The sequence below is a fragment of the Muscardinus avellanarius genome, assembly GCF_963383645.1.
Source record: "Muscardinus avellanarius genome assembly, chromosome: 13".
Classification (NCBI taxonomy): domain Eukaryota; kingdom Metazoa; phylum Chordata; class Mammalia; order Rodentia; family Gliridae; genus Muscardinus; species Muscardinus avellanarius.
Genome location: NC_137799.1, coordinates 22,745,443 through 22,889,621, shown reverse-complemented (window position 1 = coordinate 22,889,621; position 144,179 = coordinate 22,745,443). Strand labels below are relative to the sequence as shown.

The window sequence follows — 144,179 nt, the reverse complement described above, 5'->3', positions numbered from 1 at the left end:
GCACCATCTCAGCACCCAAGATCTCTGACCTGAGTAAAGAGACTCGAGCACCAGGAAGCTACTTTCCATTTGACATGGGATGTGGGGGAACAAGGCTCTTAAAGAGTCGTGCTGTAAGTATTCTGTGCGACCATCCTATCCCACCCTATCCAGGGTTATACTTCATTCTTCTGGCAGCGTGGGGTAGGAATGGAGCCAAATATATGTTTGGTCTACAAGTAGAAACCTAGGCCCGTTATTTCCACAATTCAGGTGTTTCCTACGATACTATGAACAAAATCTTACACTTTGTCATTATTAGTAAATACGTTGATGCATCTCAGATCACCATATTTATGTGTTCGCTGTGAGTGAATATCTGAAATTCAGCGTGATGTATTCTCTGCACTTGGACAGCTGATTTTTCCTCTGGCTCTCCTGGCCATGCTCTGCCCCACACAGAGCAGCAAGGGACTAAGAAGAGTGACAGTTCCTATCATCCAGGAAAGGGGGCCAAAAGCTGTCTGGCTCTGGGCAGGGAGATACAGGAGGAAATGCAGGGAATGGTAGTGTTCTCACCGCCACTCGCCCCCGGGTGAACCTTGGCAGGGAGTCTGCAGTCCCAGAGGTGTCCAGGAAGGGGCTCTGCCTCATGGTTTCCAGGGTGTTGCCTGGTGTACAATCTGTTTTACATCCAGTGCGTTGTGTCAGCTGCTATATTGTATTATTCTTAGTCCTGTGTTTATAGTGGGCTGAGATGAGCTGGAACGGGATCCATAAGTCAAAGTGGGTGCCAGGCAAACTATGTTTAATGATCCACTTTAAAGACTTGGCCCCCAACTTTGCTATTTTTGAAGAACAGAGTCTAATGTTCCATTGCACGTGAAAAAATTCACACACTCAGGTTCCAAGTTGGCATCTGTCTTCTGTCATGTTGTACGGGTGCAAACTCGGGTGGCCCCGGGAACTGCAAGGGAGTTGGGATTTGCTGTATGTCCAGGAGGAAAATGAAATGGGCTTAGTGGACATATAGCATAGGTCTGCTGCAGACAGCCCTTGGGGTCACCTAGGGGCACGTTTCTTCCTCTTGCCCTCTTTAAATAGAGCACACTGTGAGGATCTCCAAAGGGAGAGAAGGGAGGAGCAAGCCAAAGTCATGTCCCATAACGCATCCATGTCAGTGTTCAGGAAGGTGAGCTGCCATGCCTCCTCTTCCCATGGCTGATGGGGCTGTGTTTGCTGTGGAGACAGGATGAACATGACAAAGACCCACTCAGAGTGGGCACGAACGGGAAACACTGGGAAGTTATTAGATTATACAGGTGAGCCTTGTAAAGGGCATTTTCCTTGATGGAAAGGAGAAAGAGAACTAGGCTGTCACAAAAGAAAAGGTAAACTGATTGTTAGGAACTCTAGCTACCCATGCACTTTCAAAGTTACTTCATCAATTGAGATTAAAGCCTGGAATTAAAATGGTGACCTTGGTTGCAGAGGAATATGAATCATGGTGTTTCTTGGAATTTATATTGGAAACAGGGTCTCACTAAGTTGCTGAGCACCTCACTAAGTAGCTGAGGCTGGCTTCGAACCTGTGCAATCCTCCTGTCTCCGCCTCCCCAGCGTGGGGATTACAAGCATGCGCCACCACGCCCGGCATCCAAATCTTTTTTGTGTGACTTTTATTTTCCTGAAAGATTGCAGAATTTTACTCTTCCTCCTATATTCTGAAAGTTTATGGTAACATGCTTTATTATGGATTCTTCTTTATTTCCTTTTTGTACTATTTTTTTCAGTATGAAACATATATCTCAGTTTTGAAAAATTATTTAGAATTCTTTGATCATTTTCATATTTTCTCTCCTCTTTTAGGAACCCTTCTCCCTCCCTCCCTTTCTCTTCGTCCTACTCTTCATCTCTTTGCTTCTTGCTACACTTTCTGGGAAATTTCTACAGCTTGTTTTCCTCAAAAAATCCTATTGATTTTAAAAATTCTACTGTCATGGTTCAATTTCAAACTCATCCTGTGTGTTTGTCCTTTTACTAATAGAATCCTGTCTTATTTTGTGGATGCACTGTTTCCTCTCTGAAAACATTACCATTAGGTTTTTTTTTTTTTTCCTGTTTGCTTATTTTGTTTTGTTTTTGTGGTACTGGGGATTGAACCCAGGGGCATCACTCCTTTCTTGATCTTCCAGCTCCATCAAACATTTCAGTCTGGTAAAATTTTGGCTCATTCAACCTCCGAGCTACACCTCCAACCCTGTTTTATTTTTTATTTTGAAACAAGGACTCACTACATTCGTGACAAAGGTCGCAAACCTGTGATCCTGTCTCAGCCTCCCATGTACTGGGATTGCAAATGTGTGCCACCACACCCAGCTGGTTTTCCTTTTGGACTGTTCACATTCCTAAGATGACACTCTTCCAAACTCTTATCTAGAAGGTAAAGAATGCTAAGTATCTAACAACCATGAACGTGTGTGTGTGTGTGTGTGTGTGTGTGTGTGTGTGTGTGTGTGGTGCTGGGGATGGAACTCAGGGGCATTATACCTCTAAGCTACACCCTCAGCCTAATTTTTTATTCTTTATTTGGAAACAGGGTCTCATTAAGTTGTGGAGGGCCTCACTAAGTAGCTGAGGCTGGCCACAAACCTGGATACTCCTGTCTCAGCCTCCCAAATGCTGGGATTATAAGCATGCACCATCATGCTCAGTTCAACTATGAGCTTTTGAAGAGGCTAAGACAGCAGATCATAGGTTCGAGGCCAGCCTCAGCAACTTCTCAAGACCCTGCTTCTGAATAAGAAAAAGGACTTGGGGGTGTAGCTCAGTGGTAGAGTGCCCTTAGGTTCAAGCCCCAGTACCAAAAAACAAACACAGCAACAACAAACTAGAAAGCAAAGCTAAATCTCCCAGAAGTATCATCAGTAACAGACTGGGCCTAAATTCAAATAGAGAGTTTGGTAGTTGTTTGCTGACTGGGTCAAGCACATACTCTGGGCTCCTGAAAGGAACACAAATTTTAACTCTGAGGCTCCTGCCTAATGTCCTACTTCCAGTGCCAAGATAAACAACCTCTGGAAAGTCCCATTTTGCCACCCAGACCTACCAATGGGGCCATGACCTACAATCAACCAATCAGGACCGAGTGCTCCTCCTCAGCCAGAATCCCTCATTTCCATAGTGGACCAGAGTGGGAGCCTGGGTGGAGCCTCGTATAAGCCAGCCCTGCTCTTCATTCCTTTAAAGTACAAGGTCCTTTTGCCCTCAAGTCTGTGCCCTCTCATTTGTAAACTGCTTTTGGAAAGAAAGCCTTTTTTTGTCTTAAATTGTTTCCTAGTGAGTGTGTGTGTGTGTGTGTGTGTGTGTGTGTGTGTGTGTGTGTATGTGTGTGTGTGTGTGTGGTACTAGGGATTGAATTAATGGGCATTCTACCTCTGAGCTACACCCCCACCCTCATTTTTTTTGAAATAAGGTCTTGATAGATTAATGAGAGTCTTACTACTTGCTGAGGCTGTCTTCAAACCTGTGATTCTCCTGTCTCAGCTTTCCAAGTACTGGGATTTTTTTTTGGGGGGGGGCGGGTCTGAGGATGGAACCCAGGGGCATTTGACCTCCGAGCTACACCCCCTGCCCTATTTTTTATTCTTTATTTTGAAACAGGGTCTCACTAAGTTGCAGGGAGCCTCACTGAGTAGCTGAGGCTGTCCGCGAACCACGAACCTCCAGTTTCAGCCTCCCAAATGCTGGGATTATAAGCGTGCGCCACCACGCCTGGCTCAAGTACTGGGATTGTAAGTGTGCGCTACCGCATTCAGCTCCCTAGTGAATATTTGTTGGCAGATCTTGTACTGTACAGGGGTCTGAGAAGGTATCCAGAGGCAAAGGAGACCTCTACTCAAATTTTCCAGGTTCTGGACTCCACAGCAGGAAAAGAATGTAAGGATGAGTCAAGTCTTAGCAGTAGAGAAGGAAGCTGGCTGGGGTGGTAGCACATGCCTGTAATCCCAGTAGTGGGAAGCTGAGATAAGAGGATCACAGGATTGAGACCAACATCAGCAACTTTGTGAGGCCCTGTTTCAAAATGTCAAAGTTAAAAGGACTCAGAGGTAGAATATCCTTGAGTGCAGTCTCCAGCACCACAAGAAGAAGAAAAAGAAAGAGAAGGAGAGAAAGGAAGGAGAAAAAAGAAAATATACACCCAGAGCAGAATGCCCACAGACTCAAGATGAGGGCACACACTACAGGCAATGAAGGTCAGGCTTTTGATAGGGCTCATAATCAGGTGGAATATGTATGATTCAAAGGGGCTGGGCCTCTTTTGCACCTGGGAAATATTGAGCAACCTTGTGTTTCCGGGTCAGGGGTTCTGGTCTGGAATGTTTCCACTTGCATGGACTTCTCTGGTGGTTGAATTGCTGATCAGGTGATCATCAGGGTCAAGATCCAATCAAATGTTAGCCCCTAACCTCAGGAGGTGAATGGTCTCCTTCTGTTAAGGTCATATTTCTGCTTTGCTACATTCCAGAAAACTTGTGGGAACTAGAAAGTTACAAAGCAGTAAATGGCCTCTGTGGTATGAGCTGATATTGTGGCCCATTCTTTAACCCTTTTGTGGTTCAATCCCCAGCACTACAAAATAATTTAAAAAACGAAAAAAATAAAATAGGGCTGGGGGTCTAGCTCTAAGGTAAAATGCCCCTGGGTTCAATCCTCAGTACCAAAAAACAAACAAAAAAAATCTCTGTGCTATACTTTTAGTAGGGTTCTAGAGGGTTCAAAACTTGTTGCATGTGTTTAGTTTGTTACCTTTGTAAATTTTTTCCAAGAGCTTTTACATGATTATGGAATATTGGCATTCTCAAAACAACAGTAAGGAAAAGAAAGTCACAAACACCCTCTGACCTGCTTCCCATCTCTTTCACAAGCAAACCAGTTTATGTAAATAGTTGGTTGTTAAGGAAAAATGAACTCGGCATATCAGGAAGCTTCAGCAAAAGATTAACACAGTTCCTGGCGAAGGAAGTGAGGAGAGGAGAGGACATTCGGATTCAAACTACCTGTGTTTGAAAGGTAAGTATTCCTTTGATTGAATATAATCCCAAGACCCTCGGAGCTGTCCGTGGTGCTGATTCCACTGGGGCGCCACACTTCTTACCTTGTGAAAGCCAACTCTGCTCTCTACCCATGCTGTTATATGAGATCTGTGTTGTTGCCTCAGTGTGCCTACCTCCTGAGCCCTGTCAGCAGCCCAGCATCGTCTCCCTGCACATCCTTGTCTGCCAGCTGAGCCCTGTGGGCCTTCTGCAGGAAGGGCTGATTCAGAACCATCACGATAGATGGATCACTCAGCTCCCATATCCTTGGCTCTGCAAAGGCAGGATGGGGTAGCTTCCATTTTTTCATGTTTCCAAGCTACCTATGAGGAGTTAGGTTTTTTTGTTTATTTTCTTTGGGGGGTTGTTGTTGTTTTTTATTTTACAGTACTGGGGATGCAACCCAGGGGCACTCTATCTCCAAGCTACACCCCCAGCCCTAATTTTTTTTATTCTTTATTTTGAAACAGGGTCTCGCTGAGTTGCGGAGGGTCTCACTAAGTAGCTGAGGCTGTCTGTAAACTGCGATCCTCCCATCTCAGCCTCCCAAATGCTGAGATTACAAATGTGCACCACCACGCCCAGCTCTATAGTTTCTAATTCTAGCTGGGCATGGTGGCACATGCTTGTAATCCCAGTACTAGGGAGGCTGAGACAGGAGGAATGCAGGTTTTCAGTCAGCCTCAGCAATCTCAAGAGGACCTCTGCAACTTAGTGAAATTCTGAGGGTGTAGCTCAGAGGTAGAAATGACTCTGAGTTCAATTGCCTGTCCAACACACACACACACACACACACACACACACACACACACACACAGAGAGAGAGAGAGAGAGAGAGAGAGAGAGAGAGAGAGAGAACCTAGATCAAGTAGTTCTCATCCAGTTAACACCTGGACACATCTGGAGATGTTTGTAATTGCTGTGTTTTCAGAACTCAGGATTAAAGGCCATTTGCTACTGGACTTTAGAGGTTAAGAGCCAGGAGGTGCTGCTAAACATTGCACAGGACAGCCCCCCCACACACACACACAGGAAACAGACTACTCTCTGGCACCAAATGTCAGTAGTGTCAGGGTTGAGGAAGTTTGCCCTGGAATTTAGGCTGTCTGAGTGGTCGTCAGAACTTTGCTGGGCATACGAACATCTGGCTCAGTGTTTTGAATTGATGAGCCATGACCTTGGATAAAGCACTGAACTCTTTTGACATTCTTTTTGTTTGCTTGCTTTGTTTTATCGTTGTTTTGAGATGTAGTTATTATGTTTTCCAGGCAGGTCTTAAATTCTTTACTCAGCCTCTGAATTAGCTGGAACCACTGGTACACCCTCACAAGTTTGGCTCTGAGCTTCTTTTTTGATGTGCAGATATTTGAGTTCCTGAACTAAATGACCTCAAAGCTCCTGCAGGTTCTAAGTCACATGTCTTCAGTCCATAAACACCTGCCAGATCAGTCACTAGAAACTTACATTCTGTGATACTCTGAATACAAAATATAAAGCTGAGAGTGGTGGCACATGCCTGTCATCTTGGTCCCTGGGAGGCTGAGACAGAAGAATCACAGATTTGAGGCCAGCCTCAGCAATTCAGTGAGGTCCCACTTAGTGATAACCTGTTTAAAAATGAAAAATAAAAACTAGAACTGAGGGTGTATCTCATGGTTCCATCCCCAGTAAGGCGCGTGCGCGCGCGCGCGCGCGCGCACACACACACACACACACACACACACACACACACACACACACACATTGGGATTGTGAAGAAACAAACCATCTTAGATATCCTTGTGAGCAGTTCACAGTCTGGCACGATGCATCAGTGAGAACAAATGCCGTTCTGCTGCTCAGTCAAATCATTGTCATAGTCAGATATGGCGACACATGCCTGTAATCCCAGTACTGGGGAGGCTGAGATAGGAGGATTGCAGGTTTGAGACCAGCCTTGCCAACACAGTGAGATTTTTCAGCAACTTAGCAAGACCCTGTTTCCAAATTTAAAAAATAAAATAGTTTCTGGAGTAGCTCAGAAATAAAATGTCCCTGGGTTCAATCCTCAGTACCACAAAATTAATAATAATAATAATAATAATAATAATAATAATAAATTATTTCTCTTAAACCAACACTTAGCAAAGCCCTGCGTTTCATCATCATTGCTTGAAAAAGAGAAAACAAAAACAACAACAGAAATACAACACTCATTTCTTTTTTTTTTTCCATATATGGTCAAGTTATTTTTGACAAGGTTTCCAAGAACATTTGGTGAAGGAAATAATAATCTTTTCACTAAATATTGTTGAAAAATAATAATTACATGAAAAAGAATAAAATTGGATCCTTACCTAACACCATATACAAATATTAACTCAAATTAGATAAAAGACCTAAATGTAAATCTTAAGACTATAAACTTTTAGAAGAAAACATGGGTCATAAAACTTCACAACATTAAAATTGGCAGTGATTTCTTGGATATGATTCCAAAGGCACAGGCAACAAAAGAATAAACAAACTTCATAAAAAATAAAAAATATTGTACATCCAAAGACAATGTAAACAGAAGTAAAAGTTACTGATAGAATGGGATAAAATATTTCCAAATGCTATATCTGAAGGTATATTAATGTTCCAAATAGAAATCCTAAAAATTAGAAACAATAAAAGCAAACAATACAATTTAGAAATAAGTAAAAGACTAAAATAGATAATGAATCTCCAAAGATTTTTATATGACCAATAAACACATGAATATCACTTATCATTATCATAATATAACTAATCATTAAGAAATACAAATGAAAACTATAGTGAAATACTACTTCACATTTGTTAGGATGGCTGCTTAACATGAATTACCTTGCTCCAGCCCTTTACCTTGAGTTTGTTCCTATCTATACTTGTAAACTATGCTTCTTGTAAGCAGCAGATGGATGGATTCTGGTTTTTAATCCATTTTGCCAGTTTATGTCTTCTTATTGGGGAACTGAGGCCATTTACATTCAGTGTGATTATTGAGAGATAACTTTTAATTGCTAACATGTTAAGATTTTGTTTCTGAGCCAGGCGTGGTGGCGCACGCTTGTAATCCCAGCATTCGGGAGGCTGAGACCTGGAGGATCGCGGTTCGCGGACAGCCTCAGCTACTTAGTGAGGCCCTCTGCAACTCAGTGAGACTCGGTTTCAAAATAAAGAATAAAAAATAAGGCAGGGGGTGTAGCTCAGAGGTCAAATGCCCCTGAGTTCCATCCCCAGATCTGCAAAAAAAAAAAAAAAGATTTTGTTTCTGTTTGAAATAGTGTTTATTCTTCTTTGCTTAGTTGTCTGCTGGATGGAAAATCTTGTTTCTCTGGTTCTGGTGTGTGTTACCTATTTCTTCTTTGTAGTTAATCTCTGAGTATTTTCTCTAGTGCTGGTTTTGAAGACATAAATTCCTTCAGTTTCTGTTTGACATGGAAGCTTCTTATTTCCCCATCTAATTTGATAGATAGTTTTGGTGGGTAGGAAATTTTTGGCTGGAAGTTGTTTTCTTTCAGAGTTTGGAATATGTTACTCCAAGCCCATCTGGCTTTCAGGACTTGGTTTGGGAAGTCTGGAGTGATTCTAATTGGTTTGCCTCTGAATGTCACTTGGCCTTTTGTTTTTGTTGCCTTTAAGATTCTCTGCTTGGCTTCCACATTGGTCATTTTGACAATTATGTGGCATGGGGAACCTTTTCTCTGATCCTGTCTAAAGGGAGTTCTATAAGTTTCCTGGACCTGTGTATCGACCTCTTGCTTTATGTTTGGAAAATTTTCTATTATTTCTTTGAAGAGATTATTTATCCCTTTGGTTTTACCTTCTTTTCCCTCCTCTATTCCTATTATTCTTAGGTTAGCTCTCTTAAAATGGGCCCATATTTCTTCAATGTCAGATTCCTGCTGTCGGATTTTTTTTCTAAGTTATAAATTATGCGTTCATTTTTGGAGTGATCATCTTCTAGGAGCGAGATTCTATTCTCCATGTGGTCTAATTGATAATTTATAATTTGAATTGATGACTTTACTTCAATGATTGCATTTTTTAAAATTTCTTTTAGACTCTCTCTAAATTATTTTAGAAGGTCCTGTAATATTTCTAAAGTTATATTCCTGATTTGATCTTCTGGAGATCTCTGAATTTCTGTGTTATCAGGTTCTGATATTATGGGGTTGTGGGCATTCATTGCTCTATTGTTGTTCCTCTTTCCCATGATTTCAGAAGTTTGTGCCTTCCCTTCTCTGGGTTCTTCCCTGGGTCACCATGATTTCACTTAGGGTGCTCTGGATCTCAAGTTTGTGGTAATCTCAGCCGCCACTACTCCTTTACTGTGTTGTGTTGCAAAGTCTCAGACCCAGGGAGTTAATCGAGGCTGCGCAAGACCATGGTGGGGCCTGGCTGGGCGTTTTCCCACTGGGAGCTGCAACTAGGGTGTGGTACCTCTGCCACCACTACTCCTTAACTGGGTTGGACTGCAAAATATCAGACCCAGGGAGATTATCAAAGCTGCGTAAGTCTCTGTTGGTGCACTTCTTTAGGGGCTGCAATTTCACTTATGGTTATTGTGCGTGCTGATCTGGAGCTGTCACGGGCGTGGTGAACTTGCCACTGCTGCTGGCAATATGGCACCACTGCCATGCCCTTGGCTGTGAGGCTGGCGTGTTTCTTTTCTGGTTTTGAGCTCCATTCTGAGTCCCTGGAAGGCGTGATGAGCTTGGCCACTGGGAGCTTTAGACATTCTTTGCGCTGAAAGAGCTGCTGAATTACACCCAAATGATCCGCAGCTGCTCACTTCAGCTCCTTGTTTACCTTTCCTCTCTGGAGCCTGGTGCTGTGAGGCAAGATGGCGTCAGCGTGGCTTCCACCACCGCAATGTGGGCTGGTTTCTTTTCTGGTCTCCGGTTGTTCTTCTAGTCTTCTTTTTCTCTGACCCTGTAATTACATTTTTTATTTCTCTGCTGATAGTGTTTTCTGGCTATGAAAAGTGCTGATAATGTGGCAATAGAGATCGAGTGTTAGCAGGACTCGTAAACGCTGCTTTTCTTGGTCACCATCTTCCCGGAAGTCCCTACAACACGCATTTCTGAATGGCCCTCCTTTACATAACTCCTGAGCATGAGGAAACAGATCTCTCCAGCCAGACCCCCACCTCAACCAGGAAAAGGCGCTCCAGAGGAAGAAAGCCAGGAGGCATCCCTAAAGTCCACCTGCTCGGGTCTGGCAAGACAAATACGGCATCTTCAGAGGACACTTGAATAGAGAATTTAAAGCCAATCATGTGCAAAGAAGTGGGAACCAGACACTCCAGAGGGGTGAATGGGGACACAGAGCAGCACAGAAGGACTGCAGTTGCCCCCACCCCCCCACCCCGCTCTGGGCATGGAGGGTTCATATGGTGGTGGGTTAACACTGCATATTGCAAAGCTGAGAAACAAGCTGCCAGGAGTTTTCTTTCCTGGAAAGCCTGTCCAGTGTGTAGGGAGAGCTCTAGAGACACTGCTGCCTGCAGAAACCATTCCCTTTTCCCTTCCTCTTCTCCCAAGTTGGAACTTACAACTATTTCTCAGTGGTATATTGGTGACTTTTAATGTAATGGATTTCATGTGACGACCTGTCTGTCCAGAGTGGAGAGTAGGAAACATGTTTGCACTTGCACCATCTGGTGTAGAAGGCATGCAATACACCCCAAGGTGCCCCTGCTCTGAAACAACTCCTCAACCTTGAGCGGTTAGGTTTATTTTAATTCGGGGAAAGATAGAGGACAAGTCAGCCCCCCCAAGGGGGCATCTCCAAAAAAGAATCACCTTGAAGCTCTTGGGGCATGGGCTTTTAAAGCTTTGTGAGGTTTACTATCTGTTCTTTTATGATTGGTCAGAACTGAGTCATGGGGAATCAATGACTTTTGCACAATTTTGATCCTTCATTTGAATAATCATCTGTGGGCTGGTCCGGGCCCTGTTTCCTGGTGCCCACCATCTCTCACCTTCTGGCTTACCTCCCTCAACCCCACAGAAAGGGGGATTCAGATGGACACTTTCATTTTTCCTGTTCCCAGGTCCTCTGCCCTCCCTCACTACTTCTCAGCCTCCAAATTCCTGGGATCACAGCTGTGTGCCATCATACCTGGCTTAAGGCAGGGAACATTTAATCACTTGATCTCTGTGCTGAGCTTTGGAGCGATGAGGATTGGTAGATCACATTTCTAGTTTGTTGGGATCGTATAGCCTAGAGAGAAGTACAGAAATTTAAATGCACTGCTTTAATGAAGTGCGGGACTAGGTGGAGAAGTCACGCACATGTTGATCAGAGTGACCACACGGGTGCTGTTGTGTAGTACTTGGTGCCGGGGGCATCACGTGACCTGGGCAGGGCCACAGAAGCCACACGGCCAGCAAGGCCATGTGGCTTCCCAGTGAGCTGCAGAAACCGGCCAGAGCCTTGGGAGCTTTACTTCCTTGATGAGATAAAATGCCTAAGTAGAGACACAATTGTACTAATGGAATCAGGCAGGTTGCTTTTGTCCCCAGCTTGGCCCCAGCACTCAGCTCAGTGCCAGCAGGAGGAAATGGCATTCCTAGACAAACCGCCCTCATCTCCCAACCACATCCCCTGGACTCAGTTTCCTAACCACGTTCCCTGAAAATCTTTTTCTCTGAAGCCAGGTATGGTGGCGTATGCTTGTGATCCCAGGACTTGGGAGGCTGAAACAGGGGGATTGCAAGCCGGGTGTGGTGGTGCACGCTTGTAATCCCAGCATTCGGGAGGCTTAGACCAGAGGATCACGGTTCGCGGATAGCCTCAGATCTGCAATTTCGTGAGACCCTGTTTCAAAATAAAAAATAGGGCAGAGGGTGTAGCTTGGAGGTCAAATGCCCTTGGGTTCCATCCCCAGACCCACAAAAAACAAAAACAAAAACAAAAAACAGGAGGATTTCAGGTTCACAGCCAGCATCAGCTACTTAGTGAGGCTCTTCACAATGTGGTGAAACCCTGTTGCAAAATAAATTTAAAAAAAATAGGGCTGGGGGTGTAGCTCCGAGGTAGAATGCCCCTGAGTACAATCCCCAGTTCTAAAAAAAAAGAAAAAGAAAAAGGAAAAAAAATCATTTTCTCTGACGTGAGAAACATGTAATGAAAATGGATACTCTGGAGGCCTCGCCCCACTGCGCCCTCAGGCCGTGCAGTGTTGTAAAGGAGCATCATAGGCATGGTCCATCCACAAAGCATCCCCGTCTCCACCAGCATCTTTGTGACCTCGGGCCAGACATTTGTCCTCCAAGCTTCATCCCCAAAGCTGTGTGAACCCACAAAGACAAGGACAGTAAATGCCTTGCTCCAGACTGAGTTCTAATTGTTTATCACTGTCTTGACACTAAGAAAATCCCACAGTGTGTGAGAATATCTTGTCTAAAATACTGTTTTAAGGCCGGGCCTGGTGGCACATGCTGGTAATCCCAGCATTCGGGAGGTGGAGACCGGAGGATCGCGGTTCATGGACAGCCTCAAGTACTTAGCAAGGCCCTTGGCAACTCAGTGAGACCCCGTTTCAAAAAATAAAAAAGACTAAAAAATAGGGCTGGGGGTGTAGCTCGGAGGTAGAATGTCCCTGGGTTCCATCCCCAGTACAGCAAATAATAATAATAATAATAATAATAATAATAATAATAATAAATACTGTTTTAAGCAGGGTGTAGTGGCACATGCTTTTAATCCCAGCATTCGGGAGGCTGAGACTGGAGGCGGACAGCCTCAGCTACTTAGTGAGGCCCTCTGCAACTTAGTGAGACCCTGTTTCAAAATAAATAATAAAAAATTGGGCAGGGGGTGTAGCTCGGGTTCCATCCTCAGGCATGCAATAAATAAATAAATAAATAGAAATTGGGCTGGGTATATAGATCAGAGGTAGAATGCCCCTGGGTTCCCTTCCCAGCACCACACACACACACACACACACACACACACACACACACAAATATATATATATATACACACATACATCCAAGTGGGTTAAACTTGTATCATGACCTTATTTTGCCTCCTCCTCTCCATTGGGGATATCCTATTACCTCAGAGGTCGTTCACCCATTCCTCAAATTAACTGAAAGCAAAGGGGTGATGCAGAAGATGAAAATGGGATTGGACTTGCTCATGCGGTTTGGGGTAGAGGCTCCAGAGGCCAGTTTGGTGGAGGCGAAGTCCCAAGGCCTAGGAGTTGGGAAACCTGCTTTGTTACCAGGCAGCACTAGTAGCTGCGTGAGATGAGGCAGGCCGGGCCAACACTATGCATCCCTTCCCTCTTTCCCACACTGAAGACCTGCTCAGAGAACCCCCAGCCTGTCGTGGGCAGCTTGCTATGAGTAGTTCTCACCTGCGCGTCTCTGTACCAGTCCTGCATGCAGCTCCTGTCCACATGCGTCTGAGATTGCTCAGTAGAAAACTGCCACCCCAGGCCCTAGATTCCAGACCAGTGCACCCCCCTCTGCTGTGCACTGCCCTGGGCCACCAACACCTGGAAGGCCACGCTTGAAGAAACAGGATACCTCCTAGGAGAGAACCCAGCTTGAACAGGGCTCCCAGCCAACCCAAGAAGTTCAGAGAAGGGTCACAGGGCAGGTGGCCAGTGCAGGGACTCACCTGATGCTTTCATTCATGGATGGTAACAGGTACTCTCTATAATCTCCAAATAGTAGAAGAATGAGAAGTGACCCCCATTAGCCTGCAGGAAATATGGGTGCTGGAGAGCGGGTTCTCATGCTCGGTAAGAGCCTGGAAGGAGAGTATTGGCAGTAGCCCAGACAGGTCCCAGGTGGTATATTCCACTTTTCCTAATTAAACTTTGGTAGCATCTGCTGGGATATCCAAACTCCTTAGTTAAATTCTGCACAGGTGTTTCCCCCAGGGAACCATGAATGTGTAACCTGGGAGCCTGACGGAATGGAGCTCAGGGGCAGCTGGGTTCAGCTGGCCACCTGCTGTCTACTCAGCTGAGCCGCCCCAGTGCCCTGGCTGCAGTTCTTTGTCATGGGTTTTCTCCGGGAAGAGCAGGGTGAGGTGAGGACAGGGCTAATGAATCGCCAGTGCTTTGGACTTTCTCCTTTCGCTTTGGCCTCTGAGATTTCTCTCAAGTGCAGATCAAAATGAGGATCAGTTCCACCCCGTGGCCAATCCCTATTAACACAGCAGGGCTTTTCTCCTGAGCTGCAATCACCTGTCTAGTAAGGTAGCAGTTAGCCACATAGGACCATTCAGTACTTGAGTTGTGGCTAGCCATTTTTGAACTATGCTGGAGGTGAATAGACTGGATCTCAAAAGTCTAGAATGAGGCACACACCTGTAATCCAGTATTTAGGAGGTTGAGACAGGAGGATTGCAAGCTCAAGGCTATCCATGTGGTAATTTAGCAAGACCCTGTTTCAAAATTAAAATTCAAAAAAGGGCTGGGGGTATTGCTCAGAGATGGCATGTCCCAGGGTTCAATCCCTAGTGCCAAATAAATATCAAAACTTTAGTATAAGAAAATAATTTAAGGAGCCAGGTGTGGTGGCACATGCTTGTAATCCTAGCATTTGGGAGACTGAGACAGGAGGATATTGGTTGGAGGACAGCCTCAGATACTACTTAGTGAGGCCCTTTGCAACTCAGTGAGACCCTGTTCCAAAGTAAAGAATAAAAAATAGGGCTGGGGGTGCAGGTCAGAGGTAGAATTCCTCTAGGTTCCATCCCCAGTACCAAAAAAAAAAAAAAAAAAAAAAAAAGAATTTAAACTAGAACTAGGTGTGATGCCACACACACACTTGTAATCCCAGTACTTGGGAGGCCGAGACAGAAGAATCCAGGTTTGTGGCCAGCCTCAGCTACTTAGTGAGACCCTCTGCAACTTAGTGAGACCCTGTTTCAAAATAAAGAATAAAAATTTAGGCCAGGGGTATAGCTCAGAGGTAGAATGCCCCCTGGGTTCAATTTACAGCTCCACAAAAAAAGAAAAATAATTTAAACTATTTTATTAATAATATTATGTTAATTATACATCAAAATGATATCTTAGATATATTATATCAAATACATTGTTAAAACAATTTTGTGCCAGTGTTGGGAAATGTCTTTGGTACTAATTTCAAAATGTATTGATTTCAAGTGCTTTGGCATTAATTTTAAAATATAGAAAGTAGTCAGAGCTTGGGTGTTGAGCAGGCACTCAGGCAGGGAAGGAACCCTGCAGAGTTCCCAGCATAAAAGTGACCAGCAAGGACACAAAAGAGTTCCCAGGGCCTTCTTATTTTAAAGACACGTTTAAATAATAAATAAATTCTAGCAGACAGGCTAAAATTCCTCAAGGATGCAGGAGAATAGTACCGTCTTCCTCAAAGAAGTTAGATACCGTGAGATCTTTGAATTCGATAATCAGGTCACACATTTGGGGGTCTTAAAGATCTGGTCTTGCACTGGAGACTAGGGCAGGCCCACATTTGCAGGAAGAAAGCTTCTGGTTAAGCAGGATGTAAGATAGTGAATCCTCATAATCACATTGTACTGGTATTGGGAAGAGGGTTTGAAATGTATTAATGTGTCAATACTGGGAAAGATGTCCAATCTTGAAATATGTCTTCTTTACTAAGAAAGCCAGGGTTAGCTAACATGTCCTTGCATTCCTAAGAACAATTTAACACATTTTTGGGGAGAAGACGAAAGGTAAAAGCTTGTGTCTGGAGACAGAGATGCCTCCCTCTCAGGCCATAAATCTGGGCCTGTGTTTGGAGACAGAGATGTCTCCCCCTTTAGGCCATAAATTCGGCTAGAGAGATAACAGAAGCAGAGCCGGGGTTAGAGATAAGGGGTAACATGATCTCCAAAAATCAGAGGGACCTGCTGGACTTAGACAGGATAAAAACTCAGTAAACTGGAGTTCGTTGGCATTTTCATTCGAATTGCCCCCCTGTGCCCCGCTCCGGCACAGGGCTGTAACTATCTCTATATTTCTATCTTTCTAATAAACTTCTTTAAATCTTCAGCAGCTGTCCAAGCAATGAATACTTATTCTTAGCTTAGGACAGGAATCCACGGTTTTTCTGTTTGTCTGTCTGTGTGATAGTCAGGGGGGGATTACTTCTCCACACACACACACCATGCACCTTTCCCCCCCAACCTATCCCCTGCAACAACATCAAAAGACTTGTCGGGATGGATTAACACCTATGTCGGATCAGGAAGAAGATTGGTTAAGCAAAGATGTGAGATAATAATCTTTATAAAAATTGTTTGGTATTCAAAACCCCAGTTTCTTATTTTCAAGTCATTCCACTATGTCACTGTCTCTGACATAGCGCTTTAATGGTCTGTCCCTTCTTTCTGCCTTTATAATAATAAAATTGCTTAAGTTTATAGCAGACGAGTTCTGGCTATTCTTTTCTAAAATAGCTAAGAATAAGAACCCACAGCTACATCTCACACCGTTACAAATTTCACCTGTTTCCTCTCACTTTTTTAATGCAGCTACTAGAAAACTTATATTCCTATTGGGAATATAAGTTAATAATAAAATTAATATGATTTAAACTAGGTTTTTTTTGTGGTACTCTAGATGAAACCCAGGGGGCATTCTACCTCTGAGCTATACTCTCAGCCCTATTTTTTATTCTTTATTTTGAAACAGGGTCTCACTAAGTTGCAGAAGGCCTCACTAAGTAGCTGAGGCTGGCTATGAACCTGCGATCTTCCTGTCTCTGCCTCCTAAGCACTGGGATTAAAAGTATGTGCCACCACACCTGGCTTGATTTCAACTATTTCTTAATATACAGATTTAGCATCTTTTCCCCATTGGGAGTTGAATGCCTTTTGTTTATGCTCATCCCCCATCAAGCCCAGGAATCCCTAGCATGCCCCGCTGGAGTCCCAAGTGCTGCAGCTTTGCATAGCTCCTTATTTGTAGGTAGAGCCAGGGGAATTGTGCAATGTATAAGCTCGTCTAATTTCTTTGTGTGTATATGTGTGAAGCATTCTACCTTATCAAGATGACCTTCCAGGCTTTCTTATGCCAAAACATCCTCTGACCAAGCAAAGGAGGCCACCTGAAAGAGAGTGCCTGACTTTCTGCTTATCACACATATCCACCATTTGTCCAGGATTCAGGAGCTTTGGGAAGACAAGAGACACACACTGAAGATCTCTGCACAGGTGCCATCACAGTGGCCTGTAGGGATGACCAGCCAGGTGGCAATGGTTCTATCCATGTTACAGACAAGGGAATCTTTCAAAGAGGCCTGTGTGGCCGGGCGTGTTGACGCACGCTTGTAATCCCCGCGCTTAGGAGGCTTAGGAGGTTGAGACAGGAGGATCGCGCAAGTTCGAAGCCAGCTGTGCTGGCTTAAGAGACCCTGTTTCCAAATTAAAAAATATAAAATAGGTCTGGGAGTGTAGCCCAAAGGGATAAGGGCTTCCAGGAACCCCAGTACCACCAAAAAAAAAAAAGAGGCCTGTGTGATTCCCCCAGAGTCTGGCAAAGACTCATGGGATGTTAGTGCTGGGGGGAAAAAAGTCAGTGATTAAAGGAAGATAATTCCTGCTGTCATTTTACTAATAAAGAAAGTAAGGCTCAGCTAGGGACAACTCAGTTTCCAAGGCTCATAGGCTTGACTTTTTCTCATAAACCAGTGCCTCAGTTTCCCCATCTATAAACAGGATAATAGTGCCCAACTCACCGTTGCGAGCACTTAGCCCTTAGAGGTAAACTTAATGTGTGTATGTGTTTGGTTCTGGGGATAGAACTCAAGAGCATTCTATCTCTGAGCCAGACCCCCTGCTTTATTTTATTTTACTTTTTATTTTGAAACAGAGTCTCACTGAGTTACCAAGAGCCTTGATAAAGGCTGGCCTTGAACCTGCGATTCTCCTGTCTAAGCCTCCCAAGTACTGGAACGGCAGGTACACGCCACCACACCTGGCAGTAAGTGGGCAGCTGATAATAGCTGTTGTGTATGTCACGGGTCAGCATGATAATTTCTGTGGCTTCCGTGCTAAAAGAATTTCAACACACACCAGTCAGAGACAAAGGCAGAACTTTAATTCAAGAAAAATAAAGATACGTATTCAGGGGAGACACAGGCCATCTTGAGAGCATGAGAGTGGCTGCAGAGGCCAAAAGTGGCCACGTGAGGCAAAGAGCCCCTCGGAACTAATCTATCCTCTTTTATAGGGCCCACCAGAGAGGGTGGCCAGGGGTGTGGGAAGTGGGGCAACATGTGATGGCGGCCTCTTCTCTCTGAAGCTTTTTGGTAACAATGGGTGGAGATTCCCTTGAGAGAGGACTCCCCAGGAGAGCAGATGGGAAGCCCGGGAGCAGGGTCACCAGGGAGCAGGGCTCCTTAACAACAACAAAATTTGATATTTTCTGGGCTCTCTTCCTCAAGGTAAACACACTCAGACAAAAGGTAAAGCTCTCCCAAGATCTAATCGCCTCAGGAATTTCCGAGGTGGAGCCATATGATTAGATCTTAAAACTCTATTTTCCTTTCCTTCTCAAATCTGTCTCTTTTCTACCAAAATTTTAATTTTTTCTCTTCTACCTCAGTATCATACTGCCCAGTTCAGATGTGTCTATGACTTTTTTTTTTTTGCTAGAACTGCCTGAAATAGACTTTTCATAAAATATTCAACATTTCATCATCTGTGGTGATTGACTGAGAATGGATTGGGCAAATAATGACCATGACGGTCTAAAGAGTTGAGGAGACCTTGTTTGGAAGGCGGGAAGGTAACCGTACGACTGGGAATAATTCTCCTAGATGTAGAGAACTGGAGAGGCTGACAGTCCCCACTGCAGAGATTAATGCCATGGACAGGGACATCCGGGCCCAGCTGGCAGCTCACAAAGAATTATTGTCACTGTGTCTAGCCTTGCCCAAAGTCCCAGGAAAGAAGGGAGGCCGAGTCCTTGTAGCAATGATTGCCAGTCGTCAGAGCACAAACAGGCTCTGTGTGTGTGTCCCTGCCTCTCCCCACGTGGTGCTCCCTCAGGTCCCACAACACTTTATAGTTTGTCAAGCGGGAGATGTAAGCAGACTTTTTCTTAGCTCATCCTCACAACCCGCCTAAGCATGGGTCAGAGAGCGTCCATAGTCTGTCATCATTTTACAGGATTCACATCTCCATTTCTATAAGCTAGGAAGAGATGCAGACCTGTTGTTTGAAAAGCTGATGCGGAGGATCACAGGTTCCAAGACAGTGTCAGCAACTTAGGGAGGCCCTGTGCAACTTACTGAGACCCTGTGTTATAGTTAGATATAAAATGTGCCCTGAAGAGCTCATTTATTAATGGTTGAGTCATGTGTGGCTCCTTTGGGGTTGACCTTAGGAATTATATATGGCTCCTCCTCCCCACACTTCCCCTCTCTTGCTTTGGGCCTCCATGATGTGAAGAGCTCAGCCCACGTGTTCTCTCTCCCTCTCTCCACCTCCTGCAGCCATGCTCTGAGATCCTGGGTCCCCAGCCTCACATGGACGGATACCCAAACAATAAGAAAATTAGTCTTTCTTTAGGTTACATGACCGGGTCTTTATGGCTGTGAGAATGCTGATCAGAACACCCTGTTTCAAAATAAAATATAAAAAAGGATGTAGCTAAGAGGTAGAATTCCCCTGGGTTTAATTCTCAGTACCACAAAGCAAGGACAAAAAACAAAACAAAACAAAACAGATGCAGCTTTCTATAAGGTCGCGCAGCTAGAACATGGCTTAGCCAAGACCCAAAGTATGGTCTTTGAGTCACTACTTAGTCCTGTTCACATCTTCCATCCAAAGGACTTCACTACACAAGTGATTGTAGAGTCATCCATTGCTCTTCTCAAACCAGAATTGCTCTGGCAATATAGTTTTGTGAGAAGGTTCTATTCTTTCTTTATTGTCTCTTTTTCTGTGCTTACTCTGAGCTATCAGGGGATTACATTGGAGCCCTGAATATACTAACCAATGTGCTGTGATGGCGGCTCTCAGCGTAATTAAGGGGCCATAGGCATTTGTGCTACAGGGAGTCCCCAGGCCTGGCAATAATGACTTGCTGTGTTAAGAAATTGCATTTTTTAATAAAATAATATTTTTAACAATTAAAACAGACCTCTAGATACATATATTAAATATATATTATATATATATATTTTTGCAGTACTAAGGATGGAACCGAGTTACATTCTATCTCTGAGCTACACCCCCAGCCCTACTTTTTTATTCTTTATTTTGAAACAGAGGCTCACTGAGTTGCAAAGGGCCTCACTAAGTTGCTGAGGTTGCCCATGAACTGTGATCCTCCTGTCTCAGCCTCCCAAATGCTGGGATTACAAGTGTGTGCCATCACGCCCACTTAGGACCTCTGAATATTAAAGAAAATACAGGCGTGTAGTTCAGAGGTAAAATGCCCCTGGATTCAATCCCTAGAAGGAAAAGGAAGAGGAGGGGGAGGAGGAGGAGAAAGTATATGTCCACAAAATCACTGTACATTAGAGTTCGTGGTTACTGGAAATAACCCAAATATACATTGATGAGAAAGATCCATACAGTGGAACTTTACTCACCAATAACAATAATAATAAAAACTACACACAATATGATCAAATCTCAGGGAGACTGATTTAACAAAAGGAACCAGACACACAGAGTAGATGCTGTATGATTTTTAGAACAGAGAAAACTAAACTGCAGTGATAAAAACCAGAACAATGACTAGAGAGGGGAGAGGGAGAAGGGAGAATCCACTGGAAATAAGCACAAGGCAACTCTCTAGGATGAAGGGAGAGTTCACAGTTTGTCTGGGTTGAGAGTTTTATAGGTGTGTATACATTTATCAAAACTCACCAAAGTACACACTGTAACCCATTGAGTACATTATTATTATTACCATTATCATCATCATTATTTTTGCGGTACTGAGGATTGAACCCAGAGACATTCTATCTCTGAGCTATACCCCAGCCCTATTTTTTTTTTTTTCGGTACTAGGGATGGAACCTAGGGGCATTCCACCTCCAAGCTACACCCCCAGTCCTATTTTTTATTATTTATTTTGAAACAGGGTCTCACTGCATTGCAAAGGGCCTCACTAAGTAACTAAGGCCGTCTTTGAACTTTGATCTTCCTGTCTCAGCCTCCCAAATGCTGGGATTACATGCGTGTGCCCCCATACCCGGCTCCCAGTCCTATTTTTTATTCTTTACTTTGAAACAGGGTCTCACTGAGTTGCAGAGGGTCTCATTAAGTAGCTAAGGCTGGCTGTGAACCTGTGATCCTCCTGTCTCAGCCTCCCAAGTACTGGGATTAGTGTGTGCCACCAGGTCTGGCTGAGTAAATTAATAATATATAATTAGATTATATCTTGTTTTTTAAAGTCTAAATTCAAGGAAGGATAAGAGTTACTTTAAGAAACTAGGAAAGCATGTTTTCACCATCACCCCACCCACACACTTTGTTTTGCTACATAAGGTTCCATAGGTCCATGAAGATAGTCATTTTGAGGAAGATTTTCAGACATGATCCTTGGCTTTGTATTATCCTGTCGTCTCTATGTTGATTAATCAGCTACTATGTGCCTTAGAGTATCTAGAGGTAGTGGATCAGGAATACAGAAATAAAACTTGGGCCCAACCTGCAACCACCTACCACGGCATATAGGAAGTATTAAAGCAATAGCGAGAGTCGGGCGCGGCGGGCACGCTTGTAATCCCCGCAATCCTCCGGAGGCAGAGACGGGAGGATCGCGCAGGTTCGAAGCCAGCCGCGCACGCTGGCTTAGAAGACCCTGTTTCCAAATTAAAAAAATTTAAAAATAGGTCTGGGAGTGTAGCCCGGAGGTAGAAGGGCTTTCAGGAACCCAAGTACAAAAAAAAAAAAAAAAAAAAAAAAAAAAAAAAAAAAAAAAAAAAACAATAGCGAGGAAAACACCAAATACTGTGTTTTCAAAATGTTTTTTTTTTTTTTTTAAATGAGCGTGGTGGCACACACCTGTAATCTTAGTACTTGGGAGGCTGAGACAGGAGGATTGCAGGTTCAAATCCAATCTCAGTAACTTAAGGTGAGTCTCTCAGCAATTTAGGGAAACCTTGTCTTCAATAAAATAAATAGGGCAGGGCGTGTAGCTGGAGGTAGAATGTCCCTGGGATCAATCTCCAGTCACACACACACACACACACACACACACACACACACACACACATGCGCACACACACGCGCGCACACACACGCACATACACACACATGTATGCACGCACACATGCACACACACATGCAGAGTAGTTTCTTTTGCTCAACCATAGTATAATCAGAGTGCTTGGGGCCCACCCTTCACCAGCTCTGTGCCCAACAGCAAACTATTTGGCCTCTCTCCAAAATGGGAATCATCCTAGCCTATGTCATCAGTTATTATGCTAATTAGAAAAAATAATCCACAACAAAGTGGGTAGCATGTGAGCAATAACAAATATCATTATTGTTATTATTCTCCTTAAAAACAGCTTTCCATTTCTCAGTGACTGGACAGACAGGATCAGTGGCCTCTTTACCTAATCCCTGGGCTCGACCCACTTACACAAAAGCAACTCTGGGCCACATCCTGGACGTCATCAACGCATCTTCCTCTCTGTAAAGCAGGCAGGAAGGCAGGGGCCTGTGGATGGAGACAGTCTGTAAAGAAGGGTGTCTCAGGACACGGGGAAATGGGAACAGACTATTCAAGAGGTGACCTGAGCCTAGGAACCCAGACAGGCTGGCCCTGTTCTGGAGAGACGCATTGTAATCAGGGCTGGCCCTGGCTAGAAGCAGGCCGGCCCAGGGCCTGCCAAGTACGGGGCGAGGGCTGTGGCTTGCCCATTAACCCTGCGGCACTCCAGCCCCAGATTTGCCTCCCAGGGGCTTTCTCACGGCCAGTAGTGGGTGGGTCTCTGGCTCACACAAACTCAGACTCAGCACTCCCACCAAGCACACATGCGCACGCTCTCATGCACGGCCACACACACTCATTCACACATTCTTAACATGCCCACATATTCACCTCACACACCTGCACATTCTCATACACACCCAGGGAAACTCTCGCCCAAAGTGCTTTGCTCATTTCTTTCTGCCCATCCGCAAAGGGACTAACTGGGGCAGGTTTGGTAGGAAAGCCTGGATCACTGGGTACTTAGCAAGGTGCTTCTGTCCTGCAATCGCTGGGGCCCAAAGAGATCAAGGTGTTTGCTGAGTAAACAAATAATCAACTGCAGCCAGGTGTGGTGGCACACACCTATAATCCCACTACTTGGGAGGCTGAGACAGGACGATTGCAAGTTCGGGACCAGCCTTAGCAATTTAGCAAGACTTTCAACATCCTAGCAAGACTCTGTTTCTAAACAAAAAGTAAAATCAGGCTGGTGTTTAGCTCAGAGATAGAATATCCCTGGGCTCAATCCCCAGTGCCAGAAAAAAAAAAAATCAACTGCTTATCAAGCAATTCTTAGATTTGCCCCTGAATCACCATTGCTGTGTTTTTTAGCTATGGGACCACTTTAACAATTCACTGCCAAATTCACACATCCTTTGTTTGGCTAAATTAATTATTAATTTTTTTTCTGGTGGTACTGGAATTCCTGGAAACCCTTCTACCTCTGGGCTACACTCCCAGACCTATTTTTATACTTTTTTATTTGGAAACAGGGTCTCTTAAGCCAGCACGGCTGGCTTCGAACCTGCGCCATCCTCCTGTCTCTGCCTCCCAAGCGCGGGGATTACAAGCGTGCGCCACCACGCCCGGCTAATTCTTTTTTTAAAAAAAAGAAAATCATCTTTGGGAAGTCTCAACCAAAAAAGGAAGAGGCAGAAATAGCAGCAGTTGTTCAGCCTCCACCTGCTACTCAAGCTTCGGACAGCTGCTGCAGAGCTGAGGTCCGGGCACGCTGCCTCTTAGGATGGGGGTTGCTCAAAACAGGCATAATATAAATGGGCTACTCTTGGGCTATTCATTAGCTTCCGTTGTCCCATCTTGCCTATCCAGAGAGAATAGAAGGGTTGGAGCTTTATGTCAAAGGCATATAGTCCTAATCACAACAGCCTCAGACAGTGGCCAGAGCTAAGATTTAACTCAATTAAGTGCCTGCCCCAACTCCCCCCTTGGAAATAGCTTTTGCTCTAGAGCAGAACCAGCATCCCCCACCACCTCCCCCAAGGTGATTGTACTTTGTCTCTCATTGGCTTCCTTCTTCCTCAGGCAGAGGAAAGGGGATCTACTGACAGTTGTCTCAGCTAGTGGTTGAACTCTATGACATTGCTGTTTTTGCAGATTAAAAATGGTTAACACAGAATGTAGTGGCGTATGCCTGTAATCTCAGTAGTTGGGAGGCTGAGACACGAGGAGCTCAGGGTTCAAGGCTAGCCTCATCCACTTAGTGAGACCCTGTTTCAAAATAAAAAAATAAAATAAAATAGGGCTGGGGGTATAGCTCAGAGGTAGCATGCCCCTGGGTTCCATCCCCAATGCCTCCCTCCTGCCTGAGAGGCTGAGACAGGAGGATCACAGATTTGAAGGCAGCGCATGGTAATTTATTAAGACCCTGTTTCAAAATTTAAAAAATAAATAAAATGGGCTGGAGGTGTATCTCAGAGATAGAATGTCCCTGGGGTCAATCTTATTAACTTGCCCTCTGCAAGTTAGTAAGACCCTTGTTTCGAAACAAGAATTAAAAAATAGGGCTGGAGTGTAGTTCAGAGGTAGAATGCCCCTGGGTTCAATCTTCAATCCCCAGTCACACACACACACACACACACACGTTGAACGCCAGTCATCTGACCTTCTGGTTTCAATAAAAACGCTTATCATCCTTTCAGAATAAGGTAAATAAGAATGTTTTTCCAGTTGTATCCTTCCTCCAGATATAATTTGATTTAGTATATGCTAGGGTCCAAAATACACACAGTAGACCAGCAGGTGGGCATTAGCCAGGCACTCCTGTTGGACCTGTTTTAGGGTCCCCTGGGGTGAAAAGATCAGCTTTCTTCTTCTAATCAAGGGGAGAAAACCCTGCCACAGAGGAAAGCTTCCAGGTACAAGCTGAAGCCTGCTTTACCTGATCTTTCTCTAAGGTTAGAAACTACTATTTTGTCAGAATCAGGTTGAGATTGTGTGTGTGTGTGTGTGTGTGTGTGTGTGTGTGTGTGTGTGTGTGTGTTACCAGGGATTGAATCCAGGGGCATTCTACCTCTGAACTATACCCCAGCCCTATTTTTTTTTTTTTTTTTTTGGTGGTACTGGGGTTCCTGGAAGCCCTTCTACCTCTGGGCTACACTCCCAGACCTATTTTTACATTTTTATTTGGAAACAGGGTCTCCTAAGCCAGCGCAGCTGGCTTCGAACCTGCGCGATCCTCCTGTCTCCGCCTCCCAAGCGCGGGGATTACAAGCGTGCGCCACCACGCCCGGCTCTGCAGCCCTATTTTTTAATTCTTGTTTTGAAAAAGGGTCTTACTCACTTACAGAGGGCCTAAGTAACTGAGACTGGCTGCGAACCTGCAATCCTCCTGTCTCAGCCTCTCAGTACTGGGACTACAACTGTGTGCCACCAGGCCCGAATAGGTTGAGATTTCGAGGGACATACGGAGGACTCTGCATGCAGCAGGCACTGAACATATGCACAGAGTGGTGCCCACAGGGGATTGTTCCTGCCTTTTTTTTTTTTTTTTCCTGTAAGAACTGGCAGTACAGAGTCATAATTCATGAGACGCAGTCACTTTTGTTTTATTTATTTATTTATTTATTTATTTATTTATTTATTTATTTATTTATTTTTGTGGTACTGGGGGTTGAACCCAGGGGCATTCAACCTCCAAGCTATACCCCCAGCCCGATTTTTTATTCTTTATTTTTGAAACGGGGTCTCGCTGAGTTGCAAAGGGCCTCACTAAGTAGCCGAGGCTGCCCGCGGACCGCCGTCCTCCTGTCTCAGCCTCCCGCATGCTGGGATTAGCATGGGATTAAGTACTCACTCTTACAAAGCATGTGTGTTTGCACAGCCAAATGCAGCGCCGTTCCCGATACCCAAGAACCCAAGTGACCGCCGGGTGTGGTGGCGCACGCTTGTAATCCCGGCGCTTGGGAGGCAGAGACAGGAGGATCGTGCAGGTTCGAAGCCAGGCGCATGCGCTGGTTTAGGAGACCCTGTTTCCAAATAGAAAAATGTAAAAATAGGTCTGGGAGTGTAGCCCGGAGGTAGAAGGGCTTCAAGGAGAATGGAGACCGCGGGAGCCGGGCGTCGAGGCACACGCTTGCAATCCCAGTACTTGGGAGGCTGAGACAGGAGGATCACAGGTTCAAAGCCAGCCTCAGCAGTTACTGAGACCCTGCTTCCAAATAAAATATAAAATAATAGATCTGGGGGTATAGTCCGGAGGTAGAAGTTCCCTGGGTTCCATCCCCAGTACCACACACACACACACACACACACACACACACACACACACACACACAAAAGAGAATGTGGTATATACATACAATGGCTATAATGATACATTCTCTATTGGTGCTTAACGAATGCCTCCAAACTTAGCAGTTTACCAAGATCGTTTTATTTTGCTGAAGATAATGTGGGCAGGAACTTGGGAAAGACGCGGCTGCAAAGTTCTTGCTTGAAAGCTCTTAGGCAATTTCACAGAGGCGGCCCCGAGGCCCCACTCACCTGGAGGCTCTGCGGCTGGGCTGCGCACCGCGGCTTTCCCGCATGCGGGCAGGATGCAGGCTGGCTGCCGGGAGAGGAAGGGGGCTCCCAGCTGGATCTGTGGCCTCGGGGCCAGGGGTGTAGCTCAGAGGCCGGCTACCTGCTCGGTGGGCCCGAGGTCCTGGGTTCAATCTTCAGACCCCAACCCTTCCCCAAATATCTGCAGCCTCTCCAGGTGGCTTGGGCCTCCTCACCACAAGGGAGCCTCAGAGAATTCAGGCTTTCCACCTGATAGCTCAGAGTTTCCAAAGGGAGAGATGAAAACGTGTACAATACAAAACCAAAACCTGACCCACCAACTGCTGTGTGCATGTAGGCCTCTATAGCTATCACTAGCTCTATAGTATGATGTGATTCTACAGTGCACCAATAAAAGTACAAAAATTAAACAAATCTCTGGAAATTAAAAGAACAAAAGCAAAACAACTTTACTGAGACATAATGCACATACCATAAAGTTTACGTAATTCACATACCATATATATTTTTTGTTTTTCCAAACTAGGGATTGAACCCAGGGGCATTCTACCTTTGAGCTACACCCACATCCCTGTTTTTTTTTTATTTTAAAACAGATCTCACTAAGCTTCAGAGGGCTTCGCCAAGTAGCTAAGGTTGGCCTCAAATCTGCAATCCTCCTGTCTCAGCCTCCCAATTACTAGGATTACAAATGTGCGCCACCACACCCAACTACCATAAAAATTTTTAAAGTATACAATTTTGGTGGGAAATGGCTCAGTGGTAGAGTGCTTGCCTATCATGCACAAGGTCCCAGGGTCAATCCCCAGCACTGCCAAAAACTAAAGTGTAAAATTTTAGTATTTTCACTGAAATGTACAACCATCATCACTATCTAATTTCAGAACATTTTCATTGCTCAAAAAGAAACTGTATATCCATTAACAGCCACTTCTCACTTCTCCATCCCCCGGCAACCGATGGCCTAACTTCCTGCCTCTATAGATTATTCTGGGCATTTCATAAACATGCAAGAATGCAGCATATGGACTTTCCTTACTGGTTTCCTTTACTTAACATATGTTTGAAAAGTTCATCTACACTACCACATACACCAGTACTCACTTTCTTTTTGTGGTGGGATAATATCCCACGTACGGTGCCTGACCTTTTACATTATGGTAAAATACACAGAACATGTATAACCAGAGCCATTCCAAGCACACGGTTTAGCAGTATTGTGTCCGTTTACACTGTTGCACAACCCGTCTCCAGAACTCTTCATCTTGCAAAACTGTGGCCTTTTACCACTCAGCCCCAGCAGCCCTGTGCATCATTTCTGCTGTGGTCTGTTGTTTATGAATCACTCAGTTTGGCCTAGAGAAAACAGAAAACCTGTCCCTTAATGGTAAAAGCCAAGACTTAAAACCATCACACCAGGGGCCGGCGTGGCGGCACAAGCTTGTAATCACCGTGCTTGGTGCTTGGGAGGCGGAGACAGGAGGATGGCGCTGTTTCGAAGCCGGCTGTGCTGGCTTAAGAGACCCTGTTTCCAAATAAAACTATAAAAAATAGCTCTGGGAGTGTAGCCCGGAGGTAAAAGGGTTTCCAGGAACCCCAGTGCCACCAAAAACAAAACAAAACAAAAAAACCATCACACCCGTAAAGCCTGAGAGCTCAAGGTCTTACTGAGATTATCTCTGGAGGTGTCTCAGATACACGTGGACAAAATGCCTGGACCTCTCCAGGGTCAGGCTGCCCCTCTTCTCACCCTTGCTCTAGTGCATCCTCGTCTGGGATGTGCTGGTCTGAGCAGTGGAAGCTGCCCTCAACCTCCGGAGTTGGGCCCCAAGGGCGAGCTGGGAGGTCCAGCTCAGCCACTGTCTCACCATAGACCCCAGTCCCATTTCATCTCCAGGATGGTCCTCTCTGCCCTTTTGGCCTCTGGGTTACTGGAAGGATCCAAGAAGACAGCGAGAGCCTTTGGAAATAGAGGGAAAGTAGCTGCAGGGGAGCCGGGCGTGGTGGCACAGGCCTATAATCCTAGGACTTGGGAGGCTGAGACAGGAAGATTGCAGGTTTGAGGACAGTTTCAGCAAGTAGTGAGACTATCATCAACCTAGTAAGATCCTGTTTCAAAATTTAAAAAATAGGACTATAGTTCAGAGAAAGAATGCCCCTGAGTTCACCATCCTCAACACAGAAAAAGAAGAATAGAAAGTAGCTAGCCGGGCGTGGTGGCGCACGCTTGTAATCCCCGCGCTTGGGAGGCGGAGACAGGAGGATCGCGCAGGTTCGAAGCCAGCCATGCTGGCGTAAGAGACCCTGTTTCAAAAATATAAAATAGGACTGGGAGTGTAGCCCAGAGGAAGAAGGGCTTCCAGGAACCCCAGTACCACAAAAAAAAAAAAAAAGTAGCTACAGGAGGATTGCCCACATGGACCCAGCTCGACCCTAACACGAGAGGAGCCAGGTCACCTAAGTAGATTAGGTGGACAGTGATATGGCCCAGAAAGTGAGAAAGGGGCGGGCTGAAGGGCTGGTGCCTCCCAGGCTTAGCATCCACCTGCCTCCCTTCTGTTGAAGTTTTCCTAAGCCAGCTGAGGCTTCCTGAAGGAGCCCCACTTTTTACCTCCCGCCCAAGCAGCTGGTTTATTGGCATGGCTGGCTGTCTCTCCTCATGGTGGTCCTGCCCAAAGCAAGCCCGAGCACATTGCTCTGGACACCTCAGTCCTTGCTCCTCTCTTTGGGGTGAAGGGGTGGGGATATGCTGCTCTTCCTCCTACTTCTCCATAAATTACCTTCTTGATTCTCCCACCTACCACCCCAAACTGGCCACAGCTCACCTGGGAAACAAAGCCACCGCTGTCTTGGTTCCTGGGGTCATGAAGCAAAAAACAGCTGGCGGCTGGGGTCATCCATCCATCCATCCATCGAGCATCCTTCAACAGCTGGCGGCTGGGGTCATCCATCCATCCATCCATCCAACGAGCATCCTTCAGCAGCTCCGTGACACACACTAGGCTGGGTCTGAGAATGCCTTCCTGACCCAGAGCACAGAAATCCCTGTTCTCATTGAACTTCACCTGAAACAAGAGACAGGAATGACAAGTAAGCATATTAAACAGGATGCTACAAGGTGACAAGTACTACAGGAAAAGAGAAGCAAAATGAAGCAGGGAGGTCAGGACGCAGGGTATGGGGCGTGGGGGGCTAAAAGGCATTTTGTTGCAGTGGTGGTGGCGGTACTGGGGACTGAACCCAGGGGCCTTCTACCTCTGAGCTACACCCCCCAGCCCTATTTTATTCTTTTATTTTTGAAACAAGGTCTCACTAAGTTGTGGAGGGCCTCACTAAGTTGCTGAGGCTGGCCTTGAACCTGCAGTCCTCCTGTCTCAGCCTCTCAAGTTTTGGTAGTACAGATGTGCACCACCACACCCAACTGAGATTGTAGATTTATTTATTTATTTATTTATTTATTTATTTATTTATTCATTTATTTTGGTGATACTGGGGTTCCTGGAAGCCCTTCTGCCTCCGGGCTATAACTCCCAGACCTATTTTTTACTTTTTTATTTTTTGGAAACAGGGTCTCTTAAGCCAGCACGGCTGGCTTCAAACCTGCGCGATCCTCTTATCTCTGCCTCCCAATCGTGGGTATTACAAGCCTGCTGTGCCACCACGCCCGGCAAGATTGCAGTTTTAAATAGGGTGGTCAGGCTGTCATCACTAAGGGAGTGACCTTTGGGAAAGAAAAGATGTGGGTAGAAAAATACACATCAAAAACCCTTTGGTGAGGTGGAGGATGGTGGTGCACACTTATAATCCCAGCATTTGGGAGGCTGAGACTGGAGGATCGCGGTTCGCAGACAGCCTCAGCTACTTAGCAAGGCCATTTGCAACTCAGTGAGAGCCTGTTTCAAAATAAAGAATAAAAAATAGGGCAGGGGGTGTAGTTTGGAGGTCGAATGCCCCTGGCTTCCATCCCCAACCCCCCCCCCCCAAAAAAAAATAGAACTGGGGGTGTAGCTTGGAGGTAGAATGCTCCTGGGTTCCATCCCTGGTACTGCAAGAAAGAAAATAAAAGAAAGGAAAGAAAAGAAAAGGAAGGGGCACTTGAGGACTGTGGGGCTAAGTGTCCTAACCTTAACAGCCATGAGGAAGTTAGAACTAAGCTTGAAGGTCATCAGATTGAGACAAAGCCAACCAAAACAGTCAAGTGAAAATAAAAACAGTCGAATGAATGAGTCTGTGCCACAGATCCTTCCGTGGGGCGGGGGTGGGGCACACAGGAGCCCGCTGTGCGAAGGTCAAATCTTCCTATTTTTTGCTTCCCAGGTAAGACCCAGAGAAATGAAAAGGTTCAGCCAAGTCCCAGCCCCGCTCTTGGGGCCAGGAGCTCCAGGGCACCAGTACCCCTGTACCCCTGTACCCCTCCACCTCTGCGCCCTCGCGGCTGGCCCAGCACGTCGGCCAGCCGCAGCCCGGCCTGCCAGGCCTCCCGCGCTGCCCGTCTGGAGGCTCGCTGACCCTGCTCAGCGCTCAGCCGCGTGACCTTGCCCACGTCGCTTGACCTTTTGCAGCTGGCCTTCTCTCAGAGGACGGAAACAAGCTCCCGCTGCCAGGTGCTGTGATGAGAATGTACACACGTGTTTTCACTGAAGTCTCACAAACACTCCATATGACAAAGATTCTGGTTTTTTTTTTGTTTTTTGGGGTTTTTTTGGTGGTACTGGGGATTGGACCAGGAGCATTCTACCTCCGAGCTACATCCCCAGTCCTATTTTTTTATTCTTTATGTCTATTTATTTATTTATTTATTGCCCTACTGGGGATAGAACCCAGGGGCATTCTGCTTCTGAGCTACGCCTCAGCCCTCTTTTTTTTCTTTGTTTTTTAAACAGGGTCTCACTGAGTTGCAGAGGGCCCCACTAAGTAGCTGAGGCTGGTCTCAAACCTGTGATTCTCCTATCTCAGCCTCCTAAGTACTGGGATTACGAGCATGGGCTACCACACCTGGACTTTTTATTTTTATGCCACCAGGAAACTGAGGCTCAGAAACACACCAAACACTCTTTGCCTAAAGTCGCAGGCTAGTACTCAAGGGCTCAGGGTTTGAACAGAAGCTTGACCCCAGGCTCAAGGTCTCTGCTAGTACTGTCCCTGCTATGGTGTCTTGGAGGAACCCCTTTACTCACAGGTTGTTGGCAAAGGATCATTGAACATATTTAAAAATATGATACTTTTAAAAGTTCTTTGCTCCCCAGAAAAACTCTAAAACAAAAATTGGATCAAAAGCCTTGTAATCCCAGCATTTGGGAGGCTGAGACAGGAGGATTGCAGTTCACAGACACCTTCAGCTACTTAGTGAGGCCCTTTGCAACTCAGTGAGACCCTGTTTCAAAATAGAGAATAAAAAATAGGGCTGGGGTGTGTATTCATTTCGAGTCACCCCTCCATGCCAGTCTGGTATGGAGCTGTATTTCTATTTTCTGTATTTCTATCTTTCTAATAAACTTCTTTAAATCTTAAAAAAAAATAGGGCTGGGGATGATGCTCAGAGGTGGAATGCCCTGGGTTCTATCTGGAGGACCACAAAACAAACAAACAAACTGGATCAATGACATGGACAGGCAACACACAAAAATGGAAATGTCAAAAAAAAGTTTACCACCCTAGTAATCAAACAAATACAAATTATGGCCGGGCATGGTGGCACACGCTTGTAATCCCCGCCCTTGGGAGGCTGAGACAGGAGGATCACGCAGGTTCGAAGCCAGCCGCGCTGGCTTAAGAGACCCTGTTTCCAAATAAAAATATAAAATAGGTCTGGGAGTGTAGCCCGGAGGTAAAAGGGTTCTATCCCCAGTACCACAACAAACAAACAAACAAACAAACAAAAACAAATTATGCCATCTGAGGGGGATCACAAGAAGTCAGCAGCATGAATCCTACAAAGAGCCCTCAGGTGGCCTGTCCTTGACGCCCATCCTCCAGAACTCTGAGAAATAAAACTTCTGTTGTTTAGAAGCCACCCACTTTATGGTATTTTGTTTTAGTGGCTCAAACAGGCTAAAACCACATATTACCTCTAAGGAAAATAAACAACGTGTGCAATAAAGGAAATGTATTCATAGCATACACACGCACACGCAAAGAGAAAGGCAACTCGGAATTACAACGGTGTGTTGTGTTTTGCTTACCACATCAGAAAAGATAATTTTAAAAATCAATGTCCAAGCTGAGCATGATGGCACACATCTAAAATCTCAGTACTTAGGAGGCTGAGACAGGAGAATTGCAGGCGGGAGGCCAGTCTTAGTGAGACCCTCAACAACATAATGAGATCCTGTTTCAAAAACAAAAAAACAACAAAAAAACCAAGCCGGGTGTGGTGGTGCACCCTTGTAATCCCAGGTTTAGGGAGGCTGAGACAAGGAGGATCGCAGTTTGCAGACAGCCTCAGCTTAGTGAGGCCCTTTGCAACTCAGTGAGACCCTGTTTCAAAATAAAGAATAAAAAAATAGGGTTGGGGGGATAGCTCGGAGGTAGAATGCCCCTGGGTTCCACCCTCAGTGCCACTAAACAAACAAATAAGAACAAAAACCAAAAAAGAGCTGAAGGTGTAGCTCAGAAATAGAATGCACGTGGGTTCAATCCCTAGTACCCTCCTTCTCCTAAAAGAAAGACAAAAGAAAAGAAAAAAAGATGAACGGCTACATTAAGTCCATGGTGTAACTGTTTTAATGTGTTGCTACTGTGAGTCTTAATTTGTTGCTATTACGGCCACAGAATGGGCATCATAAACTCAATGTGTGTTGAGCACAAACGTGGTTTATGACACAGAGCTATAAGCATTTTTATGATAATTGCCAAGACAAAGTCAAGTGCCAAACAGCCCGGGGCGAGCTCGGGTGCTGCGCGGGGACCACAACTCCCAGGCGTCCGCGCAGCGGGCGGGGCCACGTGGTCGGCGGCCGGGGCGGGCGGAGCCGGAGCGGGAGCCTGAGCGGAGCCCGGAGCCTGGAGCCGGAGCCGGACCAGGACCAGGACCAGGACCAGGACCAGGACCAGGACCAGGACCAGGACCCCGCGGCCTCGGCCGCGCCCGCGCTCGGCATGGCGGTGAGTCCCGCCGCGCGGAGGGGATGCGCTGGGCGGGGGCCGGGCCCTGGCGCAGCCGCCCCGCCACCCCGGGACCCCGCCCGGGCGCGGCCGGCGAGAGGCACCGGGTGCGGGTGGCGGTGTCCCGCCGGGTCCGGGCCCCGCGCGCAGGGAGGCGGCGGTGGCCTTGGGGGTGTCTTTCTGCCGTCTCCGCCGGCTCCTTCTCTTTGGGCGTCCGCGGCCTGACGCTGTCACAGCTGAGCGGAGTCGGGGGTCCCTGCCCGAGCTCCGGCGGCGCCGGGGGCGGGACCGGGGGCTCCGGGGTCCCCGGGAGAGCCCGGGCAGCCCAGTCCCCGGCTCAGCGCGGCGGGCGCGCACACCCCCGCCCGGCCCTGCCCTTGGCAAGTTCCTGGTGTGATTGTTTAAAAAGACCCGGCTACTTCCCATCCTAAGAATCAGAAAGTGGCGTTTCCGACCGACTCTTTTCTGGGTAGGGTTCGCCTGGGCTGGAGAGATTGGCAGCCTGCAAGACTCTGGTCTTTGAACAATCCCAACACTTTCTTCACCCCAAGGAGAATGTCACAGAATCTAAGAGACGGGAAACCCACGCAGACCGCTTAGACACACGCCCACCCCCACCTCCTGCCGGTCCTAGAAAAGGGGAAATAAACGGGCAGCCGTGGAACAAGCTCCCCAGTCCGACAGCGAGGGCGCCGGGACTCCCCCCCCCCTCCAGGCTTTGGTAGATAAATGGGGTGGAAGGAGGTTGGGGCCCTGAATAAAGCACAGATAATCTACAGACCGAGATTCATCCGAGCGGGAAGATGGGGCCCTGCCCCTTGCATATCTGACCACAAAACCCTTGAAGAGAACAACACTGCAGCCCGGAGCCCCTTCCTTCACGTCGGGGTGTGCGGATTCGAATCCTTTAACCTAAGAAAAATGCAAGAGAGTCCCTGGCCCTTCCCGTTTGGGAATTCCCGGGGAAGTGGCACCACGTCCCTGGGGGCGCTTCACCTTGAAGTCTGTGTCCCAGCGGCCTCCTGGAGCTTCAGAACTGTCCTGGACACCTGTGCCTGCTGGCCCTCCCCGCCGGGCGGCCGCCTCCCACCGGCGTTGAACCGCTGCCCCAGGTCTCCCCTGCCTGTCTGTGTTCACTCCGCTGGCATTATCAGCTGGCTGCCCTCTGTCTCCCTGCTAAGCCCTTAGCTCCCTGAGGGCCCAGGACTTTCCTCACTCTGGCTACCTCAGTCTGCACTTCCCCCGCATAACAAAAGGAAGCCTTGGTCGGATGGATTTTACTGACTGTAGGTGTTCTGGTGTCCAAAGCAGGTGTTGGGCTATCCTGAGCTGCTGGACAGGAGCTGGCCCAGGCCCCAGGATGGTAGAGGGAAACCAGCTAGGAACATTTTGCCATGTCAACAAAAATCTTTTTGAAATTCTAAAGGAGCTACCACCGGATAGTAGAACTCAAAATAATTGTTTCTTGTTCTTTTCCTTTTTTTTTTTTTTTTTTTTTTGTGGTACCAGGGATGAAACCCAGGGGCATTGCACCTCTGAGCTACACCCCCAGCCTTATTTTTTTTTGGCCTTTTTTATTTTTATTTTTGAAACAGAGTTTCACTGAGTTGTAAAAGACTTGCCAAGTAGCTGAGGCTGTCTGTGAACTGAAATCCTATTTGGTACTATTTAGCTTTTTACAAGGAGTGGATAGAAAGCTAGATTGATTGATTTTGCGCATTGGGATAGAACCCAGGGGCATTCTACCTCTGAGCTACCCCCATCCCTATTTTTTATTTTGAAACAGGGTCTCACTGGGTTACAGAGGGTCTAAGTAGCTGAGGCTGTCCGTGAACTGCAATCCTCCTCCCTCAGTCTCTCAAATGCTGGGTTTACAAGCGTGCGCCACCATACCCAGCAAGTTCTAAATATTATATACCATGATTTATTTGGTGGAATGCCTTTTATCAAGATAGTTTTTTGTTTGTTTGTTTGCGGTACTGGGGATGGAATCCAGGGGCATTCTACCTCCGAGCTCCACCCCAGCCCTATTTTTTATTCTTTATTTTGAAACAGGGTCTCACTGAGTTGCAAAGGCCTCACGAAGTCACTAAGTAGCTGAGGCTGGCTTCAAACCTATAGGATCCTCCTGTCTCAGCCTCCCAAATGCTGGGATTACAAGTGTACATCACCACACCTGGCTCAAAAGCTAGTTTTTATTTTATTTATTTTTGGTGGTACTGGGGGTGGAACCCAGGGGCTTTCTACCTCCAGCCTATACTCCCAAACCTATTTTATATTTTATTTGGAAACAGGGCCTCACTAAGTTGCTGAGAGCCTAAGTAGCTGAGACTGGCTTTGAACCTGTATGATTCTCCTGTCTCAGCCTCCCAAGCGGGGGGATTATAAGTGTGCGCCACAATGCCTAGCTCGAAATTTAGTTTTATAATTCAGTTCTTTAACATAATTTTAAATGACTGTTTAAGTTTTTCATTTTATTTTATTTATTTTTTGTGGAACTAGGGATTGAGCCCAGGGGCATTCTACCTCTGAAATACCCCCCCCAGCCCTATTTTTAGTTTGAAACAGGGTCTCGCTAGGTTGATGAGAGTCTTACGACTTGCTGAAACTGTCCTCAAAGCTGTCATCCTCCTGTCTCAGCCTCCCAAGTGCTAGGATTACAATCATGTACAGATTTTTCATTTTAAAGCTGCTGCATAATTTACCTGACGCTTCCCTACTAAGAGGCAGGACATCACGGTGCCAATGTTTTCTCAGAGTGTGGCCCCCAGATACCTGCCCTGGAAACACCCAGAGTGCTCCTTGAGCACTCTGAGGTTTGAGAACCAGTGCAGGATTTCCAGAAAGACCTGTGGTTCTGGGTACCATATCCCTGAGTCACTTGGGCAGATAGTGGGCTTTTCTGTGCCTTCGTTGTCAATTTAGTTAATAGCAGGCCACTGCAGAGATGGTGTGAGGGCAATGCAGATAAAGCATGGAAGGCGAGCCCAGCGCAGGCAGCGTGCGAGCCCGCACAGGCCCTCAGAAGGCACCGCTGCATGGCTGTTCGGTTCAGATGCGTCTGCAGGCCTTCTCTGTCCCGCAGACTTGAGACGCTCGGCCCCGCAGAGGCACAAGTCGGGGTGACGACAAGAGTCAGACCTCTTTGGGAACTGAAAGGCATGTTTGCTGAGTAGCTCCCCACCAGACCCTAAGCTGCAATGTCCAAGACTGAAGGACTGAGACTTGCATGGATGCAGCCCCTCCCCAGCCCACGGAGCTGCTCATTCCTTTTAGCTTTCTCTCTCAGGGTTTCAGGGTAGGAGTGGAACTCAAACTGGGAATCTGCCTGTGTATGTTCCCAGGGGCCTGTGAAGAGGCCAGGCCAGGGGCAAGGGTTTGCAGATGTGGAGCCTGAGGTGTGTGTCAGTCAAGGCCACACAGCTGGTTCCTAGGGGAGCTGGGAGGCGGTGCAGCTTTAGAATCCCTGCCCCTACCACCAGGCTTTGCTGCCTCTGGAGGGTGCATTGGGATCCCCTAAAGAGAGCTTGTTAAAATCAGGTCTTTCCTGCCTCCCCGGCTCTGACTCTGGATTCTGATTGAGGGGTCTGAGGAGGCCCAGGCATCTGCGACTTTAAAATGGCCCTAGAGATCCCAAGGAGACTCTGCTCTCCATCTTCCCTGAGCCACTAGCTCAGGCCTGGCCTGTGTCTCCAGGCCAGAGCTCGCTCCACTCTAACTCAGTGACTTACCTGGAACTCACTGTGCCCTTGTGGGTCCAGGTGTGAGTGTCCTGTCCCTCATCCACACCTGTGTCCCCTCCACCATCCCTCCCTCTCGCCTCTCCCTCCAGCTCTGATCTCCTGGGCCCTGGCCTTTCTTTCCAATCCTCAGATCAGCCCTCATTGGCTTCTTTTATTTATCCTCGAACGGCCTAAGCGCAGCCCTCCTGAGTGCACAGAGGGCTTTTCTCTTATATCCCTTGCCCTTCCCTCATTTCTTCCCTTCTTGGCTCCCATAGTGGTTTTCTTCTGCCACTTCTGCTTTTTTTTTTTTTTTCCACATCTTCCCAAAACGTTAAAATAGTCCAAAGACAGCTCATGCACATCTCTGCCTGGTGTTGCAGCTGGAGTGGTTTCCTCCCCACGTCTCAGCATCTGTTTTCTTCTTGTATCAAATGAGGGCCAGGTAAGAAGACCTGGGCTGGGGCTGGGGCCTCAGTGGAAGAGCATTGACTAGCGTGCTCAAGCCCTGGCTTCAATCTTCAGCACCACATTAAAAAAAAAAAAAAAAAAAAAAAAAAGGCCGGGCGTAGTGGCGCACGCTTATAATCCCAGCATTTGGGAAGGTGAAACAGGAGGATCACGGTTCCTGAACAGCCTCAGCTACTCAGTGATGCCCTTCGCAACTCAGTGAGACTCTGTTTCAAAACAAAGAATTAAAAAACTAGGGCTGGGGGTGTAGCTCGGAGGTAGATAGAATGCTCCTGGGTTCCATCCTCAGTACCACAAAAAAAAAAAAAAAAAAGGAAGAAAGAAAAGAAAGAGTCAAAGAGAAAGAAAGGAAAAAAGGAAAGAAAAGAGTTACGGTCTTAATAAGACTTGGGTTGGGTGTGGTGGCACACACAATTCTAGTACTGGGGAAGCTCAGACAGGAGGATCTCAGGTTGGAGATCAGCCTCAGCAACCTGGCAAGACCCTGTTTCAAAATAAAAAGGTTGAAGGTGTAGCTTGGATATGAAATGCCCCTGGGTTCAACCCCAGTAGTACTACCACCTCTGCTAAAAAAAAAAGAACTAGAACTTAGTTGTACTGTTGATGCTGCCACCGACTCAGTGTCCGCTGGGCGTGGCACAACTGCTCTCGAGCTTCCTGTACTTGAGAAGGTTGTGATGAGAACGCAGACTCTGAAGCCAGGCGACTCAACAGAATCCTGGCTGTGCGACTTAGCAAGGTATTTAAACTCTCTGCCTTGGGATTCCCATCTATAAAAGGAGCCAAGAAGCGTAATTCCATCTTATAACTGAGTGAAGTCGTGGTATTTTTAGTAGTGCCAGGCACAAAATACCCATTGTTATTTCCTCCCAAATATCAGAAGAGAGGGTGGCTCTGGATGAGCCCTTCCCTAGTGTACTCTGTGAGATACTGTCCTACTGAGTGCTCAGCAAGGGAAGAAAGGGAGACAGTTCTAGAGAAGAAGTAAACTTTCTTGGGCCCAGTCTAGTCTCAAAGTAGACTGATCACAAAATCCTTTTTTCATAGAACCTCTAATCCTGCGTTCTCATGGAACCCTTTAGAGAAATGCCTCTCCAGCTTTCTGTATGGGAAATAAGGTGCCCTTACTATGGGCCTTATGGGGATGGCGCCTTCCCCTCAGCTTCCCCAGGAGGGCACTGAGGCCTGAGGGGCTCTACTGAGAGAGCTGGTTTGTTTCAAATCCTGGGCTCAGTCTGCTGTTCTTCACCTTGATCCTGAATTCTGAGGAGAGAGGTGGAAAGGCTGGAAATTGTGCCACCCGAGCCACATGTTTATGGCTCTGGTTCCAGGAGGCCACAGAACACCCATGTGGCCCAGCTTCTGGACACGAATCTAAGGCGCCTTCCTGGCCTCACACACTGAAGCCTGCCTCAGACTGAACTCCCTAAGAACAGACGACCCCCACAGCCTTCCCAAGAACCCCACTCGCTCCTGGTCCTCCGCCTTGAACACACATGGGGAGCAGCCAGGCTTTGCATCATGACGTCTTAGACGAATCCCTGTTCTTGTTGGGACGCATTCTTCCCAGCTGAAAATGAGAGGGATGGGAATTGGACCTGATCAATGTCTTCAAACTGAGGGTCAGCAGAGCCCAGAACCCTCTCTTCTCTTCACTCAGAGCTGTGTCTAATATAATGGAGTTTCAAGGAAGATTTTATATGCCAGCATTTTCTGGCAACAAAAATGTTGAAATCCAGGGGACCAAAAATTCTGAGGTCACCTCTAGCTGACACTCGAGGATTCTAATAATTGGCCACTATCTCTGAAGGCAGAGTCTCCCATCAGCTGATCCCAACACAGCCAGGATCTCCTTGGCCGGCAATGTCTGCAGAGTGGCTCTGCTGGCCTGGGCCCTCAGCTGGTGACTGTTCACGACTGTCCCTTCCCTGAGAGGGTGATCTATCAGGCCTCAGTCTGGGTCAAACAAGTTCTTAATCCTGGTTGGACACTTATAGTCACTACGTAGCTTCTATCTTACCCCCTTTCCCTTGGTGGCTGGGAGGCTCACTGTGTCCTGGAGCATGCAGGGCTTGGAATCAAGCTAGTCGCAGGTATGAAGTCCAGTTCTGCCAAATGAAGGGCTTCATGACCTCCTGTGAATTACTTAACTCTTCCTAGCTTAGTTTTCCTTTCTGCAAAATGGGCCCTGATTGCCCTTGTCACACAGAGGATTGTTGTGAGGTAACACATTAAAGCCTTGGATGTTTCCCTGAACACAGGGTGGACCAGGCACTCTGAGATGGGCATTCAGACAGGTACCGCATGGGCCTTGCTTTACCTTCAGTCTTTCCTGGAAGGCCGTGAACTTATCCAGGGTGGAGGCATTAACCCCTCCTTAGTGCTGGGCACAGACCTGGGCCAGCAAATGGTTAGGAGTGAGTGGACAGATGAAGATGGCTGCTCTTGGGCACTCTCCATGACAGACATCATGAGACCTGCCTGGACTCAGCAGGACAAAGAGGACCCTGTGCTCCCTTGGGTCATTCCACAGGCTCGTCTTCTCTGTTGGGTTGGAAGGCACAGGGGTCATGGCAGCATGGCCTGAGGGCACTGTGACATCGGAGTCCAGCTGGCCTTGGGCGCCACCTCCCCTTCCACAGGGAGCAGGCCCAGCTCAGCTACAGCTCTGCTGCTGACCAGCGGGGCAAGTCCCTGCTCCGTGTGGCCTTGGTTCGCCCTGGTCACCTCTGATGCCCCTTTCAGCTGTAAGTCTTGTAACCCTGTATTCTGGGCTCCCAGAGGGGGCTACTGGAGAGTGTCAGGAGCCAGGCCTCCCGCTGTCCTAGGCCCCCGTGATGCAGAGTGCCCTCTCTTTCAGATGCATTTCATCTTCTCCGATGAGGCCGTTCTTCTGTTTGATTTCTGGAGGGTCCACACTCCTGCAGGTAAGAATTGCGAAGCTCAGACTAGACTTGTAGCTTGGGATGCACTGTAGCACCAGCTAGTGGAGAACCTGGATTCTCTTTATTCATTGTAGGCATCTGGTGAGCCTGTCTTCTCCAGCATAAACATTGAGCGGGAACTTTACATTTACAATTCCATTTATAACCACAACCCTTCACAGTGCGAAGGTACTCGTTATCTTACTGACCCTCACAAGGCCCAGAGAGAGAGAAGCTGGGGGCCGGTGGGGGGGGGAGGGCAGCTTTCCCCTCAATTTCAGGGGAAGATACTGAAGCTGGAGAGGGGAGTGGACATTTGGGGTCACTCAGTGAGGGAGCAGGGGAGCCAGCACTGGATTCAGGCCTCATCTCGCTTCCTGGCACCTCCCTCACCCTGGGTTCCCCGCCCAGCACGAGATCTCAAGTTCACAGCAGCTGGGCCTCAGATGCCAGTTTGAAAGGGAAGAGTATTCCTTTGGCCCGAAAAGGCAGAATTTGATACTAGTTCATGATGGAGTTATTTTGTGTGTGTGTGGATACTGGGGATAGAACCCAGGGGCGTTCTACCTCCACACTATACCCCCAGCTCTATTTTTTAATTCTTTCTTTTGGAACAAGGTCTCACTAAGTTGCATAAGGCCTCACTAAGTAGCTGAGCCTGGCCGTGAACCACAATCCTCCTGTCTGAGAGGACAGCATTTGCCTCCCAAATGTTGGGGTTACAAGCATGCACCACCATTCCCAGCTTGGAGTTATTTTTCAATTTGAATACCTATCTTAAAAATAGACCAAGCTGGGTGTGATGGCGCATGCTTGTAATCCCAGTACTTGTGAGGCTGAGACAGGAGGATCACAGGTTTACGGCCAGCCTCAGCAACTTGTGAGGCCCTCCGCGATTCAATGAGATCCTGTTTCCAAATAAAGAATAAAAATAGGTCTGGAGGTGTAGCTCAGAGGTAGAATGCCCGTAACACACACACACACACACACACACACACACACACACACACACACACACCAAAAAAAAACAAACAAACAAACAAACAAACAAACAAACAAAAAATAGAAACAAGCTGGTCATGGTGGCACATGCCTATAATCCCAGTACTTGGGTGGCTGAGACAGGAGGATCTCAAATAAAATAAAAAAAATAAAATTGTTTCAAAATAAAAAAAATAAAATTGGGCTAGAGGTATAGCTAGAGGTAGAACACCCCAGGGTTTAGTACTCAATAACTTTAACACACACACACACACACACACACACACACACACACACACACACATATATGTGGTATATATAATTTTTTTTAAAACAGGGTCTCTTAAGCCAGCGAGGCCAGCTTCGAACCTGCGTGATCCTCCTGTCTCCGCCTCCCAAGTGCGGGGATTACAAGCCTGTGCCACCATACCCGGCTTCAGTTGTGGCTTTTAACTGAACCTCTACATGTGGCATCTCCTATGTCCTGGGCTTCCTTGTGGCAGGGTGGCTAGGTTCTGCACAGCCTCCTCCCTCTCACTTCATACATAGGTCCCCTTAGCTCACGTTTCTCCCTGTGGCTCAGAGTCAGTGTCGTCTCAAGCCTTGAAGTCACGCAGCATTACTTCTGCTCTATTGGTTGAGGCTATCACAAGGGTCTTCCTAGGTTAAATGGGAGAAAACATGGACGCAGCTCTTTATGACAGGAGTGTTAACACTAAGAGCAATGTGGGGTGGGATATCCTGGGGTGGCCATCCTTGGTCAATATAATGATCACAGATCCTGTGTAGCCACGGGGAGGAAGAAATGAGGCAGGTCTGTGAGCTAAGGGGACCCACGTATGAAGTGAGATGGAGGAGGCTGTGCAGACAGGATGCCGTCATTTAGAGTCAAGGTCTGTACACTGAGCCACAAAGGCTGCGCGGGGAGGAGGACCTAGGTCCTGGGACACTGGGAAGGAGACTGACTTTTCACTATAGCCCCTTTTATACTGTTCGAATTTTATCACATGGGTGCAATTACATGAGATTCGATGTTTTAAAAACCTACTTCTTTTGCAGATGATTTCCTCTGTGAGAAAAACCAGCCTACTGTGTTTCTTCTCTTATACTCAACACACTTCTGTGGCCAGATGTGTAGCTTTTCCCCACTGGCCAGTTTCCTTACACCAGCTGCATGTCTTAGGAGTCAGTTCTCACAGGAGCACAGTCCCATAAGACTACGGCCTCTGGACACCAACCACAAACCCAGGTTTTCTGTACTTGTGACTGATTCTAATATAAAATTGGGATCCCCTGAGCCCCTTCTTGCAGTCAGTTATTTGCTAGAATGGCTCACAGAACTCGAGGAATACTTTACATAAGCCTGATTAAGCCAGTGGCCATTGGTGACCCACTCAGTCCTCAGTCACTCTGGCCTCCCAGAGGCTGGAGTGGAGAGTTGAAAGTCCTAAGCACAGGATGATTCTCTGGCCATCCTGAGGCTGGCTGTCACAGCCCCAGCTAGGCATCTCATTAGCAACCAAAAGATGCCAGCAGCAAGTTTCCAAGCCTTTTAGGAGCTGCATGCCAGAAACCAGGGCAGAGACCAAATATATATCGCCCCCCCCCCCCCAATTTGGTGGTACTAGGGACTGGACTCAGGGACATTCTATTTCTGAACTATACCCCTTTCATTTTCATTTTTAAATTTGAAACATGGTCTTGGTAAGTTGCCATAGCTGGCCTCAAACCTGCAATCCTCTTGTCTCAGTCTCCCAAGAACTGGAGTACAGGCGTGTGCCACCATGCCTGGTTTACATATTTCTTATTATATCACAGAGCCCTCTAAAATATCATTCATTATTCCTCTACTTGTAAAAGAGGAATAATACTGGCAGTTAATTTTACATAGCAGCTCTAAAAGTATTTGATGTTTTCTCTAAAATAACTTATTGGGCTTTTCTCTATTATAAAAGTAATATACCCTCACAGAAGGAACTTCAGAGAAGCCAAAAATCAAAAACAAAAATAAAAAACCACCTGTGTCCTAATTTGCTGAGAGAACTATGATTCCCTTGCTGTACTCCCTTCCTTCCAGCTTTTCTTGTGTGCCTGCATGCAAACAGGAGTGCACCACATGGCTGGTGCTGCAGGCTTAAAATCCTCTCTTTTAGCCAGGCATGGTGGCACACGTTGTAATCCCAGTAGTTGGGAGGCTAAGACAGGAAGATCACAGGTTTGAGGACAGCCTCAGCAAGCAGTGAGACTCTCGCCAACCTAGTGAGACCCAAAATAAAAATAAAATCGGGCTGGGGGTTTAGAATGCCCCTGTGTTCAAACCCAGTGCCACCCCCCCCCAAAAAAAAACACCCAAAACCCCAAATATCCTTTCTTCTGCCTTTTTGAAACACACAGTACATTATCATTGTCTGTAGTCATATTGTTGTTGATGCAACACCAGATCCATTTCTCAACTCGGCCTCTTTGGACAGGCATGGCCCTTTCGGTGTTGGTGGTCCTGCTCCTGGCTGTACTCTATGAAGGCATCAAAGTGGGTAAAGCCAAGCTGCTCCACCAGGCCCTGGCCAGCCTGCCCAACCCCTCCAGCCAGCAGCTCATCTTGGAGACAGACCAGGATTCTGCAGGCTCAAACTCAGCTCTGGCCAGCAGCACTCACCTCAGGTACAGGGCCTGGACTGGAGAGTGGATAGCCCTCACAATCACCCTGAGAGGAAGGCCAGGCCCAGAGAGCATTAGCCCCAGCACCCAGGAAGGAACCTGAGCCCCAGGGAAGGACCAGGATCTGCCAGGCCGCAGTAAGGTGAACTGGAGCTCGGATGTCCTGGTGCCCGGGCCAAAGCTCTCTAATCAGCAGCCACTTGGGAGGCTCAGAGGGATTTCTGCAGGGAACTGTACTCTTCAGAACTCTTGGGCAGGCTCCTGTCTAGCAACATGGGTGGCCACCCAGCCCTGCCCCAAATCTTATGAGACTTCCAAACCCAGGAGAGAAGCTGCAGCCACCCCCAAGCCAATGGTAAGAATTGCTGTCAGCAATATATCCCACTTGGTGGGGGAGGGAGGAGCCTCCTTGCCATCCTTCCCACTCATCAGGTGATTTAGGGTCCCCAGTCTGCCTTATCTATAGCTTTATCTATGCTGAAAAAGCCCACCTACCTCTCCTGATGAGATTGATGTTCAGAGAGATTAAGACACTTGTGCTACAGCCAGGCTTGGTTGCATACAACTGTAATTCAAATACTTGGGAGGCCGAGACCTGAAGATCACAGATTTAAGGACAGCCTCAAAACTAGCTAGACTCTTAGCAACCTAGTGAGACCCTGTGTAAAAAAACAAACAGAAGAGCTGGGAGTGTAGCTTGGAGATCGAAGGCCCCTAAATCAACCCCCAGTACCACACATATACACACCAAAGGACATTTATCCTAGGCTGGGTGTAATGCATGGCAGAGCTGGGAACTGATCTGTTGTCAGAATTCCTACTCTTTCGATTGCCATCCTGCCTTCCATAGTAGATTCAGGGAGAAAAAATCTGGCTTATTGATGATTTCTTCTTATGCCTTATTTTCAAGGCAAATATACCATCATTTTCGCTTTTGCCTATGATGCCAGGAAGGTCAGAGCTAAATGTGGAAATGTCTCTTTAAAAAGCGATTTCTTGCCGGGTGTGTTGGTGCACGCCTTAATCCCGGGGACTTGGGAAGCTGAGACCAAAGGATTGTAAGGCCAACGTGGGTAGCTCAGAGAGACCCTGTCTCAAAATAAGAAGGGGTGGGATGTAGCTGAGTGGCAGAGCACCTCTAGGTTCAAATCCCAGTATGTCAAAAAGTGGAAAACCTATAATCCCAGTACTTGGGAGGCTGAGACAAGAGGACTGCAAGTTCAAGAACAGCCTCAGCAGTTTTGCAAGATTCTTAGCAACCAGTGAGATCCAGTTTCAAAGTAAAAAATAAAATGGGGCCGGGGGTGTAGCTTGGAGGTAGAAGGCCCCTGCGTTCAATCCCTAGTACCACAAAAGTAAAATTAAAAACAAATCTCTCCTGGGTTAAGTCTATGCTGTAACTCAGGGGCTTTCTACTCCCTGATATCAACTCCCCACTTCCAGCTCAGGACCAGCATTAATTGAGTTCTCTTTTTTTATCCAGGTGGTTTTTGTGTCACTTTGGCCAGTCCCTAGTCCATGTCATTCAGGTGGTCATCGGCTACTTCATGATGCTGGCTGTAATGTCCTACAATGCCTGGATTTTCTTCGGTGTGGTCCTGGGCTCCGCTGTGGGCTACTACCTGGCCTACCCACTTCTCACCTTCGCTTAGATGGCAAGGAAAGTGCAGGCACCGAGGCCACTGTGCTTCCAGCTGATTTTTCTTCTGATGGCCGTTCCTCACCTCCTTCCCAGCTCCTGGCAACTTTGAGCTGAAGCTAGTACTTACTCGCTGGAGTTCACAGGCCACTGCAGCTACCTCCCTCCTCAGCCAGCCAGAAAGGGGCCAGGGCCAAGCCTGGCACCTTAAGAAGGCTGCTGTAAGCTGGGCATGGTTGTGCACGCCTGTTAGCCCACCCACTACTTGGGAGGCTGAGGTAGGAGGATCAAAATTTCAAGGCCAGCCTTGGCAAGTTATCGAGACCCTGTTTCAAAGTAAAAAATAAAAAGGATTGGGTGTATAGCTCGGAGGTAAAGAACCCTTGGGGTTCAGCTCCCAGTACCATGAGGGAAAAAAAAAGAAAAGAAAAGAAAAGAAAAAAGATAGCTGCTATAACCAAAAAGAGAATGTAAAGCGTAGGGCCTGGGGACAGGGTTGTGTCGCACAACTGGAGAATTTCCAAAGATGTTCATGACAGGGAGATAGTTCTGGGTGGTGAAATCCTGTTTCAAAATAAAAAATAAAATGGGAGGGGAGGTGTAGCTTAGAGGTAAAAAGCCCCTGCGTTCAATCCCCAGTACCAAAAATACAAGATTAAAAACTAATCTCTTGATTAGTTTACCCAGGGCCACGAACCCGGAACCTGGATCCCCTCTCAGCTTTGTGCCTCACCTCCAGCAGATTCTTCCTCTAGACCTCCTGACCCTTTGCCCTGAGGGCACAGAGGCCAGGCTAGCTCCGTTGCTCACCGTTGTGCCTTTGGAATGCATTAAGATCGTCTCTTTTATGGATCATGTTGACAAACTAAGACTTTTCATCTCCCCAGCTGAACTGATTGGCAACTTTGCACACTTATTTAAAATAACTTTTAATGAACTGATTTCATTATGTGATGGATGGCTGCATCTGCTGAGGCTGTCTCCCTTCTGGGGAAGAATAAGTGACAGCAGACTGCAGGCCCCCGGCTTGCCCTCCTGCTGTACCGAGCTTCTGTCACACGTTAGACTGCAGGGAGGGCAGTCTACTGGCCAGGGAGTCTGCGGGGCTCTTCACGGTCTTAATGCCTCTCTTACCCAGATCCTCTTTTATGCAGAACAGAGAACTGCATTTAATAATATCCAGGGCTTAATGTTCTTATTTATTACTGCTCACTCATAATGACCTGGTTAGGAAACACAATTCAGTCACTGAAATGACTGATTAAGCCAGAGGGGATACTGGCCGAGGAGGCAGTAAGTCGTCAAACCAAAGCCAGTATGTTTTTATACTTAGATGGATTCTGGATATTTAAACCTCTTCACTTTCAGAAAAGCAAAGAGATCCAGGGAGAGAAAATCACTGCTATATGTGGTAATATCCATGTTCAAGTACCTCATGGGCAATATTAAAAGGTCTTAAGCTTTGGGAATTAAAAAAAATTAATAAATATATATTTTTAAACAGTCTGTAACTGCCTCTTTCTACTCATTCCACACATAAGTAACTCTTGTAACAACTGCAGGAGCTGAGGAGTGAATGGAGACACTGTACAAGCATCTGAGGACTGAGTCAGTCCACGTACTGAAGATGACTCTGTTTAGAGAAACAGCCCTGAACACTGTGCCTTCGGGTGGACACAACAAATGCCAACTTGATCATTCTTTTATTCATTTACAAGCATTAATTGGTGTCTGCTATATGAAAAGTAACTGTGAGCCGGGCGTGGTGACACAAGCGTGTAAGCCCAGTACTTAGGAGGCTGAGACAGGAGGATCTCAGGTTTGAGGCCAGCCTCAGCTACTTACTGAGTCCCTCTGCAACTTAGTGAGATCCTGTTTCAAAAATAAAGAATAAAAATTAGGGCTAGAGGTGTAGGTCAGAGGTATTAGAATGGTCCTGGGTTCAATCCCTAACACTGCAAAGAAAAGAAAAGTAACTGTCATCTGGACTTGTTATTGGCATTGTTATATGGCATTGTTATTAGCACTTTCTCCCTAAGGTCAGAAGCCAAAATAAAATGAGAGCTTTTTAATTTATAATAAGAACTCACAGGAAGTGGAGTGTCACCTCTAGGACTGCTTGCTGTAACCTCCTCCTGCACACAGGGACCTGGAAAGCTGCCTGTGTCTCAACAGGCTGGAGCTTTCAAATATTCGAGGGGGTGTCGATGGAGCCTCATCCAGCCACTGGCAAGTCCTGACCAGCTGAGGCTCCTCCGGGGGCACTGCTGAGGTGGGCTTCTTCAGGGGTGGTCAAAATCCTCAGTCTGACAGTCGATGTGTTTGAGGCTTTCGTGGTAGAGAGGCTTTTGTAAATCTGTGCTCTAATGCAGTGTCCTTCAGAGCCAAGTCACAAAAGGTGCTATTTTCCCTACTTAAAATTTTAAAATATTAACAGATACCTATATAGGCGCTTGTTATATGCTAGGCAGTATTCTAAGCACTTTATACAAATATTAACATGTAATGCTCACAATAAGGTAGAGACCCTTTCTGTCTAGTCTCGCGGCTAACCCACGCCGAGCCAGGGTTCCCTCAGGATCGGTGTCATCAGCTCAGCTGAGGGGGCTGGAGCTGAAGGGTAAGCACGTGGTGGGGCTGAGTGCTCCTGGAACATGGACGTGAACTCGGACTGTGAAGACTGAGCAGCCTGTGCTCTCAGGAGACCTATCTCTGACAAGCATCACTGGCTCCCTCTCCCAACCCAGTGGCGGTCCTGCACTACCTCTCTAGGCCTCAATTTCCTCCTCTACAGAACGAAGATAACAGCATCTTCTGCAATGGTCGCTGGGGATGAGTCTGTAAAAGGCCAGCCAGCAGTGCCTATTTGTTAAACAAGTTTAACACACTGGCATTCCTGCTGCCTGCCAGGGTGATGTCAGGCCAGGCCGAGAATGTGGGTTCCTATGTTATAAACATTTAAAGTCAAGGAACATTTTTCATAAAATTATTATAGTTTTTTTTTTGTGTGTGTGGTACTGGGGGTGGAACCCAGGGGCTTTTCTACCTCCAGGCTATACTCCCAGACCTATTTTATATTTTTTATTTGGAAACAGGGTCTCACTAAGTTGCTGAGAGCCTCACTAAGTAGATGAGGCTGGTTTCGAACCTGTGTGATCCTCCTGTCTCAGCCTCCCAAGCGCAGGGAAAAATTATTATAGTTTGAAGACTGCTTGCATAGTCTTTAGAAGATTCTGAAAATAAATAAAATGACCACGAATGTTTTCTCACTGCTGTTCTCTGCATTAGTCCTGGTTTCCCGAGTTCAGAGAAAATGCAAACTGCTAAGTGAAGAATCCCTTGGCTGCCGTGAACAATGGGAGGGGGGCACTCTCCTGCCTCCTCTGTAAGGCCACCTGGGCTGCAGGATCAAGTCTGCAGGGGCACTCGGACAACAGAACTCCTCAGGTAATCACAACACCCTGACCTTATGTGCTGAGATGAGCTGGGATAACAGAGTGGTGACTACCTATGAAAGCATAAAAGTTCCAGGGTTAGGTACCAGAAGAAAAATGTCACAATAATTCTGTGCACATGAACTGACTCAGTTATAACTCTTCCCTTAGATTCTCAAAGAGGAGCACAGAGAGCCCTGAGAACACTTGGTTTCTCCCTAAGGGCTAGATTCAAGTTTCAGTATAGACATTTATTTTAGTATTGTTAGCTTCAAATATTCATTGACCTCTTGTATAAGATTTAAGGCAGAGAAAAAAAGATGTGTATGTCCCAGGACCACAGGCCAGGCTGCTAAATGAACCAGATCAAGATGGTGTAAGCTCTGAACAGAATCGCCTTCAGGTAACAGGTCTTATTGCTGGGGCACAGATGATCCCTGGGAGGCCAAGTGGAGGGGGCTCAGATCAGTGTGAGAGGGAAAGAAGAGAAGAAAAAGCTTGGAAGAGGGCAGGACTCTGGTAGGCGATTGGCTGGAGGGGAACCTCCCAGCTCTTCCTCCAACTGAGACTCGTAGACAGACAGCGGTGGGCCGCTCAGGACACTGGTTCCGAAGACAGGGCCACAGTCTTCACCAGGCCAGGCGGGAGCTTGGAAGGTAATGACTGTCCTCAGAACGCTCACCTCCACCTCACCCTGTGGCTTGCCTAGCCCAGGGCTGGCTCTGCAAAATCACGCTTATGGAAGGGTCGGTGGAGAAACCTGTGTACCAGTTTCCTGGGTCTTCATCCCAGCCAGTCAATGTCATCATCATCATCGTCATCTCCAAAAAGGGGTGTTGGGGGCGGGCGTCCCTTCATGCTCTGACAAAACAGGAAAGAGGAGTCAGTCACCACCTGCCCCTGCCCAGCTGGCCTTCCCGCCTGTGGGTGAAGTGGTCCAACATCTTTTCCTGGCTCCAGCTAGAAAGGAGGTGTGCCAGAGGGACCAGCCCAGAGGCCAGTGACTAAATCCTTCCAGATAAAGCTGAGGTAAGCACGAAGGTGGGAGGGAGGGGGGAGAAGGAAGAGCCCATCTTTTTTTTTTTTTTTTGTGGGTCTGGGTATGGAACCCAGAGGCATTCGACATCCGAGCTACACCCCCTGCCCTGTTTTTTATTCTTTATTTTGAAACCGGGTCTCACTGAGTTGCGAAGGGCCTAAGTAGCTGAGGCTGGCTGCGAACCGCGATCCTCCGGTCTCAGCCTCCTGAATGCTGGGATTACAAGTGTGCGCCACCAGGCCCGGCTAAGAGCCCATCTTTCAACAGAGACAAAAAGACCAACTTTGTTTGACTAATTTTGTCGTTTATTTGTGAAGCACATGTATTGACAGATTTTCCTCTCATGTGGTAACTGACACAGACTGTGTGAAGAAAGAGGGTCACAGAGGCAAGATGGGAGTGGGGTAAAGCTACAGAGAGGCAGAGCAGTCTGCGAGAAGAGGAGATTCAGGAAGACAGAAGCAGGAGGTGGGAAGAGTACAGCCACACTGGAAACAACAGTTGCTGGGGCCTACGGGAGCCTGACTGGCTCTGGGTGTGACCTCGGCGTTGGAGAAGGATGAATTTAATTTAGAGGCTTGCCCACATTCCCAAGCAGATAATCCCCAGCTTCTCACAACCCTCGCCTTGTCTCTGGCTCGAACTTTGAGGGATAAAGGGAATCAAAGGGTGCTAGTTTAGCTCTTAAGCGTCCCCACAGGCCCATGTGTTAAAGGCTTAGTCCTTGCTTGGTGCTCCTACAACTTGTAGAAACGTTAAGAGATGGGGCCTAGTGAGAGGCTGTAAGTGACTGGAAGTGTGACCTTGAATGGGGCAGTGTGAGCCCAGCCCCTTCCTCCTCATTCTCCTTTGCTCCCTTCCTGGCCACGAGCTGAATGGCCTCGCTCTGCCACTTGCTCCCGCTATGACGCGCTGCCCCACTACGGGGCCAAGAAAAACAGGGCCAACCGACCGCGGACTGAAGCCTCTGAAACTGATCTAAACCGAACCTCTCTTAATAAGCTGATTTCCTTAGACATTTTGTTATGGTATCTGAAGCTAATGGGAGGGGCCATGGAGGAGACTCTCCCACCTTTTTTAAGACTTGGGCTCTTGGTCTTTTTCCTCTGGATATGCAAGAAAGAAGTCCCCTCGGGGGCAGCAGGGACTGGTACTAGAGATGGGTGCAAACCGCACAGTCTCTCCTAAGGTGCTTTCTGCTCCTTGAGCTACGACGGGTCAGGATCAGTCGTCACAGGAGCCAGGCTAAGGGAAGGCAGCATGTGGGTACAGAGGCCTCTGGCTAATCCCACTGTCCACCCACTAGCAGATCTTGTACTTCTCTCTGGGCACTGACTAAGTGATCACTAAGCTCTGACAGTACAGAATTTTTTGGTTTTTTTTTTTTTTTTTGGTGGTACTGGGGGTGGAACCCAGAGGCTTTCTACCTCCAGGCTATACTCCCAGACCTATTTTATATTTTATTTGGAAATAGGGTCTCACTATGTTGCTGAGAGCCTCACTAAGTAGCTGAGGCTGGCTTTGATCCTCCTGTCTCAGCCTCCCAAGCACGGGGATTACAAGCGTGCGCCACCACGCCCGGCCACAGTACAGGATTTTTGAGGGTTTGAGGCTAAGGTTTTCTGGCTAAGGTTCTGATTCTACGGTTACCAGCCTTATAACCTACATTACAGCCGGGCATGGTGGCACACGCTTGTAAACCCCGTGCTTGGGAGGTGGAGACAGGAGGATCACGCAGGTTTCACATAAAAATATAAAAATAGGTCTGGGAATGTAGCCTGGAGGTAGAAGGGCTTCCAGGAATCCCAGTACCACCAAAAAAAAAAAAAAAACCAAAAACCTACATTACATTATTTAATCTTCCTGAGACTCAGTCAGTCCTCTATAAAAAATGAGATAAAAGTGCTTACATCACTGGATTAGTAGAGAATTAAATGAGAAAGTGAAGGAATTTTAAGAGAACACAAGAAATAGATGTTAACTTAATGGTATTAGCATTAATGCCAATATCATGCTGCTTATTTTAAAATGCCAACTATATTCAGGATAGATACTTTTCTCCTGTTTCCCCTTCTTTTTCTTTTTTTAGTATACAATTTCTATTTAGTATTTCCAAATGAATATTTGATTCTTGGGAAGAAAGTCTAGCAGAAGGAAAGGCTACGCCCCGTAGGCAGGAAGGAGGGAAAGGCACAGTATGTAAAAGCTGGACCCAGATCTGCTGCGCCTTTATCGTCATTCTGGATGGTACACGAGGGAGCCAACACTGGCCTCGTTCCTCCTCACTATTTTTGTCTCTGTAAATACAGACTGAGTCTGAAGCTCATCTGTGCTTCCACACACATTTCATGTCAGTGAAATTCTTATCACAGCGGACAAAATGGCCAAGTGCCAGTCAGCAGCATTTTTACCTAGCACAATGGGGAACAGCAGATATATGAGCTCTAATCCAATCTGCTGCTGTCAGCAACACACCCTAGCTGGCCTTCTCTCTCTCTCTCTCTCTCTCTCTCTCTCTTCTCTCTCTCTCTCTCTCTCTCTCTCTCTCTCTCTCTCTCCCTCCCTCCCTCCCTCCCTCCCTCCCTCCCTCGCTTGCTCTGTAAAGTGGGGCTGTGCTGTCAGTACTGAGCCATCTGCTGCCCAAGGGTGTCATGATAATAAATCAAGGCAGCGGCTGAAGCAGGCTGAATGAGCTTAGGAACGGCGGCCTGAGCCGGAGCCTGGGGCGTTAGCCTCCGGCTGCCATGAACTCCCTCGAGGGCTCAGGTATGCCATGCTCGAGTCAGTTTCTTTGCCTGTGAAGATCCCAGCAAGATGATCTGCAAAGTCCTCCCCAATCCTAAACCAATAATCCCCTGAGCAGACCATGGCTTTGGATGTCAGGGCAGGGCTGAGCAGCCCGCCTTCCCTCGCCTCCCGTGGGGACGGTTCCCTGTGGCTCGGATTCCCTCAGGAGCGCAGTGGTACCTGACCGTCCCCACTGTGCCCACAGAGCTGCCCTGTCCTGGCCCCCAGCCGGCTCCCACAGGGCCCCGCGCACAGAGTCCAGGGAGCGGGCCACCAGCAGGCGCCGTTGTTCTTCTCTGAGCCGGTGGGGGAGGGCCCCCAGGCGGCAGTGTGAGGACTTGGCAGGGCCCGGGATTTCCTTACCACCTCATCTTCGTCCTCTTCCTCGGGCTGTGATTGGGGCCTGGGAACTTTCAGAGTTGCGCCTGGAAATAGTCCATCCTCTTCGTGCTCAGAGAGACTGAAGGAAAATCAAGTCACAAAAACGTTGAGGCTCCTGCTCCGGGCCACAGTGCCCACCGGCCGTGAGAGCCACCGGCGTGGGTTAGGAAGCACTCGCGACTCCTCCCACCCCGCGCTGGGGTCTCTTCCTGCAGCCTGTGCTGGTCTCCCCTTACCTACAGCCACAGCAGTCAAAAGTGAGACCACATCACTCTTCCGCTTAAATCCCCTTAAGAGCGTCTCGCTATACTTACCTAAAATTCAAACTTTGTGTATGCGGTAATGGGCATTGAACCCAGGGGTATTTTACCTCTGAGCTATACACCCAGCCCTATTTTATTTTTTATTTGAAAACAAGGTCTCACTAAGTTGCCAAGGGCCTTGGTAAATTGCTGAGGCTAGCCTCAAACCCGTGATCCTCCTGCTTCGGCCTCTCAAGTACTGGGATTTACAAGCATGCAACAATATGCTCAGCTCAAACTTTTTTTTTTGGTACTGGCCTTACTAAGTTACCAAGATAGGCTTCAAACCTGTGATCTTCCTGTCTCAACCTCTCAAGTACTAAGATTACAAGTGTGCACCACCATGCCTGGCTTCAAACTTTTTGGTTTTTTTTTTGTGTGTGTGTGTGGTATTGGAGGTGGAACCCAGGGGCATTTCTATCTCCGGGCTATACTCTCATACCTATTTTATACTTTATTTGGAAACAGGGTCTCACTAAGTTGCCGAGAGCCTCACTAAGTAGCTGAGGCTGGCTTTGAACCTGTGTGATCCCCTGTCTCAGCCTCCCAAGTGCAGGGATTACAAGCGTGCGCCACCACGCCCGGCTCCGGCTTCAAACTTAAAGCGACATAAATTCCCACAAACCTTGGCCCCTACTTAGTCCTCCAGCCTCTGCTTAGCACCACTCGCCTCCTCCTTACTGTGCCTTCTTTTAGTTCCTTGGCTGAGACACGTCACCTCCCACCACGGGCCCGTGCATGTGCGAGGCTCTCTCTGCAAGGTCTTCTTCCTGCTCTTGGTATGGCTCTTTCCTTTCCATTTTTGGATTTCAGTTAAATGTGCCCTAACCACCTTTTCTGATGTGGAATGTTCCCTCTTTATTCTGTTATAAAGCCCCCTTTTTTTTCTTTTTAGTACTTAACCTACTTTTATAAATATATAAGTACATATTTATTTGTCTTCCCTGCTAGCTCTCAAACTCATGAGTCACATCTATCCCCATGCCCACAAAGCCCGTACACAGCAAGTGTTGAAGAAATACACAGATGACTGAATGAGTAAACCAGCCGGTGTCTGAGGGAGGAGTTGCCAGACTTGGAGAAAACAGAAACGACCTCCGCATGTAGCGGCTCTGCCCCTGAGGCTGCTCAGAGGAACGTACCTGGAGCGCTGAGCGTGGTGGCTGGGTCTGAGGGCGGCTCCTGCGGCTGCTGAACCGGCCTCTGTGCCTAAGGGTAGCTCAGGGGAGCTAGCAACATCCTCGTCTCCACTGAGCTCTGGAGGCTGGAGCTCTCCTCCTGGGCTTTCAGGGCTTAAGGCCTGGGGGGCCCCCTTCGTAGGGTCTGCAGCCTGTGGCAGTCTTCTGGCGCTTTCTTGAGGGAGGTCATCTGGGGCCACTTCCCTGGTGCGCACCTTCCTCACTGGGTTGTCAGGCTCAGCTGCCATCAGGCCGGCAGCAAACGTTTCCTCAGCCTCAGAGTCCATGGCGACTGGGCCTGGAGGCTCAGGAGGAATTGAAGATGGGGGCCTCAGGACTTTCTGGGATGCAATGTCAGATGGTTCCAGTGGGAGAAAACCATCTTTGGCCTCTGAGAGTGCCTCGGCTTCTGAGGGCTCCCCTTCCCCTCTCTGTACACCTTCCTGGGGCGTGGGGAGAGCCGGCAGAGGTGACAGTTTGGCCTCCTCAACTACCCGCGCTGGCAGCGCTTCGGGGGCCTCCTGCCCCTCTATACTCGGAGGCGCTGGAGCCAGCCCAGGAGAGGCTAAGCCTGACCGCTGTCCTTCTTGACCACGGCTGTCTCCCTTCTCTGGCTCCTGCTGGTTCAACAACTGTAGAGTTACCATCTGTTCAAAAGCCAAGGAGGAGGAGCTGGTCACTGAAAGGAAAACAGCAGGCACTGCTAATTCCCCAGTCCTCACTAACATAGCTGTCATCTAGTTCAAAGGACTTCGTTTGTCTCTGTCAGAAAAGGCTAGCCATGGCTGCCCAGGGACGAGCCATTCCAGGCAGCCCACTTGCTGGTGAACAGCTTTGAGTACCTTTTTATTCATAATCCCTTAGAAGGGACATAAGCAACAGAATTTGCTTTCACCGACCCTTGCAGGGAGACACGGAGAGCAAGTGGCTGTACCTTGATGGTGTTCATGATGGTCCCAAGAATGGTCCTGCCGTCATAAGATTCTTCCAGCTCAAACTCTCTCCTCAATGACTGGAACACCTGGTTCATGATCTTCTTGACCTGTGTGGGCAACAAACATACACACTGCCAAAATTAAGTCATCGAAGGACACATTAAAATTCAAAGAGGGGTTTGGAACGCTAGAATGATGCTATCTTAGAATTCTACAGAGGAACACAGCAGGTCATGAAGACAGTATTAAATAACAAGCATACTTTGACAGGAGGGCCATGAGAGTTCCCTCCCACGTTTGGGCAAGCTGTGGTATGTATGCCCAAGAGTGTTTAAAGTGCCCCCTCCCTCCCTCCCTCCCACCATGGGCACCGCTGAGAGCTGCTGAGGGCTACGAGGATTAACTAACCAGCACTGGGAACACTCCCACCTTATTCTTCTTCAGTGACTTAGAGGAACTTCTCAGAGCTGGCAAAGGCTCGGAAGGTTAGGGCCCTGCAGGGTTTGCCACCAGGGTGGCTAGGTTCTAAAGGGTTAATTTTTAATCAGACAAGTGGTGCCTCACTAAGGTTAGAAAAACAGCTAGTGACATAACATACTGGTCACGTGCTTTCTGGATGCCTGATACGCACATTCGATCCTTTCAAATGACGTTCACTGCTTCTCTGAAATACCAGCTCACCTTCTCTGTGGGATCAGCAGCAGCTTCAAGCCCAGACACCTGGGACTTGTTCTTCTCCAGTTCCTTGATGTGCTGTTCATTTTGCTCTGTGAGAGCTGTGACTTGGGCCTGGAGGGCTAAGCACTGAGAAAAGAACAGATAGGGGCCGTGGCCATGGGAAACTGGCCTACACTGTGTGAAGGCCAGAAAAGCCCAAGCAGAGGAGAACCAGCCCAGACATCAACATCTTAACTGCAGACAGACCTGCTGGGACTACCCGTGCCCCCAGACCCGCTGATACGGAGCATGTTCTGTACCGCTCAACTCGGTCAGCTACACTTCCTCCTTCCCAGCAGAGTCACTTGACTTGTTCAGAATCAGATCAAAAGTATAATGAAGAGAGCGAGGGTGGTGGTAACTAGGCACATAAGCATTCCTCAGCAGCAGCAACCAGCCACCTACAAGCTTACCTCCAGGATCAGAGTCAGAGGCTTCCAGCCAGACTCTAAGGAAAGGAAGTGATGTGCAGGGATGGGACTCTGATACTGTGACCCTGCGCCGCCGTCGCCAGCACTCCCCTCTCCATGCCTGAGGCCAATGTGCCCCAAGCTCCATCCACCTCAGCACCATCGCCCAGGATGCTCTGCCTCCCTCTCTACCTTCCCACAGCTACTAGTCGAAGGTCACCTCCTTGGGGAGGCCTTCCCAGCTCCCCTAGGCACTTCCTCTTCTGCCCCCACCTCCATAGTTTGTGCATGCCTTTGTTTATCTTAATTGTGAGATTCTTTTTGTGTGTGTGTGTGGTACTGGGGATGGAATCCAGGGACACTGTACCTCCAAGATATACCCCCAGCCCTATTTTTTAGTCTTTTTATTTTTGAAACATGGTCTCACTGAGTTGTGAAGGGCCGTGCTAAGTAGCTGAGGCTGTCCGTGAACCAAGATCCTCCGGTCTCTGCCTCCCGAATGCTGGGATTACAAGTGTGTACCACCAGGCCCAGCTAACTGTGAGATTCTTGAGGGTATTAGGTCAGAGGGTGCATGGGGCCCGGTGGCTCTCAGAAGCATGGCTGTGCCATGATAACACATGGCAGTCTGACCCAGTCTAAGGAGCAGTTACCAAAAATGAGAAAACAGTCACAAGGGGGAACATTCCAACCCTGACCACGACCAAGGCCAGCCCCCACCACCTGTGAGCAACTGAGACCGCTGTTCCTGCGACCAGGCACTACCCTCTCCCTTGCTCCTGGCTGTTCCTGAAACCAGGTACTACTCCCTCCCCTGCTGCCCTGATATAAAAAGTTTCACTTCCTCTTAGTTATGCTGCTCTCCTATGGGACCCTGGCATCTTAACCGTGCCTGCAAAAAACTTTCCCTGACTGGACTGGACCAGCCTCCGGGGTCTCTAGTCTCTTGCCCCACACTGATCACCTTACACAGAGTTCTTCTTATGCCCTTTCTCGAATACAGTGGCTGGAAAATGACAATGAATATTTCTTTAATAAGTGAAGGCTCAGGTAATAACAGGAAACATGTTCCAGAACACTACTTCTGTTCTGCTTTTTCCAGGTCACTAACCTGTTTGTGAATCATAACTGACAAACTGCAGAGTTACCAAAGCATGGTTTTGTTTTCTAGCTATTAAACTGTCCAGACTAAAAGGGGCAAAAGGACTCAAACAGCCACTGGCCTGCAGGCAATGGGGCTGCTTAAGCTGCTGGACCAGGAAGCAGCTACCTTTTCCTGAAGGCGCGTCAGCTTCTGCTGGTGGGCGTCCCTCTGTGCACACACATCCTGGTACTGCTGCAGGTGCTCGTCCTTGGCAGAGGCCAACAGATGCTCACACTTGGCTTCCCACTGGGTCTGCAGCTCTGCTTGGGCAAGAGAGAGCTGCCAAGAGAAAGCAATGGCCATGTTCTGGGGGGTCTTGTTGCATCAAGAAAAGCCTATCCTCTATAAGAGAAAAGAACATGCTGACAGCCTGGACTTAATAGGAAGTGACTGTTTGGAGGAATTATTATTTTAAAGAAAAGGTACTTTTTAAATGGAAGGAGGAAGATTGGTTGTCATGACTCCAAAAGGTGTTCCAATGAGACAAGGGTAAGATTGTCTAGACAGGTCCCTTGATGACATGGCCATAACATGATCATCAGTTTTATAGGTGTGGACCCTAATATTTATTTATTTATTAATTAATATATTTATTTATGGTAGTACTGGGGATGGAACCCAGGGGCTTACTACCTCCGGGCTATACTCCCAGACCTGTTTTATATTTTATTTGGAAACAGGGTCTCACTAAGTTGCTGAGAGCCTCACTAAGTAGCTGAGGCTGGCTTCGAACCCGTGCGATCCTCCTGTCTCAGCCTCCCAAGCGCAGGGATTACAAGCGTGCACCTGGCTGGACCCTAAAATTTATAGGTTCAGACACTTGGTTCTTTTTTTTAGCAAAAATTCCCAGAGGCAACAAATCAAGTGCAGCAGTGTATTCTAATAACAGGGACACGCACACATATGAATTTTAAACATAAAATGAGAAGCTGGGCGCGGTGGCGCACGCTTGTAATCCCCGTGCTTGGGAGGCTGAGACAGGAGGATTGCACGGGTTCGAAGCCAGCCTCAGCTACTCAGTGAGGCTTCCAGCAACTTAGTGAGACCCTGTTTCAAATAAAATATAAAAAAGGTCTGGGAGTATAGCCCGGAGGTAGAAAGCTCTGGGTTCCACCCCCAGTACCACCAAAAAAAAAAAAAAAAAAAAAAAAAAAAAAAACATAAAATGAGAAAGGTTGCTGTCGAAGAATCTAGATATCCAGCTGTGTTCTGTGTCATCCCTGGTTTCCTTCCTGATTATCTAAATACATTTCTTCTTTTCACAAAGATGATAATGTGCCTAGAGGGTGATACTTGGAAGCCGAGGACTTTGCATGTTTACAATTTTTTTGTAAAATGTTTTTTCTTGATTTACTTATGTCATTAAATACTAAGTAAGCTTTTAAAAAGTAGTGAGGACGAGATGTGGTGGTGCACGCTGGTAATCCCAGCATCTGGGAGGCTGAGAAAGGAGGATCATAGTTTGTGGCCAGCCTCAGCTACTTAGTGAGGCCCTTCGCAACTCAGTTAAGACTCTGTTTCAAAATAAAGAATAAAAAATAGGGCTGGGGTGGCCGGGTGTGGAGGCGCACGCTTGTAATCCCCGCGCTTGGGAGGCAGAGACAGGAGGATCGCGCAGATTCGAAGCCAGCCGCGCTGGCTTAGGAGACCCTGTTTCCAAAAATAAAATAGGTCTGGGAATGTAGCCCGGAGATAGAAGGGCTTCTAGGAACCCCAGTACCCAAAAAAAAAAAAAAAAAAAATAGGGCTGGGGTGTAGCTCAGAGGTAGAATGCTCCTCGGTTCCATCCCCAGGACCACACACACAAAAAAGAGAGTCTCATCAACTTAGCAGGACGCTGTTTCAAAATAAGAATAAAATAGGCAAGGGGTGTAGTTCAGAGTTGGAATACTCCTGGGTTTAATCCCAGAACCACAAAAATAAACAAACAAACAAACAAATAAATAAAGTAAATTTTAAAAATGGGGAAGAAGACTCTCCACTTGATTCCTGGTGTCTCTGCATACACTGGCTTACCTTTCTCCAAGGTGAGCATATCAACATAAGAACGTCATCCTAACGTGTACATGCAATCGGGTATTACTTTGAATCTCGTTATGATGTATAAATGAAAGTGTAAGAGAGATGTCACGCTAAGGAGAAGGAAGAAAGGTGAGGACTAAGAGGCTTTCCTCGTCTCCAGAAGCCTCCACCTCCTTACCTGCTCTGCAGCTGCTTGGTCTGTGGACACCCGGGCCTTTTTCAAGAGCTGCCGTAGTTTATCCAGCTCCTCCTGATGGGACCTGCGGATCTCATCCATCTCCTCCTCGGCCTGGCAGCGCTCTTGAGCAGACTTCTTTTTCCTTTCTGAGAGATTCTTAGGGACAAGAGAAGGTATAGCCATTATAGCCGCTGGCTCTCCCATCAGCTCTAGCTGGTTACCAGAGGACAAGTAGGACGGTGGTGGGCAGGGGTTGAGGGTTATTGACCTTGACATGTTCTTACTCCATTGCTGGAAATGGCCCATTTTTAATTTAATTTTCCCTTTATATTAAACATTCTTGGCTATTGAGTGAGAAATACTGACAAAGAGAAGGCAAACAAAAGCTTTATCTGCTACTCTTTATCAAGAGTTCTCTCTCTCTCTCTCTCTCTCTCTCTCTCTCTCTCTCTCTCTCTCTCTCTCTCTCTTTTAACCAAGGTTTATTAGCTCTTTATCAAGAGACGGGGACCATCCTAACTTTGGCCAGGGTTTGAAAACAGACATTCTCATACCTCAATGGTGGAAAAATAAATAGGCACACTATCTTTGGATGGCAATTCTGTGACAAGTTTTTTAAAATATGGGAACATCACAATACCTGACTTCAAATTATACCTCAAAGTGATAATAATAAAAATGGCATGGTATTGGCACAAAAACAGGCACATAGACCAATGAAACAGAATAGAAGACTCAGAAACAAAGCTTCATATCTGTAACTAGATGATCTTTGATAAAGGTGCCAAAAACATATACTGGAAAAAGAATAGCCTTTTCAACAAATGGTCTTAGGAAAAGTGGCTATCCATATGTAGAAAAATGGAATTAAACCCTAATCCCTTACCTTGAACAAGAGTCAACTTGTACAATTTCAAAGATCTAAAAAGTAGACCAGAAACTTTGAAACTGCTAGAAGAGGGCATAGGACCAACATTCCAATATATAGGTACAGATAGAAAGTTTCTCAATATGACCTTGTAAGTTCAGAAAATTAAAACAAGAATTAATGAATGGAATGACATTAAATTAAAAAGCTTCTACACAGCAAAGGAAACTGTCACAAATCTATAGAGAAAGCCTACAGAATCAGAGAAGCTCTTCACTACTCAGCCACCTGACAAAGGTCTAATATGTAGAAGATACAAAGAGCTTAAAAAGCTTAACACTAAAAAAAAACCCAATCAAAAAATGGGCAAACTGAATAGACTCTTTTCAAAAGAAGAAATACAAATAGCAAACAAATATATAAAAAAAGTTCAACATCCTTAGCAATAAGGAAAATGCAAATTAAAACTACACTGAGATTCCATCTAGCTCTAGTTAGAATGGCGATCATCAAGAACACAATAATACATGCTGGTTGAGGATGTGGGGAATAGGAACTCTAGTACCACTGCTGGTGGTACTACCAACTAGTGCAGCTACTGTGGAGATCAGTGTGAAGGTTTCTCAGAAAATAGGGAATGAAACTACCATATCATCCAGCAATGAAGTTCCTGGGCATCTTCCCAAAGGAAATAAAATTAGAATTATAATGATACTTGCATATTCATGTTCATAGCAGCACAATGGCCAAATTATGAAATCAGTCTAGGTGTCTATCAACAGAAGAATGGACTACAAAACTTTGGTATATACACACAATGGAATTTTATTCAGCCATAAAGAAGAACAAAATCATGCCATTTACTGAAAAATGGGTGGAACTTGAGACTGTTAAACTGAGTATGGCCAATCTCAAAAGGAGTAGATGTATGTTTTTATCTTATATGTAAAAGCTAGAGAGAAATTTAGAAATAAGGGTAACATCAGATAGAAGAGCAGAGACTCCAGGGGAGTGAGTGAGAGGAACTGAGGGTCGAGTGGGGATGAAACCACAAAGACTGTAATAGCTGAAATAATGCTATGGATGTATATAAAATTACCAATTTCAATCTCAAAGCCATGCAGGGGGCGGAAGAGAGGAAAGAGGGAGAGACCTGGTGGGAAGAGCACCATGTAGTTTACTGTCACTCTATACCTCAATATGATATAAGATTATAATGCACCAAATAATACAAAAAATAAAAACTAAAAAGGGCTTGGGGCATAGCTCAGTGGTAGGATGCTTTTGGGTTCAATCTCTAGTACCACATACACACACACCAAAAAAAAAGAATGAAAAAAAGGAAGAAGATCTCATTTGTATGTAGTACAATGTCTACAATATTTTCTTAGAAAGCAGTAAACATAGCCAGGCATGGTGGCACACACTTGTAATCTCAGTACTTGGGAGGCTGCAACAGGAGGATAACAGGTTCATGGCTAGCCTCAGCTATTTAGTGAGACCCTATCTCAAAATATAGAAAATATAGAATAAAAATTAGGGCTGGGGGTATAGCTTGGCAGTAGAATGCCTGTTTCAATCCCCAGTACTGCAAACAAAAAAGAAAGCATTAAACATGTGCCCCTTATCATTTAAAAATGTTATCAGTCTATATGTATATGTATATGCACATGAGTATATATGTTTTAGATATACAGAAAATAATCTGGAAGATCATACATTGTTTATAGTTATTACCTCTAATATATGACATGAAAGAGGAGACAAGGTTAAAACTTTTTATTTTACACCTTTCTGTATTATTTCTGCTTGTTCTAGTGGGTACATACTATTTTAGTTTTTAAAAGAAAAGTAAAAATTTTATTAAACAGCTAACCCTGGCTACTTGGGCCCAAGAGAGAAATCTGGCTGGTACAACTTACCTTTTCCAGGGACTCCTTCTCAGCCCGAAGGTCAGTCAACTCCTCCTCCAGGGATGTCACCTTGAGTTCCAGCTGTTTCCGGCTCTGCTTTTCACTTTTGAATTTGGACTGTGCTTGCTCAGAGCTTTCTTGGAGCTCTGGAACATAAAAGAAGAGACTTGGCTGCAGAACCAGGGCTGCGGCTGGCGATGTGGCAACCCAGCAGCTCTTTCAAAGCTGTGTGTTTGTGTCGTCCAATCCTACCTCTCATGTGTCCTCCACATCACCTCACTGACCTGCAGTAAGAGTTATCAAGCCATAGGCGACTTTCCCACCAGACCATATTTACCTGCAGAAAGTCACCTTTCTATATATGTGTCACTTTCTACCATGCAAAATGGAAAAGAGGTGTTCCAAGCAGTCAGAGCCACTGTTAGTACCAATTCCATTTTATTTGCCATATTACCACATTGGGAAGATCTTTGGTATCAGGCCAGGCTCTTTCTCATTGCCTGGGTAAGATATGCTCAACCCTCCTGGTAGTGCTTTTTACCAAAAGCTTGCTTTTAAAACTTCCTTTTCAGCTGGGTGTGGTGACACACGTTTGTAATCCCAGCATTTGGGAGGCTGAGACAGGAGGATCGCGGACAGCCTCAGCTACTTAGTGAGGCCCTTTGCAACTCAGTGAGACCCTGTTTCAAAATAAAGAATAAAAAATAGGGCTGAGGGTGTAGCTCGCAGGTAGAATGCTCCTGGGTTTCATCCCTAGTGCCACAATAAGTAAGTAAGTAAATAAATAAATAAATAAATAAAATAAAACTTCCTTCTCAAAGCTTTAGGGTTTTTTTTAAAAAATTTAGAGCATCAAAATATATCTCTGAAAACCTTTTGAGATTCTTATGGCTCTTTACGTAACTGCCATAGGGGACCTCAAAACCAGAAATGAGATTTTCTGTATGATATTCAAGCTGAAGATTGTGAGACACACACATGGGCACAAGTGAGGCCCTAAAAGAAAAAGAATACAAGTTATCTTCAAGGTTTCACTTTACCAACCAACACCAAGGCTTTCTCTCTCTGTTAAGCACTGAACTGTGCTTCTGTGTAGCTCTGCTGTTGTTCCAGCTGCCTCCCGCCCCCTGGTCCCACTCTGGCTCTACACACCAAGGGACGAGTCACTTTTGTATCCAGTCACCATGTCTTGAAGACCACCTTTTTTCTATTTGGTACTGGAGACTGAACCGAGGGATGTTCTACTTCTGAGCTACATTCCCAGCCCTATTTTATTTTGAAACAAGGTCTTGCTAGTTGCTGAGGGTCTCACTAAAATTGTTGAGGCTGACCTCAAACCTGGATCCTCCTGTCTCAACCACCCAAGTACTGAAATTACAGGTGTGGACCACCATGCCCCGCTTGTGTCTAGCACTGAACTAACACTTATACGTAGGGCAGGGCTTTACAAAGGCAAGCGAAACACAATCTCTATCAAGACACTTGCTTTTCAGAGGCGAGAACAGACAAATAGATGGTGGTTATAAAAAACGAACTGATAATGGTCCTAATAATGCACTAAGAGGTAAAAGATTGTAAGAGGAAGATGAAATTTTCCAGAGAAAACTGAGAAAGCTTCTGAAAGAAGCAGAATTTGGAGATAATTGGAGGCAAATACTGGTGAAGGTAGGTACACCAAACCAACCCAGAGAACAGCAGGGACAAAGAGTGAGACAGGATGAGCTGAAAGCAGCCAGAGGCCCGTGGTGCGCTGCAGCTAGGGTGAACTCGGCAACATAACGGGGGACTAGCCTGAGTGCCGGGCTGAAGAGATGCAATCTGCCCTCTCGGAAGGAGGACAACAGGACGCGCCTCTTCCTTAAATGTCCACTGAGTCATGGGCTAGAAGAACACAATAACTGTTGCAGTTATGCGAGGCCAGTAATAAATATTCAAGACATGAAAGCAACACTTTCTCAAACAAAGGGGATGGTGGCAACAGATAATTCCAAGTGAACAGAGTCAGACCTCTTGTTGTCTTTCATGGAAATAATCACTTCAGTTTTCTACTGGTCCATCTTGATTGCTGGCTCAGCCCTTCGCACACTTTATGAGTATCATAATGCCAAAGCAGTCAAGAGGAAGGGAACAGGTGCATTCTTAAGCTGGTGTGGCAGTGACACCAGGGTCCCCTGCCACGGACGTACCTGAGAGCTCCGCCTGCAGCCTGGCAAGCTGGCCCCTGAGAAGATCTGTCTCCTTCAAGCTTCCTGTCAGCTGCACCTGCAGCTCCGTCTCCTTCTTTTGGTGAGCAGTCATTTTCAGCTGCAGGTGAGAGACCTGGGCGGTGGCTGCTGCTAACTCTTCTGTCACTTTGGCCTGAACAGCAACATAGGATGAGGTCACGCTAAACATTGGTCTTTGTCTCTGGGTGATGGCCCAACCTCACAGGACTCTAAGCTGACTGAACTGGTAGACCGGAAAGGAGCCAAGGCCACCTTCAACCTGCCTTGAGCCAAAAATCGAGCCTTAAAAATGTGCAAAGTCTCTGACTCCATTCCCTTGAAAAAATTTGTTCTTAGAGCTGGATGTGGTGGAGGACAAAATAAAAAGGGCTGGTGGTGTAGCTCAGAGGTAGAACAGGCCTGGGTTCAATCTCCGGTACTGCAAGAATACAAAACTAACATAAAATGCTAAAAGGCAGATTTGATTAAACAAATTACAGTACATGTATCTTGTAAGAAGCTATTAAAAATGGTGTTTGAAAAGAATACTATATAGCATGAAATAGTCACAACCTATTGTTAAATGACGGATAAAATTATCAAACAGTATGTTAGATAATTCTCTTCTTATAAAATGAGCACTTATTTACATGAAGAAGAGAGTTTAAATGATAAATTTTGTTCTAAACTATACTGTCAACCTTTTTTATTTTGAAACAAGGTCTCACTAGGTTGTTGAGGCTGGCCTCAATCTTGTGACCCTCCTGACTCAGCCTCCCAAGTACTGGGATTACAGGTGTTCAACACTGCACCCTGTTGAATGACAAGTTTTTTGCAATAGCTAATCTACACAGAATTATAGGTGGTTTATTTTTTCTTCTTGCTTATAAGATTATATATTTTATAAATGATTCTTTTGAAAAGATGTTTTTACAGCTGCTCAAAAATCCTAAAAATATGAAAAATAAACTGAGAAGTCTCTGACATCCCTACCTACTACTTCTGCCTTGCCTCAAATAGGTAACCATATAGAAATTTATTTTTCATCTTTCCCTTTTGTATAAAGTAACACTTCACACAATTATATTAATATTTGTATAAAGTACAAATATTTAAGTGTTACTTTATACAAATATTAATATAATTGTCCCCCCCTACTTTTATATAAACCAGGAGCAAACTACATACACTCTCTACTAGTACATAGATATTTCTCCTCTTCCTTTTTAAAATATCTGTATAGTATTCTACCACAAAAATGTATCATAGTTTATCTCTACAATAGTATACTTGGTTGTTTTCTGACTCTTGTCATTACACAAGATACCAATGAATAATCCCAGCTATACTTGTTCATTTCACGTGCATGCAGGAGCGCTTTTAGGAGAGTCTCAGATGCAGAACGGCTAGATCAAAGAGTAAATGTTTCTTCAATTTTGTATATCATCATTAGTTCCCCTCCATTCTATGCTCCTACTAATTGCACCAACACTAGTCAAAAACTTGAATTTCTACCAACCTGAAAGATTAGAAATGGTATTCATGCTATTTTCTAACTTTTATATAATGAACATGCATTTTTTTTTTTTTTATGGTACCGGGGGTGGAAGGCAGGGGCTTTCTACCTCTGTGCTATATTCCCAGACCTATTTTATATTTTATTTGGAAACAGGGTCTCACTAAGTTGCTGAGAGCCTCACTAAGTAGCTGAGGCTGTTTTCGAACCTGTGCGATCCTCCTGTCTCAGCCTCCCAAGCGCGGGGATTACAAGTGTGCGCCACCACGACCAGTGAACATGCATTTTTTTTAAATAAGAAAAGAATATTTTAAAATTTAAATTGAAAGCTGGGTGTAGCAGCACACACTTGTAATCCCAGTACTCGGGAGGCTAAGACAGGAGCTAAGGCCAGCCTCAGCTATTTAGTGAGGCCCTCTGCAACTTAGTGAGACCCTGTTTCAAAATAAAGAATAAGCACCGGGCATGGTGGTGCACACATGTAATCCCCGCTCTTGGAAGGCAGAGACAGGAGGATCGCGCAGGTTCGAAGCTAGGCACTCTGGCTTAGGAGACCCTGTTTTCAAATAAAAATATAAAAAATAAGTGTGGGAGTGTGGCCCGGAGGTAGAAGGGTTTCCAGGAACCCCAGTACCACCAAAAATAAATAAATAAAGAAAGAAAGAAAGAAAGAAAGAAAGAAAGAAAGAAAGAAAGAAAGAAAGAATAAAATATAAAGCTGGAATTGTAGCTCAGAGGTAGAATGACCGTGAGTTCAATCCCCAGTACTGCAAAAATTAATCAATCAATTAATTCAATTTAAATTGAATGCCTTCAAAGATAATTAACTTCTGAGTCTACAATTTCTCCTAAGAGCACAACACTTTAACCTCCTTGACTACTTCAAATATTCTAAATGGGACTCTACACTAACCAGGCATGGACCAGAACCTATAAAGGACCTATGTATTTTCAAGTAGCATATGAGGAAACTGAATTGACTACCTGGAAAATCCTCTAATGATATTCTGAACATTAGGATGATGATGATGATGATTAAAAGGATGGTCAATACAGAGGAATAGTAAACAGAGAACAAATGCCACTCCATTTAAGCTGGGCGTGGTGTTGTGCACTTGTAATCCCAGTACTTGAGAGGCTGAAATAGAAAGATTGTAGGTTCACGGCTAGCCTCAGCTACTTAGTAAGGCTCTCCACAACTTAATGAAACCCTGTTTCAAAATAAAGAATAAAAATAGGTCTGGCGGTATAGCTTGGAGTTAGAATGCCCTTGGGTTCAATCCCTAGTACTGCAACCCCCCCAAAAAAACCCAAAACAAACAACAATAAAAAAAAAAAACCTTCATTTCACTTGAACTGAGATGTGCCCAGAGTGTAGCAGAAATCAGATGGCAGGGAGGCAGTGATGGTTGCTCAGTAGCAACAGATCTTGACACCTGGACATCTTATTTATTTCTAAAGTTGGACTCTCTTCTCTCCCATATATTTATTGCTACCATTATTACTACTCCTGCACTATTATACACTATGCACATTTTACAGCTCTCTACTTTATTATCATTTGTGCCTTCTTAATAGTATCCACCTGTTTTAAAAAGTATTTATTCCTTGCCTTATCCCAAATCCTTTAATGTGTTTCTAATTCCCATTTAAAATGTGACACTTTGACTTCTAAAGATGAGGAAAACAAAACAAATTAAAGTTATTCACTAATAACAGTACAAGGACCATTCTCACAAGACCTTTCAGCTGCTAATACCCCTGAAAGGGACACATTCTAAAGGACAGGCAATGGAATGGTCACTCTTACACCAAAGGACAAGCAAGGTGGAAGGTAGCACTCAGAAACATTCTTTAAATCTCAGGTCCTCAGCTAGAACATCTATTAGAACAGTAAGAATTAGCTGGGCATGGTGACACACACTTGTAATTCCAGCATTTGGGAGGCTGAGACAGAAGGATCATGGTTCTCGGCCAGCCTCAGCTACTTTGTGAGGCCCTTTGCAACTAAGTGAGACCCTGTTTCAAAATAAAGAATAAAAAATAGGGTTGGGGGTATAACTCAGAGGTAAAACCCTCTGGGTTCCATCCCCATTACTGCAAAAAAAACCCCATAAAAATTAATACTTTCACCCCAAAACACATGTACATGCACAAAAAGAACAGTTATACAATAGCTGGGTATGGTGACACACGCTTGTAATCCCTGCATTTGGGAGGCTGAGACAGGAGAATTGTGATTCACGGACAGCCTCACCTACTTAGTGAGGCCCTTGCAACTCAGTGATACCCTGTTTCAAAATAAAGAATAAAAAATAGGGCAGGGGGTGTAGCTCGGAGGTCAAATGCCCCTGGGTTCCATCTCCAGTACCACACACACACACACGAAAGAATAGTAATATATTAACAATGAATGTAATTGAGGAAAGAATTATGAGTGATTTCTTTTTTGTTTGCTTATCTATATTTTCTAAATTTTCCAAAATGAACACTCGCAACTTCTATAAGCAGAAAAAAATGTGTATACGGGTATGTATGTATTTACATAATTACATTTAAAAGAAGTTAAAATAGGCATTATCAAGTGAGGAAGAAAAACAGAGACCTACACAGTGGATGGGATGGCTCCCTGATTCCCACCCTGGACCAAATTCCGCTGCTGCCGTGGAGAGCTGGGAAAAGAAAGCAATGACAGGAAGAGAAGTTGAGAAAAACAAGTGGGAAAGGCATTCGAATTAGAAACAGGAGCAGAGAGAGATGGCAATTTGACACAGGAAGGAACATGCTGACTAGAAGGGAGGTCTGAGCAAGTCCCACCCTCTCTGGGCCTCTGTAAAGTAAGATTCACCTGGATGGCCCCTAAGAGCTCTTCCAGTTTCAACCATTATTCTATGTATGATGTGAATATTAATCCCATCATAGAGAGAATAATTTCATTTATGAAATATTCACTGAGCACTCAACCATATCTCCCTTTAAGCCGAGACAGCACAAAGAGACTATTAGGTAAGAAAGAAAGCAAAAACCAAAACCAACAGGGAGAGTCAAGACTTAAGAAATGTCACTGAAATAGTGCTGGAGCATGTGGTATCTGGTACCCTAGTCATCAAGAGCGCTGATACTCAGCCCGGGAGATTCCCTCAAATATATTCATGTAAAGTGTGGGTATTCTCTCAGATTTTTGCTGTAAAGTGTGGCACCTAGAACCTAGTGGGTGCTTGCCAGCTGTTAGCTGTGATTCCTGTTGTTGTTATTATTATGACTACTGCTGTTTTTCCTGCTATGAATAGAACATGTACTGGGTTCAATGCATTATGCCAAAACACCTTTGGGGTTTAGCAACATGAAAACACTGGAGTGGATTAACAAGCTAATTCAGGGGTTGGCAAACTATGACCCATGGGCCAAATTGGCCTACTACCCATTTTTGTAAACACAGTTTTATTGAAGCACACACAGTAATATTCAATATGAGTCACATGCTGCATTTATTAAAAACAAAGGTGTCAAGAAGGTAGGCATGGTGACGCATGCATGTAGTCCAAGCTATTTGGGAGGATGAGGCAGAAGGATCACTTGATCCCATGAATTCAAGACCAGCCTGGGCAATACAGTGAGATCCCATCACAAACAAACAAAACAACACACACACACACACACACACACACACACACACACACACATGTCCAGCTGCCACTTCCAAAGACTGTGACAATAGAAGCAAATAATATACCAGGATAGATATCAGAATCCAGGGGAACTTTTAGGTTTTATCTTAGCTAGATTCACTAAATTAGAATCGCTGGAGGTAGGGCTTAATAATATATAGTCCTAATCAGGCTCTCAAAGTGATTCTGAGGCAGCTAGCACACTGGGGAGCCACTCAAGGACAAGTTATAGTAACCATTTGAGACCTAAATAGTAAAGACTAACAAGCCTGAGGGAAAAAAGAAAAGAAAAAACAAAAGCAGCATGGCAGAGCACGCCTGTAATTCTAGTACTTGGGCGGCTGAGACAGAAGGATCGAAGGTTTGAGACCAGCCTTAGCAACTAAGTGAGACCTTCAGCAACTCAGTGAGATCCTGCTTCAAAATAAAAAATACAAAGGGCTAGAATGGGGTGTAGCTCAGAGGTAGAATGTTTCTGGGTTCAATTCCCAGTACCAAATTAAAAAGAAAAGAAAAAACAAAGAAGAGAATAAATAAATAGGTAAATAAGTGCAGAGAAAGGAGAAATAGGAAAAGTACATCGTGTGGGGTGTCGTGAAATGACCGTGGTACCTCTTGATGTCAATGTTACAGGCTACTAATCTTGATCTAGGCATTAGCAGTCAGCCACAACAAGGGATGGCTTACAGTAGCAACTGGAGAGAAACACCATCAGTACTGGACAGGGCTGTGCCGGGCAAGACACCGCTTACTTGATGTTACAGTGTCAAAGACATTACTTGTTTGTATACTACAGCTAAGGAAACATAAGGATTAGCCTAAAACACAAGTAAGAAATCTTTATCCTTGCCAGAATATGAGAAAGTGGGTGAGAATTCCACAAGTTATAAAGTGTATTTCATTCATCTTTTCCTGTTTTCAAGAAAAATTTGAATATAAAATACAAACTCTTTCTTAAAACTCTTGAGAAAGTAGCAGATTCAAGGGTCGAGATCACCCAGCTGAGGAGCAATCCATTCTGGGTAAAAGGTATCACTGGAGCAAGGACAGGAGGGTGGGCTGCAGAATTCGTTGGTCCCAATCCACAACCCACTAGGGTCCTCGCTGCGCCTCCACAAACCGGTCAAACTCCTAATTCTGAAAGACTGAAGTTACAGCCGCAGTCTGAAATGCTTTGGCAGACTCAGATGAAGGAACAAATTCAACACAGGTGAAGGAGCAAACTAGAAATCTTAAAATCCACCAAACACAACGGACACATTTGTAACTGGCCTAAGAAAAAGTTTGTTGATTTTGTCAATAGGATAAATTTAGTTTCTAGCAAACTGTAATTCTTTTTTTTCTTTTTTTAGTGGTACTGGGGGTAGAACCCAGGGGCTTTCTACCTCCAGGCTATACTCCCAGACCTTTTTTATATTTTATTTGGAAACAGGGTCTCACTAAGTTGCTGAAAGCCTCACTAAGTAGCAGAGGCTGGCTTCAAACCTGTGCGATCCTCCTGTCTCAGCCTCCCAAGTGCGGGGATTACAAGCGTGCGCCACCACGCCTGGCCCAAACTGTAATTCTTACCTTAATCAAATTACTAAAATCAGTGAGTTTTCTTTTAGTCTTTTTTTTTTTTTTTCTGGTGGAACCCAGAGGCTTTCTACCTCCGGGCTATACTCCCAGACCTTTTTTTTTTTTTTTAAATTTTATTTGGAAACAGGGTCTTACCACGTTGCTGGAAGCCTCACTGAGTAGCTGAGGCTGGCTTCAAACCCGTGCAATCCTCCTGTCTCAGCCTCCCAAGTGCAGGGATTAAAAGCATGCGCCACCACGCCTGGCTCTAATCTTTTTTTTTGAGACAGACTCTTACTATGTTACCCGGCTGGCTTCAAACTCCTAAGCTCAAGGGAACCTCCTGCCTCAGCCTCCCCAGGAATTCAGACAATGGGCATGTGCCATAACACCTAGCTGATCATTTTGTTGTTATTGTCACTGGTGATTGAACCTAGGGGCATACTACCTCTGAGCTACACCTCCAGCCCTATTTTATTCTTTTATTTTGAAACAGGGGCTCACTAAGTTGCAGGGTCCTCACAAATTGCTGAGGCTGGCCACAAGTACTAGGATTACAAACAGTGCCACCATGCCTGGCCCCATCATTATTATTATATGTGTTTGTGTGTGTGTGTGTGTGTGCACCACTGGGAGTGGAACCCAGGGGCTATTCTGCCTCCGGGCTTTACTTCCAGACCTTTTTTATATTTTATTTGGAAACAGGGTCTCACTAAGTTGCTGAGAGCCTCACTAAGTAGCTGAGGCTGGCTTCGAAGTTGTGCGATCCTCCTGTCTCAGCCTCCCAAGCGCGGGGATTGCAAGCGTGAGCCACCACGCCCAGCTTCCCATTGTTATTTTTTTATTCAACTTATTGCAAAACATATTATAAAATAGAAATGTGGATAATGAATAATTAAAAATCTGTTAGAAGATTTTTAGTAATAATTCCCAAATAACAAAAGTTCTTCTGAGATGCCACCTGTGAGGATGTGTGTAGGCCCCCTCCTTAGCTCAACACACGCAGCTGGGCTTTTCTCTGCCCGGTTACTTTACCTTCTCCTGTTCAGCATGCAAGACTCTTGCCTGTGTGTTTTCCGTGGCTGTTTGAAGTGAGTTGTTCCTTTTCTCCATCATCAGGTTACTCTGCTCAACATATCTGTGATAGAAATAAGGAAAAAGAGCACATTCATCAAGCATGAAACGTACGCCCAACACAGTGCAGCACATTCAGCTCCCACCCATCACTCTAGATCATCATCAAAATCAGCCAGAGACCATTTTGTTTCCCTTTTAACTGTAGTGATCAAGTCTGGAGGCAGCAAACTGGGCAGCAAACTGCTCCGCCTAATGAAGAGAAGAATTCATATAGGTATGTGGTAACAGAATGTGGGAGGAAAGAAACAAGAGTAAGACTGCAAGAAAGAGAAGAAAAGAAAGCCAGTCTCCAACCATCATACAGGAAAAAAGAAACGCTGGAGAACAGAAGTACGGGAAAATTATTAAGATGTTATGTTGCAGCATGTCTTCCTGACCCTCCAAATCTCCAGAAGGACCCACAAAATATAAAGTGTGCTAGCTGTGGTGATGCATACCTATAATACCAATACTTGGGAGGCTGAGAAAAGAGGATAGCAGGTTCAAGGCCAACCTCAGCAACTTAGTAAAACCCTCAGCAACTTAGTGAGACCATGTTTCAAAATAAAAAATAAGGGATTGTGGCTTGGAAGTAGAATGTCCTTGAGTTCAATCCCTAGTACAAAAAAAAAATCATTGAATACTTGGGTTTTATATGGAAATCAGTGAGGTTCTGGTTGATTTCTAGTTGATACGATAGAGTCCCACCCACAAGGGGGAAGAGTGAGTCAAGCTTAATGTCAGAGTTTTCTAAGTATTAAAACTGCTTTTAAAGATGAGGAAACCAGGGCCTGCAGGAATAAACAAGATGGCCAAAGCCACACAATAAATGAAAGGCAGAGCCAGAAATCAAGCACTGTCTGCCTTACATGCTAGCCCATTGAGTTCTTTCTCCTAACACAGAAAACAGGCAATAATTCATATGACAAGCAGGAAACAGAAATAGTAGAAATGAGGCAGGATGTGGCTCAGTGATGGAGCATATGCTCATCATGTGCAAGGCCCTGGGCTCAATCCTTGGCATCACCACCAAAAAGTAGAAATACATGTACACTGCACTAAATAACCATGCGCATTAACTCGGGCATTTACACCTTAAACCCTTGGTCCATCCTGGCCAGGCCCCGTACCTGTCATTACCTCTGATTCCGTTCAATTAGTTCACTAATCTTGTCATTCTGCTCTTCTATTCGACTGCTCTTCTCAAGGATCTCTTGCTTCAATCTTTCATTTTCCTAAATTCAAAATATATGATGTATAAGGTACGTATCTTAAGAGAAAAGTGCCACATAAAAGGGAATCCACTTGAACTGACAGGTGACATTGTTAACACACCTTGGTACAAAAAACTATAACCTATGTCCACATAGATATAATAGTTAACACATCAAATTACATTCAATGGATACAAATCACACCAATGGACTGAGTGTATAAATAGCTATAAAATGAAGAAAATTCTGAAATAGGGCCCAAAAACCATGTTTCCTTCTGATCAAATTAAGCCATAATGAATTCTCCAGAATTTTCTAACCCAGTGTAGCACTTATCATGTGCTATCTATTTCTGGGGTAGAGGTCTTAAAGGTAACATACCTGGGGAGAAAGCACGGGCAGGACCGTCAGCGGGGTGTTCACTCAGTCCTCCTTACCTGAATGATTCGCTGAATGTTGCTCAGAATCATGCTTGTTTCCATCGTAACTGACATGCTGGGAATAAGCATGGAATTGCCAACATTATTCTTCTGTAACTCTTCAACCTACAAAAGGGATGCCCAAAAGACCTCGTGAGAAAGCTTAGAACAGAGAAATACCATGCGCTCAAGATTCACCCACTACCTCCAAGCTATACCCCAGCCCAATTTTATTCTTTTATTTAGAGCCTCACTAAGTTGCTGAGAGTGGCTTCAAACCTAAAATACTCCTGTCTCATCTTCCCAAGTACTGAGATTACAAGTGTGCACCACCAAGCCCACTTAACCACCTTTTTGAGAGGGCTAATCCGTTTCTGAGACAATCTCTCAATGTAAGTTAGAGTTTTTTTCCTGCTAACTGGATTCCAAAATAAAAATACCTATTCTTCGAGGGAACTTATCTACTAACTACTGAGTACAGGAAATGAAAGGAGAACTTACCGATAGCTTTGGCTACTCCGGAGTTATGCCCCATCTACACCCTACTCTCAACATGGCCCCAGCTCTGACTCAGTCACCTTAGTCATGAGATGATCCATCTTATCCGCCACTTTGCTCACTGCCATCCGAATTTCAGTGTTCTGCTGCCTGGCTTCCGTCATGAGAAACGAAGCCATATCACCTGATCCTAAACAGACATAAGCCAGAGATACTTACAAAACTGGAGCTGATGAAGCTGTATGAGAATTTTTTAAAAAGTAAAGGAAAGAAAGAAATGAATATTTCCATGGAACTACTAGGTGATTTCACACTGTTCGGAGAGGATGAAGAAGCTAGTAGAGGTGAAGGCTCCAAAGCTAACAATAACTGATGTGTCAAGGGCCAAGGGCCACGGGCTAGTTAGTGCAAGGACGTGTCTGCCTACTCTAGACTGCCATAGACCTGCCATAGCTCACGTTGCTTCCCTGTTCATCCAACTGTAGGCCAAGAATTTTACAGGCACAAGGAATACAGCAATGAATTAAATATGTTTCTTGCCCTTGGTGAGCTTCCAGTCCAATGGGGAGAGTGACATGTAAACAGATCATTAAGACAAAGTATTGCCGGGCATGGTGGCGCACGCTTATAATCCCCGTGCCTGGGAGGCGGAGACAGGAGGATCATGCTGGTTTGGAGCCAGCCTCGCTGGCTTAAGAGACCCTGTTTCCAAATAAAAAACTATAAAAAAAAAATAGGTCTGGGAGTGTAGCCCGGAGGTAGAAGGGCTTTCAGGAACCCAGTACCACCAAAAAAAAAAAAAAAAAAAAAAAAAAAGGCAGAGTATTTTAAGCACAAGTAGCACTTAAAAAGTAAGATTAGCCGGGCGTGGTGGCACAGGCTTGTAATCCCCGCGCTTGGGAGGCGGAGACAGGAGGATCGCGCAGGTTCGAAGCCAGCCACGCTGGCTTAAGAGACCCTGTTTCAAAAATATAAAATAGGTCTGGGAGTGTAGCCCGGAGGTAGAAGGGCTTCCAGGACCCCCAGTACCACACACACACAAAAAAAAGTAAGATTAACCCTTTGGCAACATTCATATACAGGTGTGTCTCTGGGAAGAAAGGACGGAGGGATGGTGACAGTCAGAGAAGGCTCCCCAGAGGCGATGACAGTTTTGATGGATGAAAAAGGGTTTCCTAGATGGCAAAGGGAGAGGGCCCCCAGACAATGGCTTCATACAGGAAGCCCTCCTCACTCTGGAACCACAAGCTACACTGAAGGATATACCTGCTCCCTCCTACCACTGCCCGAATGCCCAGGTGATTACCAAATAAAAGACAAACTTCAGAACAAAGCAAGATAACATCACAGCTTGGTTCCATTTCATTTGCTTTGTTTATACAAGACACCCACACTTGTACATGCGTACACAATATATGAAAAGCTACCCAAGTTCACTGTTAATGATGATTTTCTATGATCAGGAGGTTTAATGATTGGAAAAGTAACTCTTCTATAGTATTTGACATTTTTATAAAAGTATATTGTTTTGATAATTTAAAAGTTTTAACAAAGTGGCTTTCACTTGAGTTACTGAACACCCACAAGCAACCTTCATGCTTTCTCCTAATTTCTTACAGTGTTGATTCTTTTACTGTGTCCTATAAACTCCAGCCACTCTGGCAAAGAAAGTAAAAGGCTGGTAGGTGGAAGAAAATGCAAGAAACAAACACAAGAAGACTCTGGGGGTGATGAAAATGTTCTAAAACGACTTTGGCGATGGAGGCACAACTCAGAAAACTCTGAAATATCTTTGAATTGTTCACGTAAAATGAGTAAATTATATGATATACAAATTACATCTCAACAAACACAAACAAAATGTAGAGAGTTTGGGGGGTAAAAACAAAACTGGATATAAGAAAGGAGAGCACAGCAAGGGCAAAAGGTGAGGGGTGAAGGGAATGTCTGCCTACCTTGAAAATGGGGAGCCTGGGAGAGCGGAGCCGGGTACAAGGGCCGAACAGGCTGCAACTGTGAGGTGACCGTGGAGGCCTGGGGATACGTGTAGGCTTGCATACCTGCATAGGGCTGAGGGAGGGCCATGTTACTGCTGATTTAGGAAACGTTCATGGTTTTCTTTTTGCTCATAGTTTCCTGTGGTGGAACAAAGTGGATAAGCTGGGAGGAGACACAAATTTTTAAAACTGGAGATGAATGAGACCAGGGTTAGAGTGTGGGTAAGAAATGCAGCAGAGCTATCTAAGGAACCTAGTAATCCCCGACCCTGAAATTGAGGGATAAGTATTTGGGGTCACTCCCCAGTCCTCTGGTGATGTGATTTAATATAGTAGGAATTCATTCCTCACCATCAGGCCTATTGCTTAAAAAATTTTAAACCAGGCCTGGTAGAGCACACCTGAAATCCCAGTAGTTGGGAGGCTGAGCCAGGAGGGCCATCGGTTCCAGGCCAGCCTCAGCAACTTAGCAAGGCCTTCAGGAACTTATTGAGACCCTATTTCAAAATAAATAAGGCTGGGGGTGTAGCTCAGCATAATGCCCTTCAGTTCAATTCCCAGTCACACACACACACACACACACACACACACACACACACACACTCTCTCTCTCTCTCTCTCTCTCTCTCTCTCTCTCTCTCACACACACACACACACACACACACGAGAGAGAGAGAGAGAGAGAGAGAGAGAGAGAGAGAGAGTGTGTGTGTGTGTGTGTGTGCGTGTGCGTGTGTGAAATCTAGGATAGGTCATGGTGGCATGCAGTTGTATCCCAGCAACTTGGAAAGCTGAGGCAGGAAGACTGCAAGTTCCACTCTAACCTAGGCAACCTAGTGAGACTCTGTCTCAAAATTAAAATTAAAAAGGGTTACGATGGCCAGCACAGTGGTACACACCTATAATCCTAGTACTTGGGAGCCTGAGACAGGAGGACTGTAGGTTCAAGTCGGGCTTTAACAACTTAGCAAGGCCTTGTTTCAAAATAAAAAATAAATCAGGGCTGTAGGTATAGCTGAGTAGTATAATACCCCTCAGTTCAATCCCAAGAACCACAAAAAGAAAAAAAAAAAGGGCTCTGATGTAGCTCAATGGTAGAGTGCTCCTGGGTTCAATCCTGTACTGCCCATAAAAATTTAAAAAAAAGGAAAAAAAACTGAATACTAAACAAACTGATTAGTTTCTGTTGCAGCAAAAAATGAGAAGTGTTCACTAAGATTCCAAACAAACCAGCCAGTTTCCAAAGGATGCCTTTCCCCTGCTAGATTCCGATGCTTATCAGTGTGACCAAGAGCTCTCATTTTCCTCTGACCCTCAGTCACCTCAACTGTAAAATGACTAAGTGAAGCTGCAGAGGTAAAGTCCTTAATAACTGGCAGATTAAGTCCCGCAATAATAAGCTGTCATTTTAACAAGAATAGTTATTTTTCCTTGAAATAAGGAAATCCAGATTACTTTCAGGGACAGATATAATAACCCACCTATTATTTAAAACAAACAAAACAAAATAAAACAAAACCATAGTCTATGAAAAGTAATTCTCCACTGAAGAGGAAAGAGGATTTTTTTAGTTTTGATACGCCCATCCTAGCAGCGGATAGCCTGCCCACCATCGTTCCCGCCCCTCCATAAAGAATCACCAAGAAACCTAGCCCCTGTTGCTTAATGGGAGTGTGTCTTACTCATCGTGTGCTGAGGCAGGAGAAAGAGCCACTACAGGGCACACAGGATACTCCCTCTGCCATCTGTGACAGCAGAAGAAAATGTACTGTAAGAGACCACTTTGGGGGAATAATAGACAGCAGATTCCAGCTCAAATGGATTTCCTATATAACTTCCTCCCTCAATACACAGACATTCTTTTTATTTTCTTCTTCTTCTTTTGGTACTGGGGATTGAACCCAGAGGCATTCTACCTCCATGCTACATCTCCAGCCTGATTTTATTTCTTACTTGGAAACAGGGTTTACTAGGTTGCTGAGAGCCTCACTAAGTGGCTGAGCCTGGCTGTGAACCAGTGATCCTCCTGTTTCAGCCTCCAAGTGTTGGGATTACAAGTAGGCAACATCATGCCTACCTAACCCACAGACATTCTGCTGAATACTGTGCAGAATGTTAACTTATCACCTCTTTGATAGAAAAGAACAGAGAGATGAATAAACACCCCTCAAAAGTTCTACGTGTGGCCGGGCGTGGTGGCGCACGCTTGTAATCCCAGCATTCTGGAGGCTGAGACAGGAGGATCACAGTTTGCGGCCAGCCTCAGCTACTTAGTGAGGCCCTTTGCAACTCAGTGAGACCCGGTTTCAAAATAAAGAATAAAAAATAGGGCAGGGGGTGTAACTCGGAGGTTGAATGCCCCTGGGTTTCATCCCCAGACCCTCAAAAACAAAACAAAATAAAACAAAAAACAACAACAAAAACAAAACTTGTATGTGTGAAAAGGAAAGGTGCATACATTGACTGCACTTTACTAGATGCTTTAAGCCTCTGCTGTGCCAGGCTTAGTTAGGCCTTGTACTAGGTATTCTGCTTATTCTTACATTTAATTTTTTTGTGTGTGTGGGACTAGGGATCAAACCAGAGGAGTTTTACCTCCAAGCTACACCCTTAATACTATTTTATTTTATTTATTTATTTATTTATTTATTTATTTTTGCGGGTCTGAGGATGGAACCCAGGGGCATTCTACCTCCAAGTTAAACCCCCAGCCCTATTTTTTATTCTTTATTTTGAAATAGGGTCTCACTGAGTTGCAAAGGGCCTCACTAAGTAGCTGAGGCTGGCTGCAAACTGCGATTCACCTGTCTCAGCTTCCCAGATGCTGGGATTACAAGCGTGCACCACCACACCCAGCTTTTATTTATTATTTTGAAACAAATGCTCTTTAAGTTGTTGAGGGCCTCACTAAATTGCTGAGGCTGGCCTTGAAGTATTAGGCTGTGTGCCACCACGCCCTGATTTGCATTTAATTTTCACAACAACCTATTAGGCAAGTAATCCTTTGTCTGGTTTAGAGACAAGAAAATTGTAATTCAAGAATGGGGAAAAAATTATAAACTAAGTTGAACATGGTGGTGCATGCTTGTAATCCCAGTACTTGAGAGGCTGAGACAGGAGGATCACAGGTTTGCAGCCAAACTCAGCTACTTAGTGAGGCCTTCCACAAGTTAGTGAGATTCTGTTTCAAAATAAAGAATAAAAAACAGGGCTGAGGGTGTAGCTCAGAGGTAGGTGCCCCTGGGTTCAATTCCCAGTACTGCAAAAAAAAAAAAAAAAAAGTATAAACTGATTTTGGGGAAGTGCTACTATACAAAGAAGGAAGCAAAGAATTGTCGTGTGTGTGTGTGTGTGTGTGTGTGTGTGTGTGTGTGTGTGTGTGTGCAGGAAGAAGGAAAGAGGCTGATTAGAGCAATAGCACATAACTTAGAATTACTCTGTTTTAAAATGTTGTTACCTGAAAGGACTGAGCATTCCCAGATACAGCTGAGTGGCCATCGAGAGATGCAACTTGCATTAAGGCAGCAGAAGGCGCTTGGAGCCCAGACACAGACAGCTGAGGTGCTAAGGCAAAGCAAGACACGTTCACTGTTACCCACCCCTGCTTCTCGGTACAAGTCTAGACCAGCACCTTACACATCCCCATGATTTGGACTTGACCACTTTCCTCACTGAGTCTCCTAAAACAAATTCCACCGGTGCCCCTGCAAAGGACCAGTGGAAGGAAGCCAGGTGTTCTCCTGTGTACCTGACTCAGACCTTTGATCCCACCCGCTGATAGGAAATGCGGAACAACACAGAACGGCTGAGTGCACACTTCTCAAACTGGCAATGCAACACAGCAGAAGTCACAAGGCCAAACACATCCCTGGGTCTGAAAATGCTTTGCCCAGGAAGAAAATGACAGTTTCACACTCTAGTCCTCAGTATTAAAACAATACAGACTAACAATGTAAGAAACAGTGATAATAATCTTGGTGCTGACCCAATTCAAGAACACAGCGTCTCAGAGAGGCTCCTTTCTTACCCTGTGAGGTCATCTGTGGTAATGCTGGATGACCTGGCTGCAGGGGCTGGACGGATGGAGTCACCAGGGGCTGCCCAGGTCCTCGAAGAGCGCTCACATCCTGTAACGGACAGGAGGGTTTCATTAGTGTGTGTGGGTCCTTAACTGAAGGCTAAGATTGTCTGCCTAACAATGCTTGCAACACAGGGTTTCCAGGAAAAGAAGAGGAAGGAAAGGCAAGCAGAGAGCCAAGAGCTGAGGGTGAGGGTTGTGAGAAGGAGGCACTCAATTATGCAACAGAGCAAGAGCTCTTCTTCATGAAAACCACATCAAATAATTAAATAGAGTTAATTTCCACAAATGTTCTAAGTTGTTGGTATTTTAGTGTCTGAAGCAGTCAAACTGACACCTCTCCAGAATGCATGCATCATTTTCCAGAACAGCAGCTACCTTAAGACGGATCTTACTTGTTCCCACCATAGAGAGGCCTCATGCAAGAAAACCTAGGAATATCCAGCCTCCCCTCTCCTCCTAAATAATCTCCACTGGCCTCAAGGCACCCAATAAAAGCAGATGAGGAGAATTCACTGCACCTCATTAACATGCTGGTTTTGAATAATAAAGTTTTAGATAAAAGTCAAAGTTTTAAATAAATATAAAGTATTTTTGTAAAAATCAAAGCTGTATCTCTAAACAACATTGTTTTATGTCTTTCTGATTCATACAAAGAATAGAAAATCCTGAGGCACAACATACAACCCATTTTTAGATCATTATAGCTTTGAATCAATCTAAATGTCTAACAGTAGTGTAGAAGGAATTCTGATAAACTGGTATTGTAGAACACTAGATTACTTTTTTTTTTTGGTGGTGGTGGTACTGGGGATGGAACCCAGGGGCCTTCTACTTCCGGGCTACAATCCCAGACTTATTTTATATTTTATTTGGAAACCAGGTCTCTTAAGCCAGCTGAGGCTGGCTTCGAACCTGTACGATCCTCCTGTCTCAGTCTCCCAATGCTTATAACATTACATTAAAAATCACGTTATAAAGCAATATATAAAGAATGCCCTTTTTGCTAATTATATGATTCTTCATTCTTTATGAATAATTTTAAATTATTCTATAACATATAAGTAAAACTTTAAATTTTTGTTAAGAATATTATATTTTTAAAATTTCATTTCCAGATACTAGATAAACATAACAAAACATAGACCTCAGAAAACCTGTCTTCCTGTAAAAATGTTAAGTCTACTTAGAGCTTTTCCAGAAAGAAATAAAACAAAATTTAAAAATAACATAAAACCTATTCCCAAAATATTTTCCAAAATATTTCTCTTACATATTCAACTCAGTTGAGAGAAGATAGTTTTATTTAATAAGGTGCCAACTATAGGAAAAATAATTAGGTTAAAATAAGCTACTTGGCCGGGGGTATAGCTCAGTGTACAGCATTTGCCTAGCACGTGCGAGGCCCTAGGTTCAATTTCTAGCATGGGGGGGGGCAATGGTGCTCCAAGACAAAAGTAAATTACTTAATATCATATATCAAATCTTAGGTTGAAATATTTAGATCTAAATGTGATAAATGCTTGTAAGAAATACATGTGATGTTTCTAGTATCTGAAAATGGGAAGACTCTTTAAGTATAGTGTCAAAAGTGAAAAATTAGCCAAGTGTGGTGGAGCATGACTGTACTCCCAGTATTTGGGAGGCTGAGATAAGAGGATCAAAGGTTCAAGACCAGCCTCAGCAATTTAGTGAAACTCAGCAACCTAGTGAGACTCTTGTTTCCAAACAAAAAATAAAAAGGCCTGAGAGGTGTAGCTTAGAGGTAGGATGTCCCTGAGTTCAAACTCCAGTACCCACCCCCCAACAAACACACACAAAGAAAAGGAACAACTCAGAGGATTAAAATTGATAGATTTGATCTGAAAAAAGCTCTCAAACTTCTAACCAAAAAAAAGCACATACAAAAATCAAAAGACAAAATAGTTGGGTGTTTAAGTAATAACCGATATAAGTGGGAAGACCAACATTTTCCAAAAGGATCTAAACATTCAGTCCACAAATATAAATTTAGCACCTTCTATGGAGTGAACATTCTGCCGCCGTATGACTGATCTTTCCAGGCAAATAAAAATTCTAGTAAATGAAGGCTGAATCACAGCTACTTTACACTGCTCAGTTCCTGCGGTAGGTGTGTGGAATTATTTCCATTTCTCAAGGGAAGTACTTATCACAGTAGAAACATAAGTATCAAAATTGATCTGTATCATTTTGCATATAATCTCTCTAAAATAAGAATTACAGGCAGAAAAACCAATCACTTTATTTTTCTTTTTTTTGACACTGGCGATTGAACCCTGGGCCATTCTACCTCTAAAATATAGCCCCATCCCAATTTTTTTATTCTTTATTTTAAAACAGGGTCTCACTAAGTTGAAGAGAACCTCACTAAGTAGCTGAGGCTGGCCGCAAACGTGCATTCCTCCTGTCTCAGCCTCCCGAGTACTGGGATAACAAGCGTGCGCCACCACACCTGACTAGCAATCACTTGTGTGTGTGTGTGTGTGTGTGTGTGTGTGTGTGATATTGGGATATTGGGGATGGAACTCAGGGGCATTCTACCTCTGAGCCATACCCTCAGCCCTATTTTTTTTTTTTTATTATTCTTTATTTTTGAAACAGGGTCTCAATGAGTTGCAAGGGAATGCTGGGATTATAAGCATGCGCCACTAGCAATCACTTTTGTATGTGTGTGTGTGGGGTACTGGGGATGGAAACCAGGGGCTTTTCTATCTCTGGGTTATAGTCCCAGACCTATTTTATATTTTATTTGGAAACAGGGTCTCACTAAGTTGCTGAGAGCCTCACTAAGTAGCTGAGGCTAGCTGTGAACCTGCGCAATCCTCCTATCTCAGCCTCCCAAGCGCGGGGATTACAGGCATGTGCTACCACACTTGGCTTAACAATCACTTCTTTTTGTTGTCGTTTTTTTTTTTTTTATGGTATTGGGTATGGAACCCTTCTACCTCCTTGCTACATTCCCAGACCTATTTTTTATATTTTATTTGAAAACAGGGTCTCTTAAGCCAGCGAGGCTGGCTTTGAACCTGTGCGATCCTCCTGTCTCCATCTCCCAAGTGTGGGGATTACAAGCATGTGCCACCATGCCCAGCTAGCAATCACTTTTTTTTGTGTGTGTGATACTGGGGGTGGAACCCAGAGGCTTTCTACCTCCGGGTTAAACTCCCAGACCTGTTTTATATTTTATTCGGAAACAGGGTCTCACTAAGTAGCCGAGGCTGGCTTTGAACCTGTGCGATCCTCCTGTCTCAGCCTCCCAAGCGCAGGGATTACAAGTGAGCACCACCACACCCGGCTAGCAATCACTTTTTAAGAAACATATTTGAACTACTTATTTTACTATGGCCAGGGGACATACTTCAATTTCTGAGTCACTGGGATCCAGATGTGGTGGAACGATGGGTAGCATGGGCTGGCCCATTTTAGCCATCCGAGAGATCAACTTGGCCTTGACGGTATCAGGACTCTAAAAAGAAAGGAAAGCCACAAAAATAACTGTGATTAGGGCTGACTCCCGTAGGCAACTCTATTCCTTTGGCTCTTGTGTATCAAATCCTTTTTATTGGTGCACTGTATTCATACATCATAGTGGGATACAAACTTTTGTAGACATACATGCACACATCACCCAGTCAGCCCCCACCCGATCCCCACCCCATTCTCTCCCCATCCCTCCTTCCCATGCTTGGCTTAGTGGTTGTCATCTAGTATTATAGCAATTTATCCAAAATTAAAAATGATAATCTCACATAACAGTTTCATTTGTCTGATACCAAGTTTTTGATGACTTAAAGATAACATTTCAATATTTCTTTTTGCTTTCTTTCTTACCAGAGAATATTTTTTTTCTATTTTTTAGGTGAAACTATCATGTATTTATATATTTATTTTTCAGAAAAAAATCTATCCTAATATGAAATATGGATTCTAGATACCCAAAACGATCTTGAAAAAGAACAAAGCTAGAAGATATATATTTTCTGATTTCAAACCATATAAAGCTACAATAATTGAAACAGTGTAGTACTGTTCTAAAGGCAGATATATAAATCATTGGAGTTAAATACAAGCCTAGAGCTAAATTCTTCCCTATATTATCAAGTTATTTTTGACAAGGTTTCCATGAACATTTGGTGGTGGAAATAATAATCTTTTAACTAAATATTGTTGAAAAATAATAATTACATGGAAAAGAATAAAATTGGACCCTTACCTAATCCCATATACAAGTATTAAGTCAAAATAGATAAAAGACCTAAATATAAATCTTAAGACTATAAACTTTTAGAGGAAAATCTGGGCCATAAAACCTCACAACATTGAAATTGGCAGTGATTTCTTGGATATGATTTCAATGGCACAGGCAACAGAAGAGTATACAAACTCCCTAAAAAATAAAAAAAATATATTGTATATCCAAAGACAATGTAAACAGAGTTAAAAGTTACTAATAGAATTGGATAAAATATTTCCAAATGCTATATCTGAAGGTATATTAATATTCCAACTAGAAATCCTAAAAATTAACAACAATAAAGGCAAACAATACAATTTAGAGATAGGTAAAAGACTAACATAAATAATGAATCTCCACAGATAACCAATCTTAGTTGACTGTTGGATGGAAACTCTTGTTTCTCTGGTTCTGGTGTGTGTTACCTATTTCTTCTTTGTAGTTAATCTCTTTGAGTATTTTCTCTAGCGCTGGTTTTGAAGACAAAAATTCCTTCAGTTTCTGTTTGTCATGGAAGCTTCTTATTTCTCCATCTAATTTGATAGAAAGTTTTGCTGGGTAGAAAATTTTTGGCTGGAAGTTGTTTTCTTTCAGAGTTTGGAATATGTTACTCCAAGCCCTTCTGGCTCTCATGACTTGTATTGGGAAGTCTGGAGTGATTCTAATTGGTTTGCCTCTGAATGTCACTTGGTCCTTTGTTTTTATTGCCTTTAAGATTCTCTGCTTGGCTTCCACATTGGTCATTTTGACAATTATGTGGCGTGGGGATCCTCTCTCCGATCCTGTCTAAAGGGAGTTCTATAAGTTTCCTGGATCTGTGTATCAACCTCTTGCTCTATGTTTGGAAAATTTTCTGCTATTACTTCCTTGAAGAGATTGTTGATCCCTTTGGTTTCACTTTCTTTTCCCTCCTCTATTCCAATTATTCTTAGGTTAGCTCTCTTAAAATGGGCCCATATTTCTTCAATGTCAGATTCCTGCTGTCGGATATTTTTTTCTAGATTAGAAACTATGTGTTCATTTTTGGAATGATCATCTTCTAAGAGCGAGATTCTGTTCTCCATGTGGTCTAATCGGTTGTTTGTGCTTTGAATTGAGGCCTTTACTTCATTAATTGCATCCTTTATCTCTTTTTGGCTCTCTCTGAGTTCTTTTCGAAGCACCTCTATTATTTCTACAGTTATTTTCCTGATTTGATCTTCTAGAAATCTCTGATTTTCTGTTTTATCCGGTTCTGATGTTGTGGGGTTGTGGGCATTCATTGCTCCATTGTTATTCCTCTTTGCTATGATTTCGGAAGTTTGTGCCTTCTCTGGGTTCTTCCCTGGGTCACTATGGCTTCACTTAAGGTGCTCTGGATCTCGAGTCTGTAATATCTCAGACCCCACTACTCCTTTACTGGGTTGTATCACAGAGTCTCCGACCCAGAGAGTCGATAGAGGCTGCTTTAAACTATGGGGGGTGCCAGGTTGCACGTTCTCCTATGGTGTGATATCCCTGCCACTGCCCCTCCCCCACTGGGTCAAGTCCCAGGGAGTACAGTACTGGGATTTCTCCTCTGGGGCCTGCAATTTGACTCACTGGTCTTGAGTTCGCAGATGTAGCCATACTGGACTCGGTGAATTCTCTGCTGCTGCCGCAGGTGACAATATGGCGCCACTGCTACGCCCTTGGCCGTGAGGCTGGCTTATTTCTTCTTGGTTTTGAGTTCCACTCTGAGTCCCTGCAGCGTGTGCTGAGCTCAGCCACTGGTAGCTTTAAATGCCCCTGCGCTGAAAAATCCCACCTGGCTTGTCTGCAGCGGCTCATCTCGGCTTGCTGTAGCCGTCCGGTGAATTCGCCGCTGCCGCCGGCAGTATGGCACTGCTGCCACGTCCTTGGGCGTGAGGCTGGTGTATCTCCTCTGTGGCTCTGAGCTCTATTCTCAGTCCGCTTTCTCTCTGGAGCCTGGTGGGTTTTTTTTTGTTTCTCTGGTGATGGTGTTTTCTGGCTATGAAAGGCGCTGATTTTGTGGTAATGGAGATTGTTTGTTAGCGGGGCTCTTAAGCCCCGCTTTTCTCGGTCGCCATCTTCCCGGAAGTCCTATCAAATCCTTTAACAAGTCTCCCTACCATATTTAGTCTTCTCTAGATAATAAGAATCAAAGTCATCTTGCCTAAAAGTATACAATTAATGATAGCAGTACAAATAATTCCCTACATGTTTGGAATGGACAGAGTGTACATACACATTACCTCTTTCCAACCAAGTTGCCCTACTGGGCATAATTATTCTCACTTGACAAACAGAAAAGTAAGGCAGAGATGTCAAGGGGCGATAGCATTTTAGATGCTGGGACTCCCTCAAAAGCATGAAGCAATTCAGTAGCAGATATTCAGAGGAGATTTATGGAGAAAAAGAAACAGGAGCTCTTTGTTCTAAATTCAGGCTCACTTAACTCTGACTTGGCACTGACTATACATTATAGACACTGTGCTATATGCTTCTACATCCAGTAAATGGCCCAAAGTATAGTCTTCAGAATGGGAAGTGATTTGAGTTCTGGGAATTCTACCTCAGAGCTATACCTCCAGATTGATTTTAGTTCTTATTTGGGAACAGGGTCTCAATAGGTTGCTGAGAGCCTCACTAAATTGCTGAGGCTGTCCTTTAACCTGTGATCTTCCTGTCTTGGTGATGTGCCACCACTCTCAGCTGTAATTTTTTATAATTTTTTATAAGTACACAGTTAAAGTGCATTTCCATTTTAGAAATACTGCTTATTCAAAGAGGTATATATTAGTGGTTAATCCTAGGCTTTCTCTGCTACATACTCAATGCCCTTGAGTAAATGTGCTTCTCTAAATTAAGATTTAGTTCCTCAGCTGTAAAAAGGAGATATAGCCTATTTCAAACAGATTTTTATATAAAAAATAACTATGCAGAAGCCCAGGCTAATTTACATTGACTTCCAAATAGGAGGAAATGAACAGAGTAACCATTGAGTTCTAACCTAAATCAAGGATTCTCAACATGTTTCCTCTCCTCTAACCTCTGTATTCTGGGCACAGGAAACCTCAACACACTGGGGGTACGAGAACAGTGACAGACTCTTCTGATACTTACTGTATTTATTGTAAGCTGTTCGCTGAGGGAGTTAGATTTGGTACGAAGAGCTGGTTCCCTAAAAACAAATAAGACAACAAACAAAATCCACAATCATAAACCCAGATCTACTGGATAAACAAATTGGTTTTGAAAATGTTCACCAATTTAATGGCTAGAAAACAATTTTTTTAATTTTAATTTTTTAATTTGTTTTAGTACTCAGGATTAAAGCCAGAGCATTCTACCTCTGACCTACCCCCAGCCCTTTTTATTTATTTTTTTTTATTTGAAACAGGGTCTCACTAAGTTGCAGAGGCCCTCACTAAGTAGCTGAGGCTGGCCAGGAACCTATGAGCCGCCTGTTTCAGCCTCCCAAGTACTAGGATTATAACTGTATGCTACCATGCCTGGTCTATAAAACAGAATTTTAATTTTTCTTTAGTTTGTGTAATTTTTGAATGCTAGTGAAGATAATTTTCCATGTAAGTGTTTATTATTTACATTTTTCATGAGTATATATCTTTTCTTTTGGAGGGGAATACTGGAGGTTGAGCCTAAAGGTATTCTACCTCTAATCCTATTTTATCCTCTTAGCCGTATTATATACACATACATATATATAACATATATATATATATCTATTTTTTTTTTTTTGGCTGGTTTGGGGATGGAACCCAGGGACATTTGACCTCCCAGCTATAGCTCCTGCCCTATTTTTTATTCATTATTTTGAAACGGGATCTCACTGAGTTGCAGAGGGCCTCACTAAGTAGCTGATGCTGTCTGTGAACCGTGATCCTCTGGTCTCAGCTTCCCAAATGCTGGGATTACAAGCGTGCACCACCACGCCCGGCTCCTATTTCATATTTGAAACAGAATCTAACTGAGTTGCTAAGGCTGGCCTCAAACCTGTGATGGTTCTGCCTCAGCCTCCCAAGCACTGGGATTACAGGCATGTGACACTGTCCCTGGCTCCCATGGGTATGACTCTTATATTTCTGCCCTTTGCTCAATTTTCTTCCAGAGTTTTGCAGGTATTCTTATCTAAGTTAGTGCTTTTACTGATCATAAATACTAATCCTTTGTCAGAAATAATTTGATATGAGTAATTTCCCCATTTATCTGATCCCATTTTTTCCAGTCATTTGAAGTTAGTTTTAACTAAATCCCTGTTTCTGAACTTCTCCAAGAATCAGTTTGGTGAGCACTAAAAGACCTTGATACAGCCCCAATATCTTACCCTGGCTTGAAAGGCACCGATGTGGGTGGTGACACAAGAGGATCAGCAGAGAGGCCATCAGCACCAGGTACGGGAGAAGGGGCTGCGGAATCCCGGGAACTAACGCTGTGCCCGTCGGAGCCAGGATCTCTGGCAAGCTTTACCTAGGGAAAGAGCCGGCACGGTGGGACAGGCTTCAGACCCCCTTCCCTCCACATGCCTCTCCTCTGACTTCTCCCTAATCAGACAAGCCATGCTTTACTCATTGTAAACAAGTCTAAATTGTAGAAAAAAAAGAAAAAAACATCATTTGCAAGTCAACTACCATTATAGTGTGTGTGTGTGTGTGTGTGTGTTTGTGTGCGCGCGCGTACATGTGTGCGTGCGTGCGTGTGTGTGTGTGTTTACAAAAATGGGGCCATGCTATTCTGGAACCTGCTTTGCTCACTCACTGACAAATCAACATATTTTCATGTCACTAATATTAATTTATACCATTTTAAATTACTGAATAGTATGCCTAAATTTAAAAGTCATGTCTTTTTTTGGTGGTGGTGCTGAGGATTGAACCCAGGGGCATACTACCTCCAACCTACACCCCCAGCCCTATTATATTTTTATTTATTTATTTTTTATTTTTTGCAGTACTAAGGATGGAACCCAGGGGCATTCTACCTCCAAGCTACATACCAGCCCTATTTTTAATTTTATTTTTTATTTGGAAACAGGGTCTCACTGAGTTGCAAAGGGCCTCACAAAGTAGCTAAGGCTGTCTGCGAACCTCAATCCTCCTGTCTCAGTCTTCCAAATGCTGGGATTACAAGCGTGCGCCATCTCATTCAGCTCCTATTTTATTTTTATTTTGAAACAGGGTCTCAATAAGTTACTGAGGGCCTCACTAAGTTGTTGAGGCTGGCACTGAACCTGCAATCCTTCTGTCTCAACCTCTCAGGTACTAAGATTATAGGCACATACCACCATACCTGGTTTGAGTCATGCCCTTTATTGTTATAATCTACAAGTAAAAGCTTCCAAAATTTTTTTTGGAATAGAAGTCATAAATATGTGTGCTCTTAAAAATATATTTCTCCAATTCCTCACTATTAGATATTAATCTTATTTCTGCCATAAATAATGCCTCTATCTCATCAACCTAGTGAGAACCTATTTCCAAATAAGAAATAAAATCGGTCTGGGGGGTGTAGCTTGGAGGTAGAATGCATCAGTACTGCTAAATAAATAAATCAATAAATAAGCCAGGCATGGTGGTGCATGCTTGTAATCCCAGTACTTGGGAGACTGAGACAGGAGGATTGCAGTTTGCAGACAGCCTCAGCTACTTAGTGAGACCCTGTTTCAAAATAAAGAATAAAAAAATAGGGCTGAAGGTGTAGCTCGTAGGTAGAATGACCCTGGGTCCCATTCTCAGTACCGCAAAATAAATAAATAAATAAACAAACAAACAAACAAATAAATAAATCTTCTAAGAGTACTTTATATCTATTTTTGTGCATAATCTTAAATATTTCCAAACTGTAAATTCCGAGAAGGTAAATTATTGGATAAAAGGTATATTAATTTTTAAGGCCTTAAATTAGAACTAAATAAAATTCCACTCTAAAACCACAATTAAACCAGTCTCTTAATGATGGACACTTAGGTGGTTTCTAGTTTTTTTACTATTATAAGTTATGTGGTAAGCCAGGTGTGGTGGCGCATGCTTATCACACAGGGTTGAAGCCAGCCTCAACTACTTAGTGAGGTTATCTGTAACTTAGTGAGACCCTGTTTCCAAATAAAATATGAAAAAGGTCTGGAGTATAGCCGGGAGGATAAAACCCCTGGTTTCCATCCCCAGTGCGCACGCGCACACACACACACACACACACACACACACACACACACTTCATACTTATATAAATTATATTGATAAATTTGTAGCCATGGGATCACTAAGGTGTGTACTTTGGGCAAGAACCACTGTGTGTGTGTGTGTGTGTGTGTGTGTGTGTGTGTGTGAGAGAGAGAGAGAGAGAGAGAGAGAGAGAGAGAGGAGAGAGAGAGGGAGAGAGAGAGAAAGAGAGGAGAGGGGAGAGGCTGGGGATTAACTGAGGGCTGTTCTATCTCTGAGGTATACCCAATTCCTATTTAATTTTTTATTTTGAAACAAGGTCTCCCTTAGTTACTGAGGTTGGCCTTGAACCTGCCATCCTTCTGTCTCAGCCTCTAAGAGGCATGTGCCAACCATGCCTGGTTTGGAATCTTTTATTTATTTATTTATTTATTTTGGCACTATACCAGGGAAGGAACCCAGGGGGGGCATTCTACCTCCAAGCTACACCCCAGGCCTATTTTTTATTCTTTATTTTGAAACAAGATCTCACTAAGTTGCGGAGGGCCTACGTAGATGAGGCTGGCCGCAAACCTATGATTCTCATGTCTCAGCTTCCTGAATGCTGAGATTGCAAGCATGTGCCACCACGCCCAGCTGGATACCTATTTTATAGACAAAGTTAAAAAAAGCTTAGTGTGGCCAGGCATGGTGGCACACGCTTGTAATCCCCGCGCTTGGGAGGCAGAGACAGGAGGATCGCACAGGTTCGAAGCCAGCCTCTCTGGCTTAAGAGACCCTGTTTCCAAATATAAAAAAGTATAAAATAGGTCTGGGAGTGTAGCTTGGAGGTAGAAGGGCTTCCAGGAGCCCCAGTACCACCAAAAAAAAAAAAAAAAAAAAATTTAAATAAAAAAAATTTAAAAGCTTAGTGTGGAGAAGTTATTTATAAGTCACAGCATTCTAGACTCTGACTATAGGGACAGAAGAACATAATAAACCTTGATCTTAGATTCCAGAACTGTGGCTCTTCTCAGCAACACAAAGATTTTTTTTTTTTTTTTTTACTTAAAAAAGAAATCTATGGCCGGGCATGGTGGCATGCTTGTAATCCCCGTGCTTGGGAGGCGGATACAGGAGGATCGCGCAGGTTCAAAGCCAGCTACTCTGGCTTAAGAGACCCTGTTTCCAAAAATAAAAAAGTATAAAATAGGTCTGGGAGTGTAGCTCGGAGGTAGAAGGGCTTCCAGGAACCCCAGTACCACTAAAAAAGAAAAAGAAAAAAAAAGAACTCTATGTCTTCAAACATGGTTTTCTTTTCTTTTTTATTGTATGGTACTGGAGACTGAACACAGGTCTTTCTACCTCTGAGTCTGAACCCCAGCCTTTTTTATGTTTTATCTTGAGACAGGGTCTCACTAAGTTACTGCACACTGATACCCAGCTAGAACTTGGTTTTCAAACATATTCAGCCACCCATTTTACTTAACCAGCAAATACTGAGGACCCATCAAGCACAACACAGCAGTTTCACTCACCCGTCTAACCTCCACCTCAAACACCAGGATTGAGTCTGCTGACTGTGTCCAGCCTATTACCCCTTCAGAGCCAGCAGCATAGGCCGGAGGGATGATAAGCAAGCGCCTTCCTCCTTTTTTCATTCCCAGCATTCCATCCTCCCAGCCCTTTAGGAATCAGAGAAGGAGAAAGAACATCAGACAATATTATCATTTATTAAACACAATTTTCTAGGTACTATATAGTAGTGTTTCATATGCATTATCTTTTTTTTAAATTTTTTTATTGGTGCATGATATTCATACATCCTATTGGGGTAAAAAACTTGTGTGTATATACATATACACATCACCGATTTAACCCCTACCCAATTCCCACCCCATTCCCTCCCCATCCCTCCTTCCCTTGCTTGGCTTAGTGGTTGACTTCAATATGTTTAAGTATATTGCGTGTTTTAGAGAATTTCTTTCTTCTCCCAATCCCCCCAAATCTCACAAAATGATAAATCTCCATTTTACAGATGAAGAGTCTGAGGCTTTTAGATGTTACGTAACTAGTCCAAGACCATTGAGCTAAATTGTTAACGTGTTAAATTACACATATGGGACATCATGATATCAGGACATCATGATGATCCTGATAGAGTCAACATGAGATCTAGCTTCAAGAATCATCCATTAACTACTATAGGGAAAAGTCTCCAAAGAATTCTGAGAAAAACAGTCATAAATAAAGCAATAGATAAAACCTCTTGGCCGGGCGTGGTGGCGCACGCTTGTAATCCCCACGCTTGGGAGGCAGAGACAGGAGGATCGCGCAGGTTCGAAGCCAGCTGCACTGGCTTAGGAGACCCTGTTTCCAAATAAAAATATAAAATAGGTCTGTAGGAGTGTAGCTCGGAGGTAGAAGGGTTCCAGGAACCCCAGTACCACCAAAAATAAAAAATAAAAAGATAAAGCCTCTTGCCATGTGGATACCGATGCACAGTGCATCAGTATGTCCTGATATCATGATGTCCCATATGCGTAAAATATTCTGTATTTTCCAAAACACTGCATAATTGGTAAAGAGAAAATTCACAAGTTGAATCTAGACCCTCGGATTCCAATCCCAATGCTGTTCTTGCTCTGATGTAATTGTAGACAGACAAGATGGATATGAACCCGCTACAACACACTTCTGAAAGACACAGCTTCTCCTTTTTCCCTGTCAGGCTATAATCATCTTAATAGAGTCACAGATGAGAAAGAAAAAAACAGGGATTACAGAAAATAAATGTGCCCATCTTCAATACAGTGTCTCATAGGCAAAAATCCCCCAGAGAATGAAACAGTTTTTGCCTTCCTCTTTTCAACCAAGCATTTCCACACTCTTGGAAAATATATCCAGGTTAGAAATGCCACAAAAACATAACCTAAATTCCAAAATACAGTTAGGCCTTTACCTTGATGACTTTTCCTGATCCTAATTTCAGGCGAAGCAACTTATCTTTGTTAGCAGTGGAGTCAAAAACCTACAATTTGACCAAAGCAAGTGAGTCAGCCAATTTAAAAACTAATAATATCCATTATGACATTCAACCAACCAATTGGTACTTCTTAAACTGTGAATGTCAAATATAATGGAAAAATGGTTATTTTACACACACACACACACACACACACACACACACACACACACACACTTTATTGGTGCATTATAAGTATACATCACAGTAAGGTTCAAAGTGATAAAAACATATAGCACTTGGTGTTTCCCTCTGGGCCCTACCCTGCTCCCTGCCTGCCCCATACATGTTAGTGAAATTGACACCAATACCTTCAGGTATGGACATAGAATTATTTGAAGGGCTTCCTTTAACACTTCTCCTTTTTCCCTACTCACCTCTCTCCCCCAATACCATCCCTTTCCACTACTGGTCTCTCTCCTCATTTATCCAAAGTTCTGTTTTCTGCTTTCTTTCTAGCTTCCATATATTTGAGAAAACATACAATGATTGACTTTCTGTGATTAGCTGTTCTCATCTCTAGTTCCATCCATTTTCCTGCAAATGACATAATTTTGTTCCTTTTTTTTTGGTGTGTGTGTATAGTACTGGGGATGGAACCAAGGGGCATTCTACCTCCAAGCTACACCCAAGCCCTATTTTTTATTCTTCACTTTGAAACAGGGTCTCACTGAGTTGCAAAGGGCCTCACTAAGTAGCTGAGGCTGTCTGCGAACCACGATCCTCCAGTCTCAGCCTCCCGAATGCTGGGATTACAAGCGTGTGCCACCATGCCCAGCAATTTTGTTCTTATTATGGCCAACAAAATTTCCACTCTGTACATACATTTCTTCACCTGTTCATGTGCTGACTGACACGTAGGCTGGTTCCATAAGCTGGCTATTGTGAATTGTACTACTATAAACATGGGCATGCATGTACCACTATAGTATTCTGACTTTAATTCTTTTTTAAATTTTTATTTTGTTGGTACTAGGACCTACGATCTTCCTGCATCAACCTCTCAAGCACTGTGATTACAGACATGTGCAACCATGCCTGGCCCTCTTTTTAGATGTGTGTGTGTGTGTGTGTGTGTGTGTGTGTGTGTACGCACACACGCGTGCGTGCTTCTGGAGATTGAATCCAGGGGCATTCTACCTCCAAGTTATACCCCCATCCCTATTTATTTCTTGTCTTTCTTTGAAACAGGATCTTGATAAGTTGCTGAAGAGTCTATGTTGCTGAGGCTGTCCTTGAAGCTATGATCTTCCTGTAACGACTTCCCAAGCACCAGAATTACACATGTAAGCTATCACAACTGGCTTCTTCTTTTTTTTTTTTTTGGTGGTACTGGGGTTCCTGGAAGCCCGTCTACCTCCGGGCTACACTCCCAGACCTATTTTATTTTTGGAAACAGGGTCTCCTAAACCAGCGCGGCTGGCTTCAAACCTGCGCGATCCTCCTGTCTCTGCCTCCCAGGCGCGGGGATTACAAGCGTGCGCCACCACGCCCGGCCACAACTGGCTTCTAATTCAGATTTTTGTGTGTGTGGGTCTGGGGATGGAACTCAGGGGCATTCGACCTCCGAGCTACACCCCCTGCCCTATATTTTATTCTTTATTTTGAAACCGGGTCTCACTGTGTTGCAGAGGGCCTCACTAAGTAGCTGAGGCTGTCCACAAACCGCGATCCTCCAGTCTCAGCCTCCAGAATGCTGGGATTACAAGCATGCGCCACCACGCCCAGCTTCTAATTCAGATTTTTAAGAACTATTTTGCAGCCAGGCATGGTGGCACACGCTTGTAATCCCAGTACTTGGGAGGCTGAGACAGGAGGATCGCGGTTCACGGCCAGCCTCAGCTATTTAGTGAGGTTTCAAAGTAAAGAATAAAAAATAAGGCTGGGGGTGTGGCTTGGAGGTAGACTTCCTCTGGGTCCAAACCCCAGTACTGTGAAAAAAGAAAGAAATAAGGAAAGAAAGAAGGAAAGAAAGAAAGAAAGAGAGAGAGAGAGAGAAAGAAAGAAATAAAGAAAGAAAAGAAAGAAAGAAAGAAAGAAAGAAAGAAAGAAAGAAAGAAAGAAAGAAAGAGGAACTTTGCTGGATTTGATGGCAAATGCCTGTAATCCCAGTACATGGGAGGCTAAGACAGGAGGATCACAGGTTTAAGACCAGCCTCAGCAATATAGTAAGTAACCTAACAAGACACTTTTTCAAAATAAAAATTAAAAAGGGCTGAGTGTAAGATGTGCGTGGTGGCGCATGCTTGTAATCTCAGGACTTGGGAGAATGAGACGGGAGGATCGCACAGGTTCACAGCTAGCCTCAGCTACTTAGTGAGGCTCTCAGCAACTTAGTGAGACCTTGTTTCCAAATAAAGTATAAAACAGGTCTTGGAGTATAACCCGGAGGTAGAAAAGCCCCTGGGTTCCACCCCCAGTACCACAAAAAAATAAAATAAAATAAAAAATAGGGCTGGGGGGTGTAGCTTGGAGGTACAATGTCCCTAGGTTCCATCCCTAGTACCACAAGAAAAAGGAGGGGGCTGAGTCTTAGAATGTCCCTGGGTTCAATACCTAGAATCTCACACACACACACACACACACACACACACACACACACACACACACACACTTTCCTGATGACTGCCATCCTAACTGGAATTAGATGGGATCTCAATACAGTTTGGATTTGGACTACACTGAGATTTCATCTAATTCCAGTTAGAATGGAAATCATCAAGAACACAAATAATAATAAATGGTGGTGAGGATGTGGGGAAACAGGAATTCATATACATTGTTGGTGGTTCACATACAACCACTATGGAGATCAGTATGAAGGTTCCCTAAATACTAAGAATGGAACCACTATATGATTCAAATAGACCACTCCTCGGTTTCTTTCCAAAATAATTAAAGTCAGGACTGGGCATGGTAGTACATGTCTGTAACCACAGTACTTGAGAGACTGAGATAGGAAAATCTTAGATTTGAGACCAGCCTCAGCAACTTAGCGAGACCCCATTTCAACATAAAAAATGCCTGGAGGTAGAATGATCCTGGGTTCAGTCTCTACTACCCAAATAACAATAATAATAATAATAATAATAATCATCATCATCATCATCATAATGCTGCTGAGATTACAGCTCAGAGATAAAATGTCCCTAGGTTCAATCCCCAGTATCACAAATAAATAAATCTGAAAAGATGAGACCACATTGTAGCTAAAGGGTATTATCACAATGAATATTTCTGAGACAATGACTTCCCAGATTAGAAAAATATACATTTCAGAAACCACTTTGTATAGCCGGGTGTGGTGGCGCACGCTTGTAATCCCCGCGCTTGGGAGGCAGAGACAGGAGGATCGCGCAGGTTCGAAGCCAGCTGCACGTGCTGGCTTAGGAGACCCTGTTTCCAAATTTAAAAAAAAAAGTACAGACACACACCACCACACTTGGCTCGCATTGCTTTTGATAACTTAACAGCATTACAATACAACAAGCCTAACATATCTACAGTAGCTATTACAAGAAAAAGTATGAGGAGGGTCTAAAAAGTAAGACCTGAAGCCGGGCGTGGTGGCACACGCTTGTAAACCCAGCATTTGGGAGGCTTAGACAGGAGGATCACGGTTTGCGAAGCCTCAGGTACTTAGTGAGGCCCTCCGCAACTCAGTGAGACCCTGTTTCAAAACAAAGAATAAAAAATAGGGCAGAGGGTGTAGCTCGGAGGTCAAATGCCCCTGGGTTGCATCCCCAGACCCGCAAAAAAAATAAAAAATAAAATAAAATAAAAATAAAAAAATAAAACGTAAGACCCAATCCTATAAGAACATACCAGACTTTAAAACTGATATGGGAGGAACAAGACATACAAATGAACAACTGTCAAAAAAAAACAATACTTAGGAATTGGTTTCTACTTGCCCTCAGTAGAAGAGAGAGTAGCACTGAGCATTTCGTGAGTGTGCCCCCAAAGAGTTGTAGCTAAAGCAGGTTCTTTAAGGATTTCTATTTGTCAACAGCAGCAATTCACAGGAATAATACCTTTCATATAAACAGCTTCTTCCATATAACCGTTCTTTTAAATCACAAAGTAGCCTGCAGGCTACACTCTCTTACCTGGCCCAGCACATGATTCTGAAAGAGCCAGCCAGTATAGGCCACTTCCAAAGAATCCCCAACTTCTATAGCAGGGCCCTCTGTCACAATGAGGTCCTGAGAGAGCACTGCATCCAAGGAAGAGGTGCTGTTGCACTTGGCAATGCACACCTGCAAGACCAAACCAAAGCAGCGTGGAGTTGGTTTTTGCTCAGTAAGCTCTCATTCCCTTACTGCTAATGCTCCTTCCCAAACACCTGCATCTTGAGCAAACAGACTGCATGTTTAGTGTCAACCGCCCAAAAGTCCGTTACTTTGCCAGGAATCAAAGTGCCTAAGAACATGGCTCTGGAGTCTGACTATCTGGATGCAGTCACACTGGCCAGAATACTGCTAGGTCTCAACACTGCCTTAGCCAAATCACTTAATCTCCATGGATTCAAGACACCCCATTTGTGAAATGAAGAAAAAAAGTTCTGCATTTCTTGTAGAGTGGCTATGCAAATCGAATAAGCTAAAATGGGTAGAGCGCTTGGCAGCGCACCTGGAAAATAACAGTAAGTACACAATACATGCTAGTCACAATTGCTTTACTGATTTACTCTTCCAATATTTAGAAATCGATGAAAGAAAGGAGAATATCCACAAAATTTCAAAAGGTACTTCTTCAGACAGTACCTAGTGCATTCCTAGAACTCAAATCAGTGCCACCTGCAGAGATGGCCATGTTATCGAAACATACATCTTAGATAAAGAAGAGAGACATAATCTTTGTAAATAACTACTGTACAGTCAATGTTTTAACATAGTATACATTATAAACTTGCTACTTGTTTTCTTTTAAAAGTTTCAATATTACCAAAAATAAATGATAACTAAAAACTGGGATATCATTTTTTACCAAGTGAATAAGACAAAATGGAGACCAGGACCATTCCAAATACTAACAAAGATATAGGGAAAGAATCGATACGAGTATGAAATTGTATAAACGTCTGACAAGCACTGTGCCAGAATGTGTTCAGAACTTAAAAATATCTCGATCCTTTCACCTGACCAGTCACTTCTGGAAATAAAGCCTAGAGAAATATCCAGGGAAAAAGGACACTGACTCACATTTTACAGACGTGCACTATACATTACATAATCACTTCAGAGACTGAAGACAGTTTAAATTCCTAAAGGTAAGGAGAAGGTTAAATACACTAAGGAGCATTTCTTATGCCCTAAATATCTGTGTCCTCCCAAAATTCAACACTGAAGTCCTAACCCCCAATGTATTAGAGAAGGGGCCTCTAGGAGTTTAAGTAATGACAGTAGAGGCCTCATGAATGGTTGGAGCCTTTACAAAACAAACTCCAGAGAACTTGCCCCCTCTTTCTTAATGGCTGTCTACAACCCAGCAAAGGACCTCACCAGAACCCAAGCGTGCCAGCACCCTGATCTTGAACTTCCAGCCTCCAGAGCTGTGAGAAATAAATGTCTGTTGTTTATAAAGCCATCCAGTCTATCATACTTTGTTACGGCAGCCCAGACTAAGACAATGTCTTAGACCATACCTGCCACTATAACAAAACACCATGTACTGGGAAATTCGTTTTATTTATTTATTTGCTTGTCTGTTTGTTGGTTTGTTTTGTTTTGTGGTACTTGAGATTGAACCCAGGGGCATTCTACCTCCGAGCTACACCCCCAGCCTGATTTTTTATTCTTTTTTGGAAACAGGGTCTCACTAAGTTGCAGAGCACCTTACGTAGCTAAGGCTGGCCGCAAATCCAGATCCTCCTGTCTTAGCCTACCAAGTACTGGGATTACAAACGTGGTGTGCCACCACGCCAGGCTGTAAATTTATAAAGAACAGATATCCTGGAGTTCTGAAGGTTGAGAAGTCCAAGTTCACACCAACAGATTCAGCGTCTAGCAAAAGCCTGTTCCATGTATAGCGTTTTCTCACAGTGTCCTCATGTGCCTGATGAGAAGAGACAGGAGGAGGAAGCTCACTGAAGCTTCTTTTGTAAGGGCATTAGTCAGCCAGTGTAGCAGTGCACGCCTATAATCTCAGACCTTGGTAGCTGAGGCAGGAGGATCTCAGGTTTGAAGCCATCCTCATCAACCCAAACAAGAAATAAAATAGGGCTGGGGGTGTAGCTCAGAGGTTAGAATGCCCCTGGGTTCAATCCTTCTCTCTCTCTCTCCCCCTCCCTCCCTCCCCTCCCCCCTCCCCTCCTTCTCTCTCTCTCTCTCTCTCTCTCTCTCTCTCTCTCTCTCTCTCACACACACACACACACACACACACACACACACACACACACACACACACAAAATCCCAGCTATCTGAGAGGCTGAGGCAGGAGGACTACACGTTTGGGGCCAGCCTGAGCAAATTAGTAAGACCTTGTTTCAAAATAAAAACCTAAAAGGGCTGGGGATATAGCTCAGTAGTAGAGCACCCCTGGGTTCAATCCCCACTGCCACAAAAACAAAATCAAATAAATATATAAGAGAATGAATCCCATTCATCACTACATAACCCTTGTGACCTAATCACGTCTCGAAGGCCCCACCTCCTAACACCATCACTTTGGTGGGTAAGTCTCAATGTACGGCTGCATTTAAACCATGGCAGGCAATATCCATGTTTTATAGCCTCAAGAATGTTTCTAAACTATTTTTATGAGGTGGGAAAAGATGCATCATACATTGCTAAATAAAATAAACAAAATATTTAACTCTTAAAGATGTATATCTACACATATATATATATACACACACATGCATAGAAAAATGAAAACCTATTAAGTGGTTACTGTAGACAGTAAGATCATAGTGATTTAAAAAAAACATTTTTCTATATTTCCTCTTTTTCTTTCTTGTACTCAAAATTGAACCCAAGAACATTCCTTCTACATGACCCTTTTATTATTTTTTATTTTGAAACAGGGTCTTGCTTAATTGATGATGACCTCACAAAATTACTGAGGCTGGCCTCAAACCTGCAATCTGTGATCCTCCTGTCTCAGCTTCCCAAGTACTGGGATTAGAAGCATGTGCCACCATACCCGCTTTTCTACATTTTCTATGATGAGTATGTGATAATTTAAAAACTTCTTCTAAAATACTATTCTTATATTTAATCCCTAATGTTCTAATCAAGTAAGCTTACATTTAGACTTTCTTTTCTTCTCTCTTTCTCTATTTTATTTTATTGATGGTATTGAAGATTGGACGCAAGGGCATTCTACACCAGAGATATATCCCTCGCCCTATCTAATTTTGTATTTTGAAACACTAAATTGTTAAGAGCCTCCCTAAGATGCTGAGGCCGGCCTTGAACCTACAATCCTCCTGTCTTATCCTCTCAAGTACTGGAATTATAGGCATCAACACCACACTCAGCATACTTTTATTTTCTTTTAAAAAGACTCATCAAGAAATTTCAGTAAGTATTCTGATTATTTTCCTAAAATAAGCTGAAATGACAAATGTAGTAGGGTTTTTTATGTTTGTCACTAACAAAACATAGCAGTTATGAGTTTGCCATTATATTTTCCTAAAATTAAGGCAGATCTCAAACAGCCACTCTGCCTTTGCACAGGAAAGAGTAAGATGGCCTCACCTGTTTATTGAACTCCACAGCAGCCTTCTCCGACTCAAACATGATGGACCAGTTTTGTCTCTGATCATCGTAAAAGGTGCTATAGTTATTGGGCCGAACCTAGGGAAAGAATATTAGAATAATTCAACCACAAGCAGCATAGTGGGCGAATCTGCCTGCCTGGACTCACAGAGAAGAGCATGACTCAGGTGGACAGAAAAAGAGGAATCAGGGACCGATCTTTCCCCCCACCCCAGCCCACATACCTAGAAGGTAGCCAGGGGATCTTTCTGAAAGGTTCTGTTACTGAGGCCCAGTAACAATGGATCTAATTTCTGCCAGGTCTGTTTCAACCCCACTTTCCTAAAAACTTAGCTCAAAAGAGCTAATGATTCCAATATAAAGGAGTCTACTTACCGTTAGCTCAAAGTTCAGATGAATCCTAGCAACAGTAACTGGCTGCTGCTGGCTGATATACAGCAGAATCTTATACTGTACTCAAGCAAAATGGGCAGAAAAAGAACAAAGAACAGAAGTTAAAGGACATAGGGCTGTGCTTCACACAGTCACAAAACTCGAAACTCTAGCCATCTCTTAAAGGTTGAGATTTTAAATTATTATATCTCTTCACTAGCCATTTTATCTTTTCTCAAGTTAACGTTATACTTTAGTTGTAATTAGCAATAATCTTCACTGGTGTTTTCATTCATACAAGGCATGACTAAGATATAACTGATTGGCTGCCTAAAAGAAAACACATTTTTTTAAAATTAAGAAATGGCATAAATCTTAACTATACAACCCAGTGAATGTTTTTACAGATATATGACCATGTGGTGACTAATTAGACAAAATAAAAAAGAGCATTTCCAACACCCTAAAAAGCTCTTCATGTCCTTTCCTATCAATAATTCCTATTCTGAGGTAACCCCTATTCTGACTTCTATCACTTATTAAACTTTGCTATTCTTATATACATGGGATTCTATATATAAAACATTACCTCTTTCGTCTCGCTTCTTTTGCTTAGAATTTCTGTAAGAGTAAGTCCTGCTACTTCATGTGCCAGTACTTTATTCTCTCTCATTATCGTGCAATATTTTATTACATAAATATACCACAACCCATTCATCCATTCTGTTAATGGATATTTTAAGTTGTTTCCTCTCGGAAGGTATCCTGAATAGTGCTGCTGGGAACATCTTCCATGTCTTCCGGAAAACACAGACACAGAGAATTTCCTTCAACCTAGAGAATTTTCTTTAATGTTTCTTATAGTCCAAATCTGGCAATACATTTTCTCCGCTTTTGTCTAAAATTTTATTTATCAGTTTTTTATTTTTATTTGTGTGTGTGTGTGTGTGTGTGTGTGTGTGTGTGTGTGTGTGTGTGTGTGTTTGGTATTGGGGATGGAACCCAGGGGCATTCTACCTCTGAGCTACACCTCCAGCCCTACTATATTATTTTATATTGAAACAGAGTCTCACTAACTTGCTGAGGCTAGCTGCAAACCTGCAATCTTCCTGTCTCAGTCTCCCACATCCTGGCATTACAAGGATCCTCTTGGTGTTATTTTTGAAGGATAATCTTATTGGTACAGAATTCTAGGTGTGAGTTTGGGGTATATAGTTCAGTGAAATACTATATACTTAGCACAGGCAAGACCCTGGGTTCAATTCCCAATGCTACTAATACCAATAACAATAATAATAATAATGCACAATAAAATAACACTTCATACCTACTAGGATGGCAAGAATAAAATTTTTTAAATGTTGGTAAGGATGTGGAGAAAGTAGAACCCTCCTACACTGCATAGTATTTTTTTTTCCAAGTCTAGGGATGGAACACAGGGGCATTCTACCTCTGAGTTACACCCAATGCCCTACTTTTTTTTTTTTTCTTTATTTTGAAACAGGGTCTCAATGAGTTCCAAAGGGCCTCACTAAGTAGCTGAGGCTGTCTGAGAACCGCGATCCTCCAATCTCAGCCTCCCAAATGCTGGGATTATAAGCGTGCGTCACCACACCCAGCTCTGCACAGGAATTTAAAGTCAAACACAATGGAAAACAATCTGGCAGTTCCTCAAAAAGTTAGATACAGAATTACCATATGACTGGGAAATTCCATTCATAGTAATCAGGTATAACTCTTTTTTTATTATTTTTTATTTTTATTTTATTTTATTTTTTGTGGTGCTGATGATTTAATCCTGGGGCATTCTACCTTTAAGCTACATCCCCAGCCTGTCTTTTTATTCCTTATTTTGAAATAGGGTCTCACTAAGTTGCAGAGGGCCTCAGTAGTTGAGGCTGCCCACAAACCCAGATCCTCCTGTCTCAGCCTCCCAAGTACTGGGATTACAAGCATGCACCACCATGCCCGGCTGTATAACTCCTTTTATTATGGTTCACTTTATTGTGCTTTGCAGATATTGGGGGGGTTCAAATAAATTGAAGGTTGTGGCAACTCGGCGTCAAGCAAGTCTATTGAGAGCACCATTTTTCCAACAGTATGTGCTCACTGTGTATCTGTCACATTTGGGTAATTCTTGAAATATTTCAACCTTTCTCAGTATTGGTATAATGACTGTTACAGTGATCATGGACCTTAGATGTTAATATTGTCATTGTTTTGGGGCACGCTGGACTATACCCATTTAGGATGGTGAACTTAATGGTAAATGTGTGTGTTCTTTCTGTTCCAGTCACCAGCCATTCCTCCACTTTTCCTGCTTTTGGGGCCTCTCTGTTTTCTGCAACTTAACAATTTTGGAATGAGGCTAATAAACTGGCTGGGGTTGCACATGCCTATAATCCCAGTACTTGGGAGGCTAAGACAAGATGACCACACTACTGAGGAAAGCCTCAGTAATGTAGCAAGACTCAACAAACTAATGATCTCCTATCTGACAAATAAAAAATAAAATAGGGCTAGGGGTGTAGCTTGGAGGTAGCATGACCCTGGGTTCAATCCCCAGTAACACACACACACACACACACACACACACACACACACACACACACACTAGGTTAATAACCTTAATGTGGCTCTAGGTGTTCAAATAGAAGGAAGAGTCACATATCTCTTAAGTCAAAAGGTAGATTTAATGAAACTTAGTGAGGAAGAGTTGTTCAAAGCCATGACAAGCCAAAAGCAGGCCTCTTGGGCCAGTTAGCCAAGCGGAGGATGCAAAAGAAAGGTTCTTGAAGGAAATTAAAAGTGCTACTTACTTCAGTGAACACACGAATGATAATGGAGTGAAGCAGCCTTAGTGCTGTTGTGAAGAAAGTTTCAGTGGTCCAGTTAGAAGGGCAAGCCAGCCACCACACTTAGCTCCAGCTGAATCTGGACCGAGGCCCTAACTTCAATTCTATAAAGGCTACGAGAAGAGAGGAGACTACAAAGAAGTCTGAAGCTAGCTGGGCATGGCGGTGTATGTCTGTAATCCCAAGACTTGGAAGCTTGAGACAGGGCTTGATAACTTAGTAAGACCCTGTTTCAAAAGAAAAAAAAAAGGAATGGGGTATAGCTCAGAGGTAGAATGCCCTTGGATTCAATCCCTAGTAACACACACACACACACACACACACACACACACACACGTCTGAAGATAACAGAGACTGATTCATGAGATTTAAGGAAAGAATTCATCTCCATAACAAAGAACCACAGGGTCAAGAAGCACACGTGCTGATGTAGAAACTTCATCAAATTATACAGAAGACCCAGATAAGATAAAAGTGATAAAGGTGGGTACACTAAACAACAGATATTCAATGTGGACAAAATGGCTTCTTATTGGAAGTAGACGTTACCTAGGACTTTCATAGTTAGGAAAAGTCAGTGCCCAACTTCAACGCTTCAAACGACAAGCTGACTCTCTTGTTATGAGTTAATGCAAATGGTGACTTTAAGTTGAAGCTAATGTTCATGTACCATTCTGAAAATCCTGGGGCCCTTTAAGAATTATACAAAATCTACTCTGCCTGTGCTCTATAAATGAAATAACAAAGCCTGGATAACAGCACATTTGTTTGCAACATGGCTTACTGAATATTTTAAGCCTACTGTTGAAACTTACTGCTCAGAAAAACTATCCTTTCAAAATATTATTGCTTACTGACAATGCACCTGGTCACCCAAAAGCTAGGACAGAAATGTACAAGAGTAACATTGTTGGGCCTGGGCGTGTAACTCACTGGTACAGTACCTGTTTAGCATGTGGCTGGGCCTTGGTTTTAATTCATGCCATAGCCGAAAAAAAAGAAAAAAGAAAAAAAAAAAAAGAAAATGTTTTCATGCCTGCTATCACAATATCCATACTGCAACCCAAGGCTCAAGTAGCACCTCTGACTCCCAATTCTTATTATTTAAGTAACTAATGTACAAAATGTATTTTGTAAGGCCAGAGACAGTGATTCCTCTGCTGGATCTGGGGAAAGTAAACTGAAACCCTTCTGGAAGGGCTCACTGTTCTACATTCCATGAACAAGTCAGGACTTGTAGGGGATCCAAATGTGAACATCAGCCAGGTGTGCTGGCGGACGTTTGTAACCCCAGTAATGAGGCCCTTTGCAACTCAGTGAGACCCTGTTTCAAAAAATAAAAAAGACTAGACGCGGGGCATGGTGGTGCACGCTTGTAATCCCCGAGCTTGGGAGGCGGAAACAGGAGGATTGGGCAGGTTCGAACCGCGCTGGCTTAAGAAACCCTGTTTCCAAATTAAAAAAAAAAAAAAAAAAAAGACCTGGGAGTGTAGCCCGGAAGTAGAAGGGCTTCCAGGAGCCCAAGTACCACAAAAAAATAAAAAAGACTAAAAAAAGGGCTGCAGGTGTAGGTCGGAGCAATGCCCCTATGTTCCATCCCCAGTACCACACACACACACACAAAAAAAAAAAGGATTAAAAAAAAAGGAAAGGGCTGCGGGTGTAGCTCAGAAGTACAATGACCCTGGGTTCCATCCCCATGCCACACAAAAACAAACAAACAAATAAACAAATAGGCCTGGAGTGTAGCTTGGAGATAGAATGCCCTGGATTCAATCTCCAGTATAAAACAAAAAAAAACAAAAAAACAAACAAAAAAAAATTGACACGCCAGGCGTGGTGGCGCACGCCTACAATCCCCGCGCTTGGGAGGCTGAGACAGGAGGATCGCACAGGTTCGAAGCCAGCCTCAGCTACTTAGTGAGGCTCTCGGCAACTTTGTGAGACCCTGTTTCCAAATAAAATATAAATAAGTCTGGGAGTATAGCCCGGAGGTAGAAAGCCCCTGGGTTCCATCCCCAGTACCTCAAAAAAAAAAAAAAAAAAAAAAACATTGACAGGAGTTTGTTAGAAACTGATTCCAGCCCCTCATAGATGACTTTGAGGGGTTCAGGACTTCAGTGGAGGAAGTAATTGCAGATACGGTACAAATCACAAGAAGTACAGTGCAGGCCGATGATGTGACTGAACTGCAGTGATCTCATGATAAAACTAACAAACGAGGCACTGCTTCTATAGATGAGCAGAGAGAGTGCTTTCATTAGATGGGATCTATTCCGGATGAAGTTATGTGGACATTGTTGAAAAGACACAAAGGAGAATTATGACTTACGTCACATTAGAATACGACATAAGTTTAGTTGATAAAGCAGCATCAGGGTTTAAGAAGATTGACTCCGAGTTGTAAAGAAGTTCTACTGTGCGTAAAATGCTACCAAACAGCACTGGATGCTACAGAGATGTCTGTCATAAGGGAAGTCAGTTGGTAAGCTAACTTCATTGCTGTCTTATTTTAAGAATTGCCACGGTGACCCCAATCTTCAGCAGCTACGCCGCTGGGTCAGGAGTCAACAACATCAAGATATACTCTTCTAGGGGTAAGAAGATTATGATTTGCTGAAGACTCGGACAGTCAGTAGCATATTTTAGCAATAGTTAAAATAGTTTTTAGTTAAGGTATGTACAAAGTTTGTTGTTGTTGTATTTGTGGTACTGGGGATTGAACTCCGGGGCATTCTATCTCTGAGCTACGCCCCCAGCCTCTTTTATAAATTTTTTGTTTTGAAACAGGATCTTGCTAAGTTGCTTAGAGCCTCACTATGTTGCTGAGGCTGGCTTTGAACCTGTGATCCTCCTGTCTTAGGCTCTCAAGTACTGGGGTTACAGGCATGAGCCCCTATACCTGGCTGTATAGTGTTTTATTAGATATAATGCTATTGCACACTTAATAGATTAGGGTATAGCATAAACATAATCTTTATATGTACTCGGAAACAAAATCAAAACAAATTCATGTGACCCACTTTATTGCTATATTTGCTTTACTGCAGTGGCCTGGAACCAAACCCTCACTATCTCTGAAATATGCCTGCATACTCAAAAGAACTGAAAATAGGTACTTAAACACCTACTCGTATGTCAATGTTCATTGCATCATTATTCACAATAGCCAGCAGAAACAATCCAAGTGTCTATCAGCTAATAAATGGATAACAAAAATGTGGTATACATATACAAAGAAATATTATTTAGCCATGAAAAGGAATGATGTACTGATACATGCAACAACATGGATGAACTTTGAGGACACTATGCCAAATGAAATAAGCCATTCACAAAAGGCACATATTATATGGTTCCACTCACATAAAGTATCTAAAATAGGCAAATTAACAGAAATAGAAACAGAAAGTAGATGAAAGATTATGCAAGAATAGAAAAAGGGGAGATACAGGGTTATTGCTTAATCATTAGTTTATATTGAGGATTAAGAAAAGTGCAAATAGTGGGAAAGGTTGCCCAATACTGTAAAAGAAATTAAAACCACTGGAACATATATATACTACATGTAAATATACTATATATATATATATATATATATATATGGATAATTGTGTCTGTACTGAACATAAATAGACTTATTTTCTTATCATATTGCTCAAACAATAAAACAAGTGTTTATTTGGTATTTACATTATATCAGGTATTATAAGTCACCTAGAGATGAGTTAAAGTATATAGGAGATAAACTGGGCGTGGTGGCACACACGCTTGTAATCCCAGCATTCAAGAGGCTGAGACAGGAAGATGGCAGTTCACAGACAGCCTCAGCTACTTAGTGAGGCTTTTGCAACTCAGTAAGACCCTGTTTCAAAATAAATCCCCGCGCTTGGGAGGTGGATACAGGGAGTATAGCTTGGAGGAAGAATGCCCCTGGTTTCCCTCCCCAGTATGGCAAAATAAATAAGTAAATAAATAAAGTGTATGGGAGATATTCATAGGTTATATGCAAATATAGTCTTATGCCACTTTCTACAAGGAGCTCAAGCATCCATTGATTTTGGTATCAGCGGGGGGGGGGGTTGGAACCAATGCCCCATAGATACCAAGGATGACTGTGTGTGTGTGTGTGTGTGTGTGTGTGTGTGTGTGCACAACATTACAACGAAGAAAACAAAAAACTCAAATAATTAAAATTCACCCCCAGAAGTCAGTGGGGTGTGGGGGTTTATATGTAGTCTTCCATTAGAAAGGATTTTCTTGCTGGGCGTGGTGGCACATGCTTATAATCCCCGTGCTTGGTAGGCAGAGACGGGAGGATAAGGCTGGTTTGAAGCCAGCCCGCTGGCTTAAGAGACCCTGTTTCCAAAAATAAAAAAGTGTAAAATAGGTCTGGGAGTGTAGCCCGGAGGTAGAAGGGCTTTCAGGAACCCCAGTACCACAAAAAGAAAGAAAGAAAGAAAGAAAGAAAGAAAGAAAGAAAGAAAGAAAGAAAGAAAGAAAGAAAGAAAGAGAAAGTTTTTCTTTTTTTTTCTTTCTTTTCTTTTTTTTCAGTACTGGGGATGGAACCCAGGGGCATTCTACCTCCAAGCTGCACCCCAGCCCTATTTTTATTTTTTAATTTTGAAACAGGGTCTCACTGAGTTGCACAGGGCCGCACTAAGTAGCAGCTGAGGCTGTCCTCGAACCCCGATCCTCCTGTCTTAGCCTCCCAATTGCTGGGATTACAAGCATGCACCACCAAGCCCAGCTGATTTTCTTGTTCTTATGTTAGACACAGAGATGGACTGATCACCTCAGTCCAGTTCCAGACGGAGCTGGTCAGGGAAGTATATGTAATAGGTAGAGTAAGAGCCGGCTGACCTCTGCATTGTCCCACTTCTCAAGCAGGACCTTGCAGGCTTCTGACTGAGAGCCTAGAAGGTTTCTAACTCCTCATTTCTGAAGGTTTATAATCTAGCAAATACATTGAGAGGACGACTAGCTGCAACTTTTTGCACGTCCTCTTCTTGTAGTAGAGTTTAATCTCTTTATGTACCATAAGAGACATACGTTACCTTCTACATTCCTGGCTCAGCCCCTGGACTTCTATATCATTCCAGAACTTAGGAAATGTCCCATAAGAAAAAAACAATCTTGCACTTAGAGATTCTCCAGTCTTTCCATTCTCTCTTTTCTCCATGCCTGCTGCTTAGTCTATACCAAAAAACAAACAAACAAAAACCCCTGCTGGGCATGGTGGGACATGCTTGTAATCCTAGTACTTGGGAGGCTGAGACAGGAGAATTACAGGTTCACAACCAGCCTCAACAACTTAGCAAGCTCTCCACAACTTAGTGAGACCTTGCTTCAAAATAAAAAAAAATGTAGCTCAGAAGCGGAATGCCTCTGAGTTCAATCACCAGCCCCCACACACAGCACCACCACCCAGAAGAGAAAAAGAAAATGAGAGGAAATGTGAAAAATAACACCAGTAGGGATTGAGGTTGAGACATTATTATCTACTCTAAAAAAAATAGATATAGAGCCGGGAGTGGTGGCACACACTTGTAATCCCCTCGCTTGGGAGGCAGAGATAGGAGGATCGCGCAGGTTCGAAGCGCTGGCTTAAGAGACCCTGTTTCCAAATAAAAAGTATAAAATAGGTCTGGGAGCGTAGCCCGGAGGTAAAAGGGTTTCCAGGAACCCCAGTACCACCAAAAAAAAAAAAAAAATAGATATATCTAAAAAGATGTGATAATGGCATAATAGTTTTGTTTTTAAATATTTCATTTTTTAGAGATAAATACCACAGTATTCAGAGCTAAATCGTATGTTGACAATTTGGTCAAAATAATCTGAGTGGTAGAAGGAAGGGGAAGGTTGTGTTATAGACAAAACAATATTAGTAACTATTAGTAACTACTAGAACTTGGTAATGATTACCAAGTTCTAGGTTCAATATCTAAGTCCATTTTTGTTATATGTTTTGAATTTTCCTTAATTAAGTTTTTGGTTTCCTTGTTTTTAAGACAATGAGTGTTATCCATTGCATTATTTACTCTGGACAAGTAATCTTATCTCTGTGCCTGAGAATGTCTAAGGAGCATGGAGTCCATGTTCTCTGGATCACTGAAATTTGAGAATAATTTCCTTCCTTCCCTCTTTTCTTTCTTTCTCTCTTTCTTTCTTTCTTTCTTTCTTTCTTTCTTTCTTTCTTTCTTTCGTATGTTACTGAGGAATGAACCTAGGGATGTTCTACTTTTGAGCTATACTCCTAGCCCTATTTTATTTTTACTTTTGAAACAGGGTCTCACTAAGTTGCATAGGGCCTCACTAAATTGCTGAGGCTGGCTGCAAATCTGCAATCCTCCTGTCTCAGCCTCCCAAGTATAGGAATTACAGGCATGCACTACCATACCTGGTTTGAGAATTTCTTAAGCTTTTCTCAACAATGTTAAAATCTTCTGGGGCAGTATTTCAAGCTAGATACATCCCATATAAGAAAATCAGTCTCAGGGCTTTTAACTACATCTACTAATATTAACATCTATTAATATTAACTACCTAAACTAATGTTATACTGTGATCAACTTCCCAAACTTATTTTTATTTTGACAGTTGCTGAAGATTTAAAGAAGTTTATTAAAAAGATAGAAATACAGAAAATAGTTACAGCCCCATGACAAAATGGCATGAGGAGGGAGGGTGGCCCAGGCCAACTCACCACTCCCCCCCAAACTTATTTTTAAACTTTCAAATGATAAATATTGGTCATTAACACAAGCATAAAGACATAATATTTGAAAGAGCACAATAAATGTTCATTACAAAAGGAAAGGATGGACTTCCGGGAAGATGGCGACCGAGAAAAGCGGGGCTTAAGAGCCCCGCTAACAACAAATATCCATTACCACAAAATCAGCGCCTTCCAAAGCCAGAAAACAACATCACCAGAGAAACAAAAAAATCACCAGGCTCCAGAGAGAAAGCGGACTGAGAACAGAGCCACAGAGGAGATCCTCACGCCCGAGGACGCGGCAGACGCGGCAGCAGCACCATACTGCCGGCGAATTCACGGGACGGCCACAGCAAGCCGAGGTGAGCCGCTGCGGAACAGCCAGGCGGGATTTCTCGGCGCAGAGGACATCTAAAGCTCCCAGTGTCTGAGCTCAGCACACGCTGCAGGGATTCAGAGTGGAAATCAAAACCAAAAAAAAAAAAAAAACCGCCAGCCCAACAGCCGAGGGCGTAGCAGCGGCGCCATATTGCCACCGGTGGCAGCAGCACCGAATTCACTACAGCTACATCTGCGTACTCAAGAAAAGTGAGTCAAATTGCGGGCCACAGCGGAGAAATCCCAGTACTGTACTCACTGGGACTTGACCCAGTGGGAGAGGGGCGGTGGCAGAGATATCACACCAGAGGAGAACGTGCAACCTGGCACCCCCCACGGTCTAAAGCAGCCTCTATCGACTCTCTGGGTCGGAGACTCTGTGATACAACCCAGTAAAGGAGTAGTGGGGTCTGAGATACTACTGACTCGAGATCTAGAGCACCTTAAGTGAAGTCATAGTGACCCAAGGGAAGAACCCAGAGAAGGCACAAACTTCCGAAATCATGGGAAAGAGGAATAATACTGGAGCAATGAATGCTCACAACCCCACAACATCAGAACCCGATAAAACAGAAAATCAGAGATTTCTAGAAGATCAAATCAGGAAAATAACTGTAGAAATAATAGAGGTGCTTCGAAAAGAACTCAGAGAGAGCCAAAAAGAGATAAAGGATGCAATTAATGAAGTAAAGGCCTCAATTCAAAGCACAAACAACCGATTAGAACACATGGAGAACAGAATCTCGCTCTTAGAAGATGATCATTCCAAAAATGAACGCATAGTTTCTAATCTAGGAAAAAATATCCGACAGCAGGAATCTGATATTGAAGAAATATGGGCCCATTTTAAGAGAGCTAACCTAAGAATAATTGGAATAGAGGAGGGAAAAGAAAGTGAAACCAAAGGTATCAACAATCTCTTCAAGGAAGTAATAGCAGAAAATTTTCCAGACATAGAGCAAGAGGTCGATACGCAGGTCCAGGAAACTTATAGAACTCCCTTTAGACAGGATCGGAGAAGAGGATCCCCACGCCACATCATTGTCAAAATGACCAATGTGGAAGCCAAGCAGAGAATCTTAAAGGCAACAAAAGCAAAGGGCCAAGTGACATTCAGAGGCAAACCAATTAGATTCACTCCAGACTTCCCAAACCAAGTTATGAGAGCCAGAAGGGCTTGGAGTAACATATTCCCAATTTTGAAAGAAAACAACTTCCAGCCAAAAATTTCCTACCCAGCAAAACTTTCTATCAAATTAGATGGAGAAATAAGAAGCTTCCATGACAAACAGAAACTGAAGGAATTTATGTCTTCAAAACCAGCACTAGAGAAAATACTCAAAGAGATTAACTACAAAGAAGAAATAGGTAACACACATCAGAACTAGAGAAACAAGATTTTCCATCCAACAGACAACTAAGATTGGTTATCTGTGGAGATTCATTATTTATGTTAGTCTTTTACCTATCTCTAAAGGGTATTGTTTGCCTTTATTGTTGTTAATTTTTAGGATTTCTAGTTGGAATATTAATATACCTTCAGATATAGCATTTGGAAATATTTTATCCCATTCTATTAGTAACTGTTAACTCTGTTTACATTGTCTTTGGATATACAATATGTTTTTTATTTTTTAGGGAGTTTGTATACTCTTCTGTTGCCTGTGCCATTGAAATTATAACCAAGAAATCACTGCCAATTTCAATGTTGTGAGGTTTTATGACCCAGATTTTCTCTTAAAAGTTTATAGTCTTAAGATTTATATTTAGGTCTTTTATCTATTTTGAGTTAATATTTGTATATGGGATTAGGTAAGGGTCCAATTTTATTCTTTTCCATGTAATTATTATTTTTCAACAATATTTAGTTAAAAGATTATTATTTCTACCACCAAATGTTCGTGGAAACCTTGTCAAAAATAACGACAATATAGGGAAGAATTTAGGTCTAGGCTTTTATTTAACTCCAATGGTTTATATATCTGCCTTTAGAATAGTACTACACTGTTTCAATTATTGTAGCTTTATATGGTTTGAAATCAGAAAATATATATCTTCTAGCTTTGTTCTTTTTCAAGATCGATGTGGGTACCTAGAGTCCATATTCCATATTAGGATAGATTTTTTTTCTGAAAAATAAATATATAAATATATGATAGTTTCACCTAAAAAATAGAAAAAAATAGATTCTCTGGTAAGAAAGAAAGCAAAAAGAAATATTGAAATGTTATCTTTAAGTCATCAAAAGCTTGGTATCAGACAAATGAAACTGTTATGTGAGATTATCATTTTTAATTTTGGATAAATTGCTATAATACTAGATGTCAACTACTAAGCCAAGCATAGGAGGGGGGGATAAGGGGGGGATAGGGAGAGAACGGGGTGGGGATCGGGTGGGGGCTGACTGGGCAATGTGTGCATGTATGTCTACAAAAGTATGTATCCCACTATGATGTATGAATACAGTGCACCAATTAAAAATAAATATGAAAAAAAATAAATAAATAATATGTACATAAAAAAAAAAAAAAAAAAACAAAAGGAAAGGATGTCCTTAGTAAATAATTTACTCTAAAAATGCCCAAATTATTAAGCTAGGACCACTTCACAAGGAAGACTTCTGAAGTAAAGACTATGAATGGTTGGATTTGTTTTAAGGAAGAACAGTAAGCTACTTGTGACCATTTACTATATCCTAATACTACATATTCACATTTAATACTAACAATCATGTTAATACTTTGACACAGAAGACTCTGGGCAAGCCCAGATAAAAGCTCAAGTCACTGGTGTTATTTGGAATACCCAGATATACATGAGATATGGGGCATTCTCACCTCTCTGGCTGTGTGGTTCCCCAGGACTGCAGCACCAAATTTGCCCTGCTTTACATACTGACCATTTGTGCTAGTGAAGTAAGAAAAACAACAGGTATTAATACTCCTCTCACCTATGCAGAAACAGTTTTCTTTTCTGGCAGGCAGAAGGGGGCATCTAGACATTCAGCCTCTAAAAAGCAACAAAGGTGAGCAGTTTGTAACTTAAAGCTCTTGCATCCGTTCTTTAAATATCCGTTTTTCATGATATCTAGGTGGAGTGGCTTTCTTTGGGAACTGAAAGAGCAGTTGATGTTTACAAGTACTTCTTAATGACAGTAGACAAAATAATGGCTCTGCCAAGTTTTATGTACCAAACTCTCCAACCGGAATGATAAACGTGTCATTGATAGTCTGTGGAAGGGCTGAGTAACCAGTGCACCATGATCAGAGAGGCTTTCAGAGGAAAGACAGGACCTTAGTTTCCTCCCCTTCACCAGACTTCAGAGAGTTTTCCTTCTCAGTACTCACTATCGATATGCATGGACTGCTGTTGCAACCAGTACTGTGGAAGTGCCCGTCGTGGCTGGGGCTGTTCTCGGGGTTGCCTGATTTCCTACAAATGAAGAAAACAAAGTTGTCATTCATCTGTTGCTTGAAAGTCATGTTAACCACCAACCTAGCTTTAAAATGCTTTATTGCTTTGTAGTTAGTATTATAATGATGGCATGACCATCATCCTCATTTGATCTGTAACACAGACCTATGACCTAGTCTAGGGTAGGCAAAGGGTTCTAAGCACCCAAGTCCTTGCACAATGACAGCAGCAAGCCTAGGAGCACAACTCATGACTCCAACTCCCAAGCGATAAACCACAAATAAGTCTTTGAGCTAGATAAAAAGCCGTCTCGTAAGCATCGTCTTATGGTGTTGTTCTATCTACTTTCTCTTCCCTCCCAATATTTTGAAAGCTATAAAATACAATTTTCCTTTCTCTTATTTCTGAAGTAGAGTTTTTTTTTTTTCTTTGTGGTACTGGGAATTGAACCCCAGGGCATTCTACCTCTGAGCTACACCCCCAGGCCTATCTTTTATTCTTTATTTTGAAGCAGGGTCTAATTTGCGGAGGGCCTAAGTAGATGAGGCTGACTGGGAACATGTGATCCTTCTGTCTCAGTCTCCCAAGTACTAGGATTACAAACGTGTATCACCACATCCAGCTTTGGGGAAGAAAAAAATTTTTTTTGGTACTGGGGATGGAACACAGGGACATTCTATCTCCCGGCTACACCCCCAGCTCCATTTTTTATTCTTTATTTTGAAACAGAGTTTCACTAATTACAGAGGGCCTCACTATGTAGCTGAGGTTGGCTAAGAACCTGCCATCCTCCTGTCTCGGCCTCCCAAGTACTGGGATTACAAGTATGCACCACCATGAAATATAATATTTAAATCATACCCATTAAGCCAAGTCATGGTGTATACCTGTAATCCTAGGACTTGAGAGGCTTAGAGGGAGGATTGTAGGTTGGAGATTGGCAGTATACAGTAATTCAGTGAGACCTTTAGCACTAAGCTGAATGAGGGTCTTACTGAATTATTTTTTATTTTATTTTTTTTTATCTTTATTTATTTATTTATTTGGTGGTACTGTGGTTCATGAAAACCCTTCTACCTCCGGGCTACACTCCCAGACCTATTTTATACTTTTATTTGGAAACAGGGTCTCTTAAGCCAGAGAGGCTGGCTTCAAACCTGCGTGATCTCCTATCTCAGCCTCCCAAGCACAGGGATTACAAGCGTGTGCCACCACCCCCGACCTGAATTACTTTTTAAATCTTTACCAGTGTGAATAAGGGGGTGCAAGGGAAAAGGGAAAGCCACCTCGTTGTTCTCATTTACATTCTTGATTATAGGGAAGCAGAAATTTAATGTTTTCTATAGATTGTTAATGAATGCCCATTTGTATTATTTAATTTCCTAGTAAAATGTTTGAGTTTTCCTTACTCTTTTGTAAAGCTCTTCAACAGTTTTTAATAAGCACTTTCTATTTTTACATGATACTAACATAAACCTTTTCTCCTGCTAAGCAGTCTATGCAAAAAAAAAAAGTAACTAAGGTAAGAATTTGATTATCTGGAGGCTGAGACAGGAAGATGGAGGTTTGCAGCCAGCCTCAGCCACAAAGTGGGGCCTTCTGCACCTTAGTGAAACCTTGTTTCAAAATAAAAAATAAAAAATAGGGTGGGGTGTAGCTCAAATGGTTGCTTCCCCAGTACTGCAAAAAAAAAAAAAAAATCATTATCTAATCAAGCCTAGAAAACTGAATCAAATTCCTGTCTCCCAAGGCCAACCTGCATCCTTCTCTAGATTAGTTCCACCTCCCCCAGGACACGCAGGGAGCCTCCCTGTCTGATCCCTCGCACAGGGAGATGGTGTGTACATTTGGTAGATTTGCAGAAGGATGGGCCAGATGCCCGCGTTTAGATGATCTTCTCACAGCTCAGCACGACTTCTTCTCTAAAATCAGTCTTATGCAGATTCTTGGACTCTCCTCTCAGAAGGACTTCTGTTTATATGTGGTTCTGAATCTTTCTTTTTTCTGAACAAAGTTTTCTTCTTCTAGGAATATATATATATATATATATATATATATATATATATATATATATATGTGTGTGTGTGTGTGTGTGTGTGTGTGTGTGTGTGTGTGTATTTCCAACTTCATACACACACATGCACACTCTCCATAGAACTGACTCTTTTTTCTACCTTTAATTTTTGTCACTTTCTTGTGAATTCTTTTAGTCTCTTTTTTTGTTTTAAAAATATCCTCCTTTTAAGTAAGAAATCAGATGCTCTCCCTAATATGTGAAAGCTAAGGTGAAATAATGGGTCATAGGAGGAACTCCAGGTAAAAAAGGAGACCCTATAGAGGAGCAAATAAGGCAACCTAACTGTGGGGATGGGAAGGGGGAAGAAGAAAACTCTTTAAAACACCCCATGTACTTGTTCATATCGTAGCCAACCGCTAAGCCAAGCATGGGAGGGAGGGACATTCTACCTTCAAGCTACGCTTTCAACCTGATTGTATTTATTTTACTTTATTTCTTTGCAGGTCTGGGGATGGAACCCAGGGGCATTCAACCTCTGAGCTACACCCCCTGCCCTATTTTTTGTTCTTTATTTTGAAACAGGGTCTCGCTAAGTTGCAGAGGCCTCACTAAGTAGCTGAGACTGGCAGTGAACCACAATCCTCTGGTCTCAGCCTCCTGAATGCTGGGATTATAAGTGTGAGCCACCACTCCCAGCTATCTTTTTTGTTTTTTGTGTGTGGTGCTAGGAACAGAACTTAGGGGCATTCTACCTCTAAGCTACATCCCAATCCCCATTTTCTTTTTACTTTGAAACAACAGAGTCTCACTAAGCTGATGAGAGTCTCACTATTTGCTGAGGCTATCCTCGAACCTGCGATTCTCCTGTCTCAGCCTCCCAAGTACTGGTATTACAAGTATGCACTACCAGCCAGGCATGGTGGCTCAGGCTTGTAATCCCCGCGCTTGGGAGGCTGAGATAGGAGAATCAAACTGGTTCGAAGCCAGCCTCAGCTACTTAGTGAGGCTCTCAGCAACTTAGTGAGACCTTGTTTCCAAATAAAATATAAAATAGGTCTGGGAGGATAGCCCGGAGGTAGAAAGGCCCTGGGTTCCACCCCCAATACCACCAAAAGAATAAAAAATTTTAAAAAAAACAAGTATGCGCTATCATCACCGACCAATTTTATTTCTTATTTGGAAATAGGATCTCGCTAAGTTGACAAGAGTCTCACTGCTTGCTGAAGCTGTCCTCTAACCCGCAATCCTCCTGTCTCAGCTCCAAAGTTTGAGGATTACAGGTGTATGCCACCATGCCTGGCTTTCTTAATGTTACTTTGAAACTAGTGGTTATAGTTTTGATCTATTCAGTAAGGAATGTTCTCATGGAACAGAGCTACTAAAGGAATGTCATCCTATATCTTTCTCTCTTTGTTCTTATAACACTTTTGCATAGAGGTTGACCTGCATATTCTTGCTATTTTTTAACATTTACTCAGGGGCATTCTGTCTATGCTCCCAGGCCCATTTTATTTTTTATTTGGAAACAGGGTCTCACTAAGTTGCTGAGCCTGGTCTCAAACCATGGTTTCCCCTCACTCTCCCAAGCCAGCATGTCTGGCTCCATCTCTGCTTTTATCTGCATCTTCTCTTTCCTTCACCTCAAATCTCCCTATCCCCAGTTTTCATTCCACTGCCAGCAGGCTCCTCTCTGAGTAGTGCCTATCCTGAAAGGTCACCGTTGGAGGTGGACAAGTTCCAAAAGTTCCTAAGAACAAAGACTGGTTCCAGCTCCCATCACCAGCCCCTAGCACTTACCGACAACTACATCAGGCAAAACCCTTTCCAGTGTCAGTTTGGCTCCCGAATGCCCCACGAATGTCTGCTAGCTATTTTAGGGTTCTCTCTTTCACAATTAGACCCCCACTGCTTCTCTATGAACCACTCCCCATATACTGATACCATATAAGCCTTGTGGCTGTTAGTGGTTTGTCTATACCTACTTGTATTTCGGGGTTTGTAGAAACACTTTTCAATTGATTTTGTTGTAAATAACTATCAACATGTTTGTTTTTTAGTATCTTGCTGGTGTTTGTTTCTGTACTGAGATCTGAAGAGACTTCAAGAACCATCTTACAGTCACCTTCCCAACAATGACTTCTGCAAACTTCCCTTCAACAGGTAAGGTCTCCTATATTGCTGCTTACTTTTTATTTGTGAATATTTACAGAAGACTTTCCAGCTCATTTTTAAAGATTAAATACCTTTGTAGCTCCACCTTACAAACATACCTAATGCAGTTGCTTTCTGATTTTAAGAAATCCAGTTATTTCACTGGGTCCGGACACTGACTGATGTCATTTTTTTCCTCCAGACCCATCAACTCAACCACTTTAAATAGTCAGAAGTGCACTGCTGGGTGTACGCATTCGAGTCATCCCTCCATGATGCATCCTCTAATTAGAGGTGCATCCTCTAATATGGAGCTGCACCTATTCTCTGTATTTCTATCTTTTAATAAACTTCTTTAAATCTTCAAAAAAAAAAAAAAAAGAAGTACACTGCTAATGAAGAGATGTACCAGGGGAAATGTAAAAGCAGAGTTTACTAGAAATATAGCCAAGTTATGGCTGGGAGAACAAACACAGTTGCCAAAAGTTACTGATAAGATTTTAAGCAGGGGTCAGCAAACAATTTTTTTTTCTTTTTTTTTTTTTTTGCGGTGCTGAGTATAGAACCCAGGGGCTTTTCTACTTCCAGGCTACACTCCCAAACCTGTTTTATACTTTTTTTGGAAACAGGGTCTCACTAAGTTGCTGAGAGCCTCACTAAGTAGCTGAGGCTGGCTTTGAACCTGCGCGATCCTCCTGTCTCAGCCAACCAAGCGCAGGGATTACAAGCGTGCGCCACCACGCCCGGCAGCAAACATCTTCTATAAGGAAACAAAGAGTAAATATTTCAGGCTGGATGGGCTGTAGTACATGAAATATGTTTACTCTCTTTCTGTCTAGTCTGACACAGAGCTCCAAAATCCTTTGTAATTTCCTGAGTAAAAAGGATGATAGGAACATCTTTTGTAATATATTTGGTTCTTGTACAAAATTCCTAAAACCCCTGGAATTTCCTGAGTAACAGAAATGTCTTTTGTTTCAAACCCTTTTGATCATGCCTGGGTTTATGCTATCAAGTAAAACTTATAGGAGGCCATTTGTTTAGACGGAGCCCCTGTCCTAAGCCCAGCAGACCAAACCAAAATGAAGTTACTCATGCTGTCTCAAGACAAAACAAATTATCCACTTGAACTTCCTAAAAATCAGGAGGAAAATAATAGCCAAATCCACAACAAGCCAGTTTTTGCCCATATAAGAAGTCCGTTTACAAAGAAAGTAAGTTTGAAACGATAAATCGTGTGTGTGTGTGTGTGTGTGTGTGTGTGTGTTTACTGGGGATTGAACTCAGGAGCATCCTACCTCCTAGCTACACCCTGCCCTACCAGCCTTTTTATTCTTTTTTTTTTTTTTTTTTTTTTTTTTTTTTTTGCTTTGAAACAGGGTCATCTCACTAGGTTGCGGAAAAACAGGGTCATCTCACTAGGTTACGGAAAGTCTCACTAAGTTGCCGAGGCTGGTCTTAAATCTGCGATCTTCCTGTCTCTGCCTCCCAAGTACTGGGTACAAACATACACCCCACTCAGCTTCCAACCCACTTTTTATTCTGTTTCTGCTTTCTTCAGCCTTTTTTCACCTATAAAGCCAACCCCTTTTCAACGCATAAGAACATTTCATTTTATAGGATGAGGTATTGTCTGATTCTAGAATTGCAAATAAAAGGTAGCTAAGTAAGGTCTTAAAGACTAAATTTGTTATGATTTTGCCTTTTGACAATGCTATTGGGATGACTTGGGGCGGGCCCCAGATCCTCAGGATGGAGCCATTCACCAGGGAGACTCCGATTAGAGGATTCAAGGGGTCCAACCATCAGCTCCATCACCAACCTCCAGGAAGGGGGTAGGGCAGCGAGAGACGAAGCTCTATAAAAACTCCTGGACAAGCTGGGCGTGGTGGCGCACGCTTGTAATCCCAGCATTCAGGAGGCTGAGACCAGAGGATCGCGGTTTGAGGACAGCCTCAGGTACTAAATGAGGTCCTTTGCAACTCAGTACCGCAACAACAACAACAACAACAACAACAATAACAACAACATAAAACTTTTGGACAACAAGGTTCAGTGAGCTTCTGGAGGTGCCAGAGGGTGGTGAGCCTGAGGGGCACGGAAGCTCTGCACGCCCACCCACTCTCCCTTGCCCTATTCATCTCTTCACCTGGATGACCATCTGTGTCTTCGCAATATCCTTTATAAAAAACTAGCAAACATAAGAAAATGTACTTGTGAGTTTTTTTGTTTGTTTGTTTGTTTTTGGTGGTCCTGGGGATTGAATCCAGGGACATTCTACCTCCAAGTTATACCCCCCAGCCCTATTTTTATTCTCTTTTTTATTCAGTACTGTGGATGGAACCCAGGGACATTCTACCTCTGAGCTACATCCCCAGCCCTGTTTTTTATTCTTTATTCTGAAACAGGGCCTCACTAAGTAGCTGAGGCTGTCTTCGAACCGCAATCCTCCTGTCTCAGCCTCCCAAATGCTGGGATTACCAGCTTGCGCCACCACACCCGGCTGTTTCAGTGAGTTCTTATGGAACCACACCCTCAATCTGTGGGATCTGACACTCTCTGCAGGTAGAGAGCTTCAGAGTAAATTTAATTTGGGGCATTTAATTTAAGTTAGGGCTGGAGTCAGCTAGAGAATTTCTTAGTGCAAGGAAAAGCCCTGCACAAAACTAGTGTCAGAGAAGTGTGCTGCGAGTGAGGAGAGGGCAGCACGAAGGGGAAGAAGTGGTTTGTTTCTTCCTCTTACATGCCACACAGATGGGATCTCTTGCAACTAAGCAACTCAACACCCTGACACATGTCCTCGGGGTGCAAGGCTCTCAGTACTCGGATGGCTATCACCCAGCACGTAACTCAATGCCCCTCACCATCTGCTCTGCTCAGGGCTGTCACTGGCAGCCCCTTACTCTTCTTCAGGTTCTTACACAAAGAAAGCAAAGTGAAGGGGCAGGAATAAAAGCCTGGAGTGAGTGGATGGAGATTCAGAGGCTCAGTCCCTTATTACTGTGGCCCTGATAAAATCCCTAACCTCTCTGAGCCTCTAAAATCTAGACCTATCACCTATTTCACAGAATGGTGGTGAGAATGAAATAAGACAACCTTTGTAAAGCACCTGAGAATGAACACCCAGCAGGCCTCTTAGGAGCATTAGTCCCCTGTTCTCTCCTCGCATTCGGGAGATGTTCATTCAACAAATTCCCACGTCCACCAAGATGAAAGGTACAGGGCTTACTGCAAAGCTTGTCACTGTCTAGTTAAAAAAAATTCTGTCAGTTAACCCATCCAGGTCAAAGAAGTAAAAAGTGGTTTTCCCTTCTTGCCAGGATGCTGGACAGGGCCCAATGGGCATGCCCTGGGCAGCTTGGGAGGGTGCTGTGCATGTGGGGCAGAGTAGATGTCTGTAACCTTCTCCATCCGTTCCCAACAAGGGCATACACTCTAGCTGCTGGAACTCCGAATTCCAGAGCTTAAACGGCCATCCATCGTCGGCATGAGCTTGGCCAGACTGCTCAAGGATGGACGGCCTGGCATGTCCCTTTTGGAAGGCTGCTTATCATTCCAACTAACCTGTTGAGAGCCAATCCAAACGCCTCTTAACTTACCTGCTGCTGCTCCCTGGCCTTTCTTAGGCTGCTTTGGAGCTGTATACTGGAAGAATTCATTTATAGGGCCAGCAGTTGCCTGATCCAGTCCAAACAGAGAGGCCAATCTGGCACTGTTAGTAGAAAAAGAAAATAGAATTTCGTTTGATATAGCCCAAACTTGAAATCATTATAACAGCTGCTCACCTCCACCTCTGAACTATATATACCCCTTGACTTATTCATCGTCACCCAGGACTAGAAACAGCTAAGGGTCTCTGGATTCAAAATTGCATCTGTGATCCAGGCACAGTGGTGCACACTTACTTGTCATTCCAGTAGCTGGAAGGCTGAAACAGGAGGATCACAAGTTCAGAGCTAGCACGCAGTAACTTAGTGAGATTATATTTCAACATAAAAAATAAAATAGGGCTGGGGTGGAAGTATTGCATAAGCCGAACACCCTTGAACTCAATCCTCAAAACCACACACACACAAAAGGATTTGATTTGTGAGCTGAAATCATCAGACGAGCCTGCCCGCCCACATTACTTTCAACAAGATGTTTCTTCTTCCTGCAACTCAGTTTTTTCATCTGAAAATTAAGATGATGAATCCACATACTTCCCACGGTTTATTCAAACAGAATTCTTACTCTTAGAAAATCATAGTTTCGCACCAGGCGTGGTGGCGCACGCTTGTAATCCCCGCGCTTGGGAGGCGGAGACAGGAGGATCGCGCAGGTTCGAAGCCAGCGACGCTGGCTTAAGAGACCCTGTTTCCAAATAAAAATATAAAAAATAGTTATGGGAGTGTAGCCTGGAGGTAGAAAGGCTTCCAGAAACCCCAGTACCACCCAAAAAAAAGGAAAAAATAAAAAAAATTTAAAAAATCATAGTTTCTCATCACCCTACTGATTACTTCCTTTCCTGCTTTTTACTAGCTTACTAAATTATATTGGAACTGTACTACAAACTTACCCAGCAAACACAATCCCTTCTATCATTTCACTTAACAGGCAGAACCATTCTTTCATTATCCCTTCAAATTCTACTGAAACTGGTCTTGCTAAGGGTGCTGACAACCTCTTTGTTACTGATGTGGGTATTTTGAGCCTTCCCCTCGACTTGCCCTCTCCTTTCAAGTGTGTGTGTGTGTGTGTGTGTGTGTGTGTGTGTGTACGTACACGCATACACACCATTACTGGAGTTTGAACCCAGGGGCATTCTACCTCCAAGATATACTTGCAGACCTTTTTATATTGTTTCTGAAACAGAGTTTTGCTAAGTTACTGACAGTCTCACTGAGATTGTATTTGAACCTTCAATCTTCCTGTTTCAGCTTCCCATGTACTGGAATTACAGGTATACACCACCACAACTGGCTCCTTCTCTTAAAGTATATGTGTGTGCGTGTGTGTACATGTGCGTGTGTGTGTGATACTGGGGACTGTATACAAGCTAAAATCTCAGGCATTTATTTATTTATCTATTTTTGTTTTGAAACAGGGTTTCAGTAGGTTGCTAAGTCAAAGTTGCTGAGGCTGGTCTTGAACCTGTGATCCTTCTGTCTCAGCCTCCCAAGTACTAGAATTATAGGCATGTGCTACCATACCCAGCTCCCTTAAACTTTTAGCCTTGTTTTTCTCAGCTTGCTTTTATTTTTATTTTATTTTATTTTATTTTTTTTTGCGGGTCTGGGGAATTTGACCTCCGAGCTATACCCCCTGCCCTATTTTTTATTCTTTATTTTGAAACCGGGTCTCACTGAGTTGCAGAGGGCCTCACTAAGTAGCTGAGGCTGTCCGCGAACCACGATCCTCTGGTCTCAGCCTCCCGAATGCTGGGATTACAAGCGTGCGCCACCACGCCCGGCTTCAGCTTGCTTTTAAAGATGGGGATGTTATTATACCCTCTTGCTACATGGTGTACTGATTACTTTGTTTGCTGCCACGTATACTGATTATTTTTTTTAATACATCAACATGTTTACCAGATTTGACCAGGCCAAGATGCCAGAGGAAAATTGGCTTGACTGGACATTTGACTGTCAGCACAAGAAAGGCCACCATAGGCTAACTACCAAAAGGCTTGCCTCAGTTCACACAAAATTCAGGCAGCTGTCCCCATGAAAGGAGGAGATCTGAGGCACTTCTCTGAGGTCTCGTGGTGGAGTGGACACACTTCCTACCCAGGCGGTTCCCGCCAGGATTCTGGAGGGGATGCTGATGGACGTCCCGTGGACTCTGGACCTTGAGGTTCCCCTGCTCTCGTGATGTGGACAGCTTTCTTTCTCTTGTGATTTTGCATGCCTCGGTGGCCTTGACTGCATTTTATATTGAAGAAGAGTTTTCTTGTGTGTTGATTAAACGAATCAACACACAAGAATTGTTATTAAACTGTCTAAGACTTTGCTTGTGTGGAAATAGTTTCATTTTCAGTGTGGACCTGAACCATTCAGCAAAACAGTTACCAAACCCAGTTTATCAGTCCTTATTTGATTGGATCTCATGCCAACTTTTTATACTGCCAACTAATCTGCTCTTCTTCCAACAAACTTTTCCCTGACTACTGAGGGGACAGCTGGAGGAAGAGGGATAGGTCCAAATAAGACATAAATAAATGCTAATGGGTTCCCTTTCTTGTTTTCTTCCCATCTCTCTGGCCTTCATATAATTCTTTGGGCTCTTCTTCCTCTGCCCAATTTTTAAATTTCCATGTCCCCAATGCTTCACATCTCTCCCTTGGCAATCTCCTTTATTTACCTTGGTATCAAATGCTATCTAAGTGTTGACACGCTCAAATCTGTATCCCAGTCCAGAACTTACTCCTGAGTACTAGACAACACAGATATACCACAGTATAATGCAACATATACAAACCAGATATATACTGAACCCAGAGACATTTTACCTCCATGCTCTACCTCTAGTCCTTTATATTTTGTTTTGGGTCTTGTTAGGTTGCTGAGAGTCTCACTAAATTGCTGGTCTCAAACCTGTGATCCTCTTGTCTCAGACTCCCAAGTACTGGGATTACAGTTATGCACCACCACGCCTGGCTCCTAAATATTTCTTTCTTTCTTTCTTTTTTTTTTTTTTTTTTCAGTACTAGGGATGGAACCCAGAGGCATTCTACCTCTGAGCTACACCCCCATGTCTATTTCTGTATTCTTTATTTTGAAACAGGGTCTCACTGAGTTTCAAAGGGCCTCACTAAGTAGCTGAGGCTGTCCTCAAACCACGACCCTCCAGTCTCAGCCCCCTAAGTGCTACGATTATAAGCGTGCGCCACCACACCCGGCTCCTAAATATTTCTTAAGCCCCTTCACCGCTCCCATCCTCACTACCACATCCGAGTTCAGGCCACCATCACAATTACTGAGCTCAATTATTCCAACAACCTCCCAATTCACTTTCATATCTTGGTCATCTTTGCTATTTTTTTTTTTTCCCAGTACTGGGGATGGAACCCAGAGGCATCTTAACTCAGAGCTACACACCCAGCCCTATTATTTTTAGTCTTTTTAATTTTGAAAAAGGGTCTCACTAAGTTACAAATAGCCTCGCTAAGTAGCTGAGGTTGTCAGCAAACCAAGATCCTCCAGTCTCAGGCTCCCAAATGCTGGGGCCTGTACACCCCGCTCATATCTGCTTCTTGTCTATTTTTTATTACTTCTTTTATGCACCCACAGTGATCTTTCTAAAAACAAATTTGACCAAGTCCCTCTCCTCCAGAAAACCCTAGTAATTGGGACTTATTTGTATGTCTCAGCCTCCCATTTCAGCCTCCCAAGTACTCGGATTACAAATTTGCACCACCATGCCTGGCTAAAACCTTTTTAATCCCCAGCCTTTAAACGTGCCTTACTTACTGCCTGAAACATTCTTCCTATTCCTCCTCGCCCCTGGATGCTGCACCAGTGTAGGTTAGATGATCTCCCTAGGGGCTCTCATAGCTTGCCATACTTCATTCATTTAAAAAGTACCTTCTAGCCGGGCGTGGTGGCGCACGCTTGTAATCCCAGCATTTGGGAGGCTGAGACCTGGAGGATCGCGGTTCGCGGACAGCCTCAGCTACTTAGTGAGGCCCTCTGCAACTCAGTGAGACCCGGTTTCAAAATAAAGAATAAAAAAATAGGGCAGGGGGTGTGGCTCGGAGGTCAAATGCCCCTGGGTTCCATCCCCAGACCCTCAAAAAAAAAAAAAAAAGTACCTTCTAAGGCTAAGACAGGAGGATCCCAGGTTCATGGCCAGCCTCAGCTATTTGTGAGGCCCTCCGCAACTTAGTGTGACCCTGTTTCAAAATAAAGAATAAAAAACAGGGCTGGGGGTGTATCTCAAAGGTAGAATGTCCCTGAGTTTGATCCAGTTCCACGAAAAAAAAAAAAAAAAAGTATGTATCAGGTTCAGGATGTAAAGCACTTGTCTAGCATGCATGAGGTCCTGGGTTTGAATCCCCATCCCTCAAGAAAAGAAGAAGAAATATGTGTCAGACACTATGCTAAGAGCTAGGTATACACAGGTAAACAAAACTGCATTCTATTTTTAAGGAGCTTGGAGTTTAATGAGGGAATCAGATATTAAAGTAATAAATAACTGTAAATTAGGAGGTATGTGACAAGTTGCTGCTGGCATTGTACTCCATAGGGATTAACAGAAATGATTCAATCACTTTTCATATAACATGGTAATTGGTTATTTATTATAATCACCACTTGACACCATATTTTTCCCAAGGTCTGGTATACAATGTTTACTAAATGCTATGGTTTAGTCAGGCGTAGTGGTGCACACTTGTAATCCCAGTATTTGGAGGCCGAAAAAGGAGGGTCACAGGTTTGCAGCCAGCCTCAACTACTTAGTGAGGCCCTCTGCAACTTAGTGAGACCCTGTTTTAAAATAAAGAATAATAGAATAATATTAAAAAATAATTAAATTAAATTAAAGAGTAATACCTAAGAGGTAGAATGCCTCTGGGTTCCATCCCCAGTATCACAATAAATAAATAAATAAGTAAACAAATAATCAATAGATAGATATAAATTAAATGCTATGGTTTGAGTGATGTGTTGGAATCTTAATAGCTAACAGTGTTGGTAAAGTGGGGCCTGATGGGAGGTCTTTTAGGTCCTAAGGGTTCCACTCTCACGAACTGATTAACATTGAATTATAAAAGGGCTTGAGACTGTGGGTTTATGAATGCTGACACTTTGTCATTGGAGGACTTCCCAGCCTCCAGAACTAAAAGAAACAAAATTATTTTCTTTATAAGTTACACAGTCTGTTGTATTCTATTATAGCAACACAAAATCTATTAAGACAAATGAACTCAAAGTCTAATTTATCTCTGAGCTCCTCTCCTCCAAAGGCACTCTTAGTTCAGGTGATACAAACATTGAAACATCCTAACAATTTTTTTAAAATTGCTTTTTACAATCTTTATGTATACCTAATACATACTAGCATTTTGCCAAATAAATTGAAATGATTTGAAACTATTACCTTGTTTTCTCAATGACTGTACTATGCTTTCTTTCAGTTTCCTGCAAATGGAGCCAATAGTGCTTACTTTAATGACCCAGAGGCTTAAATGAGATCCCAAATGTTAATACCTGCGGGAGAGCAATGCTGGCCTAAATAAGACATCAACAAATGCTGAGAGAATTTAGAAGAACCTAAGATTTCTCCTTTCAGCCAGGACAATCTGGGAGGATTTCTTAAAGGAGTAAGATTCTGGGTGAGTTGGGAATAATTTCCCAAGATTGGCAATCTAGTTAAAATATAAGTACCTATGTACAAATAACCAATAAGAAAAAGAATGTCCTTGTTAGTTTCAGTAAGCTATGGGTATTGGCTTTGCTATTTTAATTTGCAAGTATATTCTTCAAAGTAAATACAAACTGTCATGGGTAAGCCATGTTTCCATAAATGTCCTACAAGCCAGTCAACTGATGATTGCAAAATCAATCCACAAAGTCAATCTAATTACCTTTCAGGTTAGTTTCATTTCCTATTAATTGTGTGTGTGTGGGGGGGGGGGGTTTACTGGGGATGAAACCCAGGAGCATTCCACCTCCAAGCTATACACCCAGCCCTATTTTTTTTTTTTTTTTGGTGGTACTGGGGGTGGAACACAATGCAGGGGCTTTTCTACCTCTGGGCTATACTCCCAGACCTGTTTTATACTTTATTTGGAAACAGGGTCTCACTAAGTTGCTGAGAGCCTCACTAAGTAGCTGAGGCTGGCTTCGAACCTGTGTGATCCTCTTGTCTCAGCCTCCCAAGCGCGGGGATTACAAGCGTGCGCCACCACACCTGGCTCACCCAGCCCTATTTTTTATTCTTTATTTTGAAACAGAATCTCACTAAGTTGCAGAGGGCCTCACTAAGTGGCTGAGGCTGGCCTCGAACCCTGATCCTCTCGTCTCAGCCTCCCAAGTACTGGGATTACAAGCTTGTGCCACTACACCTGGCTCATTTTCTATCAATATTTAAAAAATAGACTATACATTCTTAGGGGGATAAATTTCTTGTGGATTATTACATTTTTCTACTTCTAAGGTGTTTTCAAATGTATACAGTCTCTCTAACCATGTTGACAAGAATGGGCTTGCTAACTCTGGACTTGAGTATACATGTTAATACTTCATGGGAAAATTCATTACAGTGTTATTACATTTTAAAAATAAATGTTAGCCAATGCATTTAGTTACCAAGGTCCTTACCTCATCTTAGTTTCATACTCCTTTCTCATAAAAAATAAAAACCCATGCATTTATGCCATATCACTATATTTTAATAAATAGGGGTCATTTTTGTTAGTGAAGTTTTGTTTTTGTTTTTGTTTTTTTTGTTGTTGTTGTGGTGGTGGTGGTGATGGTGGTGGTGGTGGTACTGGGGTTCGTGGAAGCCCTTCTCCTCTGGGCTACACTCTCAGACCTATTTTATACTTTTATTTGGAAACAGGGTCTCTTAAGCCAGCGCGGCTGGCTTCGAACCTGCGCGATCCTCCTGTCTCCGCCTCCCAAGCGCGGGGATTACGAGCGTGCGCCACCACGCCGGGTTTAGTGAAGTACTTTTTATGAACTGTGGTATCAAACATCTACTCCTACAATGATGACAATGTCAAATGGGCAAGTCTGGTGGAATATGCCTACCTGATTTCAAATCCAGGTTCTGTTACTTTCTCCCACCCAAATATTAACCATGCCTGACCCAACCTCTTAGCTTCTAAGATTAGATGAGATCTAATTATCCAAATTATCATAATTTACCTCTCTGCACTGTTCCTTTTTTTTTTAAACGGGTCTGGGGATGGAACCCAGGGGCATATGACCTCCGAGCCACACCCCATGCCCTATTTTTATTCTTTATTTTGAAACAGGGTCTCACTGAGTTGCAGAGGGCCTCACTAAGTAGCCGATGCTGTCCACGAGCCGCTATCCTCTGGTCTCAGCCTCCCGAATGCTGGGATTACAAGCGTGCGCCACCACGCCCAGCTGTTCCCATTTTAAAAAATAGGTTTCATTGTTAAAACTACCTCACAGAACAGTAGGAACGAGTAATTATGTAAGGTGTGTGTGTGCATATTTTTGTGTATATGTATTTCTTAGTATAGTGCCTGGCACTGAGTAAACACTAAGCTTATATTCTTGTGAACATATCCTATTACCTCAAAAATGCCAATACAACTCAGATACTACCGGAAGGAGAGAGCATGCTTGACTGATGCACAAACTAAACTGCAACTATAAATTGATATTAGCAAGCCGGGCGTGGTGGCTCACGCTTGTAATCCCAGCATTCGGGAGGCTGAGACCGGAGGATCATGGTTCGTGGACAGCCTCAGCTACTTAGTGAGGCCCTCCACAACTCAGTGAGACCTGGTTTCAAAATAAAGGATAAAAAATAGGGCAGAGGCTGTAACTCGGAGGTCGAATGCCCCTGGGTTCCAACCCCAGACCCGCAAAAAAAAAAAAAAAAAAAAAAAATTGATATCAGCAAAAGCACAAATATATAGAACTGGGAGAGGTCTCAAAAGACCATCCAGGGCAAACCCCATTACTTAACAGACTGGGATGTGAAAGGACAGGATGGGCGCTAACTTGTCCGTAGCCACACTCCTAACTGGGAGCAGAATCAACTTAAGAATGTAGGCTTTTTTTATATCTTTTGCTGGGGAGGAGAAGGTACTGGGTTAGGCCGGGGATATTTACCACTGAACCATACTCCCAGCCCTTTATATTTTTTAAATTTTGTAGCAGAGTCTGACCTCCAACCTGCAATGCTCCTATTTCAGCCTCCCAAATGCTGGGATTATAGGCAGGCCACATCATACTTGGCTAGGCTTTTCCACATCTTTTACAATACCTATGAATTATCAGTTCGGGAATGATCTCTTTTTCTACCTCTACACTGGTGATTTAGCATTACTATGTTAACCAGATTTGCCTATGCATACCTCTTATGTAAATTAAAACAAACACATACATATTTAAAAAGAACTTTGTTAATCCAGGTGTGATGGTACACAGCTGTAATCCCAGCTAACCAGAGGCTGAGGCAAGAAGACTACTTGAACCCAGAAGTCTGAAATCACAGTGAGATCCTGATTATTATTCCTGTATTGATTTTATTCTAATAATAAAATGGAGTTTCTTGTGGGTAGGAACTGTGCCTTATTCCTATCTGTATAAGCTGAACCAAGCATAATGCACTTGGTAGATATTAACAGATTTCTTCATTTTCAAATTGCAACAGTGAGAAAAATGCTAAGACTAAAAAAAAGAAGGGGGTGGGAATTGGGTAGGGGCTAAATGGGTGATGTGTACATATATGTCCACACAAGTTTTTTACCCCAATATGATGTATGAATATAATGCACCAATAAAAAATTAAAAAATAAATAAAAAATAAATAAGGAAGTGCCTCCTAATTACTACTACTACTTCTAGGTTAACCATGGACTTTTTAAAGGCCCAGAAACTTTGAAAAGGAGATTGAGTCTTGTAGACAGAAAACTAGTCACTAATACTCTCACTTCTACTAGGCTTCAGAATCCTCAATAAGATCAAGTCATATCCTTAAGGCAAAAAACTTGCCCCTTAAGCATATTTGCAGCAAATTAGTTATAAAAGAGGAAACAAAAAGCAGCTGCAGTGTTTACTGTCATATGTTCTACTTCCTTAAAGAAACCAAAGGAAGGGTAGCTAAATCAGAGAACATTAAAAAAAAAAAAAAACCGTTACCTATTCTCAATCTTAAATTTGATTTAGTTTTTCTAGTTATTGCTGGGAATAAATATATTTTTCTAGTTATTGCTGAGAATAAATATAAACTGTATAACTTTTTTTTACTAAGTCTTCTATCATCAAATTATCTGCTATGTCTAGAACATAGTCACATTCCTAAAATAAAATGTTGCAGGTCTTTGATAAGCCTGCTCAGGAAAGCAGATTGTTGAGTCACCGAGAACTTATCTTGGGTCAGGAATATGGAAAAGAGCACATGACTGTCCTTGTATACACTATCACTCGGTCATTAGTGGACTGCTTCATGCATGCATTCCTTTACAGACTTCCCAAATACTCTGACATGGAAAAGATGTGAATTTACAGTATATGTTGAAAATTTTCAAAAGGGCCAAATACATCCATATGGAGAACAAGTCTGTGTGAAAACACATTATTAACAGGCATGATGACTCATGCCTATAATCCCAATACTTGAGAAGCTGAGACAGGAGCGTCGCAAGTTTGGGGCCAGACTCAGCACTTAGTGAAACTCTGTTACACAAAGGGAGAGGCAGTCTGGGGGTATAGCTCAGTGATAGTGTCCCTGGGTTTAATCCCCGGTTTAAAAAAAAAAAATCCAAGCCGGGTGTGGTGGCACACGCTTGTAATCCCAGCGCTTGGGAGGCTGAGACAGGAGGATCACACAGGTTCTAAGCCAGCCTCGGCTACTTAGTGAGGCTCTCAGCAACTTAGTGAGACCCTGTTTCCAAAAATAGGTCTGGGAGTATAGCCCAGAGGTAGAAAGCCTCTGGGTTCCACCCCCAGTACCACAAAAAATAAAATAAAATAAAAATCCAAAAGTGAGCCAGTCGTTTTATGGTCATTTATGTATGGAACTCTTCAATAGGTCTGGAAGCAACTTGAGGAAAGGCACATCAAATTTGTGAGCTGTTAGCATTTAGCAGAATGAGGGACATATGTTGATGTATTAGTTACTCTTCAGTATGCACAAAATTTGTTCTAATAAAGACTATGCAAACCAGCTAACACGTTTGGAGTCAAGGTGTCCAAAGGAAAATGCTAATAACTAACTACTGTAAGAGACAAAGGTTTGCCTGCCATTGAAGACTCCAACCCCAAGTTGGTATATATGATGTCTGAAGCCAGGGGCTAACGACTGAAGTCTCTCGCAGTTTTTAAGCTTTAAGTTTTACAAAGTGCAATTTCATAGCTACTATTTAACAGGCACTTTCTGAGCACTCTGTATGTGCCAGGTATCGTGCTGAGCTCTAGACAGAAATGAACATAAGCAATTTCTGTCCTGTCAGTGCTTATAATCTAGTAGGTTTAGTGTGCAAAGATGGAGACAAACACGCTTGGTCATGTGAATATGAAAGAGAAAGCATTTTATTCTTCCTGGAGCTAAGGGAGAATGGAAAGCACCAAGAAAGTGACATCCGAGCTAGCTTCTGAAGGATGCTGGGACGGACCCACCAGGTCCTGATTTTAAAGTGTCTGCGTCCACGGAGAAAAGAAAGTCTCATATTGGCACCAGATGACTCTTATTAAAAAAAAAAAAAAAACTCTTGAGGCAGGCAGTCTCATCTGCAATCACCCTCATTTTGCCGGAGAAACTGTGACCCTGAGAGCAAGAGGCGAACCCTAAGTCACACTGCATGTCAAGGAAGCTGCCGGGTCCAGAACCCAGATTCTGAGCAGTGTAAGCGCCGGGAGGTGGCCCGGGTGCGGACCCGGAAGTCGGGAAGAGGCCTGGGCAGAGATCGACCCCCTCCAGCCATCCGCCGGACTCTCAGCCATGCCCTCGGGCCCACGCTTCTCAGTCACTCACCCGCCGCTAGGCGAGAGGAAGTCGGTGTCGTCCTCGTCCCCGGCCCCGAACATCGTGTTGGCTTTCGCCCGGCTGTGGGGAGAAAGCCGGATGTTCCCGGGGCCTGTCACCGCCGACGTCGTAAAATGCCGCGGTGGCGTGCTGCTTTCCGGCAGGGCGAACTCTCGCAGGGTCGCTGGGCCGAGAGGAGACTCGATTCTGGAGAAGGCGGAGCAAAGGCAAATGAGAAGGTCTTGTGGGCATGACGTAAGGCCTCTCCAGCCGCAGAGGGGGCGGGATTCCGGGATCCTGCGCGTGGATTGGCCCACGAGCCCCGGGGGCGGGGCGGGGGCGGGAATCGGCGGCCTTGGTGGCAGTCGTGGACACGTCGAGCCGGGCAGAAGTGGAGGGGGCTTCTGAGAAGTGCTGAGTGGGTGACGAGTTCAGATTCTGAGAGGGAGTCGCCGGTGGCGGGACTTGACCTGGGAAGGTAAGGCCTCCCCGCTCCTTCTCACAACCAACCCTAGCATGGTCTGTCCTTTTCCCTCCGGGACCCGGACCCTCCGCCGCTCTACTAGACTAGAAGTCTGAGCCTTGGCCTGGACCCTACGGTGACATAGCTGGAGTGACCTTAGGCAGGATACTTGGTGCCTCGGTTTCCCCGTGAATGTAATGAGCAGGGTGCCCAGTGCCTCCATGTGCCGGCTTTACAAGAAGCCTTTAAACCTCACAAGGCATCGAATCCAATCCGGGTCTCCTCATAATCCCCAAATTTGCAGATAAGGAAATTCAAAGGAACTAAGCACTTGGAGGACTAGTCAGAGGTCACACAGAATAAAGGGCAAACTGGGAGTGGATCCTCGGTTCTTTGACACGAGATTTAGCGAGCTGATGGGTGAACAAGAACCTGACTAGCCCTTAGCCACTGTGAGCCCTAGAAGGGTATTGCTAGACTCTAGCGCGGGGGAAAGGCCCCTTCCAGAGGCCACTCAAGAGATGTGCAGAAAAGCAGAGATATTGGGAGGTGGAAAGGAGGAAACTTTGGAAGCGGAAAACCTCCTAGCCTTGGCTTGGGTTATGCTGAGCCTTCCTACCACAGTTCTAAGTCAACAATTGTTGCCTACTTTTCTGCCTCCAGTTTCCACCCTCAGTGTCTTACATAAATCTTTCTTTGGTTAACCTGGCATCATTCTTGGAACACTCTTGAGGTAGGCCCAGCTTAGCCGAGCTGTGGATAAGCATATACTGTCCCCGTGTAGCATCTATTTCCACAGATCTCACCGGAATTCTTTCACTCAGGTGTTCCCCCGTAGGTCACATTGGACCTGCAGATGCCCCTTACCTGAATGTTTTATTAATCACCCAGCATTATATTGAAGTGGAGTGATTGGTGGCTCCCTCTCAGAGAACTTTGTACCTCTTGGCAGTTCCCCAGTTGTGTTTTTTTATTATAGTTTATATACTACTAACTTGTAAACCTACTTGTCATAATGAGTTTTTATTCATTCTTTATTAGATTAAGTAATAGAGTTTATCTTGTTCCTTTATTCCTTGGTTTACTCTTAGATTTATTCCCCCACCCCACCCCCGTGTGACCCAGAGAACCCAGCTATGGCTCTTGCCTTCTATAGGTAGCTTCCAGAAAGATAAAAATGCTGTATTGGCTGTGAACTATCTGGGTTGCATACTCTCTTTTGTTAATCGAAGGTGATTGTACTATTGTCTAAAACTCTAGGGGAGGGAGGAGAGGGATGGGATAGCTAGAAATATTATATGTAACTATCATTCTTGTACATAAGGGATTCCTCTGTTTAACTGAGGATAGGACTGTTGGTCTGCTTCTTGTGTTTATTTTACAGATTAAGATAGTTAAAACAGTGAACGCTGACAGTGTTAAAGCAATGGTGTAACTGGAATCTAAGCACTAGAACTGGAACTTGTTGCAGTACCTCTGTTTAGAAGGTGAACTTAGCTACCTCTGGGGGGTGGGGGGCGGCAGATGAACTAGATAAGTTACCTTAGCCCTTCCTAGCCCACCCTCTTTCCCCAGTACACATCACTCCAGGACTGAGTGTTGGAGATGGTGGTGGTGGGTGTGTGTGTAATACTAGGATTGAACCAGGAGATCTCTACCACTCAACTACAATACCAGCCCTTTATGTACTGTGTTTTTTAGACAGGGTCTACCTAAGTTGCTGAGGCTACCTATGAAACTGCAATCCATTTGCCTCAGCCTCCCAAATAGCTGGGATTATAGGGGTGCACCTGTGGCTGGAGTGAGTAGTGGTTTTTAAAAATGCCAAGGGAAGCTTGACATGGTGGTGCATGCTTATAATCGCAGTTTTGGGGAGACTGAGACAGGAGGATCTTGGGTATGAGACCAGCCTCAGCAACTCAGTGTGTCTCTCAGCAGCATGGCAAGATCCTGTTTCAAGATAAAAAATAAAAAGAGATGGAGGTGTAGCTCAGAGGCAGGATGCTCCTGAGTTCAAACCCTAGTACCACCAAAAATAAAATAAAATTGCAAGGGAACATTTGAGCCCTTAACTTTCATTCTTGGGTGGTGTTTTTCTCCAGGGGTGTTTTTTTATTTGTTTGTTTGTTTGGTTGGTTGGTTTGGTTTGGTTTTTTCTGGTGGTACTGTGAGTGGAACCCAGAGGCTATACTTCCAGACCTATTTTATACTTTATTTGGAAACAGGGTCTCACTAAGTTGCTGAGAGCCTCACTAAATAGCTGAGGCTGGCTTTGAACCTGCGCGATCCTCTTGTCTCAGCCTCCCAAGCACTGGGATTACAAGCATGCGCCACCATGCCCGGCTTTCTCCAGGGGTGTTTGAGTGGCCTTTTTAGATATTCAGGAATCCTAAATTCAGCCTTTTTGGTGATTGGGACAATACAAACAACACACATGTACACCCAGATTACCATCACGGGATCACAGCTGCCAATTCTCATTGGCAGTATGAGGAAGAGGGAAATGGTGGTGAGTCCTCCTCAGTCTTTCAGGCTTACAGCTGCAGGATTGGGTGTGCCTGAGAAGCCCCATCTCCCAGATTAGGATATCTCCAGACTGATAATATTGGACTAAGATTTAGGAACCTGAATTCCTATCCCAGCCCTTCTAACTTACTCTGAGCTTGGACTAGTCTCCTTAAACCGTTTGTAGGAGTGGATTAGAACTAGACATGTCTACTAAGTTCTTCTGGGGTGCCAAGGTAAGGCACAATCCTGATTTCAAGTTTGAATTAAAAGTTTTTGTTTATTTGCTTTGCTGGACTATGCAGCTTTTCAAAGTATTCATAAAAAGCAATTTTAATAATTCCTTTTGAACTATCAGTAATTTCAAAACAAACACGACAATTTTGTTTATAAGTATACTCATACTAATCTCTTCTGGTGAATATACTTTTTTTTTTTTTTTTTTTTTGCGGGTCTGGGGATGGAACCCAGGGGCATTTGACCTCCGAGCTACACCCCCTGCCCAATATTTTTTTATTCTTTATTTTGAAACTGGGTCTCACTGAGTTGCAGAGGGCCTCACTAAGTAGCTGAGGCTGTCAGCGAACCACGATCCTCCAGTCTCAGCCTCCCAAATGCTGGGGTTACAAGCGTGCGCCACCACGCCCAGCTTGTGAATATACTTTAAATTAATTAAGTTATAGCTAAGTTATGTCATAAGTGCAGTGTAGGGATAGGAATTGACTGTAGCTTGAGGGGATTGCTCTGGTGTTCTATTCTTTCAGTCACTAAAATGTCAGGATACAATTCAGGAAATATCACCTGAAAACCTACTGTGTCTAAGACACTGTGCTGGGTATTGTGTAGGATAAGAAAATAAGTAAGTCGTTGTTGCTGTCTTCAAAGATGTTATATTGAATAGGAGGGAGAGTACACAAATAGCAAAGTAAGTCCCAGAAGAAGAAGAATTATTATAGGGTTTCAAGGAGAAAGAGATCTTATCTAGTTTGAGAAATCTTATAGGATTAGGTTATGGGCTTCAAAGATGGGTGGGGTTCTAAGTAGGAAGTAAGGTTTTCTAGCTTGAGGGGGGCAGCCCTGGCAAACACATGAAGTTGGGAAAGAAGGCACAAATTTCTTAAGATAGCAGTTGCAGTCTTATCTTATCCAATTCAGTTAAGACCATTAGTTGATTGAACGAAAAAGTAAATTAGCCAAGGGTGGTGGCACACACCTATAATCCTAGTATTTGGGAAGTTAGGACAGAAGGATCACAGGTTCAAAGGAGGCCAGCCTCCACAACTTAGCAAGACCTTCAGCAATCTAGGAAGACCCTATTTCAAAATAAAAGGGTCTGGGGGTTTAGTTCAGAGGTAGAATGTCCCTGGATTCAATCTTCAGTACCAAAAAAAGCAAAAAGGTAAATTATTCTCTGTGTGTGTGTGTGTGTGTGTGTGTGTGTGTGTGTGTGTGTGTGTTACTGGGGATGGAACCCAGGGAAATTCTACCTGTGACCTACACCCCCAGCCCTATTTTTTATTCTTTATTTTGAAACAGGGTCTCACTGAGTTGCAAAGGACCTCACTAAGTAGCTGAGGCTGGCTGCAGACCATGATCCTCCTGTCTCAGCTTCCTACATGCTGGGATTACAAGGGTGTGCCACCACACATGGCTTAGTTATGACATATTTTACACATCTTATTCTAACTTAAAATATGAAAGTCTTAGCCAGGCATGGTTGCCCATGCTTGTAATCCCCGCTCTTGGGAGGTGGAGACAGGAGGATCGCACGGGTTCAAAACCAGCTTCGCTGGCTTAAGACACCCTGTTTCCAAATAAAAATATAAAATAGGTCTGGGAGTGTAGCCCAGAGAAGGGTTTCCAGGAACCCCAGTACCACCAAAAAAAAAAAAAAAATGAACATCTTTGCTATTCTTTTAGCCTTAGCCCTCAGCCTTTCCTTGGAGTGTTGGTTTCAGGAATCAACAAACTATAGGCAAATCCTATCTCAGCCTGCTGCCTGTTTTTGTAAATACAGTTTTACTGGCATATGGCCATACTCTTTTATTTGCATATTATCTATGGCTACTTCTTCCTATAAGGCAGAGTTGAATGTTTACAGCCAAAACCATTTAGCCCAAAAGCCTTTACAGAAGAATTGACTAACCCTTGTCTGCACCATCTGTGATTTCTTTAACATGCAATCAATACTTAAACCCACTTGCAAGGTAGTCTTAGTGTAGGCTCTTTCTCGGTGCTTATGAAATTTCCTCCCAGCCTTTACAGTGGACTTTTCCACAGCTGACAGCATATTGCGCATATCTGTATGACTCACTTCTATCTAGTCTTTCCAAAGCATTCAGCTTGATTTTCATAGAAACAACTACCAGGGAGGCTGTATAAAATACTAGGTATATTAAGCTCTGAAGTCAAATTTATTTGCTACTTATTAGTTGTCTAGGCCTTGGGCAAGTTTGCTCAGTTTCTTCCTTTGTAAAATAGTGGTAATGATAGTATCCATTTATTTGGATTCTTGTGAATATTATGAGTTAATTCATGTAGAGCTCTAAGAATAATGCCTGGCAAGTAGTAAGTGCTTGATAAGTGCTAGCTTCTGCCTTCATTTTCCCCATTTATAGTTGATTGTTCTATATAATGCTAAGTTAAATTATTAAATTATATATTTACAACAATAAATACAACTGGCATAAATTGATCTATGAACAAACCCAATTGACAGCCCTGATAGACACACCTCTTCCCTGGGAGAGGACAGAAGTACTGCTCTAGTCATACTGGAGAATAGCCTGGCCTCTATGTTGTTGGTTAAATTGCTTCAGAGTTCTGTGAGCCCGGTGTGGTGGTGCATGCTTGTAATTCCAGCATTCGGGAGGCTGAAACCGGAGAATACTGGTTTGCATCCTGGTTTGTGGACAGCCTCAGCTACTTAGTGAGGCCCACTGTAACTTAGTGAGACCCTCCACAACTGAGACCCTGTTTCAAAATAAAGAATAAAAAATAGGGCAGGGGGTGTAGCTCAGAGGTCAAATGCCTCTGAGTTCCATCCCCAAACCCGCAAGAGAGAGAGAGAGGGAGAGAGATCTGTAGAGCTGGTAGGGTGTGGTGGCGCACACCTGTAATTCAGTACTTGAGAGGCTAAGACAGGAGAATCACAGGTTCAAAGCCAGCCTCAGCAATTTAGCAAGACTCTATGTAACTTAGCAAGACACTTTTTCCAAGTAAAAAACAAAAAAGGGCTAGGGGTGTAGCTCAGAGGTAGATTGCCCCTGGGCTCAACCCCAGTACCACCACAAAAAGAGAGAGGGAAAGTTACTAATAACTTTACTAAGTACAAGACAACAATACACAGAGGAGTCATGGATTAAAGTTGAAAAGGAATCCAGAACCATATTTGTCAGATACCTTAAAAGCCAAGATAGTAAGTTTGTACTCGGATCAATAGGAAGTGAAATTTTATTTTCTAAATGACAGGATTCATGCAGAAAAATTTCCAAATGGCCAAGGAGTAGATGAAGTAAAAAGTAAAAATTTGCGCAGCCCCCTCCGTGCGGGTAACCCTTGAGACTGTACCGCTCCCTCGTTTCCAGCTTGGCTTTTACTGTGGATTCCCCTTTGTAGTTTCCTCACCAAAAGTGCTACAAGAGGGAAAAGATGACACAGTTATCATTAGAAAAGCCAGTGTTTATATAATAAGACGACTTCAACTAGTATTTGTCAGACAGCACGTAGGTAACTCCCTTCAAAGTAGAGGAGGTAGGCATGGTGGGCCAGGGGGAGGGCTGTGGAAGTCCCTGATCATGTACTCACACCTGCAGCTCTTACCACAGCAAAGCCATTTTAAAATCTCACAGCAGATCTCCTGTAGTTTGGGACTAAGTATGACAAGTCATCAAAAGTCTGATATTTAATACATTACAATGAGCAGTGGATGCCAAAAGAAATCTTATAGTAGGTCCTGGGAAGGAAATGCTTTTGAAGTTCCCGGCCTTTGAGTACTATCATTTCATGGTTTCAGTAACATCCCCAAGCAGAGGAGGGGCCCATCCTTAGGAATGCAAAGCCCTGCAGAGAAGGAAGGGGCTGAGAAGGGCCCACCCTACCTCTCTTCCTTTACACAATGGCCCTAGGGTTTTGTATACAACCTGCTTTTGTAGACTGAGGAGGACATTATGCTCTCCAGCCTGATGAGATGGAAGCCTGCCTCTCAAAAATAAATATTAGAAATGGTTTGGAAGAGGCACATAAAGGAACCAGTGACTTGTTAAAGGACTTTTTAGCCAGGTTGAATATTTTCCTAAATAGAAAATAAAGTTACTATAGGACTATAATGAGTGTTTATATTAATTTTCAAGCAGTCTAGAAAACCTAGAACATAGTCATTCCATTTATGAAATGAAATGCTATAACTATGAACCTACAAGCCCCCATTCCTCTCTCTTATCTTTTATTGGTTTTTATCAGCTCCCGTACAACCCTGTGTACTATCTCTGTTATATACGTATCATTATGTTTTCCTCTCCATCAGACTGGGTAGCTTCAGCTACTTAGTGAGGCCTCCGCCACCACTCCCAGCTTTAATTTTTTTTTTTTTTTTTTCGGTACTGGAGATGGAACCCAGGGGCATTCTTTCCTCGGAGTGACATGCCCGCATTTCCAGCCCTATTTTTTATTCTTTATTTGGAAACAAGGTCTCACTAAGTTGCCAAGGGCCTCACTAAGTAGCTGAGGCTGTCCATGATCCACGATCCTCCTATCTCAGCCTCCCGAATGCTGGGATTACAAGCATGCACCACCATGCCCAGCTTGCAATGAACCCCTAGTCTAAAGAAGCCCAGTCTAATATTTTTTATTCTTTATTTTGAAACAGGGTCTCACTAAATTGCATTTTTTCCACCATACCATGCAGACTTTTTCTGAGGTTTTGAACAACTTTTCTTATTTTCAATAACTTTCACCCCCATTTCATTTAATCTCTTATTGTTTCTTATGGGATCTAAGTTCTTTTTTTTTTTTTTTTTTTTGCAGTACTGGGGATGGAACCCAAGGGTATTTTACCTCTGAGCTATATTCTCAGCCCTATTTCTTATTCCTTATCTTAAAACAAGGTTTCACTAATTTAGCAGAGGGCCTCATTAAAAAACTGAGGCTTTCCAAGAACCTGCAATCCTCCTGTCTCAGCCTCCCAAGTACTGGGATTACAAGTGTGCACCACCATACCCGACTCCCTATTATCTTGTGTAATTAATTTAATTGCAATTTTTTTCTACTGAATAAAAAAATAAACAGTTTAAATGTCTTCTGGTTTCTTCCTCATGCCACAGTATGCCAGGCCAACCAATGATAACTGTAATCTAGACAGTTGAAATCCTATGTAACTAAAGAAGAGTTTAAATACAGAGGACCTCGGTGGCCTCTGAGTATACCAAGAAGGTAAAGAAAGGCTTTGTCGATATTTGTTTATTTGACTCATATTCTTGAAATCAGACTATGAAAGGCTGTAGACTTTGTGACGTGAAAGCAAGTACTTTGCACGACTTTGATGCCTCCTTTCTGAAGTTTTCTACTTCATGAGCCAGTAAGCTGTTATTAATAATATTTTACATGTAATATATCTTTGAAATAGCATTTACTTGATTTGATCCTTAAAACCCTGT

At 43.8% G+C, this 144,179-nt stretch overlaps 2 protein-coding genes across 2 annotated transcripts; one reads left to right on the top strand and one right to left on the bottom strand.

The window, feature by feature from the left end:
* Positions 1-40,941: 40,941 nt before the first annotated feature.
* Positions 40,942-46,296, top strand: SLC31A2 (solute carrier family 31 member 2; the record flags this gene model as incomplete). Its single annotated transcript, XM_080709422.1, has 3 exons — positions 40,942-41,008; positions 44,458-44,647; positions 46,128-46,296. The coding sequence occupies 3 exons, from the start codon at positions 40,942-40,944 to the stop codon at positions 46,294-46,296; spliced, it is 426 nt and encodes a 141-aa protein (XP_080565548.1).
* Positions 46,297-50,500: 4,204 nt separating this feature from the next.
* Positions 50,501-135,619, bottom strand: FKBP15 (FKBP prolyl isomerase family member 15; the record flags this gene model as incomplete). Its single annotated transcript, XM_080709157.1, has 28 exons — positions 50,501-50,578; positions 53,907-54,003; positions 55,369-56,051; positions 56,339-56,446; positions 57,021-57,143; positions 58,737-58,889; positions 60,811-60,966; positions 63,601-63,737; positions 65,778-65,949; positions 73,572-73,674; positions 74,793-74,887; positions 75,304-75,411; positions 75,864-75,973; positions 77,739-77,853; positions 81,238-81,344; positions 81,808-81,907; positions 85,238-85,345; positions 89,219-89,276; positions 90,441-90,583; positions 93,789-93,935; positions 95,213-95,281; positions 99,385-99,534; positions 102,980-103,078; positions 103,376-103,450; positions 116,161-116,230; positions 116,671-116,755; positions 124,505-124,617; positions 135,567-135,619. The coding sequence occupies 28 exons, from the start codon at positions 135,617-135,619 to the stop codon at positions 50,501-50,503; spliced, it is 3,615 nt and encodes a 1,204-aa protein (XP_080565283.1).
* Between the last annotated feature and the right edge of the window lie 8,560 nt (positions 135,620-144,179).